This window comes from Westerdykella ornata (assembly GCF_010094085.1).
Source record: "Westerdykella ornata strain CBS 379.55 unplaced genomic scaffold EI97scaffold_1, whole genome shotgun sequence".
NCBI classification, from domain to species: domain Eukaryota; kingdom Fungi; phylum Ascomycota; class Dothideomycetes; order Pleosporales; family Sporormiaceae; genus Westerdykella; species Westerdykella ornata.
The window spans coordinates 342,490-465,751 of record NW_022986851.1 but is presented as its reverse complement, the minus strand read 5'-3'; the positions used below and the strand labels follow the sequence as shown (position 1 = coordinate 465,751).

Genomic DNA, 123,262 nt, shown 5'->3' with positions numbered 1-123,262 from the left:
CGGCTTCTGGGGCGACGAGAACAACAGGCGCATAATCATGCACTGGGTAGACCAGTTTATCTACCTGAGGAAATTTGAGAGCCTTTCCTTGCACCAGGTCATGCAGAAAATCCAGGTAGGTCGCTGTTCGTGACATCTGGTCACTATGTATCCATGCTCACTCCATCATCGCAGATAACGAGTTTAGCCTGGCTCCGGCCGCCTGGGCAGGACCCCACCACGAAGATGGCCAAGACCGATTCGGATAAACGTCTGGAGATCTTCCAAGAATTTGTATACTGGGTGTTTGACTCGTTTCTGGTTCCACTGATCCGATCCAACTTCCGTGTGACGGAGACGAACGTGCATCGGAACAGGCTCTTTTACTTCCGCCACGACGTATGGCGCATGCTAACCGAGCCCTGTCTTGCGAGCCTGAGGGTGAACATGTTTGAGGAGATGGCTGATGAGTCTGCCATAAGAGTATTATCTCACAGGCCCATTGGATATAGCAAGATCCGATTGTTGCCCAAACAAAGTGGGCTCAGGCTAATCATGAACCTCAAAAGGAGGCAGCAATTGAGGCGCAACGGCGTCACCATGCTTGGCCGAAGCATCAATTCCGTGATGACGCCCGTCTTCAACGCCATCACGTACGAGAAGGTAAGCCATGGTCTTTTCCAATGCTGTGCTCATCATCTAACGAGTGTCTAGTCGCTCCATCCAGACAAGTTTGGGTGCTCACTCTTCTCGGTTGGTGACATGTTCCCACGACTAACTTGCTTCAAACGTTCGCTGAGCGAACAAGGACTTGCGGACAGCCGGCTCTACTTTGCCAAAGTCGACGTGCAATCGTGCTTTGATACCATTCCTCAGCAAAGGCTACTCGCCATGGTGGAGAGTCTACTGACATTGGAAGCTTACCAGTCAGGAAAGCATGCAGAACTTAGGCCCCTGGAACGATTGCAGCGGCTCGACGGTGAGTATGTGGATCCGCTACCCATCAGACGCTACGTCGCCCACACTGGAGCTGTTGGGGAGTTCGCAGCGTTCGGGGATATCGTACGGGATCAAGTTGCCACAACCAAGGGCAACACCATATTCGTGGATACAGCCGCTCATCAAGTGGAGACCAAGCACGATCTCATGCGTCTGCTGCGAGAGCATGTGGAGCGGAACCTGGTGAAGATTGGAAAGCGATTCTACCGGCAGCGGACGGGCATTCCGCAAGGCTCCGTATTGTCGAGCATACTATGTAACTACTTCTATGCCGAGTTCGAGAGGGAGAAGCTCGGCTTCGCTCTGGGGGCCGAGTCTCTTCTGCTGCGGTTGCTCGACGACTTCTGCCTCATCACGACGAAGCGGGAGATCGCAGAGCGCTTTGTAGAGGTGATACATCGCACCCACGATGACTATGGCTTGTGTGTGAAGAGGGAGAAGTCATTGGTCAACTTTGACGCGGTCTGCGAGGACGGCTATAGTATTCCGAGGTGTGCCTCCGATGGCCGATTCCCCTATTGTGGCGTGCTGCTCGATACGAAAACGTTGGAAGTCAGCAAGAACAGTAGGCGTGTTGGTCAAGCGAGTAAGTGGGAGCAGGATGCCCTATTTCTGTCCGCGTCTGACGATAGCAGGTGTGGTGGATTCGCTGACGGTGGATATGGCGAAGGTGCCAGGTCAGACTTTCCATCGAAAAACGCTCAAGTGAGTATTTGTCGTCTTTACATCCGCAAAATCCGAAAACCTGCCTTTGTTGGGCAGAGAGAAAAAAGCAAGATGCGATCGATTGATCGATTGATGAGATTTTCCTTGTGCTAACCGTACCAAGTGGCTTCAAGATCCAGCTGCAAGCCATGTTGATTGACACATCACTCAACTCGGTCGAAACGGTGCTAGCGAACCTGCACCAGGGCTTGCACGAAGCGGCGGTGAGGTGTTTTGAGTATGTGCGCAGCCTGAGTAGAGCGAGGCCAACGCATTCTCGGCTGCTGATCAGTGAGTCGACACTTCTTCCAAGTTCCCATGGAAAGACTTGTCTACAACTACAAGGCAAGGAAGAATTGGAGGAACATGGCATGCGCTATCGAACCTGGCATGCACTGTCGATCACAGACAGGCACAACCGAGGGCCAATCAGGGAACAAAACCATGGAAAATGGCTGCTAACAATATTTCAACAACAGAGACAGTCGAAAGCCTCATGGCTCTCGCATATGTAATGCTGCAGCGGCGGACGCGAAGTCGGACAAGACAAAACGTGGAGAGAGTCCGGAGTGTCATCTCCCGGAAGCACATTCAGTGGTACGTGTGGCTTGATTGGAGGGTCTCACGTCCGAGAGAAGAAAAAGGGTCCAGACCAACCAGGCTGATGCGCGTGAATAGGTCGACATGTAAGGCCTTCGAGGCCGTGTTTCAGCGCAGACAGACACAACATCGGGCCTTTCTGGCGTGGATAGGGAACACAATGGCGACAGCCCGTCCTCGGTGTGGCGCTGAAAGGCGCATGTTGGAGAATGCGGCCGTGGCTTGGCGTGCAGGGCGCAGCGGAAGTGGTGGTGCAGGGCGTTGAGTCGTGATATCTGGATGTCCTTGGAGAAAACCGGATTGTGTGGTGGGAGTGGGGGGTGATGGTCCAGTCGGAATGAGTGAATGTTATCGACATGGAGAACGACCTTGGAAGCTGGCAGGCTCATCGACAGTGAATAATAAATGATTGGCCCCTTCCTGACCTTATCCATGGTGCAACGTCGTGATATTGACCTCATAGTCTGGCCTGCTTGTTACCAGCCCTCAAATAAGTACATAATGCACGGCGCAACGGCTGGTACCACGCTTCACCAGCCTCCAGGTTTCACATGGGCCACGCTCTCCAACGTCCAACGACCCTGACAACTCCTGCGCTTGATTCTCACATCAAGTTGTTGGGCCCCCGGTCCTGCGGCGGGGAGTGCCTGGGAATCTGCAAAACACTTTCGTCGCCCCCCTTTCCCTCACTCGTATTTACTTTTAGACGAACATCTTCAACTTGTACTCCCCCCCTTCTCCCGCTCAACCCTCATCGACGTCACCCTCAAGGACCGAATCCGCCGTTTAATAATAATAATTTAGTCGCCGTTGGCAGGGGCCAGCTCTTTTCCGCGGTGCCGGGTAGCCCTGCACAACTTGCCGCCAAACCATCAGATTGATCAGGGGCTAGCTTACTTTCCCGAAATTGCTCGGCCTCTCCTGCGCTCTTCTCGAGATGCCCACCACTCTCTTTGCCCGCCAGCAACAACACCAATACCTTCACCACCCTCCCTTCCCCTTCGTCCCCGACGCCGATAGCTGCAACAACGACCTGTACATCATTGCCGAGCATGAATACGTCCACTCTTTGAGCTTGCCCGTCTGCTGCGACGCTCGCGTCCCACCCCTCGCGCTCCGACCCCCTCCTCGCCGTTCTCAGAGACATTCTTCTTCGCAGTCCACGCGCCGCAACAAAACACCACTGGCAACCATGACCGCCCTCACATACTCGCACAACCCGGCAATGGCGGTCATGGGAGGCGCCCCTGGATCGCCGCCCGACCTGACCAACTCCAAGTCGTCCAAGTCGAGCTCCTTCCATTCCTCCTCCCTCTCGGACGTCATGGGCCCCCATGACCTCGCACACTTCGAGGAAATCAGCCTCGACGATGCTCAGGCTGCTTTAGGTCCCCCTTCCTTCCCACTGCCGCCTTCGCCCTCGAATCGCGTCCTCTTCGAAGCCACCAAGACTTCCACTTCGGTCGGTCGAAGCTTGTCCCATGCTCACTCGACCCACTCCTTTCGTGACCTCACAGGCAGTACAAAGCCTCGCTTTCCAACTCTGAAGGGTCAGGTCAACGCTGCGGTACATCAGCAAACGCAATTGAGTGCCCCGAACCGCTCCTCTCGACGAGGCTTCACATCGCCTTCCGCTCCCTCCCTTGCAAACATCACCAATCTCGCTGCGCCGGGCCGCCGTTCCCGATCTCCTTCCCCTTCTCAACCACAAACCTTTCCGCCTGGCCCCCGTTCTCTCTCTCGCCGCAGCTCTAGGAATAGTCTTGCCGTCTCAACATCGACGACCATGGAAGGAAGGAGGCAGTCGTGGCAGCACGCGCCCCGGAAAACCGCAAAGGAACGGGAAGCCGAGTGCGATGATGATGACGACGAAGTCCCCGAGGATCTGATGATGCCAAATGTCCCTATTTCCCCCAGACCTTTCTCCGAGCGAGGATCGCCTCCTTCCCTCCCCAACAGCTGGCCCGAAATCACGCCAAGTCCCGTAAGCCGTCCTGCTTCGCTGCGGAGCATGTCTCCTGGTGTCCCTCGACGCCACTCTTCTCAGCCGCCGTCCCCGAATCCAGCTACCCCTGGGCTCCGGGCGCAGTCGTTGACTGGCCAGCGGATCAATACTTGGGAGGATACTTACCAGGCTCTTGATGAGGACGCCAAGAAGGTCACCGAGGCACTAGAGGAGTATCAGTCTGAACTGGATCGAGAGCAGGAAATCAAGAGGCAACAGCCAGGCTTGTCCCGATCGTCTTCAGTCGAGGCCAAACCGAAGCCCGGGAAGCCGTCGCTTCCGCCGTTGCGGAAGAGCGACCCCTTGATCGACCCCTTCCAGCCCTCAGCTGAGAAAGAGAAACACCTGTCTCGAACTCGCCCTTCATGGCTCCCGCCCAAAGATCCATTGGAGGAGAAGAAGCACTTGAAGGAATACGCAAAGATCCAAGCGCGTGTCCAGGAAGCTTGTAAGATGATGTGCTTTCATCCCATATAGCTCCCTCAACTGACTTACCATAAATAGTGCGGGAACAGGCTCGGAAGGAGGAAGAGGAGAAGCTAGCGCGTGAGAAGGTCGGACGCAAAAAGGCAGATCTCTGGCAAAATGTCCTCCTACCAAAGTACGCGACCGAGGTTGCAACGCCAGCGGGCAAAGCAACGTACCGTCAGCTCTGGTGGAGCGGCATCCCACCTCAAGTCCGCGGTGCTGTCTGGAGGACGGCTATCGGCAACGAGCTGGAGATCTCCGAGACCACGTTCAAGGTGGCACTTGAAAAGGCGAGAACCGAAATCAGAGAGCTGGGCGACCGAGCGCTGGGCGGAAAGGTGCCCTTCATTGTGGAGAACACCCGGAGTGTCTTCCCCGAGCTGAAGATGTTTGCGCCCAAATCCGAGAGCGCGGAGGAGCAGCCGTTGCATAACGACCTGGTCAATATCTGTCTGGCGTACAATTCGTATCGACCAGACGTCGAGACATTGACCGGTATTCATGTATGCCTTTCATCCCATCTTCCGTCGGACTATACTGACATGCACCAGCACCTGGCAGGCCTTCTTCTCCTCAACATGAGCGTACCGGATACGTTCATTTGCCTAGGCAACCTCCTCAACCGCCACCTGCCGCTTTCCTTTCTCGTCCAGGACCACACGGCCATGATGGCCGCCTACGACATCACGCTCTCCACACTATCCATAAAAGCACCGACCCTGGCCAGGCGCTTGGAAGAACTGCGCGTCGAGCCCCGCGACTACCTCCTACCCATGTTCACCAGCCTCTTCTGCGACCGTCTACCCGTCGAGCATGCCGCTAGAGTCATCGATGTCTATGCTGTCGAGGGCGACAAGATTGCGCCGCGCGCCGCTGTGGCTCTGCTTGGCGTGAGAGAGAGCAAGCTCTATCAGGGAGAGGTGGAAGATATGCTGCGGAACTTGGCCGTGCAGGAGATGAAGATGCATCCGGACGATTTTATGGCGAGGGTGTATGAGGCTGGGAAGAGCCAGTGATAAATCGGCACATACATGTCGACCCGCACACCTCTCGAGGACGCCTCCCGGATTGCAACATTATTTTCGGATCGAGCAACAACGAACATTGTTGAAGCCAAGAGCTCAACCCTTTCATTTTCTTACACCACAGCGCATCACTTATAAAGCTCAACCATCGCGGGAGACGACGAGCTACGAGACAAAGACGACATGTTTTATTCTTTGATTCCCAACCTCGAACAGCCGAGCTACCATGCGGAGAATCCGCTGCTGCTACCACCAAGTTTCCTCTGTTACTGTCCGCCTATTCGATCGACTCTTGCATGCCTCGGCGTTGTACAACATTCTTACTTGCATTACCGGTCGTACCGGACTCGCCAGCGGCGATGTTTTTTCTCTTCTACATCTAGTCGTTTCACACGTGCTAGTGCAAGTGCGACTCTTTTTTTTCTCTTCTCCTTCTTCTCTGGCCTCACTGGTTCTCGACTGCGCGTGCCTGGCATGTTGAGCAAGCCGGCGAAATCAGCTTTGGTGTTTTGAGCTTTTACCGGATAAGTTTTATTCGAGTTTCTATTCGTGAATGTATAAATTAATAGGGTTCTTTTTGGGAGATTGTGTTTCTCGCTGGGATGGGGATAGATGGATGGGTTTTGGGTGGAGTATAGAGAGGGTTAGGTGTGCATTTTCTGGGATGAAGGGGTGTAGGAGAAGGGAGACGGAGAGGGGATGAATAAGGTGGTCATAGAGAGAATCAGCAGTGATATTGATACTGATACAATCCATGTGCTGTGCTCCCATAGCAGTGTTCGCACCCGTGCCGTGGTGTATTTCATTGTAAGCGTTTTATCCTTCCTGTGTTCTGAGACCAAGGCACTGCAAAGAGTCTGAATGGGAGAATAATTATAACTCTCCTTGGCATCTACGAAATGCGTTCTCGTAGCGACAGTTATGAGTTTGTCATATTTATATAAAAAAAATAGGGAGCAAGTCTGCGAGTAGGCGAGTCCCTGAAAGAGCTACAGGAACATTGCTGCGTTTAGCAATAATGCGTTATATGTTATCAACTTTGAGCCCTTACCTATCTTGCTAGCTAGGCACACGCAAATATCCTTTCTCATTCGTACTCGAGACTTAAGTTTTGCAACGGGACAGCCTCTAGGTCGATATCTAATACTCTACCCTCTCCAACTGCGTGAATCTAGGGAAGGACAAGATATGAAGCCTAATGAGGTAGTAGCAAGATGGCAAGGATTGTCGATACAAAGTTAGAACTATTATTTGATTGACATCATCTGCGCTAATATACACTTCACCCAAGGCGCAGACAGATACCATATGCTTCGCAGGCTTTTCAACGAGGACATTGTATCGACATCATTGTCTGCAGCCTGTGAAAACCAGAAACCAGGTGTGTTGCATGCCCAACCCATAGAATAATAACATCGCTGAAAACCAAAGTAGAGGAAGACAGGCCGGGGGGAAAATCCCCCGTATGAATGGGATAGATGGAGTCGGGATACCGCAGGGCAGGAAGGGAAGCCGCAGCTACAGTAGAATTTCCCGTGCCCATGCATCTGCATCCGTATACAGTACTATACAGTTTATGTCTACGCAGACATGTCTACGCAGACTATTGTCGTCGATGGAAACGGAGAATTTTGTGTTGTAACTTCGGGGAGGAAACACGGGGGTCCGGAACCGAACTTTGTGGAGGACGGGGAGTATGGCGAGAATATAGACCGGATGTCGCAAGGCTAAGTTGATACACAGTGCAGTAGATGCGGATGACTTCGCCGTCGATAGTTTAGGCACCGCCCAACTAAGAACCTCGAAGCTGATCGCCCATCAGCGCTTTTTGACAATCAAGAGGCGCGACGACTGCCCGAACCCATCAGGCTCATATGTCTGCACGATGGCTTCTTTTCTGACCTGCTGTTGCCCTCCGAGCAACACCCCCGCGAGCCTCTTGGCCTCGTTCATTGCTGACTCCGCAATGTGCTCTCTCCATTCGTTTTTTTTTTCTCAACAGACCATTCGGGATGACGGATGCGTCCGTTAAGAGCTTCGTTAACGACAAACTCCAATGAGATTCGAATTGCCCGGACGCTGGCCACCGCCGGAATTGCGAGGCCGGAGAAATCAAACGAGTAGGTGGCGTAGTCACCTGAAGGAAACGCCTTTATACGATGCGGAACTCAAGGATCCGGGTAGTGGCGACGCTGCCGGCATGCAGTGTAGGTAAATGTTCAGTTCCGCAAGGCGATGTGCCCTTGTGTCCTATACAGCACAACGAGGTGGAGGGGAAGGTGGAGAGGCAGCCGAAGGAGGGGAGCAGGAGGAGGAGGAAGAGGGTGGACAGGAGGGCGGGGAGGGAGGCGAGGGAGAAGGGGATAGGGCGGACATGTAGCACGGTTGGGATGGTGGTTTCCTTGGACGGTTTCATGCATTTACACTCCTTTCTATCAATCTACCTATCAATCTACTGTTTAGTCCTTACGATGAGGATACCAGTCGCCCCCTGTAACCAGATCATCAGCATTAGGTGGCCAGGGCAAACTTCCATTTAACGTCGCATCGATCCACTTATCACTCCTGCCCATGCACTCCAGCTGAGTCCAATCGTAGTTGGATGGAGGGCCCTGATAGTAGACCGTGTTCACGGAAGGCCAATTCTGCACCATGCGGAGCGCCATCTTGTTGCCCGTCACAAATAACACCCGCTTCCTGTCGTCGGTGGCGTATCGCGCAGGATCGTACCAGGGGTCATGGACCCAAACACATATGTCCAACCTGACCATAGCCACCGTGTGCCAGTTGTTGCCCGGAGTGCCCACGGGGTTCATGTTGGAGGTGACCAGACCAATCGTCCCGCTGAAATGCCAACCTTTGATTGCCAGACTGAGCGCTGACCCGGCATTGTACTCGTGCCACTCTGCCGAGCCCTTTGTAACGCCCTTGATGTAGCTGGTCTTGTTTTTCCCGTCTCGACATGTGGCTATACACGGGGCCACGCGGGGAATAACACCCTCGGTTTGGTTGCTGGCCAGCTCTTCCACCCAGGATGCCAGGCGGGCGAACCCTCCTTCAGCCGGGAATCGCAGATGGGCCGACAATGGTTGGGTGTATGCCGCGGCAAAAGGCTAGAGAGAGGGAGGCGGCAGAGGGAATACATATTTTACGCTTATATATTCGCGGAGAACAATTCCACAGAGTGGAGACTGTAATGGTACAAGGGGCGCCGTTAACAGGAAAAGATTGGGATAAGGTATATATGCTTTCGATTTGTTTGTAAGGTTGTTGTACTAGTATACTCCACTGTACAGATTACGTAGTCGCGGACTGTACAAAAAGCGGGGTTTGGGTCGGGTTGGGTTATTCGAGCGAGAATTCACCGTGGGGAATTATGTGCTTCGAAGATATGCAGAGCTCGGATTGTAAAGATGCGCGGGTTCTCTTCATTTACTGGAGTGGTAGTTTCGGTGGAACGTCTCTTGGATATGCCTTGCTCCTCTTCTACCTGAGTAAGAGGTGCGATAGAAGCTGTATCAGATACTGGTTGCTCCTCAGATGCGCCAGACCTATGGGTCATCGTCGTGGAATGATGTCATTATCATCCTCCATTCTGCGTCCTCCCAGCAGCGTCTCAAACAAATCATTTCCTCCTCTTAACAATCAACAGCCGTGACCACTGCCCAAACGCGTCTGGTCCATACGTATCCACAACCGTCTCTTCACGGATCTGGCCGCCGAGCAATGTCCTCGCCAATCTCTTCCCTTCGTTCATAGAAAGCAGTGCAATTCTTTCCTTCCATTCGTCCTCTTCCTCCTCCGACAATCCCAGATGGGAGCGTCCAGACGCATCGGAAGCTGCGCTGTTAACGAGTTCTAGCGAAAGGCGGACTTCTCGAAGACCGGGGACCACCAGTTCTTCAAGCGCAGAGAAATCAAATATATTCCACGAACTCGATCATCGGCCGTACTGATCGTTTTTGTATCCTTCGCAAAGTCCTGTTCCGTATTCGGTTCGCCCGTTTCGGACGGTTTCGCCGCTCTTGTGACGATAGTGCCTATCTCGCGGACTGAGCTAAAACTTCTCCACCATGTATTTAAAAGACCCCTGACCGAGTCCATCCGGCTCAATGATAATATCCCAGCTTTCACTGTTCCATTTGCCCCCAGCATGATGCGGAAAAACCTCTTGACCTCCGTCAGCGAGCGCGCCATGATTACCTCCTTCCAATGGCGCTTCTTGGCCGTGGACCACCCGGGGAATGAGCCGGGTCCTTGTTCTAGAATGCTGACAAAATCCGAAGACACCACGAGCTTTTTTAGACTGGGCACGGACAGTGTCTCCAGAGCTGCGAAGTCCACCGTGTAGTTGTTGAAGTCCTCCCCTGGAAGCAACTCGACAACAATTCGTAGTTCCACAGTCTGACACGGGGCGCTGTGTCGGCGGGTACGGGCGGAATGATTGCCAATTCATCAACGGAAGTTGGAGATAGGCGAAGGTGGCAGGCGGTGCCGACGAAGAACTTCTTTGTGTATATAAAATCATGGAGTTTAAGAGTTCGGGTTCGCCACGGGTATTGCATTCTGAGAGGTTCGGAAGTTGTTGGAGCGGCATTTGCTCTACGCGTTCGCGTCAATTCTTGGACATCACCGGGCCGGGGGGGCAGCCTTAGCCATAAACCATCTTGCGCGATCGTCGCTAAGTAGCTGCAGAAGGCCCGCCTTGGTCGACGACGGGGCGAAGCTGACTTTCCGCCTCTTACACTTGTTCTGAAGTTCCGCCTTCGAGAGCCCTTTCCATTCTTCCGGGATCTGAGTGACGGCCTTCGCGGGCAGAGCTTTTCTCGCAGATAACTCATTGCCAGTTGGTGATGCCTTTTTGCGAGCCTCCTCAATCGGTTGATATTGTTCTTGTTGATATACGAGGGCATAGATGAGGTTGCCAGATATCAATGGCGGCGTCTCCACGTTGAGGGACGGGGTAGCGCCGCCCCCCGTTTCTCTTTGCAGTTGAGCTTGTTGCAAGGGGTCAAAACGATACACGGGTGGAGCTTGTGGAAGAAATAGATCTTGATGGATAGTTTGTATATATAGATTATACTAGTGATTGAAGAGAGCTGGGCGTCTTCTTGATCTCGGAGTCATTCTTGTGGACATGGAGGCAGTCTTATTACATGCGCTTTAGAACGTCAATTGCACAAGGGAATGTCGTTGAAGGGGCGCCGTACCGCCATGTATGGTTCCAGCCATTACTTCTTCACACTGTATTTTTCGGCGTACTGGCCAAACGCATCCGGCTCGATAGTCGTTTCCCAACTCTCTTCACGCCATGTTCCCCCAAGCATTCTACGCCCGACCCTCTCGACCTCCTTCTTGGTCACTTTTACGATCTTCTCCTCCCATTCTTGTTTTTCTGCAGAGGTCCATTCAGCGACATGAGGCGAAGCGTCGATTTTGGAGACGGCCGTGAATTCCAGCGAGATGCTCATTGCTCTCAGACTCGGCACCCATAGGGTTTCGAGACGAGAAAAGTTCGCACGGTACGTCATGTAATCCGCTCCTGGAAGGAGTTCGATCTTCATCCGCAGCTCCATGTACTGGACCTTGGGGGTTACATTGTGAGGAACTGGCAGAACAATGCCGAGTTCGGCCATAGAAGCGTGAGAGATCTGGAGCGTACATTCAGAAGCTCTGGGAAATTCCTGTGTCTCGATGAAATGATGAACCCTTAGCGATCTCATAGCCCAGGGGTTAAAGGTAGGAGATAGGATACTCGATCATGAGATCTTGGACGCTCGTTGCGTTCTGATTCCCCCGACGACGCCGTGCCCATCCATTAACTGCCGAGCCTGGCTCAATACTTGCAATACCCGCCCGGTGGGCTTGTCCGACCGCTTCTTCTAGGAACTGGGAAGATGCCGCAAACCACAAAGGGTATTTTCCTGTGAATCGTGGCTCCAACTCCAGTACGCCGGGCTAGCGTCGCTTCGCGGGCTTTTCCTCAGTTGCAAAGATATAACGGAGTCCACCAAGATTGATAGCGGGTGATGAAAGCCATGCGTAAGCATAATCTCATCACGCACCTCACGTGGCAGCTTGGTGAAGAAAGCCGAAGGCTTTGACGCAGGTGTAAACGGCGCGGCCCTGGGGTTTAAATTGGAGACAGGCACGGTGGCGGTACTGAAGTGACGATAACTCTGGGAGTATGGGGAGATCGCAGAAGGTGTGAACGGCAGTGCGTCAGGATTGAGGGCGGAGGCAGGCAAGAGCGACATTTTGAAGATATTATAACAAGTTCGGTAGTGGTGCGAATGGAGAAGTAGAAGGTGTTGAGAATGTTCTCTATATATTCAAGTTGGAGTACAGAAATAAGTCTGGGGTGGCGGGGGACTGAATAGGTACACATGCCTCAGGCCAGGCTTGGCGAAGCAACCGCTTTCACTGACGCAGAGCGAGAAATTCGGAGCTTCCATGACGTTATTGCTCTCAAGGTCGAAACTTTGACTGAATTAAAATTGATATAGTATGATCGGGAGCAAGGCGGCTTTTATCATAAGAAAAGCGTAAGTTTGAGGAAGTGTATGATGTGGTCATGTGATGTTTGTTGTGAAGGTGGGATTGCTTCAGGCGCGTGTTGCGCACCCACCTGACGTCAGTAGAATTGCTGACAACACAGGTGACATTTTCGTAGTACGTAGTACGTGGTAACGGAGCGGAATAATCACGAGAGCTCGCTTTTGCGACAAGAGAGGTGTTGTTGCTAAGTCAATCAAAGCAGTCAAATTCTGAACATGTACAACTTTTAGTGACAAACTACAAGCCCCGCTACTTTTCCAACATCTATACCGAAACGCCATAAACCCAACGCAAGCGCTGATTCCCCAGCTCCATATCACTCGTCTCCACCCTGGCCCTTCGAATAATTCTGCGGCCAAAGGCCGACAGCTCTCCCCCAAACGCCGTCTCCATCCCAATCAAGGGGCAATAGTAGTCGTGACAATTGATCGGCGGACAGTGATGCCGAATCAACATGGTATAGGCATCAAGCCCACGCCCAGCAAGCAGATTCCCGAGGTAGTCCCAGTTGATGGCGGGAAAGGTATTCCAGAAAGTATGGAAAGACTTGCAGTCCGCAGCCTCAAAATTCAGTATCATGTGCACCGTGGCCATCTTCCAGGCCGGCGCAATACTCCTCGTCAACTGACGCAGCTTGAGCAGCATGCGCTTGTCGCAGTCCGCAATTATCCATGTTTCCCGGAAAGTCATGTCCCCGGCCATGTCATGAGTGAGGAAGGTATTCAGGCCCAAGTGCAGCTCTTTGCAGCGAAGCAGCATCCACTCTCCCGGGTGATTTGGCTCTTCGGAGACCTCCTCAACTGGTCCTGTGACGCCCTGCATGGCGCGAGATTTTCGATAATGCTGCTCCATTCCCTCGCTATACATCTGTTTGCACGAGCGGAGCCAACTCAAGTCTGGGTGCTCTGTATCGCTGGCTTCGGAGCCTTCGTATATAATGTCGCATTTGCCGAAATGCGGAGAGGAGAAGGTGATGAGAGGTGTCTGGAGCCAGATTTCGTGGTAAATCTGATCGCGGATTTCCCGCGGGAACTTGGTGAAGAACGGGGAGGTGGATTGAGAGGACATGGCGAGTTATAATGACTTGTAAAGGAGGATAGAGGGTCGAGTATGAGCTTGCTTCGTCTGTGAGAGAATCTGCGTACAGCCGGGAAGTTGCTAGTAAGAAACCTTTTCACAGATGGAGGAGGAGTGAATGAACCCTCAGATTTGGCTAGCCCATTTAGGAAGACGTGTCTGTCTCGCGGCATGCCTCTTTGCTGCGGTGCTTTCACTGACGGATATAAACATATTTTTGAGTGAACGCTTATACAGCTTTCACACGAGATGTGTGCGTGGCGGACCCCAACTTTGCTGTAGAGTGAATATTCCGCTCGATATTCCGTAACTGAAATAATATATACTGCTTGTTTGAGCCTCTACAATTCTGCTATCGGGGAGATTCTGGTTGATTATATATGACGCTAGGCTCACAAATCTCCTTACCTTATACATAATGGTTTGGAGATCAAGGGCACGCGTATGAAAACAAAGCCGGACGCGTCAGGGTTGCGTTCAATGATGCTCAGATCATGGTCATTAATGACTTCAACTTGAAGCCGGCATCCTCGAGTGTTCAAGAGCAAATGCCATGTGCGGGCGCCATGTGCTCGATTAATCTCAAGGTCGATAAAGTCATAAAAAGAGCCAGCGCAAAATTTAATTTTCCTACCTTATGTTTGGTGTTTCGCTTCTCCTCAACAATATACTTCTGAATGCAATGTTCTGGGTGTTCGACCTTCCAAACCACTCACCTAGCTCTGCCAATACCATTTGAGCGAGACCTTATAAACAGAACGGAAACAGTTACAGGCTTTTGAATGAAGAGACCAAATAGCAGCCACAGTAATAGGCACAGCGACCTCTCTATATTATTACTCATGCAACAGTCCCTCGCGGCACGGAGGTGAGAACCAGCTTCACAGTCACCGACAGCATTGTACGCGAACAACACGCCATCTCCGCGTTCATACAATTCACATTCACCACCATTTCTACCACCTACTTACTCTTCTCTACCTCTCCTTCTCAGCCCACCCGCCTTCCGCGCACACACTCTCGTCGAAATCACACACGCACATCCCACACCCAATGACTTCCCTCTCACGATCCAAGAGCCGCAAGCTCCGCGACCTGAAGCAGCGTCTCAAGCGCTTCATAGTGCGTCTCTTTCCTTCCCGCAGTGAGTACAATGGAGAAGTACGCTAGCGCACTCAAACTGATTCCGCAGTCCCAACCATATCCATCACTCCCGCAACGCCGGGTACCTCGCCCGCCCGCGAGCCCACGCGAACGGGTATACCTTGCCCTGAGGCTCCGACTCTCATATTTCCGAGCTACGCTTACCTGCTTGCAGAAAGCGGGCTCCAATACGTCAAGGTGGGGGACCACTACATGGTGGTGGACCCAATGAATTCGGGGCAGATGAGGAGGGCGAAGGCGGCCAAGGAGATGGCAGAGAGGAGTGGGGAGGCGGCCAAAGGGGCAGGACAGAGGGCAGAATCGGCGTCGGCAAGTGCGTTTCTGTCGCCGGATGGGGTGAAGGAGGGGGAGATGTCGAAGCTTGAGCTGGCGGATGGGGAGGACGCGAGGGCGCTGACGCGGTGAGGATTGAGGGCCTTGATGGTTTTCTGGTTGCAGCGTACAAGAATATGACTGTGTTATGATTGTATTATTATTGTTAGTACTACTTCTTGCTCCCGAGTGGTAGACTCTGTACAATCTGTTTGATGTGTGTGTCGTGAAGGGTGGTGTCGAATTCGTAGTTGACATTGTCGACTTACAACCATCTCTCTGCTCATGCACCGTTACGCACAACTCCGTCATCGATCACGAACTATGCATGCGCCAGAGAGGTACAAAATGCGGAACTTTTCCTCCCTTCTGCCACCAGATCAGTCGAGCAACACCTCGAGAGAACCACACACTGATAACCTTCCTACAGTCGATCATCGCTGCAAGGTTGAACTCCAGTATCAAGATGTCTTTCCGAGAGACGATGAAGACCCGCAAAGCCATGAATCAGCGCGTCAAACGCCTCCTCTCTCGTGGCCTCTCATCTGGAAACCGGCAGGTCGAGGACAACAAGCGGGGCATCCACCTCGGGCTGTCAGTTCCGAAAATCGTCATCACGCCTCCAACACGGCCGTCTACTCCTCTCGCACCTCCTTCCGACACTGAAGAGAGGCAGCAGGGAGCCGAAGCAGCCAGGCTGCTCCGAGCTATCAAGATCTCTGAGGCTGAGGATGCAGAGTTTCTATGGTTGGCGCTATCATGAGCTTGTGCCGGAGACTGTGCGTCCACGTCTCTTGTTCCGCAGATCGAATGCTTCCGTTCCTGGTGAGTTCTCTGTCTCCAATGAGGAGTGCCGTCTATCATTGCAGGACAGTTATGACGAGAGCACCGATGCCGACTAAGTGGAAGGCTAATTCGGCAGTGCCAGGGGGCAGGGCATGGGGCCATGTTATCGCCTATAGTAAGGTAAGTGGGAAGGTAAATGCTATGTTGCATTCTCATCTGTCCCTCTCGTTATGATATAATCAATTGACCGATTCTTTCCTCAAACTACAACTGGACCCTGATGTGATGTTCATAATGAATAATCAAGTGACCAGAAGAATAACAGATTTGACAGGTGCAGGAGCAAACATGAAATGGAGTATACCGATAGGCATCAGCATAGACGATCGGACCACGGTCCTCAGACTCGGCCATGTACTTACAGCGACCCCTCACTAGTAGTAGTGTATGCGTTAGATTCAAAAACGAGCAGCACGCATCGTACTTTCGTAAAGAGGGGCACCTCTCATCGTCGACTACTCCATTCAACCCTTTATCAGATGTAATAGATTGGCGTCTTTCACAGGATCTCGAAACCACAAAAAGAATAGGTCCAAGACTTTAGAAGGGTATGTGGCACATCACCTATAACCGTCCACCCCATGCAGCGATCGTGGATGGTCTCAAACGTGTGCGATTTCCGTCTGGCAAGGGCTGACAAGTGTTGCCAGAACATCCAGTAGCCCGACGGGTAATGAGGGCGCTGGGAGGACTAATTCCTTGCGTACAGGAAGAAAGGAAGAGAAGAGGTCGCAGAAGAATTTGAGGCATTGAGGTTCGGGTAGCGCCTTGGCGGATTACTCAGCCCTCCAGGGGTGGCTTGCACATCACATGACCTGTCTCCCCTGCATTGTGTCGGAGAAAACAGTCAAAGTAAAAAACCTTTCAGTATTTGGGGGCGTCAACAAATCGGCGGTCATCCTCACCGCCGCCAACACAGGACGAAGTAGATGCGCTGCTTCAGACGAAATGCAGCCGTTTGCCTCCAATCTAGGACGGCCCTGGGGCGGCCGCTCTCAGTTTGCCGCGGGAAGCTCTTCCCTGCGGTGAAGGGCAATCGCCAATTCCTGCACTACAGCTCCTCCAATCCCTCCCGATCCTCCTCCGCCGCATATTATTACCCCACCACGCGTCCCTTACCGCTCCAGCCCTCCTCCACCACCTCCCATGCCCCACGACGGACCTTTCCCTGGAAACCTACTGCCACTCTCGCACTCAATTCCGTCCGCTACTGTTCCCATCGCCGCAACATGTGTAGACACCAGCAGCTGTTCGGAGGTGACGACGTCGATGGCTCCGCAACCGACATCACACAGGGCCGCTTGATTCTCCCCGCCAACGTAAAGCCCGTACACTACGACTTGACCCTCGAGCCGGACTTCGAGAAGTTCACTTATGAAGGCAAGGTCGCCATTGAGTATGTTGCCATAGTTCGGTTGTGGTTCTTGTATCGCAATTGCTGACCCCGCCGTAGACTGGATGTGGTAGAAGACACTACCTCGATTTCGGTCAATGCCTTCGAGCTCGATATCCACAAGACCACCGTTTCTTCAGGCGACCGCGTCATTGCAGAGAACCCCACTGTCGATTACGATGAAGACACGCAGACGGCCAAGGTCAGCTTTGACCAAACCATCCCTGCCGGCAACAAAGCTACCCTCACAATGACCTTCACGGGCACGTTGAACGACCACATGGCCGGCTTCTACCGCTCTTCGTTCAAGGATGAGAACGGAAATACCACATGGATGGCCACGACGCAGATGGAGCCCACGGACGCGCGGCGAGCATTCCCCTGCTTCGACGAGCCTGCGTTGAAGGCCAAGTTCACCGTCACCCTCGTTGCCGACGAGAAGATGACCTGCTTGAGCAACATGGACGTAGCTTCGGAGAAGACAGTCGACTCGACAATAACAGGGGGAAAGAGGAAGGCAGTGACGTTCAACCCGACGCCGCTCATGTCTACCTACCTGCTGGCGTTCGTTGTCGGTGAGCTCAACTACATCGAGACAAACAACTTCCGCGTGCCCGTGCGTGTCTATGCGCCGAAAGACCGAGACATTGAGCATGGACGCTTCTCCCTCGAGCTGGCCGCCAAGACGCTCGACTTCTACGAGAAGACATTCGACAGTCCTTTCCCGCTTCCCAAGATGGACATGATTGCCATCCCCGACTTCAGCGCCGGCGCCATGGAGAATTGGGGTCTCATTACCTACCGGGTGGTTGATGTACTGATCGACGAGAAGGTCAGTGGTGCATCCGTCAAGCAGCGAGTAGCCGAGACTGTGCAACACGAGCTTGCACATCAGTGGTTCGGTAATCTGGTTACGATGGATTTCTGGGATGGGTTGTGGCTGAATGAGGGATTTGCGACATGGATGTCTTGGTATTCCTGCAATGTCTTCTATCCCGACTGGAAGGTCTGGGAGGGCTATGTTACGGATAACCTGGCCAGCGCGCTCTCGCTTGACTCTCTTCGAAGCAGCCATCCTATCGAAGTGCCTGTCAAGCGCGCAGACGAGATCAACCAAATTTTTGATGCCATCTCCTACTCCAAAGGCTCCTGCGTCCTCCGCATGATCTCCAAGCAGCTGGGTGAGGATGTCTTCATGGAGGGCGTGCGACGCTACCTCAAGAAGCACGCTTATGGCAACACGCAGACCAGCGATCTCTGGGCAGCATTGGGCGAAGCAAGCGGCAAGGACGTCGAGAAAGTCATGGACATCTGGACGAAGAAAGTCGGCTTCCCCGTGGTCACTGTTACGGAGAATCCCAGCCAAAGTTCCATCCGCGTCAAGCAGAACCGCTTCCTGCGTACCGCTGACGTGAAGCCAGAGGAAGATGAGACACTCTTCCCTGTCTATCTGGGTCTCCGCACGAAGGATGGCATCAACAAGGATTTGGCTCTGACTACTCGCGAAGCCGACTTCAAGCTCAGTGAGCAGGACTTTGGCTTCTTCAAGCTCAATGCCGACCATACCAACATCTACAGGACGTCCTATTCTCCTGAGCGGCTTTCGAAGTTGGGCAATGCGGCCAAGGAAGGCCTCTTGTCCGTTGAAGACCGTGCGGGTATGGTCTCTGATGCTGGTTCTCTGGCTGCAGCTGGCTATCAGAAGACCTCCGGCATCCTTGCCCTTCTGGACGGCATGAGGAGCGAGCCCAACTTTGTTGTCTGGCAAGAGATTATCGGCCGCATCAGCTCGCTCCGCAGCGCCTGGATGTTCGAGGATGAGGCTGTTCGCGACGCTCTCAAAAAGTTCCAGCTCAATCTCATCAAGGACAAGACGCATGAGTTGGGCTGGACCTTCACCGAGCAGGATGGCCACATCGAGCAGCAGTTCAAGGCGATGATGTTCGGCAGCGCCGGCGTCGCCAAGGACGAAACCGTCATCAAAGCCGCCTTTGACATGTTCAACAAGTTCAAAGCCGGCGACGCCTCGGCCATCCATCCCAACATCCGCGGCAACGTGTACGCTCTCGCCCTAGCCAACGGCGGCGAGGAAGAGGTACGTCAATGCCATCATCAAGCCTAACCTCAGCTTTGCTAACAAGCCTCCAGTACAACGTGGTCGTCAACGCCTACAAGAACGCCAAGACGAGCGACGAACGTAACTCTGCGCTTCGCTCGCTTGGCCATGCCAAATCCCCCGAACTGATCCAACGCACGCTCGCCTTCGCCTTCAGCCCCGACGTCAAAGGCCAAGACATCTACCTCCCCATCGCCGCGCTGCGCACGCACCCCGAAGGCGTCAAGGCCCAGTTTGAATGGATGAAGGAGAACTGGGAGGAGCTGCAGAAGAGACTGCCGCCGACTAGCAGTCTGCTGTCGTCTGTGGTTGCGATTTGCACGGGCAGCTTTACCAAGGAAGAGCAGGTGAGCATGGTGGAGGAGTTCTTTGCCGACAAGAGCACCAAGGGGTTCGATAAGGCGTTGGCGCAGAGTCTGGATGCGGTGAGGGCGAAGGCGAGGTGGGTTGAGCGGGACGGGGAGGATGTGGCGACGTGGTTGAGGCAGAATGGGTATCTGGGGGAGAAGGAGAAGCTGTGAGGAGGATGGGAGGAAGCGATTTTTCGTATCTATTGAAAATCCAGGACGATCGAGGGTAAAGGGTGAGGGATTATGAAAAAGGGTTACGGAACCTTTGTGCACTCCATAGCGGATCATAAAGGAAAGGACGCAACGCTTTCAAGAGTGGGCGGGTTTCTCCCTTCATGCAAAGGAATCTCCCGCATATCTAGTACAACTAGATGACTGTATCATAGAATCAACATATCAATAAATAAGACCACACGACTCCAACCAGATTCACTGGTGATAATAAAACAAATGGCTGGGATGTTACAAATCTCTTGATTAAGTATCTGTATAGTTTCCCCCTGCATCCCTCAGAGCCCAACGCCCCGAACGAGGATCCACAACAGAATAGGCACAATGACGTTGTCGTTGCCGCCCGTGAGCACGGCTTCGTTGAGGCTGGCGCCCAGAGCACAGAGGAGCGATTTCAGGAGAACGCCACTCCATTCCGATATTCCTCCTCCTCCTCCAAGGCCACCCTCGGCCACTGAGCCTGCACGATGGGTATCCTCCCACCCCCCAACCCTCAACCACACTTTCCCCACCACCAACCCCAACATGACCGCACCGGCAAACGCAGCACTGCCCTCAAGACTCTTGCCCCCTGCCCAGGGCCACTTTCGTCTCCCCCACCGCCGTCCGACAAGACTGGCCGCCGCGTCGCCCATGCCCACGCACACGACGCCGGCAACGAGGGAGACGTCCCTTCCACCACTCCCCTCCTTCACCCCAGTCTCGCCAGTCATGGAGACGAGATCCCACCCCCTCCAAGGTCCGGCACTAACGTCGCGCTCCACACCGGCCAACCCCAACCAAACGGGCACCGCACACCCCACCAAGAGGAAGAAATGGCTCACGACGACGGGACCCCTCAGGTCTCTGCCATCCACAAACGGCGTCAGGAACCGTGCAATCCTCTGTCCAATCCCGGCCACCATTGCGGCCCTGGCCAGATCCGCTAGGATGAAGAGCGCGAGGACGAGTGCAAGGGCGAGGTGGAGGAATAAAGGGTCGATGTAGAGTGTCGGGAGGAGGAGGGCGACCATGGTGAAGTGGAAGGTTTTGCGGCGCGTGTCTACGTCGGGCGTTGGGAAGAAGGGGATGGTGGCGGAGAGGAAGGGGAGGGAGAGGACGAGTGTGAGGCCTGCTATCAAGACGATCAGAAGGTAGAGAGTCAGGAGGAGGCGGGTGGACGCCGGGCCGGGGGAAAGGTGCAGCGATGAAGGGAGGAGGTAACGGTTAAGCCTTGTGAGGAGTGGGTTTGGAGGGACGGGGCCGTCGGGTAGAGGCGGGAGTGGGATCCAGGATTGGAGGTTGTGGTTGAAGACGAAGAATCGAAACGACGGCGTGTTGCCGAAGAGGTATCCGATTGCCCAGCCAAAAGGGTCCTGTCCGTCGAGGGCTTGATGAGCCATAAGATAGCGAATAGGCCCCAATGTCAGGAATATAACGACGGCGTAAAAGTATGCTGCGTATCCCCATTTCCGGAGCACGGCTTGGCGAGGCGTGAGTGCGAGGAACGACTGAGCGACCCATTTGCCTCGACGACGGCGATGTTGGAGACTTCGAGAGGGAGCGGTGACGTTGTCCTGGGATGGCAGAGTTGGCAGTGTATTTCTTCTTCTCGGGGGCGTGGTCCCTTCGACGTCATTGGCAGGTTCCGCAAAGGCAGGTCTCTTTGGCTCAATCGCAGATTTGATTTCCTTATCAACCAGGCCATTTCCCCCTCGTCCCCCAATCAACATATTCAGAGTCAAATCTTGCGTCTTCTTGAAAGAACTGTTGATCCCAACACCAGGGAACTCATCCTCATCATCATCAGCATCACTGTCTCGACTGGCGCTTCCCGCACTCCGAGACCGCCGCTTCAACCCCTTCGTCAACGCAGTTAGAAAGGACTGCCGATTCCTAATCATCTGGCCCGCGCGACGGAAACGCCATCGTGGTATCCGAGCAAGAGCCACATTCCAACTGAGGACTTTGCCGCAGAGGATGAAGAGGCCCAGACCGCCCACCCAGACTATCGTGCGCAGGATGATGGCTTGAGGGGATTCGGCGAAGAGGAGCAGATTGATGAGTCCGATGGAAAGAAGCTGCAGTTCGGCTGGCAGTAGACTGGTCGTTGTGAGATAATGGAGCGGAGGGAGGAGGGCGTGGTGCAGTGCGAAGAGGGTGGCCAAGACCTCGGGATGGAGCCCCTTTTCCGGGCCGGGTAGTTTGAGTTTGTATGGGGTTGTTGCGTGAACTTTTGAAACCAAGGCGGTGTTTTCGGAAACAAAGAGCGGGAGGATGGAAAGGAGCCAGTGGAGAGATGAGTAGGTGTAGTTATCGCCGGATCGCGCGAAGGGGATAAGTCGGGAGGGAAGCGCGGCGAGACCGAGGATGATGTTGGGGAGTAAGATCTTCTCCATTGAGGGGTACAGTGATATCGATATTAGTACTGGGATGATGGGCGGATATAGGATTGTCGCCGGATCGAAGGCGGAGGGGATTCGAATCCAAGGACGTTGCAGTAGCTGTGTGTTCGGACCTCTTCTTTTCGAGTATATGAGTAGTCTCAGGGGGTAGAGACCAAGTAGTCCCGCAATCACGCAAGCATATGTGAGAAGCTCTGCCATCAGTCAGCCTCTTGACCCAAGCCATACTCCTGGTCTGTCAAACCTCTATACCACCTCTCCCATAGCTGCCTCCAACAACCACAACCCCTCACCGTCAATACAGCAATGCACACCAACAACCCCGTCTCCGTCGTCCTCCTCAGCAACTCATTCCTCCTGCGTTTGATATACCTCTCTCTTGCTTTCCTCGCCTCCTCATCCAACGTCGCCGTTTCCTCTCCAACACTGCCCTTCCCCCTCCTCCTCCTAAAATACTCCACCCCATACTTCTTCCCTTCCTCATCCACCTGACTAGGCGTCAAAAGCGGACTCATAGACGGGCCCTCCACCCCAGCCCCCCTTACGTCTCTCAACCCCTTTCTTGGCCGCAGCGGAGGCGCAGGTAGGGCCTTGACGAAAGCGTAAGCCTCGTCGTCGGCCTCGGTGCCGCTCGCACTGGGCGATTGAGATATTCTCCTCCGCCTCCTTCTCCCATCTTCGTCGGAGATTGCGACGGGTGTTGTGCGGAGGGAGTTGTCGATTGAGGATTTGGACGAAGGGGGCCCACTGGGACTCGAGCGGTGTTGATGACGGTGGTACGGGTGCGGGGAGCGGCGGAAGAGCTCGAGGTGCTCTATTTCGGACGATGCGAGGGTGCTTGAAGGTCCTGTGTCGTCGGACATGTGCATTGTCGAGGTGGGTATGCGATTGTGGTCGAGGGAAGGCTGGACGGTCTTCGAGTCGGTTTCGCGTTCTTTGGTGCGAACGGCCAGATATCCGATATCTTGTAAATATGACGCCGCCCAATTGACTTCCTCGCTCTTGTGTACAATGCGAAAAGAATGGCTTGCAACTCGCAGCCGCAAATCACAGCATGTTTGGGCGTGATGTGGCGTGACGAAATGAGACAGCACCAGCAGTCTTGTTCTTCACATGCAAGGCGGAGACGCCGACGTCGAGCTGAGCTGGAGGTCGTCCGTCGGGGGTCCAAGGGGGGCGCTACTTCCGCATTCCAGCACCTGCCTAGGCTGTGCAGCAAGTGAAGTATCTTTTCATCTCCAGTGTTTTAGGCAATCCCATCCCTCGGCGCCATGGATGGATTATGAAAAGAGAACTCCTCGCAGACCCCCCAGAATCGGACAGCGAGAGCTCTGTTATCGATAACAAGCTCAGATGCTTTACCTCATGCGGTAAAATCCAGATCCACGGGAGTGAGCTTCCCCAAACCTGGAAGACATCAAGTTCGACCACCTCGCCCATTCTCCTATCCTCACGTTCTCCCTAATAGGAAACTCTCTTTCAGTTGTCTCGGGACCCAGGGATCCAAGCGATGTGGCGGAAACCGGGGCGTGATCCGGCAGCATCACGCACACCCCCAACATTGAACGAGCCTACAATTCACCAGCGCATTGGAGATAGTATATACCAATTATATTGATTCTGATTGATTCAAGTCTGTACGCCCGGAACCATTCACAGTATCCACCCAAGACCCCGAAAACGATCCCACCCAATCCCATCTTCGAAAGGTAGTACGCACCCGCACCAATCTATGACGGCCAAAAGTAGCCACCGAGCGATCCTTCCGACGACGCCGCCCGTGTTGCCAGATCCCAGCTGAGCCCAATTCCCACAATTGCGAACCATGATGCTCCCGTGACCCTGATGACAAGATGAATGACTATGATGAAAACAACGCCGTATATAAAAGCAGAAACGGGAGTAAATGAAGAAAGCGTGGCTCTCAAATCTGCTTCCCGACGTGCAAACGACAGCGGAAGACAACGCCGGCAAACTGCGTAAAGAGCGGCGGGACAATGCGAAACAAAACAAATAGAAACTTGTTCCATGCCGTGACTCCAGAAAATCAAACCCAAGCCCACAATCGCTGCCATATCCCATGACACCGGAACCCTGTGCGAGACCGCGAGACCTGGTATCATTGAACAGCGAAGCAGAGTAGTAGATTGAGAAGAGAGTAGAAAACCAGGCCTTCGACCCTTCGAAAGCCGCATCAACATGAACGCCGGAGGGATGCAATATGTCAGTGTCTCATAGACAGTAGCCGGAACCATTGTGCGCTCGATATAGGAAGGGCAAACACCATGAGAGTCTCGATCGCCGCCTTATCATATGCAACGCGAAACATGCGCGCCGACAGCTTGTGGCTGCTTCATCTAGCCTCTGGGGCTGCGACTCGGCGGATAGGATCCAGGTGCGCCCGTGATGGAATTCCGCTTCGTCGTTTTGGCCGCTTCCGCCGCCGCCTTGATCTTCCTCTCCAGTGCACGATGGCGGGATTTCATGCTATCCAGAACTGTCTCCGTGTCAGTGCAAGTATGATAGGCAAAAAGGAAGAGCCCTTACGATTGAGGATGGATTGTCGATCCTCGGACTCGAGCCCATTGATATCCTCATTCTCGTTCCTGTCAGCTGGACTCTCCTCCTCCTCCTCCAAGATAGCCTCCAGCATGCGGATCGCCGTGAAGTAGTTTCTCTCGGAGCCATCAAGATCCTTTCCCACGAGTTCATTGACCGCAGCTGACCTGCTCATCTCCAATGCCCTCTCGTACATGAGTTTCTCTGCGGTAACGCCAGTCGACAAGGGGATGTTATCCGCCGAGCCGATGGTGTTGGCTGACCCAGACTGCACGGAGAGATTGGAGGGATGAGCTGGATGGTCTGGAGACACCTGCTTCTGCGCTTGCTTGAGCTTGCGAGCCACAATTTCCGACTTTACACAGCATTCATTGAAACGATCTCGCACGAAAGAGACGATGTGGTTCAAGCGATCCGGGGGTGCCACGGTGCGGCTGCCGGCGGTTGGGGAGGAGCTTCTTCGATGACGACGGTTCCAATACGTCCCTGTTACGTGCATGGCCTTGTTGAGGAGACCCAGTGCCTTGCAATAGAGCACGAGTGCCTCCTCGCAAAGCTGGATAATGGCGTCAAGAGTGAGGTCTTCGTCGTCGTCGTCATCATCGTCAATGTTTCGCCTGGCACCATTGCCCGCTCCAGTCTCGCTCGGTGGGTTCGGCACGAGTTGCGTATACTTCACCTCGGCGAAGCCGTACACGATATGGCTGAGATGGGCCAATTCCTCCACTTTGTCAATCATGGCAGTATCCTCATCCTTGGCAACCGTCTTTCCGGGTTCCCCGACGACCACCAGACTGCTCTGGGCGGCGGGATAGGCTGGGAACGCTGCGTACCCCTGCGGTGGCGAAACACCCTTCAGCATTGGTGGTGAAAGCCCGAGGCCTCGGATAGTGACCATATTCATTGCTTTCGACAAGGCGGACGTTGCGCTTTCAAAGCTAGGCCGATACTGGCGTCCCGAACTGCCTCGCTGGTGGAAGGGCTTTTGCTGGATTTGGATGGCTTTGGACGGAACTGTAGCTCCCGTAGTAGAGGTAGGCGACCCCTGGGTGGTGGCGCGGCGTTTCATACCAGCGTCACGAAGTGAAATACGGTCACGTGCGGCGTGTGGGCTAGCCGCAATCTCGTCGGCGAGGGCATCAATCTCTACACGCCTCTTCTCCACAAACACAAAACCATCGTCAATGGCACTGTCTTGGCCGACTCTTTCCGCCCTCTCTCTCATTGCTCCCGTCTCGGATCGCTTGGGCACTCTGTCATTACCTGGCTCTGCTTTCGAGTCAGTCGCTGGGCCAGACGCCTCTCCCCGACTATACCGACGCCCAGAAGTTGCAAAAGTGAGAGCCCGCTCACGATCGCTCATCGTGGCTGGACGAACCGGAGCAGTCGTTGCGGTCGGAAGAGTAGGGCGTCGCTCGCGCTGCGGCGTAACCTGCTCAATCGTGGGCATCGGGGTGTTGCTCATTCGCCGTCCTGATGACGGACGCGGAGGAGTACTGCCGTATTGCTGTCCGCTCGTATTCCGAGAGGAAGTTGGCCTTGACGGAGGTGTGGCTCCAAATGAGGACTTCTCTCTTGGCGACTGTGAGTATGGACTCTCCTGCGCTCGCCGCTCCACACCCACAGGCAGCTTCTGACTCTGCCTAGGTTTGACAAGAGAATCCTCCACTTGATGCGGCAGGTCCTCGTCGACGAGCCCGGGAATCTCACCAACGACTACAGGGTCATTAAAAAACTTATCGAAACTCATCCGCTCCAGTGGCGTTCGCCTCAGCAGAGCACGAATCAAGTCTTTCATGGGCCTACTGATGACGTTTCCTTCGTTGAATCTGATACGGTCTCTCTGCTCTTCAATTTTCCGAAGCAGCTCAACGTGATTACTTGCTCTGAAGGGGGCTTTGCCGGTGACCATCTCATACATGACGGTTCCAACGGACCACAGATCGGCTTTGGCATCATATTTCTCATAACGCAGGATCTCTGGCGCCATGTACAGCGGGGAACCGCAAAGAGTTTCCGCCAGCGATGTCTGGGGCAACAGCCTGGCAAAGCCAAAATCGGCAATCTTAAGCATGGGAAGAGAAGCGATACCACTTGCGGGAATCAGAGAGCTTCCATCGGCAACCAAGGGCATGCGCTCGAGCGTGCCGCTCTGCGAGTAATACATGGAAGAAGGAGTCAGGAGCAGGTTCTGTGGCTTCAGGTCCCGGTGGATATAATCCTTGGAGCGCAAGAACTCGAGGGCACTTGCCATCTGCTTGGTGAAGTGGCGTACAACGACTTCGTTGAGGCCGCCAGCGGGCGGGTTTGGATATTTCTCCATCATGCGTTGAGTCGAGGGATGCTTTGCTAGCGAGTCACGCTTCTTGATGAAGGCGGACAAATCCCCAAGCTCACAGAACTCCATGACGATATGCATCCGGGCCGTGGGTGGAGAGTCATAGTAATTTATCAGGGACACAATGTGCGGATGATGCAGGCTGCGCAAGATGGATATCTCGACCATCAGGTTGTCTTTGAGCTTTTTGTTCAGCTTGCTCATGTTGACGGATTTGATGGCAACGGCCTGCCGCTTCTCCTGTGGCTCACAATCAGCATCAGTTTTGTGCGAAAGGCAGCCTCGCCCGGCACGAAGTGTAGCCAAGCACGTACAATATGGATGCCCCGATAGACCTCGGCGAAGCTCCCCTTCCCAATATGCTCCATACGCTGGAAATCGCCAATGCGGACGACAGCATCCGATGCTCTCGACGAGCCTGACTCGGCCCGCCGCGGCTTGTACGGCGGAGAGTCTCGAGTCGACATGGTGAGCAGGGCGGGCGGACCAGCCTGAAAGATGCGTGTTCCACCTCTCAGAGAACCGAGTGTTCAATTACCAACGGAGATGCGGATACAGCACCGAAGTAAGAACGTTGTGCATGAGACGTAACTGGGCGGAACGAGGGAGCGTCGGGGAAAGCTGGCGGTCGCGGTGGCACTCGCGAGCTCTGAGCAGCGAGCTAGGGAATGGTGAAGCGGTTGAGGAACAGGACACGGCCTGGGCTTTGTATATGCGCAGGTGGATGGCTTGGAAGAGGACAGACAAGGCGGATGGTGTCCGGGGAAGGCGGCCAAAGGGTCGGTGCCTATATAACAGGCAGGGGATTAAGGGCTATCGAGGCCTGGATGGGGGACGGGGTGGACGGGTGGACGGGTGAACGAATGATGGCGGCAAGCTACCCTTGGGCGGGACGCTGGCCTGGGCGGCGAAGGGTGCGAGAGAGTACGGAGGGGAGAAAGCAAACGAGGCAGGGTGAAGGGTGCAAAGAGAGGTGGCAGGAAGAGCGAAGAAGGGTGTAGGAAGGCGGGAGCACTTGAGAGAAGTTGTTGGAGAGAAGGGCGGCCGCTTGGAGGAGAGAAGGTAGGGGAGTGTAGGTAGGTAGGTAGGTAGAGGGTGGATGACTGGGGGATTCGAAACGGGCTTAGCGCCTGGACTTATCGGCAGGGCTTATCGTCAAGGTGATCCCATATGGTCGCGACGACGCGCCGGGGGAACAGCAGCGACAGTTTCTTATAACAATGGGGATGATGAGGACGAGTGCTCTCTTGTCTTTTGCATACCCTCCGCTCCGTCTTGTTCCCTGAGTATCTCTTTTCTCTGTACATGATCGAGATGCCTCAGTGGCTCAGTCGAAAGGAGGAGGACACCTGACGCGCCCGCTGCCACGGCCCCGTGCCACCCCTTCTCCCACCTGGGGGCATGTCTCCCATCCCAGAGTCCGCCAGACCTCACCATGACGGGACTTGGTGCAAAACAGCACGCCATTTGCCGTCACCGTCCGTCCCGCGCCTCAATCACGTAACCATAGTATGTATATCCTTAAGTGATGAACACCTTCAAAAGACCGTTTCCCCCCTGGACAGGCACCTGCACACGCCCAACATGGACGACGTCGTCGGTGCCTTGGCCGAGTAGTTCACCAGCAGTGCATCTTGAGGTATTCGAGACCAGAGCCTCCTGTTCACCAGGTCGTCGACTAGGTATGCCCTCCAATCACACTACAACAAGGCGCCGTGTATCATCCAGATTGGCTCCCACGCTCCAACCTCTCCTGCCCATCGCGGGGTACAATATATTCCGACCTCCAATCACAGCACCATGGCCGCTATAATCACCGCTCAGGACATATACAGCATACTTGTACTGCTCAGGCTGCTCTTTGGAGACTCCCGAATTCCTGCTCGATTGGGATCAAGGCACCCCCACGATGCAGCTGACTGCTCTGCCCGAGCCTCCTCCGCCAAGAATCGGGTGACTTGGCCATTTCCCATGCCATCTCAAACAGACCGCACCACGTACCCCCTTCTGGCCTTGAACCTGATCAAGACATTTCCCAAGAATGCTCAAGCATACGCCGGTTTGGAGCTATGATTGTGATCATTCTCTCATTGCACGTCTCTTGGGTATACGTCATCGCATGAGGCTCAAGCTGAGACTGTTACAGGACTACACAGTATACTGCCGACTCGCCTTTCAGTTCAATACTCTAGTCGATATCCACCGTTTTGGTGTCATGCTTGCATTTGACCAAACACATCATCAACGCCCATACTTCCACAACACCATGCAACAACTCTGTTCACCAGATTGCGTGGCCAGTGAAGACAACATCACGTGACGCTCGATCATGTCACATGATTGCTCCAGAGGAAACCCACCTGATGTCAATATCTTCTGAAAAGAGTCGGTATCCGTTTGTCGGACATTGTTGTACTGTGGTAGGTCCCATCCTCAAAACTCCGCAGCGGACTCAGGCGATCGTATCTGTCATTGCGTTACACTCATGATGATGTCACTGTTGGTTTACAAGGGCACTTAGGCATGTGGACGACAGTGCGCACAAAGCGTATTGCGGGTTGCTCGATGCTGGCTAGGCGGGGTCGCCCGAAAAGAGGGATATCAGGTAAGCTATCACTTGTAGAGAACCTTTGGAACCTCTTGAGCATTTAAGCATGTGATGAAAGCGTCCGTTCTAGAGCTACGGTGAACACTGCAACATGTGAGCTTCATCTTATCCAATCAAGGCAGGCTTAAGCGGTCTACAAAGGTAGTCTTAACTACGTCAATGTCACTCATCTACTACTTACTGTGTATTTGAAGCGGAAGTCAGCTACAGACATTATGTTGCTTATTCCAGCTTTTCTCCATATCTTTACAGTAGCCGGGCTGTTCGGCATTGATGTGCTAGCTCAGATGCTCGATAACCCAGATGGCCTTGTTAATCTGCGCAATCTCGCTCGAGAGGTTGAAAACATCCTACCCGAGAACAAGACGGTGCCAATCGTACTTGGTAGATGTTCCGAACAGCCCTAAACGCATCGATCTGTCTAATATAGCCCAGTGCCGGGATTCTCTGGCTGGGGCGCGCCTTTATTCGGCGCCCTCAATTACTTCGGCGGCGTGAGAGACATACCAAAAATCCTAGCAGACGCAGGATACACGGTTATCATCTCCCCGGTTGCACCGATATCTTCCAACTGGGAACGCGCTTGCGAGTTGTACCGGCAGCTTACGTTTGGAAAGTATGTGTCGATCCAACACATTTTCATCATTGTTGAGCTAACTGCTGCAAGATTCAGCACCGTCAATCCGACGACCGGCATGGTTGACGAAGTCCATGACGTAGACGTTGATTATGGTACGTACTTTGATGCAAATCCAGAAGCTGCGCCAGAACAAACCACTACCACGGGTCGGAGACGAGCGATTCTCGTTTCAAACTCACCAAGCTTTCAGAACTGGACGTGGAAGAGAAACCACAAAGTGCATTTTGTTTGCCACTCTCAAGGGGGAAACACAGTCCGCTACCTCATCAGCTTGATGGAGCGCGGCGCAGGAACGTTGCACCCCAGGTACTTCAGTGAGCCAGGAAGAGACGACTGGACCATTTCGGTCACGACCTTGGGAACCCCGCACAAGGGAACGACCATCATAAATGCATTCTACAATTTCCTCTCTGTAGGTATCTACATAACTACACTCGCCGTCTTCGCAAGGGAGCGTCATATTCTATCTATCGAAGCTAACCGAATCCGTAGCAATCAAAGGAGCAAGCTATTAAACTCTTTGCGAGACTCTTCGCGGCAGCATCCTTCTATCCCCCGGATAAAAGGGCTTACGACCTTCAGCTCGACCATTGGGGCATCCGAAAAAAGGCAGACGAAACGTTCGATGACATGCGCAAGCGTCTGGAATCGGACCCTGGCCCTGTATGGAAATGGCTGAACTCCAACAAAACCGCCCTCTACGATAACAGCATCGAAGGTGTCCACGACCTCGCTGTCAAAGCAGGCAACCCCTCAACACAGGTTTACTACTTCACCTTCTCCTTCCATGCAACGGTTCCCTTTCCCGAACGATGGCCTCAGTGGGGTAGGGATGCAATTGCATCCTTCCCTACTAAAATAGGCGACTTCTTCGGTGCCATACTTCCAAACTGGATGATACGCTGGGTCCCCAATGTTGGATGGATAGTCGTCACAAACATAACCCAGTTCCGCCGTTTTGTAACTTGGGTCACACAAGCGATCCTCACCAGACTCCTGCAAGAGCTTGATTACAACATCGAGCTCCCGCTGCCGGGGAAATACATACCCCGCAAGGACGTCATACCCATCTTCTTGCCAAGTGTATACGCAATGGGAGGACAGGACCTTACCCAGGACCAGATCAACCTGCTAGGACCAAATCTCGTAGGCGACTGGTACCAGAACGACGGCATCGTGAACACGGCGTCGATGCACGGTCCGGACGAGTCCGTGACTAAAAACATTAGCACCTTGCCCGATTTCGATTTCAGCAAGCCTGGGAAACGGGGGTGTTATTGGCATTTTGGCGTCAACGACCGGATGGATCATGCGGATGAGATTGGCGTTTTCATCGAGGAGAGCACGGTAGGTGGTGGTTTCTGAGCAGCTGCTGTTTTGTTGAGAGTTTTGGATGATGCTGATGCTTGGGATAGGCTGACCTTATGCAAGAGATGTATATCAATATCGCAAATCTTGTGTCGCGGCTGCCATATACGGTTAATCGGAATGTAGGCGGGGGATCGAGTGCAGAAAGACCTCCTCCGACTGGTCCAACGCCCGGGCACGATGAGCTCTGAGGGTTGTTCGGAGGACATTGTACAAAGACAGCAGCGGCGCGTGTTATATTCTTACTCTCACTGCGCACAACAGAAGTGTTAGCAGGCTGTAATAAGCTTTCGTTCCGAATGAACAACATTGAAGTCGAGGTTTGTGTAAGGAATTTAGATGGTTTGTAGAGGTACGTATTAAGAAGTGGCATCATTGTAGTAAAGTGGAGAAAATGTTGCGTGTGATGACAAAGTAGCTTGCTAATGTTCCATAACACATTTTATGCGCAGATGCTCGTTTCACGCTGTATTGTCAATCATCCACGGTGCCACTACATTATCCCCCTCTTCAATCTCTCTTCTTAACTCTAGCCTTGCCTCTGAAACATACCTAGGTCGGCTTGACTGCATTTAGCTCTGCGGCCATGGAAACGCAATAGAACCCTTACGACTAAACCTATGCCTTTCACTAACGGTCGTCTACCGACCTATCTGAAATCGTGATACGGCCCCAATGCTTCCCGAAGCAAACCCAGACCCAAACAGCCAAAGGCGAAGACAATCCGGGATTCCGGAACATACTCCCTCAGGGTCGCGGTTTTAAACCCACCAAGAGGCTGCAATGCAGTGTAGAGGGAATGAGTAGGGAAGGCGGAGAGCGATGGGTTTATATGATCGCATGTCTATGCTGGTGATGAAGCTCATCAACACAACATGTCCACTCAAATCCCGATTCTCCCGATTCTCCCGATTCCCATACATCCATCACATACCGAAAACCACACTCGGGACATCTCAGTCATCTTCACGTATTTCTATCTGTTTCCGCCGCTTTTCAGCAGCACATGCCCAAAAGTTGAATCGCTTGTGTGCACATCGGCTTGGTTATTGCCACTTTGGAAATTCTTTAAAAGTGGCAACGGTATTGTGATATGAAGACCTTGAGAGCAGGAGTGAACCTCTCTATATACGCAGCCCACCCTAGTGACTGCCAACAAGACACTTTCTTCAACTTCACCATCCTCATTATAGTCTCCTGAACATCATGTCTCGTAATGTCTCTTGCCGAACACCGGCACATAGGATTGCGCATGCTGCCTTTTTAGACACCCTTCAATCCGAATCCGCGTCAAGCTGGCGCTGATGGTGGAGAGAGAACAAGTGAGGAGAAGAAGAGGATCGCTTATATACGCACGCACGTCCTTCCGCTCTTCTTAAAATCTTCGTTGATCCCTCGATGCGGGCATGTGGAGGGTCCGAAGTTGGAAAACATACCAAGTCTCCCATGCAACCATCTACGTAATTCAGCACCTATGGAAACATCAGGGGAAGGAAGTGCTGATTTGAAGCACTCACCTCCGCTTCAGACCAAGGATATCATAATCACAAAACGCTCTCACACAACATACATATTACAGAACAAATCCATTGACAAAAGAAAGCCCAAACAGAGAGATATCTTCTGAAGTCTTGTTTCTTTTGAGCTGATAGGTAGTAGCTGGCACAATGTACAGAGTATAAGACACAAGGCCACATCCCTTCCTCTCGCTGTCTAATTCGATCGCTTCCCTCTCAAAGATGCTGACATCATCGTTCCTGGCGCTCCAACAGGACGATCATGACTGGTTAGGTCCCTTGGGTAGCCTGGGCGCTTCCTTGACGGTGTAGGGGGGGTTGTAGACGATCTTCCGGGTCTTGAGTCCGGCCCACTTGTACCTATCCAGCTGTTAGCCTCGTCGTTTACACAGAACGACTTTGGGTAATGTTCTCACCTCTTAACCCACACGCTGAGGGCAAGAAGCACGCTCGTCACCGCCAAAACCTTCCAGCCCATCTTCTTACGGTCATCCGCCTCGGGCTCGGCTGCCCAGTTGAGGAATTCAGTGACATCCTTTGCCATTTGCGACGTCGACGCCTTGGTGCCATCCTCGTACTCAACCAAATCATCATAAAGGACACGAGCCATTGCAATACCGGTACCGGGGAAGTAGGGATTGAAGTTGAGACCTTCCTGGACGACGGCACCCGCAGGAGGTTCCTCGGGATAACCAGTCAACAAGCTGAAGATGTAGTTGCAGCCGCCGTGGCGGGCCTTGACCATGAGGGATAGATCCGGGGGCAGAGCACCGTTATTGGCAGCGCGGGCGGCCTCGTCGTTCTTATAGGGAGCGGGCATGTAATCCGAGAGCTTTCCGGGCCGCTTCTCAATTTCGCCCTGGTCGTTCGGCTCGGTATCGTACTCGTTCTCCTCGGCGAGGGCCTTGGCTTCATCGACGGTCATGATCGTACCGACAAGGGCGCGGTACGGCACTCGGGACAGTGAGTGGCAGGATGCGCAGACTTCACGGTAGACCTGGAAGCCACGGCGGAGTCTGGGAGATTTGATATTAGCACGTGCGAGACCTGCAAAGTCTGGATGCCGACTCACGCCTGATGGTCAAATGTCTTGTACCATTTCGCATGTTCCCAGGGGTATTGAGTCGGGTGGAGACTGCGAGAACCACACGTTAGCTTCCATCGTTTCCAATTGCTCTGCGTCTCATATTCCCTCATTTCGTCCTTCTCTGGATTGAACTCACCCTTCCTCGGCGGGCGTCATGGCATCGACATTGCGTCCGTAGAGATGATAGTACCACGCAACCGATCCGATGGCAGCCATCGTGGCTCCGACCGGGAGAGCGTTCGTCTTCCAGGACGAGGCCGCTTCCTCGGCTGTGGAGCTGGAGGTGGAAGCGGAGCGCTGTTGGGCCAATTCGTCAGCACATATTTCAATTGAAGCAGCAAAGCTCATTGGCAGCAGCGCAATTCCCGAGATGGAAGCATTGAAGCTCGGAGGAGCTGCGTCGTGGGATGACCGGAGCGTACCGAGGGTGTTCTGCTGGCAGCATTCCGGGCTGCAGCGCCGACCGAGCGAGCCGAGCGCAACGCTGAGCGAGCCAACATGGTGATGCGAAGCTGGCCCCGAGCCGACGGCGGGAGGAGAGGGCGATGGGGGGGAACTGACGTGTGTGGTGTTGTTGCTGGAGGACCGGTTGTTGGACCTAACACTGGCAGGAATTGACTTTGCCAAGACGGCGCCTGAGTAATGGTAAGTCGGAGAACATGATTGGTGGGTGCACAGACAATGCACCACATACTTGTAGTACCTAGGTACACTTCCCTTGGAGCATTCTGGGTGGATAGGTGATAAAAAGACGTCACCTGTGAATGCGACATTTGCATATAGTGGGAATCCGCATTGAACACAAGCTCTACCATATCAACTGATGCGGAGGATCCTAACACACATGCTTTTCTTCATCTATGCATCCATCAATCAATTCCCATTACCATTACCATTACCATTAAAATATATATCCGTTAAATCATCGATGCCGACGCCGGGCTATCATACGCTCGAACGCACCATTTCCTCCCGGTATTAGCTCCGCGCTGCTCCTGCACCTTAGCTACACTGCCCCCTTATCGGCTTGTGTCACCAGAACGTCAAGCGATCTGCTATCCAGTCTGTCACTTTGAAGAAGACGTTGTGTCTCCAGAAGAAGCTCCGGTTCTTCTTCCCAAAGATATCTATGCTGCGTCAGCAAACGGCCCATAATCGCAAGGGTTGCTTCATCGAAAGCAAAGTAATACTCACACATGGGAATCGTCAGGGCGCATACGCCAACCTGTACGCTTGCCACGGCCATGAAAACCGGTTTGATCTGTCCTGCAACAATCCAATCGAAGCCTTTGAAGGTGAGCGCAAAGGAGAAGATGTTCTTGAACACAAGCAGGCAGGTAAACCCTTCAATGGACATATCACCTGGAGGAACCAATTTAGCCAGCCACACTTCCTAGAGATATGAAGACAGATCAGGCAGGGCAAATACTTACGGTGAGCATCAACAATGTACAACGCACTTGCAACAGCTCCGCACACCATTCCCATAACCTCCAAAGCGAAGAAAAAGTCTGGCCAGAACCATCCGTATCTTCCTGCGTCTGCCGCTGTGAACCCAAAACCGTACAACCCCGCACACCCCAGGATCAGCTGTGGGATGACCAGCACGAGACGGAACTCGGGTTCGTAAACACCGTGATTCAGACGTGTCAGCCATTTGGCTGATGAGTCAGCTATCAGGCCAGAAACAACAAAACCGAGAACAGCGCCGACGAAGGCCCCCGTGTACATGTAGCCGGTTTCAACTTCGCCGAACCAAAGAGGTGGTCCGAGCATGATGCCTGCTAGTACGACGCCGATCATGACGGTCCAGCCGATGAGGGTGCCTTGGATTAGGCAAGCCCAAAGGATACCTGGGTGGAAGAATAGTGAGAACGGTCGAAGGAGCAGGTGCAGATATCGCTCGTCGGTCTTACGTCCATTGAACGGCATGAGTGACTGCTTCCACGAAGCCTTGGGAGGCGGAGGATCATTTCCGGTGTCCGCAGCTGCAACTCCCTGGACAGTATTCTCTCCTTCAGGTTTTATGGTCTCAGTGCCGTTGCCGGCCTCGTCCCTGCCACGTGAAGTTTCTGTCGACGACGCATTACGGGCTTCGGGTCTCTTCGGGGACCCGGTGGTGATCAGATTCCCCATAGTGTCGATATCGAAGCGCTGCTCCCTCTTATACGCTGTCTCCGGAACGAAGAAGACGACAAATGGAAGCATGGCTCCAGCAAAGATCGCGACGAAGTAAAAGGTCTGGCTACCATTAGCATGCTCCCTTCCGTCGCGCGGGTGACTATCAAGAAGAGTCGCTGTTGCTCACCCATTCATAGCCCATTGAATCCGCGATCTTTCCAACTAGCACAGGGGTGAAGAAGGCCCCTCCGAAAACAGCAAAGTTGCTCAAAGCCATCCTCGTCCCTCTCTCATGGACAAAGTAGAGATCGCCCACGCTAGCGTTGACCAGAGCTTCAAATGGCGCAAGCCCGATTCCCTGGAATATCCTTGCCCAGAGCAGACTCTTGTAGTTCTTCCCATTCCCCCCACCCCACGCGCTGCTGAAGACCACTATAACGGTTCCGAGAAGATATAAATGTCGCTTCCCCCATATGCGTGCCGATGGGACAAAGAGAAACCCTGCGAATCCGACACCGAGGAGGTGATAACCCGTCAAGAGTGCCATATCTGTAAGGTTACGCCGGAAGTATATGGCCAGGGAGACGGTGTCCGCGGCGAGGAGAGGCGAGAGGGTTGCGGCGATGACGGAAACAAGGGAGAGGATGAAAAGGATAATATCGCGCTTCCAAAGCGGCCAGTTCTACGTGACAAACTCGAGTGAGCTAATTTTCTTCATGTTTCTGTTTCAGAAGGACATGGCACATACAAGAGGGTCGTTGGGATCGTCTGACGGCTGTGGGACCAGCAGTATCTTGCCTGTTTTATCATACTTGAGGTTTGCATCTCTTGCAATAGCTTGCTCTTCCTCTCTTCTGCGCTCGTCTTCGAGTACGAATGCCGTCCCCGGGACATGTTCCAGCTTGTGATCTTCGAGGATTCCGAGCCCCATTGTCGCAATTCGGCAGCAACTTCAGTGTGACATCAAGTTCGGAGCGAAGGAAGTGGACCTGGAACAGGCATAAATAAGGGATTCAAATCTGACAAAGTTCCCATAACCCAATGGACGTGTGGTTGGTGAACATCACCCGGAGGTTTGGGAGCTCGTGTCGTGATGTTGGAGATCTGGGGAGGGATTCGTGGATGGGGAGACGGCGCGAAATGACCCCAGCACCCCTGGCGTCCAATCATACGTCAGAACCCGGAACGTCACTCCATCACCTCCTCCACCACCCACAGCGGATAGACATGGCAGAAACATTCCCAGTGATAATACTGGAACTCCGTATGTCATGTGAATACTATGAAGTATCCAAACCAGCGCACGTAGTACGTACACTAGGTGAGCAGACGGAGTCAAGACGATGGAGAGCAATCCTGAATTGCTACCATTGCTGACAAAAGAACTTGTATTCTGGACGCGACAGGTGAAATGATTGCCGTTATTGCTTTATGTTTATATTGAGAACCAAAAATCCACGTACTTATACGTATATACGTTGGAGAGAGCAGAGAAGGGGTACAATGGCGAGAAGTACGATTATACCAAGCACATACATGCCGTAAAGCCTCAACGGTAACCATCACCGATTAAAGAACTAGTGTACAGATGCTTGAAACATATGTGTTATACCTCGCTTCCTACTCCATTGCCGTGTCTGCATCTTTCTTGCAATCGAATTGCAACGTCGCTCCGCAATCAAGGTATTCGAAGGGGTCATCCTCGGGGATGCGGCGGTATTGTGAAGCCGCCAGCTCCTCCTTCCGCTCCCTCATAACGTTCTCATACTCCCTTAGCAGACTACTCGCCACAATCTGCTGCATCTGGATGTTGTATTCCTCTTGGCTCGAAAAGTACTCGATGTCGTTTGGGTCGAACAATATTTCATTCTCCACGGCATCGTGGCCAAAGATATGCCGCACCACACCATTGATCTCCGCCCTGATTGCCATAGTAAAGCGACTGTTCCTGACGATATCGTATGTCGCGCGCCATGGATGGGCGTTTGAGCGGAATTCGATAATGAGACGCTCCAATGGAAGGGGAGCCAGTTTCCTCATTTGCACCAATGAGATGCCACACTTGAAGTTTTGGTCAAGAATCCAATTGTAGTCGAGAATTATATTGAAGCGGAGAAGCCTCACTTTAGTCCCCGCATCCAGTAGCGCATCAACGAAGTCAGCAAAATCGCCACCAGCACTTCGGTCCAGGCCCTTGACCCGCTGGAAGGTATCGTCTAGATATTCTTGAATGCTTATCTTTTTTGCGGCCCCGATAGTCAGCTCCAGCAGGCCAAAGCTTCGGCTCCAGAATCTCTTGATGGTAGGTGGCAGTTTTGCATCCCAGTACCCGGGGGTTTCGGCGCGGTTCCACGATATCTTCACTTCCTTGGCCGCAAAGTGCTTCAATCCCTCGTTTAGAAACTGTTTGCTCGTCAGGAGCCAGGTGGGAAGGCCATGGCCTATGAAAGCCTCTTTCTCACGGCGCGTCACAGGCATCCTTGTATCCCCCCTTCCCACATACATTGGATGTCCCCTGAAGAAGGATTCGATCACTGGCGTTTCACCCCAAAGCTCCTCGAAGATCATGGCCCGAATCTTTGGGTCGAGTCCAGGGAGAGTCAGATGGCCTGTCAGAGGAGAGTTAGCGTTGCTGAGAATGGATTCGTAGGCCTTTTGAGCCTATGATCAGTACTTACCATTGGGATGGGGATTGCCTTCTTCCTCCACCCCATGCGCGTCTGCCATCTCCACATCATCGATGTGCGCTTCCGCGAAGGACTGGGTCAACCCTGTTACCGGGTCGACCTCAGCCTTGCGGAAGGCACTCATCAGCGAGGTCATATCATCCATGGTGATGATACGGTGTGTGTTTGAAGATCCCTTTGAGAAGTGTGAGGTGTAGAACGAGGGTAACGAGAGTGTGACGAGCAGGAGATTTGAGCTTCAGAACAGTAACTAGTACTGGGCCAATGTATAGGACGGAGGCTGAAGAGTTATAGACGAGGAACTGGGCAGCAGATAGATGGAGTTCTTCTATACAGAGAGGCTGACGGTGGTGATGGAGCTGAGGAGGATAAGAGGGGAAAGATTTAACTGTTTGGTTCCCAAGGGTTGCTGGCGGTGAAGCCCACTCTACTTCTACCCCATTCTACGCTAGTCCGAAAACAGACACTCCCCACAACGCTGCACACGTTTGGGATGCTATTACAACACTATACCGTGTCCTATGCATACACAATGTCCTATTGTTTGTAACTTATTGTAAGTATCTGAGAAAACAATGCATATACATTCACAGTGCAACAGTGCGAGACCATTATTTATACAGAGGACTATCCCCAACACTACCACCCCCAAAGCACTATTTTCAGTTTCCTTCGTACATCTTCCCTCATAGTTCCACCAGCAATGTCTGCCCCAATGCAGGGCGGGTTCTCTGCAGACTCGTCAGTACCAAAACAACAAACAGACTCCCACTGCGCAGCTTCCATGCATACTCCACGATACCCGTCTCCAATCGGAGTCAGTGCAGACTCGTTCTGGGAATGTCAAGGATGTGGAGTCGCAAACGCGTTTGAGCAAACAAATCGAGTCCGGCCTCTCGGCCGCTGTAGGTGCAAAAGCTGCGGAGCAGTCATCACTTCGCTTTCACAGACTACCAACGTTGACGTCACGCCCATGGGAGGGATGATGTTCATGGTGTCTCTCCCGGCGGATCGCAGCGGTCCTCCTCAGTCTCTCTTCGGCTCCGTCTGCTGCAACTGTGGCCGCTCCCACCTCCGCGAGCGCATAGAATTGGCAGCACATTCGAAAGCATCGCAATCCCAAGGGGCTCCAAATAACTCGCTACGCAAAAAGATCTGGAAGGCTTACAGGAAGATCAAGGACGGCGAGACTGACGAGGCTTGGGCTAATGAAGCTGATGACTCGTTCCCAGAGCGCAAGGCCTTCACAGTCAAGTTCGACAAACCCTGTTGTTGCGGCCACATTCCTTGTATGCGATGCCCAAAGTTCAAGGTCGCTGCCGATGGCGAGTGGGTTACCCAGGTCCGCGAAGTCGAAACACCGAGTTCGGATCCAAACGACTTGTAGAGGGGAATGCTCCTCAAATGTAGGGACTTATTTCTGATAGGGTTCCCCAAGGCGCCCGCATGTAGTGGATGCCAGTCGGTACGTAAATTATAATATTCTTTGTCTCTGTTACATGCTTTGTCTTGATTGGAAAAGCTTCACGGACAACTTTTGAGTCCGAGAGAAATAATTGAGCAGCTTGTTACAACGCTTTGATACCCGCGTCTTACGAACAAACCGTATCTGTCATCGTAGGAGTAATCATATAAGATCAGGTAGACAGGTATTCCAAATCAGTTATATTCAACCCTCTGCGCCCCGTCAAACACATCCCAACGATCGCATAAACGCTGTCCGCTTTCCCGCGCTCCCCGGTTTCAACTGGACATACCCTTACCACACATTGTCCATCCACAACCCTGGGAATTCAGCTGCCAAACTCAATGTCCGCTTTCCCTGTGCAGACAGGGATCTTAAACAATGCAACGTCAGACCATCAACGACTTCCTTGCCACAGAGCCAAGACATATATACAAGATCTCCGGCCTTGAAGATTTCTTGTAGAAGCGACTATATCCACGTTGATTCTCGATATACATATATACACTCTTCCAGTATGCATCCACGTTTTCCAGGGCTCTAAGCTTCTGCTTTTTACCAATGGTGTTACTGGGTGGCCTTGGATGAGCTCTCCGTCGCCTCATACTCCGCAAAAGCCCCAGACCTTCTTCCACGAGACTCTCATCTCTACAACCTTCCTCGGATGACTACATCGCCGACGATATGTCAAAGCTTCTCCCCCTTCTGGATCGTGCCTTTAAGGCCCACAAGGACGAAGAATACAAGGCGAACAATGCTCGCTTCCAGTTAGGGATTGCACAACACACAGCTGTCAACGCACTGGTTGTCGCTCGGAAGCCTCTTCACGTGCCTGTTCGTAACCCTCCTCCCGTCCCTACTGCTAAGGACTCCCCAGTTCATAAACGTTCCCTACTCGTTCCCGCGTCCTTGAGCGCAACTAAATGGGTTTCTTTCCATTGGAACAGGAGGGATTGTCGCCCGAGTCCTGAGAAGTGTTACGCGGAGGCTCTGGACGAAGGTGCGGAGAAGTCCCTCAACGTTGTCAAGGAGCACCATGTGGAACCACACTGCTTTTATCTGGAGAGTGGGACACTCGTTGTTCGCAACTCCATGGAGGACGACATTGTTAAGCGCTATGTTGGCCGACCTGCACTGGAGACCGCGTTGACTGAGCCTATTGCCCGCGCCACGAAGGACTCTCAAATGACTTACGTTCGTCGGCCTGTACTGCGCACTGCCCAGACTGTGCCGTGTCTACCCACATGAACATCCCGACTGAAACGTAGCAATGCAATACGCTTACCCACACGTACGCCCACCGAGCCCCATCCGAGGGCGCCTGACACTGAGAGTCCAGCGCGCATTTCTTGGATGGCGTAAGGTTCGATCTCGTGAGAGCACTTGGTTAGTCTCTTCTTTCTTGTTTCTTTTGATTACATACGGTTCGCGGCGTACGGTTGATTCGACTGAACGGGACCAGATGCTTGGTTTCTTTTGCTTGGGTTTCTTTCTTTTATATCCCCTCTCGCATATAGATCTCAGGTCATATCATCAGATGTGATTAAAAAGATCCTGTCATTTTCAACAGTTTCACTTCTACTTCCCTATGTAAATGTGAGCTGAATACCAAGACGACTCTAAACCAGTTGCTCGAACTGAAGGCAAGGCTCAAGCTTTCCTACAGCTCAAAACAGTAGCAGAATCACCGGAAGAGGCGAAATATAACTTTTCATACAAGCGCAAATCTTGAGCCCTTGACCTTGCCCGCGACTTGCAAATGTGCTGCACACAATTATGAGGTAACTATAAGTTCAACGTAAGTTGCCCGTTCCTCGATCTCGAGACAAACAGTGCCTGGGTCTTCGCCATACCCTACTATCCTAAGTTGGCGTACTGACAGGATGGCATGTGCAGCCGTGTGAGTCAGGCATTCACACATGCAACAACCGCTCACAATGCAAAACTAACCCGTCATACACGCTTCAATGACAGGTACTCTCCCTTTAAATTGAGCTCCCAGGCTTTCAAGCACCTAAGGCGAGCAAAAGTCACTATGCCCCGAACCCCCATCAATACATTTCCCCACGCCACAATACTTGACGACCGGCGTGTTCGTGCAGCCAACACAGCGGAACACCGTGTACTTAAAATGGTTCGTATCGGTCGGCATGTTTGCGTTTTTGAGCGCGGTCTCAATCTCGCGGTAATAATCTCCTATGGTGTAGAGGGGGAAGTAGTTAGCACCATTCGCTCGACGTCATGAGATATTTGACATGCCCTTTCCGAGAAGATTATAGCCACAGTAATCGAGGCCCGTTTTGCAACAAGCGGCTGCAGCAAGTCCGCCGAATAAGGGGAGAGCAAGGGCGGGAATCACGGACATATGCATGGTGGTATTGTTTGGAGGCTGTTTGTCGAGTGGGGTTGAAATTGTCTGAGATAGCAAGACTGTTGCGATGGGCTGTGTTGGGAAAGAGACTCTCTTCTTGTGGAGGGGGCTGGACTTATATAGAATTCTTAGTAGCCGTGGTCCTCTAGCAGTCCTACAACCGAGGGGATATTACGGATATCGAACACATATTCTATTATAAATCGCTGAACCTTTCTTTGCACTCGTGACATTAGCTGCATGGTGACAACTCGTAACAGTGTAACACGTCAATCTAGGAGCCAATAACTGCAACATCGTAAGTGCGGCACTGTGTACCAATCTGCAAGTGAAGCGATGATATGGAACGTGAACTGACAATTTTGGTAACCTCTATTGAAATTTTTATATATTCTCACTCCACCTAGTTACACCTGACTCTCTTGCATACTGTTCCGCCGCACTACTTCGTGTCGGGAGTAACGCAAGTATATTAGCGCATGTGTCCACTTAACACCGAGGGAGGAGATACGTCGTGATCATACGATGGGGAAAGATGGAGGAGCGTCTCGCTTTGGTGCATTGCACAGCTTAGGATTTGAGTCGACATCACAGCTCTATAGCATCGTGGTAGGTCTTTCTGCCACTGAAGCAGAGGTCTCTATTCATTGCGATCGAACCTCGTCCAGCCGTCGTCCTACGGACCTCTTCGATTGCTGGATCTCTCTCTAGATTCCATTATTACACCGAGTAACTCCAGAAAAACGAACGGAACCTGTACCTGATACTCGACCAGGACCCTTGTAACACACATGACGCCTTAGGCATCGCTCTCTTGGACAGAAGATTTTAAAGCCGTCCACCACATACGCTTAAGTGAAACCCCTGATTTCCAGCACCTAATTTGCATTCCCATTACCACTTCCAGCAGCCTGGCCATTCCCACCACCACCAAGCAATCTCTCCAGTTCCCCCAAACCCACCCCTCTCTTCCTCTTTCCCACACCCCCTTCCTTCTCTGCGAATGCCACCCCCATGAGCGCCCTCTTCTCACCCTGCACGTCCAACACCCTCTCCTCCACACTCCCCTTAACGACCACCCTGAAAACCCTCGTCTCCCGTTTCTGACCCAATCTGTATACCCTGTCGACGGCCTGATCCTCGATCGCAGGTGCCCACCAGGAATCTGCGAGAATGACTTGATTCGCTGCTGTGAGATTGAGACCTACACTCGCCACAGCTAAGCTGGCGAGGAGAATGGTGCAGCTGGGATTGTTATCGAGTTGGGAGATGGCATTGTCGCGCTGGGTTGCAGACATGGAGCCGTCGATGCGGGTGAAGCTGTAGTTGTTCGCTTCCAAGTGAGGTTCTAGCAGCGAGAGGAACGACGTCCATTGTGAGAAGATGATAGTCTTAGCAGTGGGGTCCTGCTTCCGGCTTGCATCAAGGATTTGAAGCAGAGCGGTAACTTTGCTGCTACTTGATGTCTCCAGGGAGTGTTTGTCTAGGAGTTGTTCTTGGGTAGGTGGAGGTGGAGCAGCGGCTTCCTGGGCTGGTTTGACGGTGGTCGAGCCAAGCGATTCGAGCTCGGCGCGACACATGGGGCATTTGTGTTGGGTGTCGATGACGCGCTCTATGCATGCTGTGCAGAAGACATGCGCACAGCGAGTAATGACGGGTTCTCTCAGATTGTCCAAACACACGGGACAATCCTCCTGGCTCTCGATACTGAGTTGCAACATTTTCTGCAAGGCGGATTTGTTTTCCTCCGTAAGATCCAGAACGCCTTCTGCTTCGAGCTGCGCCATCACGCTCTCCAGTCTCTCCTCGCTGATGAGTTTCCAGTGATTGCACAGCTGGCGCATGCGTAGCAATACCTCGAGCAAATGACGATACGTGTCGTTCGGATTGTTGCGCGTGCGAAGGTTATGCTTGTAGATCTCCAACGTGCCCTTTGCTTGAGCCTCAAGCGCATCGTACTTCTCCCTCTCGTGTGGGAGAAGGTCAATCTTGTGCACGAACTCCGATAGTTCGGGAAGGCGGAGGTCGATAAAAGACATCTCCTTCTTGCGGCGCAAGCAGATGCCTTTCATGAGGAGCTGCAGAATCTGATTGCCCTGCGGGTCGCCCTGAGCCACCGGGCGAATGATTGCGCTATGGAAGACTTGCAGATCTTGGAGAACTCCGGTTGGGTTGAGGAAGCGCACGAGCGAGTAGAGGTCCTTGAGGTTGTTGATAATAGGCGTACCAGTAAGGGCCCATCGGGATTGCGCCATGAGATTCTGGATAGCGATGGTGCGTTTTGCTTTCGGGTTACGGATATTGTGGCCTTCGTCGAGTACCACGCGTCTCCATTTCACCGAGAAGACACCTGAGCGTCTAGGAAGCGTAGTACTCTTCTGCGAATGCCACTCCGAGGACACGCTGTCGTAGGTGCTGATGACCACATCGTAGTTTCCAATCTCTTTGGGCGTGATGGGCTGTTTCCTGGTACCATGATAGAACATGACACGTAGGGCATACTCCTGCTTGATGTGTCGCTCCATCTGCGTGCTCCAGTTGCTCATCACGGAGACAGGAGCGAGAATCAGCGTAGCAGTGCAAGCATCGCCTGCGCGGCGTCCAAGCGCCCTGTCTGCCATGATCAGGCTGATAACCTGAATCGTCTTGCCCAGGCCCATATCGTCTGCCAGAATACCTCCGCTCGCAAGTTGCGGATTATTCTGGGAGAAGTTGGTTGCCAAGTTGATGAACGCATTCGGCTTGGTAGGATCACGCTGCCAGAGCTGAACAATATCTGCCGATCCCGGTGCAGGTAGCTTGGGACTCTCCTGATTAAGCATCCATTGTAGACCCTGAAGTTGAAACGGACGCAGCTCAGTAGCCAGTGCATCTGGTTGTTGTGCCTTTGGCATCTTCTCCAGCTCCTCTTCTTTGATCCCAAATTGCTCCACAACCTGCTCCAGGCTCCTGGGATTGATCCGGTCGCTGTTCCCGATGATGTCCTCCAGACTCATAGGATTCAACCCCAACCCTTGCGACGACCCAGCGGCATACTCTCCTAGCGGAGTATTAAACTGCAATCCGTCCCCAGCCCACACCACCGCACCACCATTCTTCCTCGCCTCTCTTGCAGCCTTAGCAGCAAGCTTTTCCCTCTCCTTTGCTGCTTTCGCTTCCTTCCTCTTCCTGTCCATCGCATGTCCAACTGGCAGCTTATCCGCCCTCATCTGTGCAATTAGGTTTTCCCTCGCCACAGGCTCGTCCGTCCCATACACCTTAATCTCAATGGGACAGTCAAACTGGCCTTTCGTTCCGGTGATCGTGCCCTCGAGAAGCAGACTACGGTTATCCATGTACTTGGCCAATTTCGCTGCCATGTTCTTCGGGATATGACCGATCTGTTCGCGGTGGACATTGAGCACTTGAATAGCGTTGCTATCATATGGATTTTGTGGCTCGCGTCGTAAGATGACTAATTCCCCTACAGTAGCGTATCCACGGTAATATCGAACTCCCACGATTTTGATAGGCAGGATGCCATAGAGACCCCAGCGGGTTGCGGCTTCATTGTAGTCCTGCGTCGCGTCGGGGACTTCTTGGGAGCCATCGTCTTCCCCTTCATCCTCGTCGTCGTCTATGGTGTACGGATTGGCCTGGGACGATCCAGCGCATGAGTTTGATGCTGTCCGCGCTTGCTTTGGCTGACGTTCCTGGGTGGAGAACGGGGATAGATGATGGCCATTCCCGCCATATGCATATGCATTCGCGGTCGGATAACCGTTCTGGGAAGAACCGGGGTTGCTGAGCGCGTATGGCTGCGACGAATCCAACTCGAAGGAATCAGAAGGCCTCTTACGTGACATTCTGTCGTCGAAGTCTGAGATAGATTGGCTGTTGCAATTGCCCTGCAGGTCGTTGTAAATGTTCCAGCTGAAGACGCGAGACGCATTGAACATCAACAGGGGCAAAAACACGCTAAACACGGAGTCCCGTGATGTCACTGGCTTATGTAATATCCCTTGCGTACCGGAGACCAGGACGGATTGTCTGTTATAAAAGGGTACGCATACTTGGATGAAAAAGCCCCTAACTGAGGCCGCGGTAGACGTACTGTTCAAAATATGGGAACCAGTCAGGCTCCTACACTATCTTGAGAACCATTTCCAGGATATCGTGGCCAAAGGAACGGGCTCATAGAAACTTCCAAATAAGGGACGAAGAATGGCGATGCACATCTTATCATTAAGCCAAACAACAGCATCATCAGCGCAGGCTTGGACTATGCATTATTTGCCACGAGATCTTGACGGCCAAGTTCAATCTACCAAGAAAAGCCGAGTTTCCGAAACGCCAATGCTCCGACCATACTCTTAACCGTCTAATCCATCGTGACGGACCATACATCAGTCGTCGAGACGCCAAAACTCCCGCCAAAACTAGTCAGATATCCACCAGACGCGGCAGTTCCATAGAGATCTATGCCCTTGAATCACTGTACCCACCCCCCTAAAACTGCTCCCTCTCCCTACCCCTCCTCTCCTCATCAACCTGTTGCTTCGCCAAGTGAATCGCCCACTCCGTATTAAACTTGCCCTTCAGCTTATGCAAGTCTTCCACAATCTCCTGACAGCACCTCAACACGGCCTCCTTGGGTGTAATACTCCCATCCGTCTGGACCCTTAGCTCGAACGACGAGAACAGCGGATGCGGAACTTTGTATGCGGAGAAGAGGATGAAGGGGTATTTGTGGAGGCGCTGTGAGATTAGGTTGCCGAGGGTGTGGTCTTCTTTGTTGAAGGTGAAAAGGGACGTATTCGGGGTGCCTGGAACGGTGCGTTAGAGCGCCTGTTAGTTCGGTGGTGAGGGATACTCACGAGTCTCATCCTGCACTTCGACAATTTTCTCCCCGTAGTCGCGCAAAAAGCTCTCGTGCCTATGTGGAACGTCGTCAGTAAGGCGTGTCATGTCGAGAAAAGGCGAGCAGTCCTAGTAGCTGGATACCGTAGGAGGCATTCAACGGTCTCGAGCTCGTTCTTCCTTCCAGTGGACGTGGATCGCAAAGTGTACAACAGCAATCCCCTTCGCAGGCACCAGTAGCCTGATAGAGCTTCGCGTGTTCCGGAGGTGTCATGCCAGTCTACCTCACAATCGTCTCGATGTTGTAGAATCCTCTGGCGGGTCAAGTTCGCCGCTTCCACACCCGGCTACCAGGACTACCCCTCCGCTCCGTGAAGGTATGGTTCGGATCCACTTACCTGTCCGGTGCGTTCATGTTCCGTCACTGTTTCCTTCCCAACAATCTTCCGAGTGTAGGGTAATGAGAAAATCGCAGCGGGGTGTAGAAGCTTTACAGCGCGGTTCGCTATGTCCGGGAAATTCTGTACGGGGTGTGTATGCGAGGTCCGGTATAAGAGAGGTGCGAGCGGCCGTAGATAGACGGGTAGGAGGTATTTAGGTAGCGGTTGCGACTGCAGTGGGTTGGAGTTTCTTTGTAGCAGCTGGACTTCTGCTTGCCGTTCAAGGTCAATAGCCACAGCTCTTCGCCGATTGGTTAGCCAAGACTCACCAGCCACACTGCGATGCTTCAATATATATAAATTCAGGGTGCGGACAGTTTGATGGCAGAGTCTACGATTAAAATTGAATGTGCTTGATTGCTCGTATGCTTAATAGTCTTACTTGTCTTTGCAATTATAAGTGTTAAGGAGAGGCTCGAGTTCTGTAGTAGACAGGGATGGCTGTGCTTTTCCAAATCGTCTAGTATAAGATGGAATGAATGCTAAATCTCATCCTATTGGCCGGCTCTGCCTATTTTGCGTTCAACTTGATTTATCTTCCTGTACATGAAATCAGTCTGCTAAAAATAAAAAAGGAATACCGTATCCGATTATAGAGACTAGTGAAAGCTTAACAGCAGACTTACTTCTTGAAAATAGGAGGCGAATAATGACTGAGATACGCGTCACTCTACAGGTATCAGCCTTCACAGCGCCAAGACCGTAACCTCTGCATAGTCTTCTTGTTCCGGAATTATAACTACAACCGTAACCACCACCGTAACCACCACTGTCCTCTTCTTAGCCCGCCAACCTCCACTCGCAGCCCCCGAGGTCTATTCCTCGTGCCCTTAGTGTAATCTCCTATCGATTCCGCAAACCCAGCTGCATTTTCATCAACAACTTCCAAAGCCGCCGGGTCACCATCCGCCGGCAATTCGAGAGCTTGCTGGTTACTTAGTTACCTCCACTGGAGGCGGTCCATCCTCTCTGCCAAAAGAAGCTGAAGCTAGGCTGCATGTGATATTTTCTAAATGGTCCTGTGAAAACAAGAGTAATAAAATCTATTATATTTCTGAGGAAGAAACTGCTAATGTAATCACTAGCTATGTATCAACGCCGCCGCAATGCGCACTAAGGTGTGGGGGAGCATGGTCTTCGCCCACACATTTTCTGTCCTGTGTATGTATCAGGCATGAGAATCGTACAAGTTGTTTTTACATTACAGAGCTGCCGGCCAGACCGCCGTTTCATGCCAGCTGCGCTCTGGTATCACATTCCACCAATCATCATTCCCCCACATCCCAGTTAGTAGCCAGAACCGCCAGAGCCATCACAGATCCTTGAGGACTCCCGCTTACGTCGCGTTCCCCTTCCCTTTATCCTTGTTTGGCTCCCTCCTCCTCTCCCAGATCTGAACATAACTCTCCTTCGTGAACAGCGTCTCACCCCTCTCCTTCTCCACAAACAGGTCTTGAATTCCCCACCACTCATCCCTACTGCGATCCTTCAACTGCACACGCCACACCTTCCTATCCTGCTCGCCCTCCACGCTATCATCCTTCATCTTCACAGCTTCGTGCGTGATGTTGGCGACAAGATCGTACCAGATAGGTTCTCCCGGAGGATGCACGGCGGGGTTAGGCTCAACAAACGGGGACATATCGAGGGAACGGGTATCGAAAGTGACAATGGTGGGGTTGCGTTCCGAGACGAACCTGTTCTTGCTGAAGCGCTTGATGTGGAAGATGAGGGCTGGAGGGAGAGGGTGCATGAGTCGGTAGCGGACGCGGTTCTTCATGCGTTCCTGTGGACGCACGCCATCGTACTTCGTCAATATGGTCGTGAGGGGCACTTGCGGAATGATGTTTCGCTCCAGGGCGTCTTGGAAGAGAGGTGCCGGGGGTAGGTCTAGGGTCAGGATCATGAATTTGGAGACTTCGGTCTTGACCGCTGCGTCTTCGAAGCGCAGACGATCGCCTACATCAGCCCGAGCAGTGATCTCCTGGGACTCAATTTTGAGTGTGCCCTGGAAGACCTTCTGGATGATGCTGCTGCCTGGTTTGGTCCGGGAGCCGCCCACAGCAAGGTGGAGGTTGTTGAGGAACCAGGAGAGGAACTCAACAGGGTCTGATTGATCTGTAAGGGTGAAGCGTTTGGAGGAGCGTAGTGCTATTTCCTGAAGGAGTTCGTGTGGGGAGACGTGTGATTTGAACGCTCGAGGATTCCAGATTTTGCGGACGAGCGTGCTAAAGCGTTGCGCAAGCTGGGGCCGAGTGGAGAGGTCTTCAAGCATGAAGTAGTTGCGGAGGGGGACGACGTGGGACAAAGCCTGTATGACCACGTTGAAATAGTCGTTCGCTTTGATGTTGTTCATGCCAACGAAGCCGGGGATATATTCCTGGTTGAGAAGATCCCAGGACACCTTCGGATCCTTGTCCAGACGCGCAACTTCTGTTCGGCTGAGTCGGGGGTCCACGACGAACTTGATGTCGTCTAACGACTTGGACATGACCTCGTAGCCTTCTGGCAGCACATAGACCTTCTTCGTTTCCATGTTGATGTAGACGTGGTGACCTTCGTCCAGCGCATGGAAGTATGCCTGCGACTTCGGCCCTCTGCCCTGATAGTATTTTCCGCATACAAGGCATGCATACACATTGATATTGGACAGTGTGACGGAACATAGCTTCTCAAAGTCAAAGTCCAGCACCTTACGGTCGATGGTGTCAAGGTACAAGTCGGTGTATCCTGCCTCTGGCGCCTCCTGTCGCGTGTGAGCCGAATCTACAGGCTCGTCCTCGTCGTCGTCTCCCAGCGCCCCAGCCTCCTCCAGCTCTTCATGCTCCTCATCAGCTGCGCCTAGGATATCGATCTTGTCGCGATCCTCGGGGCGGGGGTGCATGAGATGTCCATTTGTAGCTGCGCCATTGGATGCGGCCGAACCAAGTAGCTCTTCGTTCTCCTCAGTGCGAGCACGTTTGGACGCCGGTGACGGTATGTCTACCGCTTCTTCGAGAGGTTCGAGAGCGAGTCGCTTCGACATTGTGACAAAGTTGCGCAGTTGCGCCTGGGGTGTGTTGAGGTAAAGTTAGCGGCGGCCGAGCGCTCGGAGGCTGATGACGAAGCTAGTGAATTAGCGCCAATGGGAGCTTGTCCAGGGACCCGGAGACAACCACCACAACTTCACCGCACAGACTCGGCCAACTCCATACACAGACAGTACTGCTACTACCCTCATCGCCTTCAGCCCTTCTACGCCAGGGTCTCACTCATACTCTCCTTATGCGCACCACCCAAGCCGCTTGATTGACCTGCAACGCGTGGACCATCATGTTCTCCGGGTCCAACTCCTACTTAGGGGGTGCGAACAGCGCCCGACCGGGACAGCCTCAGTACGGCCAGCAGCAGTCTTTCCAGCAACCCGGTGGTTTTCAGGGCGGACTTGGGCCCCAGCCCACAGGCTTCGGTGGAGGACAACAATTGCAGCCGCAATTCACTGGTTTCCCAGGACAGCCACAGGGCTTCGGGCAGCAACTCCAGCAACCCCAACAACTACAACCCCAATTTACGGGCTTTCCAGGTCAACAGCCTCCGTCCTTCCAGCAACAGGGTCCTCAACAACAGCCGTTTCAGATCGGAGCACCTCCTCCTGTTCAACCTCAACGACCACAGCCCACGGGAATGACCTCTTCCCAGATTGCTGATTCATTCCGCGTTGCCTCCCCGTCGTCCATTCCCCCTCCCCCTCCCGCAAAGTCGACCAAGATTCCGAACATCCGGCTATCATTTATAACGGCTCAGGACCAGGCCAAGTTTGAGCAGCTATTCAAGTCTGCCGTAGGCAGTGCTCAGGCCTTGTCGGGAGACCAGGCGCGGGACTTGCTTCTGCGATCCAAACTGCCCGGAGATGCCTTGTCGCATATCTGGTAAGGACCTTGCGAGACTATATATCGCCACCTCCGCTAATATTCGCAGGACGCTTTCCGATACCACCAAATCTGGCCAACTTTTGTTCCCCGAATTCGCACTGGCCATGTATCTGTGCAACCTCAAATTGACTGGCAAAGATCTTCCCAGCACTCTGCCCGAGAAAATCAGGAATGAAGTCTCGAGCATGGTTGACATTATATCATTTGGGGTTCCGGACGATCAGCCAAGTCGTCCTGCACCGGCGAGCAATGCGCCGAAATTCGACGAGCCGCTGAACAAGAGCTCTCAACAGATTCCCACAATCCAGCAGCCTCAGCCTCAACCATCCAACAGCCAGTTGCTCTCAACTTTAGTCTCCCAACCCACTGGATTTGGACAACCAACAGGCCTCCAATCCCAGCCAACTGGCCTTCAGCCTCAGGCTACAGGTTTTGGTATGTCCCCCGGTTACACTGGACCGCGACCGCCGATGCCACCTATGCCCACTGGGTTCGGTTCAAATCTAGCGCCAAATCCAACTGGCATGGCAGCACCGTTGAATGCTCAGCCTACAGGTATCCCAGGTCAATGGGGTCTCGTGAATACCCCTGCTACTGGTTTGCCCAATATCGAGGCCTTGGCCCAGCGTATGATGCCACAGACAGGACGTGACGTCCCACACACCACTGCCGGTCTCACTGGAAATGCAAAGATCCCTTGGGCTATCACTAAGGGTGAGAAGAAGCTCTATGACGACACCTTTAGAGCTTGGGATGGTCTCGGCAAAGGTTATATCAGTGGCGAGCAAGCACTTGAGATCTTTGGTCAGAGCGGGCTGCCAAAACAGGACTTGGAACGTATTTGGACGCTCGCTGATTCGGCTGACCGCGGTCGGCTCAACCTGGACGAGTTTGCTGTTGCCATGCATCTTATTTACAGGAAGCTGAACGGTTACCCTGTGCCCAACCGGCTCCCTCCCGAGTTGATTCCGCCATCGACGCGCAATATTAACGACTCCATTGGCACCATGAAATCGTTGCTTTCGCGAGATGCAGAAGAGCGTAAGAGCTCAGGAGCTTTTCTCCAGCCTCAGCGTACAGGAGTCAGCTACCTTAAGAATCACTCCTTTCGGTCAGGAAGCCCGGCTACTGGCGGGCGTAAAGATGCTACTGTGTTCCGCAATAACGATGAGATGGTTGGCGGATATCGCTCGAGCGCACGTCACCGCATTGGCGCAGGCGGTCGTTCTCCGTCACCCGCAACGTCTCCTTCACCGGCTTCTGAACGGTCTATTGACGACATGTCCATCGACCAACTCAGGAAGATGGTTAAGGAAAAGCAGATTCTGCTTGATGCTATCGATATTCGGGATGAGAATGCAGCCGACGAAGAAGACGCACTCGACCGCAGGGACCGACGAGAGGCCGAAGACCTGTATCGCCGCATTCGCAGGATACAGGAGGATATTGATGCGCATCCTCAAGCGTCCCTGAGATCCTCCGATTCAGACGCTGAACGACGTGCACTGAAGCGGCAGCTGCAAAAGCTCACTGATCGCCTCCCTGAGCTTGCCTCGAGCGTCCGTCGGACGGAGCGTGAAATTGCCGACGCTCAGCTTGAGCTCTTCAGACTCAAAGATGCCAAAGCCCATCCTGGAGCCGCTGCGTCCATCGTGGGTACAGGTCCTGGCGGGTCAATCACAGAAGCAGACCGTCTGAAGGCACGCGCGAGGGCTATGATGCAAGCTCGCTCCGCTGCTTTGACGGGAAAGCCGGTTCCAGTCAGTGATGATACTGGTGCGGCGGCGGAACGTTTGGAGAAGGAGAGCTCGCGCATCCGGTCCGAACGAGAGAACAATGAACGGATGATTCGTGATGTCGAAGACAGTGTTCGGGAGTACACCAAAGGCCTGGATGCAAGCCTCAAGGAAGGCGGCCATGACGCTGCCAGTGAGCATGAACGACGCAGGTGGGAAGATGGATTGGGAGTGGAAGACGAAGTTAAGGATTTCATCTTCGATCTCCAACGGAGCAGCCAAGCTGCCCGCGTACGCAAGGAGGATTCATCCCGCGACCGGAGCCTATCTGCACGACGCTCTAGCCCGGCTCGGAGCCCCGAGCCAGCCTCTCGTACCACTTCCACTTCCGCTGGCGGTTCGTACTCTTCTTACAAGACGCCTGAGGAGCGCGCTGCATTCATCAAACAGCAGGCGGAACAGCGGATGGCGGAACGCCTTGCGGCTCTAGGTCTGCGGCCTCCTGTCAAGGCTGGTGAGACCCCGCAACAGCGACAGGAACGCGAGAAGAGGGAGAGGGAGGAGAAACTTCGCCAGGCTGAAGAAGAGGACGCTCGGCGTGAAGAAGAGAGGCAGAGGCGTCTCAAGGACGAATCCATCGCTCCACCTTCTACCACGAAGCCAAGCGGGAAGAAGCCTCCACCACCACCGGTTTCGAGAAAGAGCAAGACAGAGGTTGCCCAGCACGACCAAAAGCAAGCTGAAGCAGAGATGAGGAGGGCTGACAAGGAGATCGCCGAGAAGGCCCTCAAGGAACAGCAAGAGGCCCAAGAAGCCGAACGAAAGCGGTTAGAGTAAGTAACCTTTGTCTTATACACGTCTGTTCGCTATCACTAACCTAACATAGGGATGAGGAACGGCAGCGAGAGGAGGAGCTAGCCAAGGAGCGCGAAGCTCAACAAGCGCGACTCCGCGCCTTGGAAGAACAAGTTCGACAAGGCAAGATTAAGAAAGAGGAAGAGAAACGTCGCAAGCAAGCCGAGAAACGTGAAGCAAAGGAAAGGGAAGCTCGTGAGGCTGCCCATCGTGCTGAGCTCGAAGCTGCTCGTGAACGCGAACGCCAGTTGCAACTACAACTCGAGAGCCTCAATGATGAGGATGACTCGTCGAGCGACGATGAGGGACCCCAGAATCTCACACCACAAGAGACCACGCCAACGACTAGCCAAGAGCTGCCTTCGGAGCCAGCACCACCTGCTGCACCTCCCATCCCGACTGCTCCTCCGCTACCTCTTCAGACAAGCACCCCTCCATCCTCCATGGCAAGCCCACCGACTTCTTCAGTAACGAGCCCTCACGTGGCACATGCAGATACAGAGACCAAGAACCCCTTCCTGAAGAAGATGGCTCTTTCAAGCCAAGAGAACAACGCTATTCCCACGCCTCCACCGCCTCCGCCCACCAACGAGGTCTCCTCCACGAATCCCTTCCACCGCAAGGTCGCCCTAGGCGAACCCGCACCCGCAGCCGCACCTCCAGCCCGCACACGCGCCCGCCCCGAAGAGGACGACTGGTCAGTTGTCGACTCGGACGACTCCTCATCCGACGACGACGACGCGCCTCAAGGTGGAGCCAAACACCTCGCCTCCATCCTCTTCGGCACCATGGCACCTCCTCGTCCACTGTCCTCCATGGATGACAAGAGCCCTCGCACTACTAGTCCGACTGTGGCGTCCCCTCCAGCTGGTATCCCACCGCCGCCTCCACCCATGCCGACGGGTTCTGCGCCTCCGCCCCCGCCCGGTCCACCGCCGCCACCGGGTGGTGTGCCGCCTCCGCCTCCTATGATGATGCAGAGGCCTGCTGGCGGGGCGCCGGATCGCGGGGCGTTACTTGGGGAGATTCAGAAAGGAAGGGGCCTGAGGAAGGTGCAGACGAAGGATCGGAGTGCCGCAGCTGTGGCGGGGAGGGTGTTGTAGATGGGTTAGGGGTCAATGAAGAGTAAGGTGTGAGTGTGTTCACGCTGGGAAAGTAGGAAAGAGGTGAGGTGAGGGGTTGGATGTGTATATAACAAAGCAGTGGCACAAGTGGTAGCACCAGCCCCTTTTCCATTCAGCACAGCACAGTTTCTAGCGGGTGGAATTCATAGAATGAGATCTCTGTTCCTGACTACCTCTACTCTCTTAGTGCTTTTGGCGAACGTTGAGGAGCTTTTGGGAAATGCTTGTTTTGAAACTTCATTCGGGGGGAATTGATTGCTATGTATATCTAACTCCCTAAACGCCTGTATGCTGAATGGAACTGTGTGGAAAGAGAAAAAGCCGCGTTAAAGGCGATTGAGGACTTCGAGTATCTGCCTGCCCATACGATGGTTGCACCGTTCCCCCTTGGAGAGTGTCGCTCGTCCGACGTTGTCGCAATTCAGAGCGAACTGTTGAGGCGGTATTGTTCAGAGCGCAGGTGTATTGCAACCATGCTGTCCGACTGTGCTTGTACAGTAGCGCCGGCCGTAGGGTCAATCAAGCGCATCGAGTCTCGACTCCACGGTATGCGATAGCCGACTTGGTCAAGGGGGACAAGAGGGAGCACGAAGTTTGACCTTGTCTGGGATACGGATATGGGTCGAAGACGAGCGCCTTAGAAAAATAGCCTGAGGACCTCGAAGATGACGCCGCCGCAGAGTACGAATGCCAGCAGCACTGCAATTCTCATTAGCACTCATCCTCTCTTCTACAATCATTGTCTCTTCATCGGTTCGCCAGCCCTGTCACCATCGCCGGCGCTCTCGACAACTCTTCCTAGATGATGGAAAGGAACGAGGGACATACCAATCCACCCTTTACTGATCGGGCTCTTGAGATTCTCCTTGCGCTTGAGGGCGGAGGCGGGCTTGCCCATCTTGGTCTGCGTTTCTTTGGCGAAGCGCGCGTTGGCGGCGCGTTGTTGTGGTGTTTGAGCCTAGGGGATTGTTAGTAGAGGATTTTGAGATATGGTGGTAAGAACAGAAAGGCTCAGGCGTACCATCTTTGGGGGGTTGTTGGTAGAGGGGGTAAGAGAGGTGGTTGGAAGGTAGGATAGAGAGATGGAGCTCGCGATTGCGGTTTGGGAACAGAGAGCTTCGGTGGTGGAGGAAACTAAAGCCAAAGTAGTGGGAGTTCGCCGCAGTCCTTTTCACTCTTCTATATGATGTGAAAGAGGGGCCAAAACGGTATCTTCGCTCTTCGAGTTTCTTTCAAATAATTGCGTGGTGAAGTTCACTTGGAGAACGAGATCCAAGAAACAGATCGAGGGTGATGCAAGGTGTTCCGATCCAGGGTCCCGACGCACAGACCAACTGGTTGCGGAGCTGGAGCGGAGGTGCCAGGGAGCTAAGCTTGTGATGTCGAATATCGATAAAGAGGGAAGAGTGAGACGGACTGGAAAAGTTTGAATTGTGCTCGTTATATATCTTCATTGAGATAAGAAAAAAAAAGGACACGTTGAAGAGAAGAATTGAAGAGTCATCGCCCACCAACGACAAGGCAAGAGGAGAAAAAGGAGCTTTCCAGACGTCTGAGAGGACGACCTGGGAGAGAGGGAAAGGACTGGTGCCTGGACGAGACAGAGGACAACGCATACACTCAACGCCACGGACGTACAGGATGACGCCGCGCTCTGCCATCTCGAGGATCCGCCTCCCGCTTTCCCCGCAACTCGCCGTTCCCAAGACCACCACTCCCATCCGCGCACTGAGAAGAAGAGGATACGCCAGTCAGTCGGAGGGTCAGGGGCAGGGGAAGTCTCTCGCGGTAGGTCATGCCCGATTTCCGTAATGATGGGACCCTGTATTGGTTAGGGGAATCGGCTCGAAAGAAAACCCGTTCTGACTGAGTGAATGGATAGGGCGCATACTACAAATCCTTCGGCCTCCCCATCGCGAAATGCTTCCTCGGCGCCCTCTTCACGTACCAGGTTACCTATTGGTTATGGATGAAGCTGGAATCGCTCGAGGAGCAGAAGGATAAGGAAGGTTGGAAGTCCTCTCGCTCCACCGGTTCCCATTTCTACCCTATATATTTCGTGTCTGAGCCGATTGCGTCCTTGCGATGGATGGATGGATGGATGGATGCTGACTATGATTGCGTAGAGGAGATACAACAGTTGAAAGACGAGTTGAAGGTCTTGTTGAAGAGGAAGGCCGAAGCGGAGAAGGCCCTGCTGGCGGAGCAAGGGACCAAGGCGGTGGAGGGAGAGAAGGCGAAGAAGAAGGGATGGTTCTGGTAGGGAAAGGGTATGGATAGGACTTCGGAAAGGGAGAATATCTGGAAGATGAGGAGAGAGAAGATCTATGTATATTACGTACGATACCCCAGGTGAGGATCATGAGGTCACGATTGGACAAAGTTTGTATGGGTTCGGGGTCACGCGAATGCCTAAGCGTCTAAGCAGGTCTGCTTTGGAACAGTTTGTTTGCCATTTGGTATCTCTTCCGTCTAGCTCCCTGCTAAATAGCAGACGAAATCACGCAGTCAGGACATGCCATTTGCTGTCTCAATCCTGCACACTACTTTCCACCCCACCCTCATCCAGCATGATCTCCCTCCTCTTCTTCCTCTTCCTCTTGACCGCACCCTCCTGACCTGGTACCTCCTCGCCCTCCTCCGGCTTCTTAACCTTCTTCTTCTTCTTCTTTACCACCTTCTCCCCCTCATCCTCTCGAATCTCACCAACCACTGCCTCAGCATTCTCGAGCTCCTCCCCGCCGATGTCCACCTTCCGAACCTTCTTCTTCTTCCTCTTAACCGCCACTTCCCCCTTACTCTCCACCTTCTCACTCATCCTCTGCAGCTCCAACCTCTTCCTCTCTACCTCCGCCAACGCCCTCCTCATCTCCGCCTCCTCCTGCTCCCTTCGCTCAATATCCAGCTTCGTCATACGTCGTCCACTGCCATCATCGTCTTCCAGGCTCAGTGCCCCCAATGACGAGCTATCCACTTCAAGCAGACCCCTCTTCACTTTGGATCCGCTATTCAGCCGCCGCGGCGAAGCAACAATATCCTCCCTACCGGACGAAGCCTCGCCTTCGGCAGGTCCCAGCGTCTCATCGCCCATGATCTCCACCCTCCGAGGTGCTTTCCGCGGGCTCCGGGTGCGCGGGACTTGCTGCTCGCTCGCGCGTCGACTATTCCCACCACCATTTCCGAGATCAAGGTCCATAATGGGAATGGCGTCAATGTCAACCTCTTCATTGCCTGCACGGACAATGCTAGCCAACGGCGTGACGGCACCAGAGCCTTGCTTTGCGTCAGGATCAATGTAGAACGGATCGTCTCTGTATCGTTCCCTGCGTTCTGCCTTCCTCCGCGCTATTATATCTGCATCAAGGTATTCCTCTTCTACGGCGTTTTGGTACGATGTAGTTTCTTTCTGCTGCTTAGCGTCCAGACGCTCAGCCGCGGAGATGGGTTGAGGAGCAGTTGCTCCAAGGTATGAAGTAGGTGGTTCAGAGTAAGCGGCGTATACATCGTCTTCTTCTGTCTCGAACGCTTCGAGTTCAGCTTGAGCAAGTAAGCTATGTAGGTTGGAGTTGATGGGCGTGTCGAGATCCAGCCCCTCTGGGAAGGGCACCTTGCGTTGCGCTCCACGTGCCACTGGGTTGAGCTCAGCCCCTGTGAACAATGCGGGAATCGCCTGTGTGAGTAACAAGGGCGGGTCTGTGAAGTCTCCATGTGGGTCCCCGGCTGCGGTACCGGACACAGCTTCTGCACCTAACCGCATGAGTTCCAGATACTCCACAGCTCGTTCCTGTACCTCCAGGCTTGGATGTGTGGACAATGGTTCCAAGAAGTGGATTATGCGTGCCATGAGCAGCGTCATCAAGGTCTTTCGCTCCGGTGTCCAGGATATCTGGTCGTTGCCTGATATGCTTGCGAAGATCTTGGGAATTGCTTGGAGGTATATAGCAAGTGTTCTGGAAGGAAGTTGAGCGGATGTAGGATGCAGCAGGGAGGTCATGACAGCATCGGGCTGTGTAAGGTAGCTGGCGTACTCTCCGACTATCCAGCCAGCATATTCCAGTACGCTGAGGCCGCCGTTGCCGGAGGATGGGAACATCTGGTCGCGACGGTCCACCATGACAAGCGACTGAGCTGCATCCACGGCTTCAGCTCGGACACTTTTCACCCTTACGGCAACGTTTTGAAGTTGACGCCCAATGCCGTGGCCGACATCGTCGGAATCTTCGATATCTTCCTCGTCCTCTATCTCTGTTTCGGCTTTCGTTGCAGGAGATACACGGACAAGCTGGACGAGGACATCAATGTACCAGTCAAAGTCGGTGATATTGGCATATGTATCCCGCGAACACATCTCCAATATCCTCCGTATGACAGTGACGCGGTACTCCTCTGGAAGCGGTGGAGGTTGGTTCGATCTTTGCTCGTGGCGGAGGCTCTCCTCTGCATCTGAATCGTCCGATTCGGCGTACGGTACGACTCCAGATGTCCTCCCGCGGTCGTTCATGTGGTCATCCGGCGCGGACGCAATCGGGGCGTTGCGAAGCTGCCGCATAAGACGGCCAACTGTGGCTGTGAGGTTGTCCGAATTGACCATGCCTACGACCAAATCGAGAGCGCGCATTCGTATTGAGATATCCGGGTCATCGATACAATCCAGGATAACATCTTGTTGCTGGGAAACAAGATGTGGGTGGGAACACACTATCTTCTCGAAAGCGAGAAGTGCAACATATTTCAAGTTCGCATCACCCTCCATAACCATCATACCTCTCAGCTTGCCGACACATAGCCGCGCAACCTCTTCACCTTCTGAAGTGCCTTCAACGGCTTCGAGGATGCCTCCTTGGATGATGCCATTGATGCACTCGTACAGCAAAGACATTGCGGAAGTCTCCTTCATGATCTTCGTTAGGGGCGGTAACAGTTTCTTGATGAGTCTCGGTTCCAGGGGTGTCAAGGTTGCGAACTGTGTCTATGTTAGCTCTGACCACAGCATCACAAGCGCCTTACATACAAGCTTGATCAGCTTTATCGCCATCCAGTTGTTCCCTCCTTCAACAAGAAGGTCAAATAACCTTGGCGCAAGCGGTAGGAAGTCCTGCGGTCGTCTCCAGCCCAACTCGCAGACCACATTCACAATGGCAGCCGTCACGCTCGGATCTTCCCTCTCATCCTGCAACCTCTCCTTGATCTTCGGCCACGCCGGCCTCAACGTCTCCGGATACACGAGCGCCAGCCTATACAAGGTAACCACCGTCTTCTTCCTGATCGCGGCATGGGAATGCGTCAACCTAGGCAGCAAGTCCGACAGCACCGAATTCGCCATACTCGGATTGATCACATGCGGGATGGCGCCCAAGGGCAAGCTTATCACCGTCGGCGTCGGACTACTAATATCCTTCTTGAGCTGATTTTCCGCCAGCATGAGCACCTCGGTATCCCTCCGGAAGCTCTGCACAGCAGCCAGGTAACCCGTGCGCTTGTGCCGGTACTTTGGACTCGACATGACCTCGAGGACGTTGAACGAGGCCCACGACATGTCGTAGCCGAACATCTCGAGGTAGGTGAGTTTCATGAGGGCGGTTGACTTGAGGTCCATGTCGTTGGAGCGGATTTCCTTGCGGCATTCTTTTATGGACTCGGCAATGTATTCCTTTTCGGAGCCCTTGTGGTTGCGGAGGCCGCGGATGAGGTCGTAGAGGGATTTTTCGAACCTGGAGATGTTAGTTGTTCCCTTCTAACTGCTGGATTTTTGGCAGGAGTATTCATTTACATGGTTGCTGTTCACTCAGGAGTGCCGCCTAGGGATATGGCAAGGGAAGAAGGGTACTGGAGGAGGGGTCGAGACGGAGTGTTTGGTAGAACCAGTAGGCATGATCGCCAGGCCGGTTGATAGAAGGAGGTATTAGAAAGAAGATTATCTATATCATAAAAGAGTCATTAAGGAAGCGCAGAGCGGTGAAAAGCCCTCTTGTTTCGATGCTCATGTGTCGCAATCCCGGGCAGTGACGAAGCAAGCAACCCAAGCTGCCCGCCGGCCTCCCAGTTTCGCCGAACATTCATTGGAAGCTCGGGCCACATCTCACAACCAAGTCCAGCTCCTCTGCCTACTACACAGTACATCAATTGGAGTGCTACTCTCATTCCCAATTCCGCAACGCTTTCTCCTCCTTTCTTCCTCTTCCTCCCATTCCTCCCACCTCAACCCACGATGCCCCCTCATCCGCCCAACCTCCTCACTCCTCCCCAAACCATCACCCCCCAAACCGCGCTCCTCCTCTCCCAAAAAGCCCCTCGCATCCTCTCCTCCCCACCCAGTGGCTCCTCCCTCCCCTGGCCCCTCTCCCTGCTCTTCTCTCCCGAGAACCCCTCCACCTGGACCATCCACGAGAACCTGCTCCTCTCCTCCCTCCGCACCGGCGACGACGCCTCGGCCCGCAAGGCCCTCGACCGCCTGACCACGCGCTTCGGCGCCGACAACGAGCGCATCGTCGCGCTGCGCGGCATCTACGAGGAGGCCCAGGCGAAGACGGACAAGGAGCTCGAGGCCCTGTTCCACAGGTACGAGAAATTGCTGCGGGACGACCCGACCAATTTCGCCGTCCGGAAGCGGCGTATTGCCGTGCTGAAGAGCCTGGGGAGGACGAGTGATGCCATCACCGCGTTGACGGTGCTGCTTGAGAATAGTCCTACGGATGTCGAGGCGTGGGCTGAGGCGAGTGAGTTGTATGCCTCGCAGGGGGCGTTGAGCCAGGCGATTTTCTGTATGGAGGAGGTGTTGGTCTTGGTGCCGAATGCGTGGAGTGTGCGTCTCATTCATTTCCGTCGTGTGCTATTTGAATCGATTATGCTGATTATACCTTTTAGGCGCATGCACAACTCGGCACCCTCCACTACCTCCAAGCAACTTCGTCTTCTCCTCCAAACATCTCCTCCCTGAGCACCTCCCTCCGATACTTCAGCCGCGCCCTCGAACTCAACGATTCCTACCTCCGAGGCTTCTACGGCCTCAAGCTCGTCTCCAAAAGCCTCATCCCTTTACTCTCCGATTCGCCTACCAATACTGCATCCTCCAGCAGCAAACGCAAAGATAACAAGGACAAGGACAGGGACGCAGCAGATGACGAAGATCTACCTCCCCCATCACTCGCAACCGTGAAAAAGCTCGAGGAACTCGCTACCAGCAGACTCGGCGAAATCATCCGAAACTACAGCTCCGGGAGGAAAGGGTGGACGGGATACGATGAAGCGGAGGTGATTGCAGCGCGGGAATTGTTAGATCGGGACGGCCAAGTGGAGAGGTGAGCGCGAGTGGCCTTTCATCGGTTGGAATTGCGCCTTGGAAGCTCCCGTTGGGGGATACGAAACCCCTGGTAATGGGGATAACCAGGGGAAAAGGGGAAATGCTTCAAAATTGCTGAGGCGGGACTTCAAGAGCGACGAAGCGGAATGGGCGTCTGGCGTTGGGCGTATGATACCCGTTTCGTAGGAAATGGGAGCTCGACTTTTTGGGCCTGGGGAAATAGTGTCCATAATACCATGTGGCGAAGGAAATACATCTTGAACTCTGCATATACTCACTCCTCTAATATCTTGCATGTGACTCAATATGCGATTATATTACAAGTATCTTGCCTCCCCTTCCATGCTCTTCCCCTTTCCCAGCTCTCCTCCACATTCATGCCACTAATGTATTACTCGTGTACCTCAACCGCTCGCTCTAATGCAAACCCTGCGTATACAGAGAACGAAGGAAAAGAGAAACGAAGAAGAATAAATCTGCTTTTACCACAACAAATACCGCTGGATGGAGAGAGAAAATGAAGGAGAGAAATGAGGAAAGGAAGAACGCCAGCAAATGCAAACTCCTCTCCAACAATAAAACACCAAATAAACCAACGGTCCATCAGCACTCCATCATCTGAGAACCGAAGAAAGACCTCGACCCGTCCAACAGGTATCCACCGCTAACAATAAACCCCATCAACCACCCTCGTCACCCTCACAACCCCTCAAGCCCCCTAACCAAGTCTCCCAAATCTCCCAGCCCACCATCGTCCTTCTTCTCCGTCACCTTCCCACCCAAAAACTTACTCTTCCTCGCCTGAGCAATCTTGCCCCAATCCTCTTCCTCATTATCATCCTCCTTCTGCCCCTGAGACTTATTCTTCAATATCCCCTTGACCTTCTTTTCCGCTGCCGCACCTCCGGACGCTTGCAACGTCATCGAGCTTCCCACCGTGGACTTCGAATCCGCACCCATCCCATTGCCCGTAACGACCGGTCTATAGCGCGCCGAGAGCCCGATATTCGAACGCTCGCTCGGTGCAATCGAGGGCGTGTAGCCATTTGGTAGCCCAGATGACTGCTGGAATCCAGGCATGGGAACACCGATGGTCGAGTACGGGCGATTCTGCATCGCCCCGTTCGGCTGTGGGCCAGCGACGGACATGATGGACATGGGACGTTGTTGAGCGTTGCCTACGCCTAGGAAGGCCGGGTTCTGAGGCAAGTTCTGCTGCTGCGGGTGCTGGAAGCCCCCGCCATTGGAAATCATTGACATGCGCGGATCTTGGGGCATCTGTTGCTGAGCGAACATTGCGTTCTGGGCCTGGAATGCGAGCATCTGCTGCTGTTGATACATTTGCTGCATCATGAGGTCATTTTGCGGGTACATGGGGTACCCCATCATGGGCATTTGCATTGAACCGCCGCCCATCATGTTCATGTTCATCGTCATGGGGTTCATTCCCGGCATTCCGTTCATCGGCATCGGGGACACAACGGACATGCGGGTCGAGCGGTTCGGGTTGCCCATTGCGTTCATTTGGCTGCTGAGGGCGCCGGTAAAGGGGCCTGCTGCGGGCATCTTGCTGGATGCGCCGCCCATATACTTCTGCTTCGCCAGATCTCTCATTTGTATTTGATCGATCAAAGATGTGTATTGCGGTTGGGCCTCGAGGGGTATTCCTCCCATAGGCTCATTATACACCGACATAGCACGATTATTGAAGCCCATTGACTCCCGTATCGATGGCCGGACTAGGCCGTTGCCCATGACAGGTGGAAATGGGTCATCGGGCAGATTCCGCGCAAAGGGCGGTCGGTACGTCGAAGCTCGATTGCCTAAAGCGCCTGTAGAGGACGGACGGTCCGGGAGAGATGGCGTAGAGGATCTGAAGTAGGACGGCATCGGGTTTGGGGGTTGACTCGGTGGCTTGTTACGACTAGGAAATCCGTGCTGTGCGAGAACGCCGAGAGGAATGTCCTCATCACTCCATTCGTCTGCTTGCAACGACACCTCCGAAGGGAAACCGGCTGACATGGACCCTTCGGGGGCTCTCGCCTCAGTGGGCGCTGTGGAGCGTCTCATATGTTCCCGCGCAATCCGCATCTGTTGCTGCTTTCTTATCAGACGCTGTTGCTCTTCCTGCTTCCGAATGGCATCCTCTTCATCGTCCTCATAATCATCCTCTGAGCTATCGTCGTTCGATTGCATGATCTGCGTCTTCTGGTGCAATTGGAACTCGGCTGCCGTCATCACTCTTCGCATTGGCCCGCGTTGAGACGGATTCGCAGATGTGGAAGCCGCATTTTCTCTCAATGGAGACAACGGCCTCCGGATGGTCGTCCGGTCGGTATTTGCTGAGCCGAACATTTCCCCCTGTTCCATTTCACGGCGAGGGGATGGTGTTGCGGGCGTACGTAAGGCGCCTGAACCCGCACCGCTGTTCGAAGGCGTTGATGCATAGGAGGCATCGTTCGACATGGCTGCAGACAACGACGTGCTAGACGGATTCGGTTCAGGAGCATTTAGTGATTTCCTCGACTCAATGGACTGCCGCACTAGCTTCGCGTCCTCGTCTTCGAACCCTTCGTCGTTGAGTTCCGGGCTGTGTGACGCCACGGGTGCGTACTCTGGGTACTTGTGGGGCGGTACGGGGGGTGGGGACCTGTCCTCAACCGGTGATGTTATGAGATTGTCTCCTGAACCACGACTGTCCCAAGACTTGGGCGGCGGTTCGATATCTAATTTCCGATCAATCCTGATAGGTTCAGACTGGAACGTACGCCTCCCTTGCAGTAACGATCGCCCCGGCTGCCCTAAAGACTCACTTGTGGGCGCCGGGGACTCTTTCCTGTCCAAACCACTAAACAAGTCATCGAACCCAGAGTCGCCAAAATCCAAGTCTGCCTCTAGTTTCGGCGCAACAGCTGTACTGGCGTAACTTGAGGTCGTCGTTGCTCGTGCGCGAGCGGCGCCGACCCCTGACGCAGACGAGTCATGCTCTCCGTACGGCCTTCCAGAGGTATCATTTGGCCTCGAGGCAGGCGGTGGTGGGAGCTGCTTTTTCACGTTGCCCATCGACAGTGCGCCCGGAGAGCTATTGTGCTGGGTGGTATGCGGGCGAGAGGGGAGCGCAAACATGTTATCACTGGGATCGGACTCTGCGGAAGACGGAAGCGTAGAACTGGAGCCGCCACCATGGTATGGTCGGGACGAAAACGATTGTGCGCCGCTGCTGGACTTGCTGTCGCTGATTATACTCAGTTGGGGCCGAATGGGGGCAGTAGCATCCTTCACTTATCACTTACCGATTCGAGGAAGAAGGAGAGTCCTCGTCGACGGAGCGTGTCCGCGCTTTGCCCGAGCTGCCAAAGGCGCTGAAGCGTCCAAACTTCGAAGTCTTCTCGTGCGCCTTCTTCAGCGCTTGCTCCTGCCTTTCCTGCTTTGCTTTCTCGATATCACTGCGGCTGAGCACGCGAAAGCTGCTCTGCTCCGTAGAGGCGGGGGCGGTGAGGTGGGTGGAGGGATCCGCGTCGTCGAGGACATTGCCGGAGGATCTCCTTCGCGGCTGAAGGAATCCTAAGCCAGGTTTGCCCATGTTGAACGATTGTGTGAAAAAGGGGCGAGGAAGGCCCTTCGTGGCGGCAGAGCCTAGGATGTTATCGAAGTATGCGGGGATGTTTTAAGCAGGCATGTGTATGCAGTAGAAACGATATCTCGGTCGGGGTATGGATCGAAGAGAAAATGGTAAAGCGATGAGGTTGCTCCGGCGAGGAAGGACAATGAGTGACTCTCACGGATGGTCCCACTGGATGGTTGTCATCAGCATTAGCTCGTTAAACACGGTGCGAATGGTTGAAAGAGCGAATAGCCATTCGGTGGCCTGAACGGCTTTTCTTAGAAGCAGCAGGTGCGGCTGGAGCAGACGTCGAGGTGGCTGGATACGGGATCTAAGCAAGTGGGTGTGTGTTGTGAGACGGATGGACTTCGGCGTTGCGGCGGAGCAAAGAGAACACAGCTAATGGGGGACTTAAACGTCGCCTAGATGCTCAAATGATGAATGCTCGGGTCCGCTCCGCTCGAGTCGATCGCGCTCTGCCAGCGTCGGGTGAAGGACAGCAGCCTCTTCGGGGGTCGCAGTCCCAGTTTTCTGCCACTGGCTCGGAGCTGCCCACGGATGGGACAGAGCGCAAAGGGGGGGCGGACGGCGACTTACCAGGGAAGTTATATGCAGGTAGGCGCGGCACGACTGTGTTCGAGCAGTTCGTCACAGGGTTGCACGAGAACGAGTGACTGGTGGGTGGGCCGACTGGTGTGGTGTGCAGTGGCAAGAGAAAGAAGGACGGCGGCCAACGGACTGCTGGTGGTGGGCACGGGCAAAAACGTTGGATCTGATGGAAGACTGCGGATGAGGGATAGGGAGTTTGTCGTCCGATTGATCGACGATGTACAAGACGCGTAACAGGATCTTTCCGATGCAATACAGTCGACCTGCGTACCGTTGTGTAAACAGGTTAGTGTTGCCAGGGGGCTTTTCGGGAGCAGACCGAGGATGGTGGACAAGACCGTGCTGCAGGTGTTGTCGTGGATTGGCGGCCGGGAATGGCTTTCCCTCCCAGACAATAGATCAATTCACTGCCCGACCGCTCACTCTGTCTTCACACAAAGAGCATGCAAAATGTGTTTCGTGCCGTCCTCGATCGGTATCTGTCCTGTGCCGGCAGCTCCGTAAACCAGGGCGGTAATATTGATGCGGCTTCTTTGGTCGCAGTTCGTTGCCTGGCCCTAGTAGAAGAATTCGGTATCGAACAATGAACATGTGTTTGATAATATCGTAAGCATCGCCTCGTCGCCCAGTCATGCCCAACCCCCTGCTCCGCCTTGTCTCGTTTGAGCGGTAACAGTCCCCCTAAAATAAGCATCCCGAGCTCCATCGCGGCATCGCCTGGGATGGCGTCCAAGAAACTTCCAGGCGCAAGACCTGCTCCCTGAACGCGCTCTGAGTACTCGCCATCATTCGCCAGCCGACTCTTTCTGCGGATGGGCCTCGCTTCCAAGGAAGCTGCATCGAATTTGCTGAAATTGCGGCAAATGCTGTACACAGTAAATGCTGCAATTTGTTGTTGTCAAGCTTGCTGCCACAGCTCCCAGGAACATCCACGTCCGCAAACTGGATTCATCAGCCTTCCAAGGCACGCCATTATTGATGGCCTCATCCTGTGTACTGTGTAGAATCCCTTCCTGCTCGTAGCGAACGCCAGAAGATCGATTGAGGCGGCTGGCTCGTACAAACTGATTCCGCGCGATCCCTCAGCCTCCTGTGTCAACCATCCCACTAAAGTTTTACTCAGTATCCGTACTCCGTAAAATACTCCACCTTATCTTACCCGCAGCAACAACAGCCTCAGCAAGACAGCTGTCCCTGGATTTGCTAATGCTGCATTATGCACTGTCTGACATGGCCCCTCCTACCCATCCGAGGCGGTCATTGCTACTTGTACTGTGTACAAGAGGGGATGACCGGGTTAGTGTTAGGGTGCACGTCTTCGTGACCGTGCTGCTAGTACAGGAAGTTTCGCCGAGCTTCTTGCGCAGAGCGATCGAAACTTTTAGAACTCTGTTCGTCGAGCCCTACCAGGACGTGCGTGAGCGGTTGACGTACCTACAATTCATCGAGCAATGTCACATTGAGCAATGGGCTCTCGACAGCCATCCTAGCAGAGTATGGATGTGTGGACACACCCTCTACACAGTAGACTAGGATGCTCGGGTACGTCGACGAGCATTCCATGGGCCTGGCCTAGTTGTGTGGTTTGTCGAGTTCCTTGTGTAGCATGATGGTCCCCACTTCACAGCCCCTCTTGCGTCTTGTTTTGTATGCTCGTTCTCTCTCTGCTACTGCCTTTCTTCATGTTCGTACGACATCTCATGGAGGCTGGAACGCCAGCAATTCTCTTTTCTTCTTCACCGTTTTGATCGTTTACCGTTGCCATGGGACACCATTCTTTCGAGGACATGCCGCCACGTAATCGTGCCTGCAGTGCAGCATTCGTACGTCCATAGTCTCCTCCCTCTTGTAATCCACTCTAAAACAGCGCCAATTGGGCTTCTTGATTCCATCTGAGCAGTGCCGGCGATTTTCTTCTTCGTTGAGGAAATGGCGCGACCAATCATCCTTGTGGAAAGACCCTAGCTCCGATTGGCATCTTGCAGGCTTTCTATTGCTTTACAAATGAAGCGTTTCAGAAAGAGACATATCGTGTTTTCCATCTTAGCTATGATTGGGACGCAGAGGATTGTGAGTGGGCTTTTGTCTGATGTATCCGGCATGGCCATCTGAAATACCACTTGTTCTTCTAGGACTTGATATGGTTCGTTCGACTCGATCTCCGGAATCTCGACGGGGTTCAAGACGTGTCTCAGGTCGTGCCGTATGGATTGAATGAGTTCTGTCCCAACCCATATTGACGTTCCGACAACCTTCCACTTGATAACTATATCCCCCGGGTCAGTTGTCCATCGAGCATTCGACTAGACGCTCCGTTCGAAGACCGTGATTGCGAGGTGCCTTGGGAGGCGCAGGCATGACTATCCATTATCTGAAGGCGTGTACTGAAGGAATCTCAACAACCACAGCTCCGAGGACGATGTTCGGTAGTGGGGACGGCGCGAGTCCCCAGTGTAGGAGACATTCGTCTTTGATTTCCCAAGGCCACAGGGAGGGCGATCCTACGTCTGTCCACGATGTCTTGGTCTGGAACGAATCAGCGATGTTCTTTTCATTCTTCCGATAAAGTATGAGCGGAAGATGGCGGAAGTTGTGGTGGCACTTACCGGCGTGAGGAACAATCCACAAGGGTGTCGGGCTTGAGGAGACACCTCTCTGTCTCGGGAACAGTGTCCACTGTCCAAAATGCGCCTTTTATGTTGGACCTCGCCGAGAACGAGTATCGCATCGCTGATGTAGCAACAAAAACATGGAAGCGTCAACGTTGTGCTCCGGCGCGATGAGGTTAAACCCGATAAATAAGGGCGTGTCAGGGTACATTGTACCACTACAGTGGGCTGGACCCAGAAGATTGCATGGATTTCATGTCCATGGGAGCCTTCGGTGTTGGTGTTCGAGTATCGGCTGACATTGCGTTGGGGCAGAGCTTGGGTGGTGACTTGAGCGTTCCTTCCCTAGTTCCTTCCCTATAGATCAGACAGCGACCTCCCCACCGCTATGTAATCGAACTGTATCCTTGAAAGCAAACCATGGCCGTAATTATTGTGAATGTAAGACCAATTCCCCGTCTTGTTTCGTGCGTTCGTTCCCTCCGGCAAGAGACTCATGCGTATGCTGCTTCTTCGTACCTTCTGGGTCGTCATTGCAGTATCAAACTGGCGGCACCAAATGAAAATTCTATCAAGAAAATCCGGCTCGGCTTCTGTTCCCAGGTTGTTTCTTTAACGGAGTAGGTCATAGCAAATAACACATATGCTAGTATAAGCAGTCGCATTGGTGCAGTTAGAGATAGCGTCCCTGTTTAAATGCCCGGTGATCAGTCCTGATATTGGCATCTCATATCCAAACTACGGACCTTCCACTCTGTTAGGGAGACTTGACCCTGACTTTCTAGAGATTGGCTATTTACAGGCATGTGGCAGAAACCTTCTGCTCAAGATACCTTCGTGAGTCATCTCACGGCTAGCATATAAGTCTGATATGGTCTGTCAAATACCTTCAAATCGACAGTCAACCCGTACTACCAATCCTTCGCGTGACTATGAAGAGCCAGATTTCTTGATATTACAGCTTAGCCTCTTGCGTGAGGGACAGGAGGCTTTTCGAGATGATTATCCCGTAGTTATTCCCTTTGGTCAGCTTCTACATAATTACGCATGCCTGTCAACTCCATTGGACTGCTGTATCCAAACTACGAATGCCTTAGCGTACGGCCTAGATGCCATGTATCCTCCGCCCCTGCTCACTATTCCTCACTTCGCGGCGGAATGCTTTGCCATATGAGCAGCTCCTGCGCCATCTCAAGGCATCATTACTCAATGCAGTCAGATGTAGGGAAGCAATACTCGGGAAAAGAAAGATACTTGTACAGACGGCAAGGTCGCAAGAACCTATACATGTCTTACCCCGACACGACCCCAGGGTATATAACTCCATGACAAAGGAAAAGAAGAATAAAGGAAAGTAAAGAAAGCAAAGCAATGAAAAGCCAAGTGACGAGATGGATAATCCGGAGCCCACCTCATCCTCCTTCTACCCCCCTCCCTCAGCGATCCCCTACTACTCCTCATCCTCTACATCCTCCCAATCTCCCTCCTGCTCCTCCCCTCCGTGCTCCTTCTCTTCTGCCTCTTTCTCTTCCCCCTCCTCCTTCCCTGCCTCCATCTCTTCCTTCTTCCCCTCCTCCTCAATCTCCTCCCCCGCCTCCTCCTTCCTCTTCCTCTCCAACAACTTCTCCCTCTCCAGCTGGCTCAGCAACCTCCCCTCATCATCCAGCCAGGAATTCTCCGCAAGCCAATCGTCAAACTCTGGGTCTTCGGGCCTCAGGCTGGAAGGCATCCCCGGAAAGAACAACGGGATGGGGTTCCTGAATGGCCCTACGGGACGCTTCTTCCAGGAAGGGGGCGAGCGGCGAGGAGGCAGCACGGGGGCTCTTGGTCGGCGGCGACCCTCACGCTGATGGGGCGCCGGGAGGCCCTGGACCGGGAATTGGCGGGAGGGGCCGTGGCCAGGGATCGGGGTGTTGACAGGGAGGGTTCTGCGGCCCACGGCAGCCTCCTGCTGCTGCTGGAAGAGCCCCTGGGGGACGGGAGGATAGGCTGATGGACTGCCTCCGAAGAGGTCCGCCATGGAGGCTAGGTATTCTTGTTAGGTGCACTTTAGCAAAAACGGAGTAGTGATACTTACGTACGAGGGCAGTCTGCTGCCCTTGGTTGGTCTCGGGAGCTCGAGGCTCCGGGGCTGGCTGCTCCATGGTGGGAGGCTTGGGCTTCTTCAGCTTCTTTCCGCCGAAGAGGGAGACCGTTAGGCCCTTCCAAAAGGGCTTTTTCTCAGTCATGGTGATGGGCAAGAGCGAGCAGAAGAACTGGATGTATTTATCAGAAAGAAAGTAATGAAGAGGTGGAAGTGACGCGTAAAGGTTGCTGTGTGAGAGGAACTTGGGGTTGTGGAGGTGGGAGGTTGAGGTTGGGTGAGGGAGAGAAATCGAAACAATGGGTGAAGCGAAGAAATAGTTAGAGGTTGGCTAGGAGGGCAAGAAGCAGCAGTATGCACGGACGGCAGAGGGGGCGCATGGAGCGCGGGCTTGAGTGGACTGGCTTTCACTGAGCGAAGAGTATTTTGGCAGTGAAAGTACATACATTGTATACGGAGCTCTTAAACGCTCAATTTCTTATCCGGACCCTCCATCAAAGGCCATCAGATACACGGAAAGCAGTCCGATTCAGGGTAGTGACATGTTTGAGTTCATACAGAATCATAATAAGGGTAATCTGGAGCATGAGCTAAATCCTCGCATGTTGATCTGTCATATCTATGTAACCCAGGCTCCATGACGCCTTGCTGTTTGCCACCACAAGTAAACACGAGCTCAGTTCTTCAGGTTAGGGCTTTTCCCAGCGGAGATGTAAGACACTGGAATATTTCGTTAGCCAAGTAATCAAGTCTAAGTGCCTTCAAATGCGTACCGTTATTGCCGCGAATGAACGAGTCACCATATTGGCGAACTGCATAGCCGTCGAGGTATTCCCTGGCACCTTCGAGAGCGATGTTCATATACCCGTCCACTGACTGAAGTGTTCCTATCCCTTGTGTTAGGCATATGCAGAAGGAACGAAATGACAACTCTCTCGAGCCTCGGGAACGAGTCTCGAGGCGCAAGCATCTGAAGATTGTGGCTCAAACATGCCCATCCAACGGATACACGCAACGGACTGAATGATAGGATTGGACTTGAATAGGCAGAAGTGTTCGGATCAAAAACAGTGAAAAGAAATACATAGTACGCACCCGTGAAGACTATCCCCGAGTTCAGCTTCACCGTGACATCTGAGCCGAGAATATCTGTCAGAAAGCCGCTTGGATCTCCTCCCTCGCCCTCGCCATTCTCAAGCGGCTTAGCTTCTTGCTCCGGGGTCGACATTGGGACTATGAAAACGGTCTGGCCAAAATTGAAACGGTGGAGACGGATGAGCTGACTGGGGTTGCCTTCAATTACAAGCGTATCGGTTTCAAATCCTGCGGAGTATCTCTGTATATGGAGATGTGGGGAAGACAATGTTCAGCATCAAATGCTCCCCATATGCATGTACAATGTGATACTTGGCGATCGTCGACGCACGGACCATCTGTGACGGAGCGTGACTACGCGATACCGCCCCACTGCGCGCATTCGACAACTTTATTGATGCACCACTTTTGACGCGCTCACCACACCCATGCGCCAACATGACAGAACCAGAGAACCCCGAACCTCCAAAGAGGAAGCGCTTCGCCTTCAAGAAGGCAGAATGGCAAGCGAAGAAAGAGGACGACGACCATCGCGACATGTTCAGCCATTCAAATGAATTCAGAGATATTATCGCCGAGGAAAATAGGAGGAAACAAGAAGCTAAGCGCAAGAAGGAGGAGGAGAAGAAGCGCAAGGAGGAAGAGAAGCGGGAGAAGAAGCGCGCGAAGTTGTCACTTGAACGTGAGGAGGGGCAAGGCCCGGGCAATGCTTCCCTCGAAGATCACAAAGAGCGGAGAACGTATGCGTGCTCTTCTCCCTGTATGCGCCTTCGAATTGCGGCTGATGTCACTCCAGGAAAAGTCGAACTCCTGTCTCCCCGTATCGCGCAAAGAACAACAGCTCCCTCAGCACGCAGTACGACGCTCTCACTGAGATCCGTAAACCCTCAGCCACAATCCCTTCGACCTCCGAGATCATAGATCTCGGTAGTCTTTCTAGTTCAGAAGACCTGGACAACAAAGACACCAAATCTACCATGACCCCGCCTTCGACTGCGCCCGTCAAAAATGAGGAGGACGATGTTGAGGAAGTAGTAGACGTCGAGCTGCAGAACATGATACGGCAACGGCAAGCGACGAGGCTGGATAGCATACCAAAGAGAGACCCGCTAGATGACAAGATTGTACAGCTTCTCATAACGTCAGAGATTCCAGGCTCAGCACCCCTCATAACCACGGTAAAGACAGGCCACCCAATAGGCAGGGCGCGGACCGCATGGTGCGTATATAACCGCTACTCCGACGAACAGACTCAAAACATATTCTTCACGTGGAAGCACAAGAAACTGGTGGATAGCACGACAATAAAGCGGTTAGGGATCAAGCTGGACCCCAGCGGTGCCATCACGGTAGATGGTACAGCCGAGATATACGACGATGAGAATCTGCCTAAGATACACGTTGAGGCGTGGACCGACGAGTTGTTTGCCCAATGGAAAGCCGGAGAAGAGCTGAAGAAGAGGAAACCTGAGACACAGCCGCCGATCGAAGAGCCAGAGCCCGTGCAGCCGGAACCAGCGAAGGCGAATATCAGGTTAAAGTTGAAATCGAAGGAATATCCGCTATTCAAGATTGCGGTTCGTCCTGTAAGTGTGTTTGTGCTCCAATCGAGCATGCAAAGCGACCGGAATTGTACTGACGATATTCAGGACACGACGATCGAGCATCTTGCTTCTGCATTCCGGGAATACAATAAGATTCCCAGCAGTCAACCGATTACGCTGATGTTCGACGGAGAACGACTGCGGCCCATGGATACCATAGAGAATACCGACGTCGAAGATATGGAATCCATTGAGGTTCACCTGAAATAGTCAATATCGGAACTTCATTATTGTCCATAGTCTCCGAACACTATATACGGCGTATTGGGTGGCAGGCTGAGGTTCACTTGGGAGTACTTCGGGGATTTTCAACCAGGATTTTGGGCGAATACTGGAGTCTAGGGAAGTTGGGTTGCTTCTGCTTTTGCTACGATACCCTTTTCATGTCACGAGAATGAATGCAGATTTGAACGGCCCGACGTAATATTGCAAATGGATGAAGCTATTTTGCGACAGATGAAGAACTCGCTAAATGTGGAAGCGAAAATACCCCTACTCCATGGCTCCACAAAGTGCTTCACCTTTACCTCGTAGATCGCCGCCGAATGCTCTCATGATATGTACTGTCAGTGGTTGAGATCGCCAAGGCACTAAAATAAGCTTAAACTTAAACTCTTTCACCCCGGTCTTCCGCACCCCGCCGTGAACGAAAATTCACCCACTCAAGAGCATCATTCCCTTCCTTCCTACTGGTACATAACCCAATCAACCCACGCTATCTCCACTCCTACTTGGACATCCTCGCCTCCTCCAACTTCCCAATTAAGTACCACAAACCTAGAAAAGACAGAAACAACAAATCCACCAAGATGAAGCTCCTAACCCTCAACTTCCTCACCTGCGCCATCAAAACCTGCAAATCGTCGCCCTCGTCCTTCCCCTTGCACCCGCGCGACGCAGAGCTCGAAATCGTCGAGGCCGACCTGAACCTCAAGTTCCTGGAGAATATCCTGCCGAGGCTGATGTGGGATGAGCTGAGAGTTGTGGTTGACGAGGTACACTTCATATCTATCTTTCGAAAATGATGAGTCCACGTCGCTAATATGAGGATGAATGAAATAGCTCGGTCTCCCAACCCTCCCGCCAACTATTCCCACGAGAGCAGACCTCGTCGCGCCCTCCTCCCCCACCTCCTCATCTTCTTCATCCGATCCGGCTCCCAGCCAAACCGCGCGCGATCTTCACCGCATACTTATCGAGACGTGTGTGAGGGAGGGGAAACTGGTGTGTGGGAACTGTGGACACGAGTATGCGGTTAAGGAGGGGGTTGCGAATTTCTTGCTGCCGGCGCATTTGGTTTAGGTGGTGACAGGGAAGAAAGGAGGGATGAGAGGACTGGGGAGTTGTCTGAGGATTGAAAGGAAGGACTGCGCGGATTGTTTACGTGGGCGGTGGAGGAGATCCACAAAAGATGAGATGGATCGGCTGGCTCTCCATCAGAGCGATTTTTGGCGCATTGTGGAAGAGGAGTGACAGTGACACAGACCACAAGATATGATACCCTTTTCCTTATCTAAAGTCAGAGAGTATGGGATATGGTGTCCTACTCTCATACATACAGGAGACACCACCCGATGCAAATCAAAAGCAAACTCCGGGACTTAATGACGGAGTCCATTCGAACGTAGTGCTCTCACAGCTGCAATACCAAATCACAGAACATGCAAAAGCCATAGGATGAAGTCGAGACGCTGTGTCCATTCCCTTTGGTATCTACGTCCACTCTCAAACGCCCGAGACGCCTCTCTCTCCCTTATTTGACACCCTTCTTTCCCCGTCCCCTTACTGCCGATTAACCTGCACCCTCTTATCCTCTCCCGCACTCACGATACCCACCTCCCTCTCCCACCGAACACCGAACACCTTCACCCTCTCCCCATGACTCCTCGCCTTCTCCACGCCCTGTCTCTCAATCACGTACACGCTCTCGCCCACCTGACCCTCGCCTACACTAACCGCCGGCCTCACGCTCCTAACATCCCATATCCTCGCTGTGCCGTCGTGTGAGCCCGAAACCAGGCCGTATTCGGAAGTGGGATTCGTGTCCAGGGATACAACGGCGTTGGTGTGCCCGCGCAGCGTCATGACGGCAATCTGCGTGGCAGATGCCCGCGGGTCAATCAGCGTGATGTGCCGCGCCGAGGTGCCCGTGGCTAAGAGATTGAGTTTTGGCAGTGCCGTGAGAGATAAAAGGGAATGCCCTGTCGTCCTTGTATCTACGCATTTTGACGTCGGCAGATCCCAGGTCCGAAGCGTGTGATCGTGTGAAGCGGAGTACGCGACAGTCGCATCGTCGGGTTTGAAAATGACGCTTGAGACCGGAGAGGAGTGGCCGCTAAGTGTGCTCAGGGCGCCGCGGGCGGGAACCGTTTTATCGGGTCTGGAGAGCCTTTGCCGCTTATTTGATGCGGTTGTGGAGGTTGGGAGGAGCTTTTCTGGAGCGGCGGGGCTGTCTTTTGAGGTACTGGAGAAAAGGGAGATGGTGGTGTCGGCGGAGGCGGAGAGGATGCGGTTGGAGGGGCCGTGGACGGCGATGTCTTCGACGCCCCAGTTGTGGTTGTAGAGTTCCAGGGAGGGTGTGATTGAGCGCGCATCGTCGTCGTATTTGTAGACTCGGACAACGTTGTCGAGGCCGGCTGCTGCGATCTTCTTGTCTGAGAGCCACTTTGCGGTCTTCAAGCTTGTTATCCTGCCGCCGTTGTTCGGGGCCGTGGATGTCGCTAAGACGTCTCCAGATAGATTCCACACTCTTAGTAGGCCGTCATAACTCGCGCTCAATATCCTTTCCTGTCCGCTTTGCACGCCATTCGACCATACTCCCGCCGGCGAACTCTCCGTCAACACGTCCACCGCAGAGACCCAGTCGTCGTGCTCAAAGCTCGAGACATGTAGTGGCGGTAGTAATGCGCGCGTGTACTCGACGTTCAACGTGGACTCGGCGCTGATTCCGTTCTGCGTGAGGAAATCGTCGATGGAAGTCCGGAGAAACTGGCCATTGACGAGGAACTCGAAGGGAATCGGCTTTTCGGTGTGGAGGAGATTATTCACTAGGCGTGAGAGGTCTACTCGTCTCAGGGCTAGAAGGATAGTCAGTATGATGTGTATATGCTTAGTTGCATGCCGCAAAGCGTCTGTCCAAGTGAAAGCTTACATGTTGGAGCAAAGAGCAGCCGCGAGTCCTCTGGTATTTCGATATCCCCATCTCTGGTGGTAAAACGTAGCTGCACCTTGGCAGACTCTTTTGCTGAGGAGTCCATTTCGAGGATACGTTGGGGTTGTGAATTGTCCTGTGTTCTCTGGGCTCCAAGAATCTGGAGATGGAAGGAAATTTTTGAATCGGGTTTAGCGCGGGACGAAGGTCGGCATTTTCTATCTCAAACTCCGACCTCGCCTGTGCTTCCACATGATCGGCATACTCTTCAGAATGTTATATATTTCTCTATGTTGAAGGATTGCAGGAGGAGTCCAAGGGATGCGGTACGGTCGCCTTGCTCTACCTGGTCATGCTCGTCCTGCGAATCTCCGAAATAGCCTTCCTGCGGTGCTCGCTCTCTGCGAACAGCGCCTTGATCAAGTCCACCACCTCCTCCGCATCCATCTCCAGCTTCAATTCGCCGTCCGTCCAGAAATACCTGATATCAGCAAGACTCGAGTCGAGAATCTCGCTGAGATACTGGAACTTGAACCAGTTGGGGGTATAAATACTCGTCATGTCCTTCAGCTCTCCAGCATCGTCAGTTGTCTGGAAAAGTGACGATAGCGAAGAGAGGGAGACACAGTATGATCGGAGTTTCTTCGATTCTTCCTCTGCAATGTCAGTCATCTCCTCTACGTCATCAATAAATTTCGTAAGCGCCGTAGCGACGATAGAGCCGAGTGATTGTAGAAGAGCTGAGTGTGAGAGTATGTCCTGCCAGTGCCTTTTGACTTCTTCGATACGATCTATCGTCATGGCGACCGCGTTGTCGCATTCGGCGTCAAACGGAGGCGTCGTGCAAGTCTTGAAACCTTGAGCACCGCTTAAGAGATCCTTGATGATCGTACGTTGTGATTCCATCTCCCGACCATATGCCCGCTTCCCGAAACGCTCAATTGCCCGAATGTCATCATCGAAGTTCAGTCGCGCGGATGAGCGAAGGTTGTATGGTAAAGGAGACGACTTGTCCCGTTCAGCTTGTTCTTTCACAAAGGTCCGCAGCCGATCGGAGAGTCGTGTGCAGTCATTGTAGATCAGCATGTTTCCCGCGATATCCTTGGAGTAGTACGAAGCCGCCGTAGCACGGTACATAGCTAGTACAAGTCCAGGAATCGCGTATAATCCCACGCTTGCGTGAGCGATGCCTGACTTTGCCAGGCCAGGATGGTTGAGTGTTGCAACATCTGCAACGACTTGCATTATGAGCTCGATGATAGCGTCAGGAATAGCGGTGACCGTATATGTTTCCCTCAATGTGACCTCCTTTTCTGCGCCTGAATGTTGCGGGGCAGTTGTTTTGCCTTTGCCAGTCCGCTGTTCTTCCGGCTTTCGCGTGCTTAAAGCAGGGGGCTCTGCCTGCTCCGTCTCTCCCTCGTCTCCCCAGTCCCAAGCTTCTGCGTCCTCTTCTTCTTGGCCGTTGTGCTCTTCCACCTTACTCTTTCCTTCCGTCCCAGGGTCGGTGCCATCTTCCACTCGAGTATCCTCTTCGTCGTCCCATGCGCTCATGTCCTCCTCTTCTACCTGCTGTGAGGGGGCTGGTGCGGCATCCTTTCCAGATGGCTCTTCCTCTTCTTGGACCTCTTCCTCTCCCCATTCTGCTCCCCATTCCTCCTCCTGATCTTCCTGATGGCCGAGCATGGCATCGCCTTTTGAGACCATCTGAGTCTCCACCCTCTCCACTGTTTTCTTTTCCCGGACAAGCTTAGGCGAAAATTGATGTACTCGCACAATTGCGGCCTCCTTCTGCCTCGCAAGCCATATCTGAGCTGATTGATCGACCCAGTGGCGAAGCCGTTCCTGACCAGACCACCCCAATTCATCGAGATACTCAGCCAGTCCTAGTACGTAAGATAGTAGCTCCTGGAAATCTTGGACGCCATCAGTGGACAACGGTACGGCAGGCAACAGCCAGTTCTTGATTAATCGATTTGAGATAACTGGAACAAGCTTTGCGGATAAGCTTGTTGCAACCGAACGGGGAAGGCGAGTGCTGAGGTATTCGGCTATAGAGTGGATATCCTCTAATGCAGCCTTTACGCCCGTATCCTTGATCTGCCCAGTGATTCGGATATCGGCACCCTCCACCGCGATAGAAGATAAAACTTGGTTCGAACCTGTAAGGCGCGGACAAATGATGACTTTGTCGAACTGGCGCGCAAATGAACTTATGAGGCCTTCCAACAGACCTAGTTTGGTGAGAGCTTCCACAACCGTATCGATTGTGACAGACTTATCCTCTGAATTCCCCATTAGCATATCTCTCTGCACTATACGTTGCCATAGCTCACTCTCCACGGTCTCCTTGCAGCTGATTCGTCCGGCAGACGAGTCAACCACGAGCAGCGCATTCCATAACTCGGTCATATTCCCCACAATGGATTCTCTCAACTCGGCGGCTCGGTTCTGCAGAACACCTACGACCCGGGCATTCGCCACGGAGAGATTCGGGGACGGTAATGCATCGCTAGTGGGTGTAGGTGCGGCGCTGAGCCGGGTAGTGATGACACCAACGACCTCGTCCAGCTTATTCAAGGCGCCCAAAACATCTCCATGCACAGCATTATCTTGTGCAGCATCTAGCAATGAAGTCAACTCCTTCAGGCGTGTAATGACCTGAACCAGATTGTCGTTGTATGCAATTTCCGAGTAGAGGAGGCTGAGCTTAGCATTTGCGTCTGCCAGGCGTGATGCGTGTTCCTCCCTAGCCTTGGCCTCTTGGACTATCTCTTGTGCCGTCTCCTGGGAGCGTTTGATGTCTGATTGGAGTTTGCGTGCTTGTTCAATCCACCCGTCTACGTCGGGAGCGGCGTCGCGGGACACTTTACGAATTTCGTCCTACCATATGCTTGTGAGTTTCAGATCTGCAGAACTCGGAGCCAACGTACCTTTGTTTTATCACGGGCCTTGCGGACGACTTCGAGGAGCTTGGGTAGAGCTGTTGGGGAAACAGGTGCGGAGGCCACCTGTTCCGACTGCGGAAAAGAGCCATACTGTACAGATTGGAGAAGGGCTTCTCCAAGCTCCTGATCTGGGACCGTAGGCGCCATGGGACTAGACGAAGAATGGCATTATCGATTCAAGCCGAGTTTGCGCAAACCTGACTGGTCTGCTGTGTTGTCATAGCAAATACAGTAGACGAGGTACTCATGGAAGGAGTGATAGATGGATAGATGGTCATAGCGTCAGCCCTACCAAAGCCACCCGCATATCCCCCTCCATCCCCCCACCCTTCAACACCACCCCAGAGTGGCCCTGTTCAGCAATATCACAGTACATCGAGAGCCTGAGACACGAAACTCCGCCTGGGAGCAACAGCAACCTACCTTTCTCTTATTGCTGTAAAGAGGAGTGGGCATTGGATAGCCTGGACTACGGCATTGCTTTCCGCCAACGACGAAACCGTCAAAGACCATTTCTGAGACAAGCTGCAGCGCGCTGCAAGGCTTGTGTTGTTCCTCTTCCTTCTCGCCATCGTTTCAGCTTATTTGTAAGTACATAAGATTGTAACAAGTGATATACGTTCATTTGTTTATTCCTCGTTTATTTCATTTGTGGAAATGCAGAACCAACATCCATTATCTTCCTTTATCATTTCTGCTTCACCCATGTTAATATCTTGGGTCAAGTATCCTTAGCTGCCAAGCTTCGACTTCGGTATACACATGAGCGTATCTATTAGTCCCCGTGCGAGCTTGGTCACGTTGTTCTGCATATTTTCTTTACGCAAGCACGGCCCCTAACGGAGAACAATGGTAGTGCGAATCCGTCCTCAAACAAAGCAACGTCCACACCTCTAGCCAATTCTTGTACACCAAAAGCAGATCGATATATTCTGGGAACACCTCAACTTCTGCCCTTCGAAGAGTCCCCCCTCAACGGTCCTCAGCTGCCTCTCCAGTGCGCCAACATGGGTTCCATGAAAGGGCGTAACCACTTTAAGAAGATCCAGAACTTCAAGCCAGACTACACCGACGCTGAGATCACTCAGTATGAGTCCCAACGAACTGGTATGCGCATCGTTGTAGTAGACCGCAAAGGCCCCAAGCTCTACGGATACTTTAGCGTCGCGACAGAGATCTTTGATGATTCAGGAGCCCCGCATACGCTCGAACATCTGGTTTTCATGGGGTCAAGGAGGTACCCTTTCAAAGGCGTATTGGATAAGATTGCAACTCGAGCCTATTCAGATACCAATGCCTGGACTGACACCCATGAGACCGTCTACTCTCTGACCACCGCGGGCTGGGAGGGCTTTGCGCAGTTACTACCCATCTACCTTGACCATGTCATCGTGCCCACGCTTACTGATGCTGCTTGTTACACTGAGGTGCACCATGTGGATGGCAAAGGCATTGATGCTGGGTATGTCGTCCCTTCGCCATGTTTATATATGTGCTAACATGCCCAGTGTGGTCTATTCGGAGATGCAGGGTCGCGAAAACCTCCAGGGCGATCTCATGGATCTCCAGATGCGTCGCCATCTCTATCGTGATGGGGACGGGTTCCGTTATGAGACGGGTGGACTGACCCAAAACCTGCGCGTCTTGACCGCTGATCGCATTCGTCAGTTCCATAAAGACATGTACCAGCCCAAGAACCTCCGCGTCGTCCTGATAGGAGAGGTGGACCACGGCAATCTGCTCGAAATCATGGATGAGTTTGAGAACCACATTGTCGATCATGTACCGTCGTATAATGCGCCCTTCAAGCGTCCCTGGGTTGACTCGAAGCGTACCCTTCCGCTCAAGGAGACGGTTATTGATACAGTGGAGTTCCCGGAAGAGGATGAATCGACCGGCGAGGTTCAAATTGCGTTTATCGGCCCGGAGGCTCGCGATGACTTGGCCGAGACGGCTTTGAATACCGCGCTGATGTATCTTGCCGGTTCCTCAGTTTCGGTGCTCGTCAACGCATTGGTGGAGAAGGAACATCTTGCCAGCATGGTCTACTTCTGGGTCAAGAATCACTACGATATGCTCATCTGGTTCACTCTGACAAGTGTAGCGACAGAGAAGCTCGCGGATGTAGAGAAGCGCTTCTTCGAAGTCCTCCGGGACCACATGTCCAAGCCGCTTGATATGGCGTACATGAAGGACTGCCTCCATCGTTTCAAGCGTCAGGTCAGATTTACGTCCGAGGTTTCCAACGATGAGTGGAAGGACCCTGTGCTCAAAGATCACCTGTTCGGGAACCGGGATGGCTCCGATCTACAGCATGCTTTGAGCTCCCTGAGCGATTTCGATATTTTGGAGCAGTGGACAGAGGACGATTGGAAGTCATTTATAAAGAGATGGATATCTGACGCCCATCACGTCTCCATTCTTGGGAAACCTTCCATCAAATTGGCCGAAAAGATCAAGGCCGATGAAGCCGCGCGTATCAAGGAGCAGCAGGAGAGGCTTGGCGAAGAGGGCTTGAAGCAACTTGCTGAGAAGCTCGAGCAGGCAAAGGCGGAGAACGACAAGCCGATTCCTGAGGAGATCCTGGCCAACCTGAAAGTCCCCGGGACAGAGTCGATCCATTTCTTCGACACTATCAGTGCTCGCTCTGGTCTTGCTCGGAAGCTTGGCGTTTCTGGCAACAGCATTCAGAAAGTCATTGATAGTGACGAGAACGGCCTCCCTCTCTTCATCCATTTCGAGCACATCCGCACATCCTTCGTCCACTTCGGTGTTGCCATGGGCACGGCAGGCATTCCCACGGAGCTGAAGCCGCTTCTCGGAGTCTACCTGACCAATTTCTTCGCCACGCCCATCATGAAAGACGGAAAGCGCGTCGAATTCGAACAAGTCATCACCAGCCTTGAACAGGACACCATCGAATACAGTATTGACCGGGGCACCGACATTGGCAATTCTGAGATGGTGTATGTCTACTTCGTGGCCGAAGCCGAGAAGTTCGAAACGGTAGTCAAGTGGCTCGCAACCTTGCTCACAGACTCTCTTTTCGACACCGAGCGCCTCATCGCCATTGTCAAGCGCATGGTCGCCGACGTGCCCGATGAGAAGCGTGACGGCAACAGCATGGCCTTCTCCATCGACCGCATGATCCACTACGCGCCCGCCTCTTCCGTCCGCGCCACAAACACGCTCGTCAAAGCCGTCTATCTAAAGAAGATCCTCAAACTCCTGAAGACAGATCCCGACCAGGTAATCCAGAAATTGGAATCATTGAGGAAACACCTCCTCAACTTCTCCAACATGCGGGTCCTTGCCATTGCCGACTTCACTACCTTGCCCAATCCCGTCTCTACCTTCAAGCACCTCACAGACGCAATCAAGCCCCCACAAGACCCCTCCGTCAACCCCATCGACTCCCGCAAAGCAGTGCTCTCGGACATTGGCCGCAACCCAGGAGGCGCGGCGTACATTGTCCCAATGCCGATCGACAGCTCCTTCGCCGTCTTCACCTCTAAGGGCCCGGACAGCTACACGTCCCCGCAACTCCCACCACTCATGGTCGCCCAAGCCTACCTCGACGCCGTCGAGGGACCCATGTGGCAGAACATCCGCGGCACGGGACTCGCATACGGGGCGAATTTCTTCCGCGACGTCGAAACGGGCCTCATCAAGTTCCGTATCTACAAGTCGGGCAACGCGTACAACGCGTACCGCAAGGCGAAAGACGTCATCGCGGGGTATGTGGACGGGACCACGCAGTTTGAGAAGCTGGCGCTCGAGGGCGCCATTTCGAGCATCGTGCGGGAGTTTTTGGATGAGAAGGCGACGATTGTGGAGGCGGCGAGGGGCGCGTTTACGGATACGGTGGTGAAAGGGGTCGGGAAGGGGTATAATGACTGGGTGCTTGCCGAGGTGAGGAAGGTGACCGCCGAGGATGTGAGGAATATCCTCAAGGAGGTGGTGGGGAACGTGTTTAAGCCCGAGACGGCTGACTTGGTGGTTACGTGCGGCGGGAATGCCGTGGAGGTAGGTCTTGTCTCTCTTGGTTGTATGGTGCACTGAATACTGGCTAACATCACCTGAACAGGGCATGAAAGAGTCATTTGAAAAGGACGGATTCAAGATCCAAGTTAAGCAGCTCGTCGATTTCCAAGATGGTTATGGGCTTGAAGGGGAGGAAGACTCGGCTGAAGATGAAGAAGATGATGATGAGGAGGGCGACGAGGAGGGCAGTGAAGACGAGAGCGGAAGCGATGGCGAGTAGAGGTTGCAATGGCCGCAGCGGAATGGAAGGAAAACAGGGTGGAGTATATATAGGTGAAGACGAATACTCAATGGCTCGAACCGGTTATAGATGTTCGAGGAGACTTCATACCAAGAGCGCAACTTTCCACATGATCCTGAACATTGGGACCCTCAGGTCCCGCTCTATTGCATGCATCTGGATCTCATGACGCCAGTTGTTAAATTCCCTAAATCTCGGCTAGCGCACCATTCATGGTAAACTCTACATGTCAGAGCAGGAATCTCTCATGTCTACACCTATATCACACAAAGTGACATCTCTCTTGCACTTGGCAGGTTGAAAGAGGTACATATAGTCAATTATCCAGAGCCGCCTATGATTTATACCCATCAACGAGCCGACGACAAAGCAACGGGGATATCTTCTAGCGCTCAAATGCTGGAACCACAATCACAAACCACAAACCATACCAACTGACAACCAATAGTAGAACACAAGGACCAAGGGAAGACGCAGCCTCAAACAGCCTCGCCATTCCTCCTCCTAGCCTCCAGCAGCGCCTCCTTCATCCTCCTCTCCCTCTCGCTCTCCCCCTCCGTCGGATTCCCAATCCCAACACCCCCCTTGCCACCCTCCTTGACCACACCCTCAACTTCCCCAACCAGCGCCAACCCCTCCCTCTCCCTTTCCCTGAGGACTTCCATCCTCTCCTCAAACTCCTCCTTCATCTTCTTTTCCAGTCCAGCCAACCGTTCCTCCATCTCTTTGATCTGGGCTCCAATGTCAGACGCCGAGGGAGCAGCGTCGACCTTTGCCGCTGCGATTTCCGCCTCCAGACACGCCTTTGCCGTCGCAATCTCCACGCCATTGAAAACCGTCATGAGTTGTTGGCTGGAAGCGCTCAAGGCGGAGAGACCGTCCCGCGCACGACCCAGGACTTGCGTCTTCCATTCCTGCGTTCGTTCTCCCTCTCCATTTGCCTCATCCTGCCCCTCCTCCTCCTCCTCAAGCACATCCCGCACGCAGCCCAACAATTCCTCCCCCAGCTCGCCCTCTCTCCCCACGACACCTCGAACAACCCTCTCCACTACGCCGAGAACTTCGCTCATCCCCCTGGCAATCTCCTCCTTGCCTCTCGCTATCGCCTTCCTCTCCGCAGCCTCGAAATGCTTCTCCATCGCTTTCATCTTGGGGATATCACCTTTGGCATACAGCGGCTGCAATTCTGTCTTCTTGTACCTGCGATCGCGGTCGAGCACAAGAGCATGGACTCGTTGATGGCGGAGCGAGATTGCTTCATGCAGCTGAACCAGGAGTTCGAGCGCAGCCTTGACATCGACCAGGGGCATCGCCTCCCCACCCTCTCCCTCGACGGTGGACTTACGCCCTCCCCTATCGAACGCAGCCTCCACACCCGAAACTCCGTCCCTGACTAACTCCTCAATCTCCCATCCCGCCTCCATCAAGCCCCCAATCTCTGCCTGCAATCCCTCATACCCCTTCTCGAAAACCTCTCTCACGTAACTAGCATACTCTTCCCTATCCTCCCTCGCCTTCCCCTCCCTCTCTTTTTCCTTGAATTCATCTTCCATAGCCCCAATCTCGGCGTAGGAGATCTCGTTGTCGTTGAAAAGTTGGTCAGTTCGGGCTTCTGACTCCTCCTGGCGGCGGAGACGGGCGTCATCGTTCTTCTTGCGGACGATGGCGGCTTCTTTCTCCCATTTGGAGCTCAATTCGGTGATGAAAGGGAAGGAGTTGTCCAGGGAGGATAAGTGGGCACGGATGGCGACGAGGCGGGGGTGCGGCGGTAAAGCGGATATTTGAGCTGGGATGAGGGAGTCGAGGGCTTGCCATGCGCTTTCCTTCTTCTTTTTAGTTTCAAGGGCCGCCGGCGCTGCGGGACTGCTATCCCTGCTGATGCGAGGTTTGACTGATAGAGGAGCAGGGACAGCGTCTTCGACAATGATGCCGTCGCCACTTGCTGGTATGCTAGCAATGCTTACAGGCCTGATGGGCGCTGTGGGAGGTTGCGGCTCGCCAAAGAAAATCTCGTCGTGTTGCTCTGGTTTCTTCATATGGAGAGGCACTGCCATGGATGCCGGGCTGACAAAACTCATCGACTGCCTGTGCGTCAAGGTCAAATCATGGGCGGGCGTCGAGGTTGCAGGCGGTACGTATGCTTTGTATTGCGGCTTTGGTTGCTCTTCTGGTGTCGACTGGATAAGAGGCGTCTTGCTCGCGTCGTCATCCACGGAACTCGCTGGCGTAAGAATAGCGGTCGACTGAGTCGAGGCCGGACGCGTCTGCTCAATTGCGGCAGATGCGTTGATACTCGGCCCTGTTCTTGGGAGAATAGGCCGTCCTCCAGGGCTATACTGCGCCAGATCCTGCTCCACGATTATCTGCTCTGGAACACTGATTTGTATATCCTGCCTTCTACTCGAGGCATTCGACGCCTTTCTCGATATCGGCGGCGATTCCTTCTTTACTCCTGCTGCGATGATATCTTGCTGTGCTGCCGGAGGCGCAGGAGGAGCAGAGTAATACTCCAATCCTCTAGCGGCAGACTCCGCTCTCAAGAAGCCAGTGAAGATCTTGATCTTCTCTTCCACCTGCGGCTCATACGCCTCCACTCTTAGCATATTGATAAATCTCTCCAAAGACCCAGCGTACCAAGGATCGAGATCGGGGATCAAGTCAGCTGGCGTAGGCTTAGGAAATTCCTTGGATCGCTCCTCTTCAAGTTGCCGCTTCAGGTCCGCAATGGTGGCATCTCGCTCCTTGATGCTATCGTCCTTGCCTTCTATGTCTTCCTTCAGCCTGTCGATGAGGTTCTGGTTCTCTTTGGCGAGGTCCGCTGCATTCGATTTCGCTTGATCGGAGGCTGTTCTCATGGAATGTATCTGCTCATTCAGCACAGCCATCTCGTTCGCAGAGTGCGTCTTGGAGACTTCGCTCTCAGCCTTCACCCGTTCAATCTCTGCTTTATCATTTGTTGATTGAGCCTTCAGAGCTTCGAGCTCAGTCTTGAGAGAATCAACTTCAACCTTCAATTTCCCCACCTCCAATTTCTCGTTCGCAGTCTGGCTCCTCGCCGTCTCAAGCTCTCCTTTCACCCTCTCAAGCTCCACCCGCAATTCCTCCTTTTCCCTCTCGGCATTGGTCCTATATGTTGCTAGATCCTGAACACTCGCCTTCAACTCCGCAGAGAGCCGATCGATCTCGTTCCGCTGATCCAACTGTGGCTGGGTATTTGTGCCTTGCGATTGAAGTGCAATCCCACCATCGTCCATGACGAAACTTTGTTGCCCAGAAGGCGGTTGCTGCAGTGTCGCGGTTTGACTCGACTTCTCTGGCTGCACCCACCCTCCATCATCCATCACAAAGCTCTGCTGTGTCGTTGGTGGTTGTGAAGTTTCACTTGGTTTCGGCGACTGCGACTGCGACACCACGACTGCATCCCCCATGACGAACTCCTGCTGTGGGGGTTGAGGAGACGATCCCTGTGCTGGCGACGCTGGCTTCGGCTGTGTCACACCATCCGTTGCAGAAGGTGGACTAGATGAAGGTGATTTTGTTCCCTCCTTCACCTCTCCGTCCCCCTTCGGACCGTTTTCTTTCTTTTTCCCAAATATCTCCTCATCATCGACCTCCTCCCCCGGTGCCATGAAATGCTCCCAATCCGACGGACCGCCAGCACCAAGAGCACTGAACGCCGACGCAGGACCCGGTTTTGAAACTGGCGGAGGAATCGCAACTTGCCGCTGTTGTTGCTGTTCTCGCAGCGACGGGACTGGAGAGCTCGGTTTAGCTGTAGCTTGAGCATGCTGGTTACGGAGGGCTTCGATGGCGATGGAGCTGACAGAGCCAGTGCGCGTGTTATGGCCCGAGGCAAAACTCACGCTTTGGCGGTTGAGGATGGGCGAGACGGGCTGGCTTTGGGGACTGGATTGATTGAGAAAGGAGGGGGGCGTGGTGGAGGAGTGGCCGAGGGGTTTAGGGGCTTGGATATCAGAGTAACTAGGTGTAGATTGATGTTGGCTTACGGCGGGAACCGGTGTTTGAGACCAGGCTTGTTGTTGTACACCGTGTATGGCAGGGAGGGACTGCTGCTGGCCGTATGTCTGATCGATGGGTTGAGTTTGTGGCCACTGCCCGGCTGGCTGCTGTATCTGCTGTACTGGTTGCTGTATAGGCTGTCCTTGCTGTACTGGTGGATACTGTGGCTGTGGCTGCTGTGGTTGCTGAACCTGCCCATGGCCGAGGCCATCATTCCCGAACTGCTGTTGCAACGGTTGTCCTGGTTGCACAAGCTGTCCTTGCTGCTGAAACTGATCATGAACAGGCTGCCCATAAGACTGTTGCTGCGGCACACTTTGACCCTGCCCAGCCTGCACCGCATAACCCCCCGGCGCCCCGAAACCCGTATATCTCCACTTCTTCTCCGTCCCCTGCAGCGGCGCATGCGTGGCATGCTGCCATGCCGGTAGATCCGGGGGCGGAGGAAGGTAGACTCCCGGCATGGGATTCGTGTTGGCGGGCATGTAGGAAGTGACACCTTGACCGCTGAGGGAGGGTGGGACGTATGCGGGATGTTGCTCATCAGGAGTGAGGACTGTGTTAGGTTGGGGTTGTTGGGATTGGGAGATGGCCGAAGAAGGAGTGGAGTATGTGTTGGTTTGGGGAAGCGACGTGGGCGGGAAGTAGGATGCTACGGGGGTCTGGGGAGGAGGTGCTGCCGGAGTGTTGTATGCTTGTTGCTGTGGAACTTGAGGTGGGTATCCTGGTGCCTGTTGCTGGGGCTGCTGCTGTTGATATCCTCCCTGTTGTTGCTGTTGAGGCTGCCCCTGAACCGAATGCACCGCCGCTGTGAAACCGGCCGGTTTCGGAGGCGGAACTGGAGGCTGTTCCTGCTGCTGCTGTACCTGTTGGCCATATCCAGGTGCAGTTCCATACGCCCCTGCGTGATAACCTCCTCCTGCTCCGACACCCTGCTGACCCTGCTGACCCCAAGTCCCCTGCTGGCCCGTTTGTGGTTGCACCCACTGTGGTTGTCCTGCTGGCGCTGGCGTAGGTACTGTATTCGTATATGCCGGTTGGACTGGCTGAACGGGTTGGACAGGTTGAGTGGGCTGGGGAGGATATGTTTGCTGTGCCGGTTGAGTGCCGTACACGCCCTGTTGTGCTTGAGGGGGTTGACTTCCATATGTATACTGCTGTGTTTGAGCTCCATGACTTCCATATTGATATTGCGTCCCCTGGGGCTGTCCCGGAGGTGCCCATTGTGAGTTGGTCGTCGGAGGCACGGTTTGGTAACCTATAAGGAATGTTATCAGCTTGCATGAGTCTTCGAGGTCAAGGTAGATGTCGTACCTGCGGCGCCGTAAGGTGGAGCATGGCCAGCTTGGTTGGAGAAATTTACGTTGCCCGGTCGTTCCATGATGCCTGCCAGTTGTGGATGTATGCGGATAGCCGTATGTCTCGGAGTTGGCCCGGTAGCCGTGCACGTCTAGATTGAACGACCTCCGCAGGACGATTAGATTCTACCCTCGAGCGACCTGTCGAAGTCGGTCGGAGCCGTACAGTCGGTCTTTTGTGTCCAGTGAGTCGTTCCAAGTGCGCGTCGCTTCCTTTCTACACAGCGTGTGATATTGTGTATACAATGTTGCTCATGAAGGTCGCCGTCTTGTGGCTAGTCATATGTCGCGTTCCCCGGAAACCCACTCCCACAAGAGAATCCCTTGGAAGCAAGAAGCAACAGAGAAGAAGGAGTGGAACGAAGACATGTCGTTGGCTCCAGCCTGGTGAGGCTGAGCTACCGCTCTCGTATCTGGGGAGCTCTCAAAGCTCAAAAGGGAAAGGAGGCGCGGGGATGACACGCGGCGGGGACGGTCCCGCTTGGGATCGCCCGATTAAGCAAGGGTTGGCCCCCTTGACGAGAATCCTGGAATTTGACGACATTCATCGCTTTTTGTCGATTGAGATATTTTAGAACGTCTTCGTTAGGCGTCGGAGTATTAATGGCTCGTGAGAGATATATGCCAGCAGGTCTGTTAGGTAATTATTCAGGAGTCGTCAAGTCAAGCTGCAAGACTTGTGTATAAGAATGGGGATGAATGAGGTTACTACAGCCTCTTTTCACATCCTACTTAACATCTAGGGTTGCAGCGGTATGGCTGACGTCGGGATGGACTCGACAGCGCCTCCGTCCAGTTAGGGGAAGCCTCGAAACGCAGTCCTCGAGACGGCGAATCGGATTGTCACCAATTCAATCGCTCAGATGAGTAGTCTAGCTCGAAGAAGTTCAGGTCTGATAGTCCCATATCAGTTCGCAGAAGCTACACCCAGGGTGAGAAAAGAAACATAATCCATTGCACGAAAAACCCTATAAGCCACAAGGAGACAACCGTTCCCTGAGGTCCACCAATGCAACTAGAGCCATCATCCACCGATTCCACAAATCTTCAAGGTTGGAAAGAGGTAGTACCCTACATACTCGAGCCACGCTCTAGTGTTCTCCACAGGTATACCACTTCACTCTCAAGTCATGCGAGATATCCTGCCGCTTCGGGCCGACCAACCAGAAAGCCAGACTATCAGTCTTGAGGCACCCCGGCACACTGCCAAAAAGTGATCAGAACGTTTCCAAGGGGAAAGAGAAAGGTTAATAGAAGGCATAATACTTACCCCTTGAAGAAGAGGCATGTGCAACCATGACGAATGACGACCGCCCCATCAATAACGCGAAGGTGCTCGCGGCAGGTGAAGTCGCCAACGAGAGGGAAGGCGTTGCCGTCGGATTGCTGGATGGTGCCGCAGCCGGGGGCCATGCCGTTGGAGGTGACAGTGGCAGCGTAGGTGGCCGCGACGATGGCCTCGATGTCGGTGACTTGAGGGTCGAGGGGAAAGGCGTCGTCTGCGGAGGTGGTGAGGTCCTTGCCTCCGAAGAATCCCTTGTACTCGGCGAGGAAGTTGGGAGGCAGCTCGAGGCCAGGCTGGGGGGCCTTGGGGTTGGAGAATGCCACGGCGGTCGCGGCGGTGACGAAGGCTAGGATGGTGTAGAAGTGCATGTTGAATCTCAGAAGATGTAGATGTGATGTGAGAGAAGAAAGTGTAAGATTGTAGAAGCGGGTTGTCAGAGGTTGAGATAAGGTTGAGTTGAGCTGTAGGTTAGAGAGCAGAAGTTGTGTGTTTATACATCCAGGGAGGCGAGACACAGGCCCTCGCCGGGACGGCCTCGTGCCTGATGAGAAGCGGTGACAGGCGCCGTAGTGGCGTAGGCGGTGTACCTACCAATCCTCAAAAGAGCGGGAAGTAGCGACTACGTCCAAAGTGAAACTGTGAAGGCGAAGAAGCGGTCGATGGAAGCGTAGTGGAAGACACTGACGGTCGACACCGTTGACTGATGAGAATGAAGACCAAGACCCAATGGTCTTCGAAATCACTCATGTAATCCAACGTTACCGGAAAGAGAGGTTGGCAGCCGAAATGTTCAGCCCGAACCAGTGCACGACGTCAGTGAGGCGATCCTCACTTCCTACTCCCAAGTGTTGATGATCATTGATGAATGTTGGATATTCCCCTCTGAATTGCCCTGAGTCTCCCCCTCATATCCAGGACCCGTTGAAAAGCCATATATATGCCCTAAAACCCATCACCGTCCTTGGCAAACAAGTGCAGCATTGCTCGAATCCGGTGCGGAAGGCAAGCATGTTGACAAACCTTGGTCCTGAAAACGACATGCACCTCCAGAAAAGCAGAGCGAAGGATAGAGAGCAATCCGCATGTATCGGCCGAGGAAACGCACTCAGATCCTCTGTCCAGTTTCACAAACCGTCAATACCTCACCTAGGATGGCCCCTTTCAGTACCATGGGTTGGTTTTAACATACTGCTAATCCGACACCGTTCCAGGAGAGAGACAAGTCAACGGCCTGCGGTTTCCGCCGAATGAACGGATGGAAATGAATTGTAAGCTGTTGCAGCGGGGAGTTTGACAAGACTCCGCTCCGCTGCCATGGCATGGCATGGGTTGGCCCCGTGACGGCGGGTCGATCTGGGCCTAACCCAATCCATATTTTTGGAAGATTCTCCGCTCCCGAGGTCCCCAAGGACCCTGCACAGTAGTGAGGCGCATGCAGGCATGCAGGGCAGCCACAGGTGAATTCAGCGGGACATCCGTGCCACCCATGTCGTCCTCGAAACCCTGTTCACCTGGGCATATTCAGTCTTCTGACTTCGCTCGCTGTGCAAGTGACACCGCAGCCAAACGACGAGCATCCATCACACCCGAAACCGCCCATCCTCATCGCAAGAAGTGGCAAATAACTCGTGCCGTGGTGGCCCGGATTCCTTCGTCTTTAACCATGACCTCGATGATGGGCCGCTCCGCGGAGCAGGTTTGCACGTGGTCCGGGGTCCATGAATAATAAATCAGCCCATTTGCCATGCGAAATTCCCACAATTGCATATCTCTTCCCTCATCGAGAATTGAAATGGTCTGATTTTTAGTGTGTTTAGGGTCAACGGCCCCTGATTTGCTCTGCCGTAGTACAGATCATCTTCCGGGTTTGGTGGCCCGTGACTTGAAGTCGCCACATCAGATGATGCCTTTCTTACCGCACGTACGACACAGTAACCCGACACTGCTTTTGCATTTTCATTTCGCCATTTTTTCTCGTTGTAAGCTCTCAGTGCCAGAATACCCGGTTCCACCCATAGCAATTACCCTAGGGTATTGTACTCCGCACTTAGCTCTGATCCGTACGGGTAACCAAGTTCGTGACAGCCAATGCGGCACGAACGGAGAAGCAGGAGATGTGATGCCAGTGCCTCCGCGGACCTCATACTTGTACTTGTACCTAGGTATATGGCGGCAGCCTGCCCGTCCCTGCCGAAACGAGTAACCGCCAGCCTATCGCCAGCTTCCTTCATGCTTCTAGCCTCCGCGGACGGTCGGATCCATGCAGCCAGTCTCTGCACCGTGATACTTCCGCACCGGTATAGAGATGCCCCCGGTCGAAAAAAAAGTGCGGTTATCTAATCACACGCCCTGTTTCTCAAACCTTTGTATACTGTACTGTATCTCTGCTATGTGAGGTCTCTATGCTCGTTGCCACCAGTTCCCGTGACGCGTCCACCTCGTCCCGTACTGCGCCACATTCGCATACTCCAGGTACCAAGGTAGACACCTGCATACTCTTGGATCACGACCTACAGCGTCTCCACCACGTCCCTCCGTAGGATAGACAGCAGCTTCAGAGTCCAATAAAATATATATTTGTATTCAGATCCGATCTTTATAGCCAAACCAAAATGACGACCTGGGGGTATCATCCACTGTACTGTACCGTATGCATCTAGCATAATCTGCGTTTTTCGACACCATCACCCGGAACTGTTGGATAGGGTGAGATCTGGTTGTAAGGCATTCTTGGACGCCCAACAGAGAAAAGTTCCGCCTCCTTGTTTGTATGCACAAAATCCTTCAAGCGAATGCGAACGGTAATTTTGAACCTATGGGCACGCTGAGTGATTTTCATGCTCTCAGAAAGTATGAGGCAAGCCGATGTTTGGATATGCCGTGGTAGGGACGAAGCAGAAACGGAAAGCTTATGTGCGTAGGTAGGTTGTCCAGATTTCCGGCAACACGCAGACATTTTTGCCTTGTCAGTTTGGCGGGGGGTTGCGCTCTTCCGGTTGTTCCCCATCCGCCGCTCTGGCCAGTTCACCCGCTCTGACCAGAGCGGCCAGAGAGGATGTATTTCGATAGTCGGGAAGATGAGAGGAGGTCGGCAGAAAGGACGGGGTGGGGGTAGGGGCCGTCACGTTGAGCGGGTGGGGCAGCATACGCATGGCTTTTCGGGAATCGGCGGGAGGCACGGAAAGCAATGCCGGGTATGAGGCACTGCCGGGGGTACTCTGCGCCCCTTCGGACGACATGGTCGTCTCGTCGTGGGTCAACGATGGTGGTCCTGCTGATTCTCTATAGAACCGCCTCGTGGGGAGCTCGATGGGTGCCATCTGGTAGGACGATGGAGTAGAATGCGTGACTGGAGGGGATGCCGCAGAATAGGGATGGTATGCGGCATAGGCAGGTGGGAACATTGGGTTGTTGTCAGGTTGGGCTCTGGGTTCGCGGCCCACGGCACTGGTCGAGAAGTCATGAGAGGTTTCCCGTGGCGGTATCGCAGACCGTGGCGACATAGCTGTGGGAGAATACAAGTCTCCCGTCCGTGGGGAGGTGTATGCGGACGCAGAATGCATGGCAGGTGAGTCGGACTGGGAAGGGTAGAGCGGGGCTGATGGGAGACGAACAGGAGGTATGTGAGGACTCGCCTTGGGGCGAAACGGACTCATGCCAATGGCGTCAGACTGTACAGCGCTGATTCTCCGAGTCGAGGGCCGGCTTATTTGCTCTGCACTGCTTGGTGTGCTTGCTTCAGTCTCTAATTTTGGACGTTTGGTTTCTATGCCCGAGTCAGCAAGTGCCTGTAGGGTCATGATTGGAAAGAACGCAGACGACTCACCTTTCTGGCTGGAAGGTCCATGCTTTGCTTTGAACTCTTCCAAATACTTCTGATATGCTTCGTACTCGGGCGTTTTCTTGTACTCGTTAAGCTCGGCGTAGTACTTCTCCTTGGCCAGAGTAGCCTGTCGTTCGCATGCTTCTCGAGCCTCAGGATCCAGGACCTGCCACCGTTCGCCAACCACCTTTGCGATCTCAGTGAAGGAGAGATCCTGACCTTTCAGCGTCTCCCTAACTTCTAGCATTCTTCTTAGCGACGCAACAACGCAAGGGAGGGGGGACAAACGGTTGGAGAAGATTACGTATGCTGACGGAGGGCGATCCGGGGCATTCTCGTCGGGCTATGGCCATGTTAATGCGAACAAAGGGTTTTAGCTTAAGAAGACATGCACCAACCTTTGGATGACGCCTGTACCTTCTCTTCGCGTTTGGAGCTACCGAGGCGGCATTTGACGATTCGGGTTGCTGCCGAGCTCCGGGCTCGGGGGCAGAGTCATCGCTTCTGTAGGCACTCTCGATGGCAACGGTTTGGTTGAGAGCGAGAGGAAGGGGGCGATCGGGCGACTGGCCTCGATAGTCGGCGATGGCTCTTTGTAGTTTCTGTGTCACCGACGTCAGCAACTGGAAAGGTTAGAGGCTCGGGAAGGAGAAGAAGCTGGAGGAATCATACCCTTCGGTGGCCAAGCTTGACGTTGAGGGCATTTCTGGAGAGAGAGAGAGAGTCAATCTTGGCATGTTTGTGGGGGAAGGAGCGATGCACGGGGGCGCACGTACAAGTCGGATTCGGTGATGTCTAGGACCGTGTCCCACGTGTCGAAGCCCTCGGAAACGAAGGCATCCAGATATTGGGCCAAACCCAATCGCTCTAGCCGTTCTCCCAGGTCGCTCATATAGGCAGAGGTCCCAGGTAATCACAGCTACGATGCAAGTGAGTGAGAGGGCGCTCACGGCCTTGGTTCCCGACGATTTGGCCCGGCTCAGCCTCGAGATGCGATGGCAGCGGATGCGTACTACGGTAGCAGAAGGGGAGCGGTGGTTGTCCAGTTGTATGTATCCAGACAGGTTAGATGGGTGAACTTGGGCAAAGCGGGTAGGGACTGGCGAGGGAGTATGGGGGTTTTGATGCAAAATTACGGGAAACAAATACGAAACGGGAAAGGACCGAGGTGTAATTTTTACAGTGGTAGCTGGGTCGGAAAAAGCGAGGAGCAGTGGGTAATGGGTCCAGCAATCGGGGGAAAACAAGCGTGTGGTAATTGTTGCAGGGCGCAGATGGTGCGCAAGAAGGGTAGTCAGGATTGCGACTAGGCCTCGTCCATAAATGAACCGGCGTCGTCGCGTGGATGTAGCGTGACCGGGTGGATCTTGACCTCGAGACCGAGAAGTCGGCGAAGAGGCGCAGCTATGGCGGAGAAAAGGCTATTGGGCTGGTCCTAGCACGGAGTAGGGGATTCCTAGTAGGCCGTCGATGTGTCCACATAGGATGAAGGGGACCATTTGAGTGTGTCGCGTTTTGCGGTGCGCGCGCGGGAGCGGGAGCCAACAGGCGAAGACGGGCACTCTCACGGTGGACTGGTACGGTGTAACAGTAGGCCGGGAACATCGGGGTGGCGAAGACTCTTGGAATTCCTGGACTTGGGCCGCGGACCTACTGGTAGCTGTGAGAGAGAAGTCCAGGGCGGCGGTGGACGATCATGTTGGGGAAAGGAGAGTCTGAGGGAGAGGAGGAAAGCCAGGGCAGTAGCGTAGAAAGCCGAAAAGAAACACAGTCGTGGCGCGACGAAGCTTGTGCGTTCTGGGAATATAGTATTTCCAAGGTCGGCCACGAGGCAAGGGCAATTGCCAGTCCGTGTCAACGTGTTGTGTGAGGGCCAGCCCTGCAGCGGGATGGTGGGGGCAGGGTGGGGATGGCAAACCAAAAATGGAGGGGGAGAGGGAGAGGGGCGAGATTGAGTGAGGGCGAGAGTGAGGGTGAGGGAATGGGTGCGGGTTGTGTGCATGGCAATGGCATTTTTTGGCGATCGAGCACAAGGCTTGAGATCGAAGAAATCATGTCGCGACGTCGAACTGCCAAGCGGCACCTAACTCGGAGCGGAATTCCCCAAATGCACCGTCACCGCTACCTAGGTACAATGGTAAACCTCCCCTCCCCTCCCTCCCCAGACATAACCGGAGCGCTCCCCGCCAATGATTGGACGGACCCTCACTCTCCTCCCTAACCCCGTTCCTACCACAGAGTAAAATCATGGGCGGTGGGAAAGTCATCACGTGCACTCACTCAACTCACGCCCGCCTGCACCTTTCCTCGTAATCGTGTTGAACCGATGGATGGTATTTCAGATTGCGATCTTCCCGGTCTATCTTCCAGCTAGCAACCAACCACATGGCTGAATGGAGGGCACAAATCAACTCATTTGATGTCTCCAAAGCTTGCTCCGCACCATTGAGCGTCGCCGTCAAGGGAGTTAGGTACATAGGTACTGTGCCATCTTTGTATGCACTCTACTGCCATTTCGGTGGCTTCTCGAGACTGTCTTGCGAGGGCGACAGTGGTAGCCATGGCTGCACCGTGTTGACACCCCCGACGAGGAATGCGCTGGCGACATGACAAGCTGCACTCGTCTTCATTGCTCCTCCCCTCATTCTTCCCACACTTCCTCCCCGTCTCCTCCAGGTATCATCTAGCTTGAAGTGAGCCAGATGATTCATGAACCCACCCTGAACCCAACACTCACCATGCAGATGTTGTTCCCATTGAGCAGGATCTTGACAAGCTGCGTCTTGCCCTCAATCGGGTCGCTATACCACTGTTAGTCGAACTCGGCTTCAAAGACGACGGACACCAGCCTTACATTTCAGTCACGTCGGTGAGGACCATGTCTTGGGTCTCGTAAGTGGCTTTTCATCCTAGCCAACTGCCACGTACTTACTCACGTAGTCGTCAAAACCAAGAAGTTTTCCGACAAACTCTGAGCATGAAAATCAGGAAGGGAAATCAAAACTATGTGCATTGAGCATATACCTTTCCCGCCATTCATCAGCACCCATATCTTCGAACCGACACACTTGTCAATGAGCTCTACGCGCCCGGTCAGCCAATTCAGGTAACGATCGCTATCACGCCACTAACCAAGAGGAAGGAGAGGTTCGCTGGGCATTGTGGTAACGACTAGTGGTGCCTGCTGATGAGCCGTCGTCACTTTGAGAGAGGTTCAAGGTTGGTGTTCAAGATATCTTGGCATTCCCGCCCTCTTGCAGCGGGTACGCTAGACCAAGAAAAGCTAGGTTCCCTTTGTGCCTTGTCCAGGGTCGCCAACAAGACACCTCCCCCTGCTCTTCCTCGGCCTTTGTCATGGGTTTCAACAACAGGCAGACCTACAGTACCATCCATCGTCTTGTCAAGACTGGTGCCTAGCTGGAGCACGACAATGGAGCCCAATAATGCTCCGCAGACGACGCGTTCTTCTTCTTGTCAGAGCGCCCAATGCTCTCCTCCGCACATGCCCGAGTCAACAGAGAATGACAGCACCCACCACCTTATCCGCTGCAAAGGCATCGCATCCAACGAGCGGCCGCGGTGAAAAGAGGTAAGCTTTGAATTCGACTTGCCTCGCTGGGCCAAACTAACTTGGCAAAGAGGTTCCCCAACAGAATACGTTCCGTCGAGATGTTATCAACCTGCTCCTGGCAACCAGTCATACAATACAACGTCACGTCCGTCCGCCCCCATTGCCCGTCCCATATCTTCAAAGTTCGAACGCGTGCCACAGACAGCACCTCGATTATGTTCCACTCCAAGGCAAACAACAAGGGGCAATTCTGGGCCTTCCGACCGTCTATGCAAGGGATTGGAGTTCTCCAGAACAGTTTTGAATGGAAAAATTAGAGAGGAACTGCTCGGGAGTACTGTTCTGGAAGACCAGTCGGCAATCCATGTCAAGCGAGCGAGCCGGGAACGTCCGGGACAGCGTGACGCTGAGTACAATGGACAGTGGCCCCATACGGACGGAAGCACGTCTCCTGCAGGGACTGAACAGGAGACCGAAGGGAATGATCTGAATCGTATAATCCATGAGGAAGGCATAGTTCAAGGTGGCTCATCGAATGTCGTTCCCGTTGGCATAGACAGTTGCCTCCCAAGCGAAGTCCATCCAACGCCTACGGATCAGGAAGCCGTCACTAATGGGCCACCAGACACGGGCTTGGCTATAACATTCTCCGCACGCACTACAAGAGATTTAGAAAGCGATGCACTGGATGGACGCATGAGTCCCGTCTCCAGTACAGTGCCAGCTATCGACGGTATTGAGGAGGGCCTTGCCAGGGTGGGAGTCAATGGAGCGACCTCACTTCCGATACCGGTCCCCCTTGGGAGTTCAGCTTGCATACGATTCACGCAGTCCACTCGAATGAGCGCACCTCACGTTACCCCAGCGTATTTGGATTCAAGGCTACCTCAAGGCGGCCTCTCGCTTGAGAAGGAAGCATCGCCTGGCGCCAATCGCTCTGTTGACACAATCACTCCTTCACGGCGCGCCGACCGTGTAGACACTGTGATAGATCCTTCCAGAGGCATTTCAAGATTGCAACGCGACCTGGAAGACATGGAAAACCAGCAGGGTGTTCAGAAGGTCAATAACAATCCAGGATTGTCAGTCGAACAGCAACCCCCCGCGCCGGTTACCACAGTGGACAATAAGACGCCCGAGGATCTACACCTCGTCACAATCGATATCCCAAGCACGATTGATACCGAACGATCCTGCGAGGAAGGGCTAGAAAGCCCATCTGACGAGGACGTCGTGGAGGACACCTCTGAGAACGATGCTGAATCACACACACCTATGTCATTTCAGATACCTCCTGCGGCATTGCGTGCCGCGATGACCGCGTCACCCAATACCCCTGGTAGCTATTACAACCAGACCCTCTACCGTGGTCCCAATGATCAGTTTCTGACAGTCCATTACTGTGACAACATGGCCACAGCAGAGAGGGTCGCACCATATTTTCTGCAGGAGAAGGTCATAGGTTTCGATATCGAGTGGAGACCCTGGGCAGCCATCAAATCCATCAAGGACAATGCATCTTTGATCCAACTTGCTTCTGAGGATCGGATCGCTCTCTTCCATATCGCCTTGTTTTCAGGAACAACAGCCGAGGAGTTGATTCCTCCTACTTTGCGCGCCATCATTGAATCCCCTGATATTCTCAAAGTTGGTGTCGCTATCAAAGGAGACTTCTCACGCCTTGAGAAGTACCTGGGCATCAAAGCTCGAGGAGTCTTCGAGTTGAGCCGTTTGCATAATCTTGTGGAATATAGCGACTCTGATCCGAGAAAGGCTGGGAGCAAGAAACTTTCCTCCCTTGCCAAACAAGTCCACCAACATCTCCAGCTTCCCTTGTACAAAGGGGAGGTACGGGAGAGCGACTGGAGCAAGCGTTTGGATCGCGACCAGATAGCGTACGCTGCGACAGATGCATATGCCAGCCTACGCATTTTCGATGCTCTCGAAGCGAAACGAAAGAGGCTGAGGCCTGTCCCTCCCCGTCCTGAGGTGTGTGATTATGACGAGGTCACCAAACCGAGGACCGCTCCATGTGCCAAATCCGGTCCCAAAGCTGTAGAGGAGCCAGTGCAAGAAGAGGAGCCCCAGGCGGCAGTCGAGGATGCCGAAGAGTCCGAAGCAGCGTATGAGACTGCGGCCGAGGATCTTGTTGACAGTCAACAGCTTGAAGAGCAGGATTCAGAGTCTGCATCTTCCGCTGAAAGCGCAGATTTGGATGAAGAACCCGATTCGGATTATGTTCCAAGCGCGCGCCTCAAGGTAACCGGAGAGGCCGCATCTGCGCCTCGACGGACACGACGCATCGGCCGTATCAATATCGGATCCCTCCTTAGCTCCGACGTCAAATATCCTACACTGCCGGACATATCATCTTCGGATGAAGCCGATAGTGGGTGGGAAGCGGAGAGTGGCCACCGGAGCATGGACAAGCAGCGTGCTGGCGGTATGGGTCACAAGGTCGATATTCAGGGCGGCATTGACAAGGACGATATGCCAGTAAAGAACGATGCTGCTAAGCTCCACGATCTCGAGGACCACCAGACCAACTTATCAGCCCCTGAGATCATCCAACAGGGTCAGCTGAGCATCAAACCTCTGACGCTGGAGACTACTATTACCGATATCTCCGACGATTCCCCGTCTACCTCAGGCTCACCCGAAGTCATCAAGGAGAGAGCGAAACTAACAACTCCTTCCCAGCCACCCACCACCAGTACCACGACACTTAACCTCCCATCTCTGGCCACGGACGTCACCTCCAAGTCCTCCGCCTACCTCGCTGCCGACTCCTGGGCCCGCACCTACCTCCACACCACCATCCCCTCTCCCTCGTCCCCTTCTTCCAGTGCCACCTCCCGCATCCGCGCCACTGTCACCGTCCTCCGCGCTTACCACCTCTGGCACCACCAAGACTTATCACCAGCAGAAATAGCAAGACACTTGCGCGATCCGCCACTCGCGGAGAGCACGGTTTGCGGGTATATATTGCAGGCCGTTGCGGCGGAGAGGTTGGCGTATAGTAGGAGGGAGATGAGGGAGGTGTTGAGTAAGGTGCCGCTGAATGTGAGGATGACGAGGTGGAGGTGGTTGGTTGAGAGACTGGGAGGTCTGGACAAGTGATTTGAAAGAAAATTTTGCTGAATTGTACTGCAGATACCCCTTTCCGATGCTAGCTAGGCTGTGTATGTGCAAGTATACCCATAGATATATAGATATCAATTGACACTCTGCTCATAAAACTTCTGCTATAACTGTGTAACCATGGTAGGATATACGGGGTATACCATTTGACCATCTGCTCCCCCGGATGCCCGTCATCTTGGCTCATGTATAATGTGCGATCTCAGTGGAAGTCGTTTTGATTGTGACGGTTTTCGAACAGTACTATGGGACATCTTCGTGCGGTGAGAGGAAGACCGGGCTGTTCGTCTTGTACTGATCATCGGAAGCACACTGAACTGCAGGGCATGAGACCTTCAGAATGTCATAGCATGTCTTGCTCTTTCATAGAGTGTCATCTAGGGTCATAATACACTCCCTTCGCTCTCCCGCTTCCCACGCATCCAACATCCGCTTCCCTCCCTCCACCTCCCTTGCAACCCCCATCTAATCCTGCTTCAACGGCATATATCTCTCCTCGATCCCCTCCCTGGTAATGATCATCATCTGCAACCCGTCTCCCACCTCAATATGCCTCTCCACCGCGCTCGTAAACGCATCCCTGACCAACTGCTCCACGGTGGTCCTCGGTAACGGTACCGCCTCCCTTGCCTGCAACTCGTGCCCGACGCCACTGCCCGGCACATACTGATTCTTGTAATTGACCTGGTTGTCCAGGAACGGCATGATGAGCGAAGCGGCAGCGCCCGCGGCCCGGCATTGTTCGCGCTCGTAGCTCCCGACGGGGTCGTACGAGTACAACGCACCCTTCCCTTCCTCGTCCAATCCGCCGAGGATGGCGTGGACGTAGTACGGGAAGAACCGCTTCCCATACAGGATATGGCTGAGGCGCTGCGCGCACGCCGCAACGCTCATGTTCTTGCCGTGCTGGTACTTGTACATCTTGACAATGGTGTCGAGCCGCTCCTTCAGCGCATCGCCGTCGGCCGCGAACCCGACCACCGAGAGGACTATCCGCGCGCCCTTGTTGTCCGGGCCCTCGCCGCCAATCTTGAACAGCTTCGGCGCATAGCGTGTGTTGATGTTGTAGCCGGATGTGGAGCGAGTGTCGCCGGCGAGGATGGTGAAGTCGGCGCCGGAGATGCCCAGCGTGGAGCCGCCGTTGTCGGTGTATCTGGAGCTTTGGTTAGGGATGGGGTCGGGAGATAAGGAGAGAGGATCAAAAATACGGGTAGAAGCTGTGCTGCCGTTCGCCTGATGCGGATGCTGCTGTGGGGGTTTGCTTGAATGAGTAGCCTGGACCGCCTTGCGGAGGCGCACCGGAGAAGACTGCGGCCATTGTGGATGCTTTGGGCGGATAGAAATGTGGATAAGGGACCGCGGAGGGTGGTTATCTGAAGGAGAAGCAACTCTGAATGTGTTCTGGGGTGCAAATTGTAGATTCGATGTAGCTATGGGTTACGCGTTGAGCTTGACGCCTATGCCAAGATGAAACCGGTCCAAGCTTCATTATCACGTGACTACCACCATCACTGTATTGATCAATGTGATTATCGCCATGACAACGGATTCCAATGGGTTTACGTCAGTGTATTCGTATCTATCGTTTCTGGAGTATCCCTCCAAAGACCATACCAGCCGCTTGAATCCATAAAAAATCCGTCTTTCCATGCAGAGGAACCCTTGAATCCATCCGAGTGCCATCTCAATCCACCTCAATTCACTTGCGTGCCATAACCCCTGATCTGCTCAGCAAATGCCCAACTCTGGTTCTCCAGCTTCTCGTCTTCCTTCAGGTCAACCCCTTCACTCTTGATCACCGCAATGGAATACCTATCCATACTCCTGGCATCCCTGTAGAAGAGCACCTTCATGCACTCCTTAACCAACTTGACAGCCTCCTCTTCGCTCACATTCGCCACAGATGCCTCATCGGGGATCGTCTTCCTCAATATAGGTTGTGCAAGATGCGCTCCAAACCCTGTCGCAAGAGTTGGCGATGAGAACGTTGTTCCCAGAAGATCTGCGCTCGCCAGGAAAGGCTTCGACTCGCCATCCAATCCCGCGATTAGGAGGTGATTCCACAGGGGATCGAAGTCGGACCGGCGCTTGTACATGACTTTGGAGAGATAGGTGTGGAGATTCTTTGCGTTGAGGGGGTTCTCGGGGTTAGAGTAGTTCTCGCGGATGTCAAGAGAGTTGAGGATGCGGTTGAGGTATTGCATGTCGGAGACGTCGCCGCCGAAACCTACGACGACCTGGTCGTTGAACTTCCGGAGACGCTTGACATCAGTGAAGCGGGCCAGAGAGCCATATGACGCTGGGAGCCTTTAGTGAGTTTGCCAGGGGTCCATCGTTGTCCAACAGAGCCTACCCAAATTGTCGGCTGCGATGACCACGCCATCCTTGAACTTCGCGGCAACTACCGACGTCCCTGTAACGATAGGCCTCTGAGTGTGCTGGTTAGGTCCACCGGGACCATGAGTCTGAAAGTGCGAATGGTCGTATGCGCCGTAGATATCGTCTCTTGGCTACAATGCGGTCAGTTCATTGCCATGAAGTGGTGAATCGGTGGGCTTACACGGCCCCAAGCTTGCGGGAAGTGATTCATGGCGCTTATGTAGGAAGTTTGCAGAGGAAATGAGAACGAATGGGGTGTGGAATTGGTGAGGTCAGTGCAGATGGTATAAGTATATGTATGTTGGATGGGGGTGGGTCAGGCAGCGGGAACGCGTTGGAAGCTGCGGACAAGCCGCTCATGCCAAGAGATTTGTTGGCCCAAGCTCCAGCCTGTCGACGAAGCGCAAGCACGGATCAGACTGGGGAGAGAGAGAGATAGAATTCTGAAATAGTGAATTGGTTTCAAACTTGGGAATATCCGATCCTCATCATAGCACACGGCCAGATTTTTGCTGTTACGCAACATGAATCTCGGAATTGGCTACGAAAGCAGCGATGAAGAGGAACAAATATCAGCCGGACCTCTTGATGTAAGACGTCCTTGAGGAAAAGGTTGGGATGTGATAGCTACTAATGGCAAAGCGTCCTAGAAAGCTCCACATCCTGCTCCGGCAACAGCAACTACGAAAACTATTGCGACTGCGAGCGGATCGAAATCGCCAGTACCATCCTCAGTCGTAGAAGCACCAGAGCCACAAGCAGAGTCCGAAAAGCTGCCAGGAACACCTTCCACGCCAGTAGTCGGAACAGAAGGGTTTTCGAAAATCCCCATCAGCGGTCCAGAGTTGGAACCAACCGCATCCCGTCCTCTCACTACGTCAAACTCCCCTCTTGACGATCCCCAGGCCTCGCCGTGTACCGCAACTCGCACGATAATACATAATCTCACGCTTCCGACCATTCCAAACTTCAACATTCCGGACTCTCCTCCCGGATCGCCCCCTCAACAATCAACGAACAAGTTCGCTCAGTTCCTGGACCTGAAGAAGAAGGGACAACACTTCAACCGGAGATTGGAAAGCTCAAGCGTGCTCCGAGATCCCGGGCATCTACCTCGTCTGATGGATTTTGCTGGTATTAGCGAAGAGGAGCAGTACCTGTCGACGCTCCCAGCCGACACGGCGGTGCCTGCCACATTCCCCAGTTGGGCGTATGCGGAAGAACTGCGAGAATCGCAGAAAAAGATTTTGAAAGCGAGGGAGGAGGCAAATGCTAGGAATCCGCGGGACTCTATAACTTTTGTGCCTGCTGCGAAGTCGGGCTCTGCTGCTTCTAGCAAGTCCGCGACCCCGTCGGGCAAAGAGGTGGGTAGGGAGAGTGGTGCGGAAAGAATCATGGCCGGACTGACGGCCCAAGGGCAGAAGCGGAAAGAGTTGGAAAGGCGAGGAGGGCGAGAAGAGAGTTTGTCTAGTCAACGCAATCGGTCGAGGTCACCGAAACGCAGACGTGAGGGGTATAGAAGGTAATCGGAAGCTCTCCGGTTGCATTTAGTTATACTTATATCCGTGAGAACTCCGGGGGCCGTCGCCACCTCACGCTTTAGAGAACGTGGAGCCAGAAATCTCGGATAGTGCCATTTTGAGCGGTGCTTGGGCGGTTTGCTCCTGGTTACATGAGGCCACATCAGTCAGAAGGCTCGGCTATGTGGTTAACCGCCTTCTGGTTATAATCTAAAGCCACGCCCGGAGTGCGAGCATGTCGAGGTGCATGTCATGCGGTGAAGAATGGGGCAGCGCATGCGGAGGATACGGTTTGTATACCCCTTAATATCTCAGATATATCTAAAAGATCGCCGTTGACGCCTCTCAATCGTACTGACAGACCTTCATTCGGTCTTTACTGCTTTTGCCGTTCTAGTGATTTCGCACAACCCTCCCAATTGTTCGTCGGCTATTTTAAATCAGGGAAGACTACAGGGAGCCAAATCCAGGGGCGTAACAAAGATGGATCTAGTACAAAAAGCTTGAAAGATAGCGACTTATGTCAGAATACCATGATTATTCGGGCAGGGTCGGTGGGAATCCATTCAGCTAAGGAGTACCCTTCAGATACTTCACTGTATGCTGTGCTACTACGATGCTCAACAGCTCATATGTGGCGCCCGTCCTGGTTGCTCCCACTACGAAAGCGGAGGCTTCGATATTGATATTGATTGTTCGCGGATGATCCGACTGCTTCCCACGGCTGTGTCTACATGTTACCTTCTGTGCATGTACAACTTTGAGCGTTGGCGATGTTGTCACCAAACCGCCGTCAGTATCTTGGACATCTAGTGTTCGATTGCCTCTATACATACCTGGTCTCCTAATTCTTGCCCTCAACCAGTGTTGACTGACAGTCCAGTCTATACCTGAGGTCATCAGAGACACATAAAACAATGATAAATTCGATTGGTGTCTAAGCGGATGTCATGGTCTGGCTAAAAAGAAGTCGCAAGCCCTTGGAAGTTGAGTCGACTGAATCGGCAGAGCCTGCACACAGTGCATCATTCAACCAAACTTGGCAAGAGTTCATGAAGACAAGCACCATCTGTGCCATACTGATGGAGGGCTTGGAGACGGGAATATTCAGAACCTTCGAGATCCTCTTTTCTTCGTTGCAAGTTCTGCTCGAACATGAGTTTCTGGAGTCTTAGTCATGGCCGGACGGTATGAAGCCAACAGTGAGACCGAAGTCTACGGGTACGTTGTATAGGTGAGTCAAGTGGGTGGGATAGTGTGATCTTCCAGCTTAGAGACGGGTCTAGAGGTGATGGTGAGGTAAAGCGGCTGTCGAGGTTGTGTGTAGATAACCTCTTTCTAGTGCGGTAAGTGTATATATGTTTTTGCATTGTGCATATATATTTTTAGTATGTAGCTGATAAACTTTAGGTATATACACATTGGCGGAAAAATAAAACTTCGGAATCGAAACCGTGACGTTCGGAGACTAGTCCGAAGAAACCCATACGTAACGGTAGTTTCATCAAGTACTAGGTCTCATCCCATTATCTAGTGTGTTAACAGCTCATTTAAGCTATGTAATTTAGATAGTAGGTTAGCAATGTACCACTGACTTAGTATTCCGATGTGCTATCATATACCAGAAATATCTACCCGAGATGACCATCCTCGTCTCTACCTCAGAGCAAACGTGAGCCTTGAACCCAGGAGAGCCACATGATGTAATACGCCATGCATTTTGTGGTATATGGATGTATTTTATATGTACTTCCTTCACATACGACCATAGAACACGGAAAATTGGGCCTCTCGTCCGATCGACCATACACAAGCCGTGTAGCGCCCGTTGAGTAGTAGCGTGGGTGACCAGCTGCGAATAGCGTGGTGTTGTATGTTTTTTGGTAGATTTTTGCATTTTCTCGTTGTGGGGAAAGATGGATAAAGGCGTGGGTCTGGGGTTGCGAGAAAGGGAGACGATGGCCTATTCCTATACGAAGGTGTATATTTGGTCATCCCTGGCGTAGAATTCATCACAGTTATTTTTACAACACCAAGCCAATAGAGTAACACTGTATGCTGAGTGTCGAGGCTGATGAATCGTGCGCTTCACAATCAACCTCCAAATGTCCTTGTATGTGATGCAATACCGAAAATGGATGTATGGAACCCTTCGAGCGAACGTTTTGCGTTTAGCCGCCACGTAACGCGCACCTGGCGCCAGCTCTACCACGTCCATCACCTACAGTGGTACCGATGGGTATTGCGAGGCGCTGCAGGCCTCCACCTCACACCGAACTTTGGCAAACTCTATTGGCACTACAGCACTCATCATTCTCCGTCGGTTTTTCCCGACTTTTTGGCCTTCAGTCTCTCGGTTGCGGCAAGGGTCGTCTGGCATTTCCTGTTCAGAGACCCCGGGGGATTCCTGGGGTTCAAGCGGCCTGGAAGAGGGTATCGATGGGTTGTTGCGGGTATCCTTGGGCTGACGACGTTGCCAAATGGAGTGGTGCATGTGTGGGCGCTGAAGATGGCCCTCAGAAAGGATATGGTTCTGCTTTCGGGAGTTGTGACGGCTGTATTGGCAATCGTCTTTTTCGTTCCGCTCGCTGGACTGGCGTGGTGGATGGCTTGGAAGTACTTGCTGGCTGCGGATGAGAGTAATGAGGAGTTTGAGCCGGTAGTGAAGTGGAGCGTTATAGTTTCCGCTGGAGGGCAAGTGCAGGATTGGGAGCCTCCCGCTGTCGAACCCTATAGAGACGAGCCAGCAGACGGCACGGAGGTGAATGGCTATCTTGCCGAAGCGTACGGAAAACAGACACTGGCAGCAGAAGAGTTGCTCTTGGATGTGGACTCCGCTGGAGTTGCCGGACCTGTCGAGGTACAATCCTTGGGATTGGACGCAGTTCACGATGAAGAAGCTGAAGATCAGGGGCGGGAGCTGGACGATGCGCCGAATGCGACTTCAGCTACGGACGCTACACTTCCTTCCCGTTGTCCAACCCTAGCTCGTTTTGAGTATATGCCGCAACGGTACTCTGGCCCGCATTCCTGGTTTTCATACCCCATAATTCCGGTGGTGCTCTCTACCTACGGCACCATTCTTCTCATTGTGCTTCCCATCTTCATCCACGAAGACCGGGCATACGACCTCAGAGCTCCCTCTCCGTAAGTTACAAGACACCGCAGATACCATGAAAACTATCCAAACTGACAATTTCTGCCAAGTACGCTGAAAAGGAGTCTCGACATGCCACTCGGACTGTATCTCCTCTCCTTCTACGCCGCAAAGCACTGCATTCGCGCATCCCTCTTCGAAAGATTCAGCATCGCGCCTCCCGAGCCTTGGAAGCAAATGATCTCGATCTTACCCTCCTGGTTTGGCACAGGAGGCACCTTTAAGAATCAGGACACGGGGGAAATCACCGTCTACGATCCTCGACGTCGTGCTTTCCCATGGCAGGCATACCGCAATCCGGCCCTCATCCGCACCCGTGCGTATATCAAGAAATATAATGACTGTGCGGATGCTGCATGTACGTCGTACTGGGGCCACTCGGGCCGTCCGACAAAGTCCGACTTCCGGTTCCGTCCGACCATTTACCGGGTTGGATTCCTTCTTCTCGCGGGCTACTTCGCACTCAAGGGATTTTGGAACACGGTGTTCTACGACGTGCCCAACGAATTCGAGGAGAGGCTGAGGCATTGGAAGAGCATCACGCCGGCAGACATTGCGCGGATACGGAGGATTCTCGCGCTTTGGCAAGGTCTAGTATATACGGGTCTCTATTTCACCGTCATGGCTCTGTCCTACGCGGCGGCCTCGACGGGAAGCATGGTGACGCTTTTCTTCATGGCCGTGTGGAAGCATGTGCCAGAGGAGGCGAAGGAGGAAACGTATCGAGCGGCACGGGAGGCCCAAGAGCGGGAAATTGAAAGGAGGAGCAGGCAGGAGTGATTGTCGCAACTATGGCGTCGGCCGCTTGCTCTTGCTTGATTTCACCGGACCACCACCGAACGTGGGTAAATAGGATGCGTAGGAAGGGATGCATCATATGAGCTGGATATCACGCTCCCCGGCCTCCTCAAACTCAGCAATCAGTCCCTCGTCCGCAATCCTACCAATCCCAAGCCGTCGGAATCGATTCGAGACCCTCCTTTCCGCAGTCTGCTCAGGAGTGCCCAGTGGAGACACTACCTCCTCCAAGAATAAAACATCCAACACGGGCAACTGTCTCTTGACCCAAACTCCATGGCGCAAGTAGCGCGTCGAGACATGCAACGCATACACCGCGATGCCGAAATCATCGCACGCCGACGGATATCGTGGCTGAAGTCGCTCTAGCGATCCCCAACCCGCGATGATGTCTGGTTGGAAGGCAGAGCATATGGCACGCCAATTGCACGCTTCTGGGATGGGAGAGTAGCCGGTTGAGAGGGCGGCTTTCTTTAGATTCTCCTCAGTCTCGAGATATCCGCGGATGTGGACCGTGTGCAGCTTGCCGCGGATATGTAGGCATGAAAACATGTTGGCCGGGTCGAATGTGGGTCGCTCCGTCATTGCGTTGAATGGCCGAAGTTTGCAGCCGTCGAAGACGACATGGTCGGGAATTTCGTGCGCTTCTCGTTCGGTGAAGCATAGTCCCGTAACTGTGAACGCGCTCTTCGTGCCCTTGCTTCTTTCGGGCCAGCGAACCAGTGTTAGAAGAGAAGCCCAAGACCAGGATGGGGTTTTGTCTACTGTCTTTGTATCTTGCTCAGAGGCATGATGTTCTTTTTCCCAAAGCAACCCATGATAAATATCCCGAAGCCACAATCCAGCGACGTAAACCTCGTTCTGAGCCTCATTCTCCCGGCTGGCGAGACGCTCCGGATCCGCGAGAATCTGCGCAACCTCCTTTGCCAGACCGCCGACCGCCAGAATGCGGTCCAGCTCCGGTTTCGTGAGGTGTTGACCGGAATACACTTCCAAAGCGTGATACCAGAAGCTCAGGATATCGCTGTTGGAGAAGTGAAATGAGGCTTTCAGCTGCAAATGTGCCTGCAATTCCGCCCCGGCTCGACCGAACGCGATCTGCGCCTGATCATATGATCGGGGCAGCTCTTGCTGGCACTCGAAGAACAGCCCGTTGGGCGTGTACCAGAGTAGTCGTTTACTCAACAGCCATTCCTGCAGGATCCAACCCCGACGGAACAGGATGCTTGACCGTACTTGATCCATGTATTCGCCCACCAGGGGGACGCGCCGTATGTATGCGTAGAAGTCCCCCGCGACGGCGCCGGCCTTGTCTCGGTAAGGCAGGCGTACGAGCTTCGAGGCCCATGGCACGGAATCTCGCGGGTAGGGCTGGAGAAGTCCTCCGGTCATATCTTCGGCCGTTCCCGCCAGGGTGAAGACGGAGAATTGATAGTATTGGGCCATCTTGGGTGCTTCGCGTCGCCAGTCCGCGAGGTTGTCGCCTTGCTGGATGATGCAGATGGAGTCGATCCAGATGAATTTGATATTGAGTTTCTCCGCAATGGTCAGGGCGTCACGGAATAGCTGTGGCAGCTCTCCGAAGTCTCCACCGAGTAAGCGTTCTTCGTAATTTGATGTCGTCGTGATGCATTTGCCGGTAAACTCATTCCAGCGGTGGGTCAGCGTGATGTATGCGCCATTGAGCCCCTCCGTCTGGCGGAGATACAGTCGTTGTTGATTGTTTTCTCGTGTGATCTCAACCACCCGAGTAGGAAGTGGAGAGTGATAGGGATCAATCTGAACGGATCCGGATACTCTTTGATTGCATTTTGAGTGGGAAGAACATGCTTGAAGCCAATTTCGTGCCGTCTCATAATGTGAGGCTGAGGATGGATCGTTGCCTATATAACGACCCACGATATCGCCGTTCAACACTGCCGGACTTCCTTGAAACGAATCAATATCATTTTTCATATCCCGTAGGATTTCATTACTCTAGCAGAAGGCGAGGTACTTACCAGGATCTGCTGCAATACAAACCTCATGCTTTGACTGATTTCGCACACCGCTGAACCGATCTCCGAGCTCAACCAAGATGCGATTAACCGATAACCCCATCGACAAAGAGGTGCATAATTCTCTATCATCGTAATAACTCTCAGAAACAGTCATATGCACATAGAGATCCGGGTTCAACGTTGTCCTTCCGACGAAGAGGTTGTTGTAGAAGTACTCTGGCTTCTCAACCCCTTCCAACGCCTCTAGCAACAGCGCGCAAAACGAACAGCCTTGATTCGCAGCGGCTTGGACGTCTCTTAGCAGGTAGCCTTTCCGTCTATTGGCGCTGCGTGCAAAAGACTGTACATCAAAGTTCTGGCATCGAGTGCACAACGAGGAGGAGTCAGCCGGAGCCGGAGCCGCTGTCGCGTCGTGGCCGCGCGCCTGGATGGCGTCGCCTGCAAGTGGTTGCGTGTCATGCTCCCAGTCGTCTCGGAACGGCTCGATCTCTTCTGGATCGATGGTGGCTAGTGAAATCTGACTTGTTCTGCGTGCAACCTGTTGGATGTGCATGGCTTCGGGTGAGTGATTGACGTCGGGATCTGATCAGATCGAGACCTGGGAAGTTGCATCAGATCCATCTCCTATGCGAAATACGAGGTCTTCACGCTGGTTACCCCACCAAGTTCAGGCCATCTGACGCTCTAATAATGAATTGAAGGTAAGGGTTTGACAGAATACTCGAGGGGATTTAAAATGGGAAATTCCCGGCGCACATGATATAGTAAGAAGTATAGCTAATTATGCAAGGTGGCGAGGGCTATCCAGGACTGCGAAACGAGACCATCTCAATAAATCTTAAATGAAATAGCTTTACGTATACCATTATCATCTAGCCCTAGCCCCATCCCTTTCCAACATCCCTCAGCAGAAATATAAGATATGTACCAACCCCTTCATCTCAATAAATCTCTTTGGAAATAACTCCAGCTCAAAACTTCCGATACGTTCCCGATAAAGGCCTCTAATCCTGTCCTTTCCGCAAGCTCTCTTCATACTCCCTAGCATCCTGAAACAGATCAATAATGCAACTCGCACTCCAGGCCTGGGTGGGACACGAGTCCGCACAAAATGCCCCGTCCTTCTGCGTCAGCTCCGTCAGGCCCGCCCAAGGACTCTCCTTGATCGCCTTCATGCACCCGGCCAACCTCCTTGTAACATGCTGATAGCTTTCGACTCTTTCTTCAGCCGACTTCCTGCGCTTGAGGTCGAATTTCAACAAGGCGCGGAGGAAGAAACCCGTTGGCCAGAGCCACTCGGGTCCTTGATGGTAATTTCTGCCCTTGGCTGTATGGAAGTCATCCGAGTCTTCGCTGTTGATGTAATAAGGGCGGTAATTAAGGTCTGAAGGATCCAAGGTCTTCATGCCCTGCGGGCCGAGGAGAACGCGGTCTGCTATTTGGAGAGCCCCGAGGGCATGATCGACATCGAAGAGGTCTGGAGCGACGGTCATGGCGACGGGGAAGTTCGGGCGGAGTTGGTAGTCTTCATATTCTTTGCCGGAGCGGTAGACGTCTTTGTAGATGCCGCGACGGTGGATGACGGCGGTGTTCACGTCGTACTTGCTGTCTTCTGATGGTTGTGAGGGTACGTAGTAGACGCGTTCGAAGTTGGCTTTGATCTTGGACGCCCAGTCTGCGAATGTGATCTTTTTGCCGCCGTCAAGGGTGACACCATCGTATTTGTACGCTCCTTCGCTGTGCAGTTGGGCTACCCACTTCAAGGTGCTGTAGAGCATTCCAGTGATCTCAACCGGTGCACCATCCCTAGGCGTTCCAGGAACCCCTTTGTTACCCGCCTTCTCGCTTTCACCCATCTTGTCCATCCAGGTACCGCAGTTCCATTGGTTGCCTCCGAAAATGATGCCAGTATCCCAGTCAGTCCAGATCTTGATGTCAAAGCCCTCCGATTTCATCTGACTATCAAGACTGGGACCGGCATTATGCTCACGGAATTCAAGCCCCGAGGCATGCCGCTGGAGGGCTTCCTGAATGACGTCTTCGATGGTGGAGTATGTTGAGTAGGCACGCTCGTCGTCGTGGGGAAACCAAGTGTCGTCGTATGGCAGGAAACGGCGAGCAGTCTTCTCCTGTAGAAGTTGTAAGCCATCCGGCACTATCCTCGTGTAGTCTTGGATGTTTTGTAGGAACCACCAGATAGAGTCTCTTGAGTTGTAGCGGGGAAGCTTTCCGCTGCTCAAAAGATTGGGTATCATGCCATGTTTGAGGACACTGCCGAAGGCCAGTATATGCTCCTTGGCATCAGCATACCGTCCAGTGCCCATGTACAGACCCCTAGCGGAGATACAAATGTCGCGGCCCCAACATCGTGCCCAATCAGAGGCAAAGTGGGGAAGACCAGCAGCCATACTCGGAACGCTCTTGTTTGCCCAGAGGGAAGCATTGTTCATATAACCTGTGACCTGAGTGCTGACAAGAGCCAGGCTACGAAGGAATGCCTGACCGTTGCGCACATTGTCGGCAAGCAGGTCCATATTACGGTCCACGGCCGCATTGTACGCCGTTTGAATGACCATGGCAAAGTACCGTGGCAAGAGAAAGCTGGGCACTTTGCGAATGACGTCGAATCGCTGCTTCAGCCAAGCCGCAACACCCTTGATACCGGCATGGCGTTCCTTCACCGACGCTCTTTGTAAACGACCCACACAGTAATCAAGCGCCCACTGTCCTTTTCTGAGATGGTCACACAGTGGATGTCCAAGGTTGTTCTCGTTCACTATGTCGCGCAGCACGCTCCACCAGCCCTGAAGTCCCGCATATACGAGGGGCCCATGTCCAGGAATGTCGTATACGCCGTCCTTATGGTCGAAGAAGTCCCGCTCCTCCGCTTCGCATCTGTATAGAATGATATTAAGATCAGCCAAAGTGGTTTCTTTGAATGCAGCTCGAGCATCAGAAGTAGCAAACTTGTCCAGGCCCTCCCCATGCTCAGCACTTGGTACCGAGGTTTCAAACAGCGCGATGCTTCCAGGCGGGAAGTGGTCAGGAATATTGATCGTAGTGCAATCCTCTGATATGTCTATAGTTATACCTTGCAATCCCCTAGTAGAAGCAGGTAAACCACGAAGCAATTCATTGTCGCCGATGATGGCAGCCCGTGTCTCAGGGCTGTCGTCGACCTCTAAACTCCAGCTGCCAATGGGCTTAACTTGCGTTCCTGGAATGCGAGGCGATGAGAAAACTCCCTTCCCATTGCTGTATCCTGGAAAGGCCGTATGTGCGATCAAATAATAACCTTTCCTGGTGCGGGGATTGACTCGATGTACCGTGATGTACTCATTCTCGTGGTGAATATATGTCTCGGTATACTCTTGCTTGCCCATCTCGACGTGGATCCGATTCAGGACCTTCTTGATCCCTCCAATGCCACCTTCGCCAGCTCCGGGCTTTATGGCACTGCCAGTGGAGTTGATGGAAGAGTACAACCGCTTCTCATGGACGAGCTCAATAAGTTCAGGGTAGACCTCGTCGTAGCCCATGACACTGCCGGTCGCGCAGGCACACATGGCCACCAAAGCAGCCGTCGGTAAAGTGTCCCGCGCGTCACGCTTCTGCGCCGGCGTCTCGTTGTCATGTGTGCAATCCATGAAGAGGGCATGGACAGGACTTCGCTTGATTTTGCGAATAACTTCACGCCTCGCCGTGTTTTCGCCATCGGTTAAGTCTGCGTTCAGCACCTCGTCTGTATCGAAACTCCCAATTGGCACGCCACCGTGACGGTGTACCAGCCTGCTTAGTTCCTGCGTGTTCCAAGCCTGCATTGCCTCCCTGATGAGTGCGCTGATACCCAACCTCTCGACAAACTTGAAGTCCATCTCTTCGGAGCCAGTAAACAGTTCGGCGACCACAAAGATGTTCGGATTGACCGTTCTAGCCTGATCAAGCATGTACTCGGCAAGGTGTATCGGCGTCGAGTGACAATTGTCTATTCGGAAGCCGTGGAAGTATTTGGCCATCAACCGCGTGTACTTGGCCATGTGATCCCACAAGAAAGGGTTATCCTGAGGCCCATCCCCATAGCGGAGCTTTACGCAGTCACCCCAGACAATGACCTCTCTTCTAAGATAGGCGCGGGAACTCGACCCGGCGTTATCTCGCATGGCGTCTGCCGCCCATACCCATCCATTGTTGACAAGCGCAAGGGCGTCTCGGTTATGCATTTTGGTTGTTTCGTTGAGGGGGAGGCGTGTGAAGTACGTCTCGATTAGGGGGCTGGCGTCGGTGATCTCCCCTAGCTTAGGGCCATGGGCATCCAAACGAACGTACTTGATGCGGTTGAAAAGCTGCTCCAATATCTCCTGCGCATCGTCATCGTACTCGCCATAGTATACCAAATTGACCTCTTCAAGTATGCGAAGGATTGCGCCATATGCTGCACCCTCATCAGGAGTACTATTCGTGCTATTGTCGTATCGTCCAAAAAGAGCACACAGAAGACCAGCTCCAACAGCAGGATCCATGTGTCGACGGAATCGTTCGCCCATCCGGTCACCGCCCCGAAGGGCGTGATCCACCAACCAGTCCGCCTTCTGTTTCAGGGACCAATCTTTGACGGCCCCGATAGCCCCTGGGCCCGTCTCGCTGAAGCCGCCTTCCGGAAAGGTGGCCAGACCTTCTGTCCACGCTTTCACAATGGCCTTCGAGTCTCTTTCTACATCGAGCACATAGTACTCCCACAGTTTTGTGCCTGAAAGCACGCGTGATTTGACACCTTCCATGACCTTGAGTAGATCCTCCAGGGTATTGAGCTTCGTGGGCAGACCAAGTGCTTTCAGGTCTTTGCTATATTGGAGAAGCGCCGTGTCCAACTCGAGAGCAGGTCTCAGCCATGGGGCAGTAACCACATTGTATCCTGCCTCTGGGTGCTCTTCGAGCCACTTGCTGTTGTTTGCTGTATGGTTCCATACAACGTCCGTCATAGAAAGCAGGCTGAATTCGTGTTCCATTCTCTTTACCATTGACGCAACATCTTCCTCCCCATTAGGAAATGCACCTTGATCGAAATGGTGTTGATCGTATATGCTGTAGGGAGAGTTGGATTCGCCGCGTACCATGAGTGGTGTGAAATGGACCATGTTGTAGCCCCTCTCGCTGATACCACGTAGATGGTTGTCCCAGTCGGTTGGAAACTTCCCCATGAACTTGGAGAGGATTGACAAGAGTGCTATCGAGGACACAGGTATCTGCTCCCCTTGCAGAGTAAGTCTTGGACACACGTCGATGTAGTACGTTGGGGTGCGTGTGGGCGAGGGAGGGGACACATTTGTGCAGGACCATTGAGGGAGCGGGGAATATGTCGTGTAGAAGGAGTAGGCGTTGGCTTCATGTATGGCAATGTCTATCTGAATGTGCCCATTGAAGTCAGGTTTCAGTCTGGGGTGCTGTCAGTACCCCCGAGGGCAAGAATACGGATGGTACTGACTTGAACTCTCTGTAGTGGTCCCGCTGAAACCTGTCGCCCTTGGCGGGAATATTCACCCAAAGGCTGCCGTAACGACATATTGAACTGGTGCCCTCGATCTGGAAGCGGACAACATAGGCCGGATCCGATGGAGGAGGTAGGTAGATGTATGTTCCTGGAACATCTGGCGCACCGGCGTCCGTCAGGGGCAGCAGGTAGACGGCCTGTGAAGAGGAGCTAGACGACGAAGGCATGGTGCCGTGAGTCTATGTGCAAGTGAGGACTCAATCGAGCTCAATCGAGGCAAATAGTGTGAAGTGGTGACAATTGAAGCAGACCAGCGAAAGGGGGAGAGAGGAACGGCGCCGCGAGAAGAAAATTGGCCGAGGGGCCCAAACGACTGCACACAGGACGTCAACAGCGAGCAGGAGACAAGATGGGCCGCTGCAATGGCCTTTCTCAGGGGAAGAAAGGGTGGGGTAGGGAGGGAGAGGGAGGGAGAGAGGGAAGAGGCCAGCAGTTGGGCGAGAAAATGAGGGATGAGAGACGAGCAGGGCTTGCTCGCGATGGATCTGATAGATCTAACAATACGTCATGGTGCCTTGCGAGGGGCCGGGCGGCGGGCGGGCTGGGCACTTGGGCACTGGCGGCAACCCCTGTCAATCACTGCTTAACCCCGAGGGGTCTAGCGTAGCATCGCATTGTGTAGTTCACTTCACCGCCGAGTGCACAGCTTGAGTCTACAAAGTACGTCTACAGCACAGTCGGTGCCCATCTCCTGCAACATCACCGGCAACTTCATCGTCACACATGAGCCATACATTTATTCACCAAAGTCCTTTCGGGTTCTATGCATGCCACAGCGCACAATGTCCTCTGCCTCAATGGAAAAAAGACTATCTGTGCTTGCTATCGTACAAAAACCGATACCCGCATTGCTCCAGCTATGGCTGACAAGTGTAAGCAGAAACTCTACCGCTGGATCAACCTTCCTTGACACAACCCCTCAAGCAAGAGAACCGCCACCAGAAACGTAGCAGACGAACGGACGGGTATCGCGACTCCCTGAACAGAAAAGTGAACCAAGCATGCAAATCAGAAAATGAAAATCCAAAGGTTCAACGTTTATCGCCCTCTCTGCATTTGCTGAACCACTGCAAAGCAGGTGGTAGTGCAAACGACGAGGGTCAATCAAAACTTCAAAGAGAATGGAGAGGTGGGCGGGTTGCTCAAGTCCAGGCGAAATTGTGTCTCGGATGGCCCTCGAGCATGCTGAGCCTGCGTCGGTGTTGCGCCGCTGTCGTCCTCCTCTGCCAACGACTCTGTGTGCACCGATGCGGGTCCACGATGCGGTGTCGCCTGGACATGGAATGGCTCGCGGCCGTCCGCCGAAGAAAGCGCCCGATCGGCAGATCTATCTGGCTCCGTTGCAGCTCCGCTTCGAGACATGGCTGACATGTCCGACGCATACATGGATGCGTTTGTGGCCGCGGCGCGACCAGACGAGGCAGCGGCTGCATCAGCCGACGTGCCTCGCCTTGAGTGTTTGATGCGATCTGCCGAGTCGCTTCGCCATGAGGTAGCCTTTGATCCCTCACCGACATGCCCTGCCGACGCTTGCGAGCCTTTGGGCTTTCCAGGGGCTTGTGGAGCCTGGCCGTTGGCGATCGCGGCTTGGGCTTCCTGAGCTTCCAAATACTTCAACTCCTCGGCCAAATACTCCTTTTCCGTCCAGCAACCCTGCCAGCAGTTTCTCCAGTCCAAGATCAGAAACTGGAAGCAGAAGGCGTCAATCTTGATGGCGGGCTGGAAGCATATGCACAGATTGTTATAGTTCATCTTGTTGAGCTCTGAGCACGAGTGAAGAAGACTGATATGGCACGTGATGGCAAAGAGGAGGTAATAGTTGAAAGGCGGTAGCTTCGAGAGCTCGTCCTTCAGCATCTGGGGGGCACTCTTGGCCCCCTGGCACTCCTGCTGGATCTTTGCTTGGATGGCTTTCGGGAATATCTCGTCCGGAAGCTGGCGCAGCCAATTCTTGAACAGCGAGCCGATGACGTTGGGATCATTAAGATTCTCATCTGCAATCAGGTCGACATCGCGGTCTATGCCCAAATTAGCGGCATGATAAAAAGAGATCTGAGTACGAACAGACATACCTTGGTCGAACTTCTGCTCGTAATACTTGATGGTATGGGCGGCTCCCGGAACGCGATAGAGACCCTCCTCCTCGGTCCCCTTCATGTTCAAGTAGCTGCACACGGCTTCGTCAGTATACGCCCCTCGAGCCACGTAGTCGATACATACTCAATACATCGCCATGGAAGCGCGGGCATCCAGAATTCAGTCTTGTCCTTGGAATTCTCCAGTCGACTTGATATCCTGGTCAGGCGGGTTTGTTCAACCAAGCCGAGATGAATGATCTTAAACTGGTACGGCTCTTTCGGGATTTGAAGGTCTCTGTCATGGGTACTGGAGCTGCGACCCAACTTTCCAAACATGCCTTTACGCGCCGAGTCCATCTTTTCTCCCATTTTGCGGGCGCCGGACCCAAGACTAGACATGAGCGTAGCCCCTCTGCTCTCGTTATAAGACCCAGAGGCAAGCGAGCTCTGCTCTGCTTTCTCTTTCCGCGAAGATGCATCGTCGTCACGATGCGTGTGATGAGAGCCGTCGTGTCGATCAGCAGAGTGGGTCCGTAACTTCCCAAAGGATATGTTCTGCCGCCATGACTGTCCCTTCTCCAAGGGCGCAGTTCTTAAAGGTGCTCCCTCGCCGTATCCGGACCATGTAGCTGACGGGTCAGGGGAGATCTTGGGAGGATTCGCTTTGAGCTTTGCCTTGCTCTTGGAATCATCTTCTATTTTGATGGAGTTCGATCTCGGAAGTCCGCCCTGTTTCTTGAGCTTTTGACCACGTTTGGAGCCAGACTCCACGCTGCTGAAATCTCTCGTCTCGGTGGACTTTCCGGAGCCGCTATTGGTCGGTCGATCAACCTCCGCGATTTCGGATCGATTGTCTGCCCTAGTCAGTGCGATACCCCAAGCCAAGCCACGTGTCTCGGTACCTTCAGAATTGGGCGTCTGGACAGGCCGGCCCAGGTCCGGTGTGGAACCACTACGACTCCCATTCGTATACGGTGTATGTGCCTTCTCTTGGTCGCGAACCGGTCTTATGGAATTCTCAGGAGAGGCTATCCGTGTCGACGATTTTGTTGCACCAAAGTTACCGAATATGCCTTTGGATTCCTTGCGTACTCTGGGGGATGCTGGTGACTGCGGCACGTTGTTGTTGTACGGTGACATGGGCGACCCTATTTCCGCATCACGATAATCCAACCGGGGAGAACCGGGGCTTCGAGGACTTATAGGAGCTGCGTCGGTTTCTTTCCCTCCTTTCGGCCGCATGGCCAAGGACAGAGATGAAGATTTGGGCATCCTTCTCAGAGGCTTAAGGGGCGTATGCCACAACTATGACGATTCAGTACCCGCTGCACCATGAAGCACGTTGCTTCCTTTCACGCCTGCTCCTGCGGCCTTGACGATGGGCTAAATACCTCTGCTGATGTATGGAGAAGAAGCGCTTCGATGCGGGGGTGAGTGAACGTGTGCGTCGGACGCGACCCGGTTTTGAGTCGTTGATGGGAGGCTCGAGTCAGATGGGCGTTTAGCGGTCGGCGAACATGCGTCTCAGGAACTTCTGCAAGGCTAGAAGGCGTGCCTCTTCGAGAGGGTCGACTGGGACTGTCCATGATGGTCAGCAAGCCAGAGCTAAACACACAGCAGGCTGCCGAAATGCGGGCTTTAAGAACAGGGATTGGTAGTACGAACCGTGAGAGCCCCTGCCCGACGAATGTCCCTTGCCAGGTACCTCTGCAGTATCGCCAAATGTAGTGGCGAGGAGCCTCAGCAGTTCACAGTGCGGGCAAAGAAGCCAGGCGAGCCCAGAGATGCACCGCGGATATGACCAGGAAATAGTGCGATCTTCCTTCAACTCGAGATATCTGCTGGCGCCTCTTCGAGAGGAGGTTACTCTTGTGTGGACGGCGTAGTTGTGGGTGTACTCCGTAGGCTGGGGTGGGAGGCACCTCCGATGTCTGCGTCGAGTCCTTGTTAGCCTCAGCGCGGACCGGAGGAAATAAGACAGCCGATAATGTTGTACGACATTGGTGGATGTGCCACGACTGCAGGGCAAAGAGGCGACCATACGTACCAGCTGTACCTGAATCACGAAGCGCAAACCAGACGTGCGAGGAACGAAACAAAGAGCGGTCGGCGGTTCAAGTGAGAATAGCGAAACGAGCGGGGTGCTCAGCAATCCGACAAGCCTCTTCCTGAGCCAAAACGAATAGGGCGTCCTTCCAAGACGGTTAGCTATGGCGGCGGTTGACCGAGTTGGGTTTGGAAGCGGAGGGGAGAGTACGGTGGGAGGAAGGGTGTAGGTTGTGGGCTTGTGGGAGAAGCTGGCGACGGATCAAGGAGCAGGGAAAAGCAGGCGAGAACGAATTGCGGCCTGCTAGCAAGGACGCGGACCAGGCAAGGAAAAGACAACGAGACAGCGTACCGTGCGGCGAGCGCGGTGCGCAGCGTCTGCAAAGCAGAGGGGAAAGAGTCTCAGAGCGGCGCCAAAGAGTGGTCAGGGTGCGGTGCAGGGCGAGGACGGGTGGACATCTGGACGGTGAGCGCACGGGCCTGCGGAAAGCCGCGCAACACTGAATCCAGGGACCACCAGCGCCAGGCGTGCGACATCAATTGATACCTCAAGCTAGGTCAACTGGTACCAAGCACTTGAGGCCAACTGTAGGTGCTGGGTAGGCGTCCCCGTGACATGGAAGATATTGCCGCAAACAATCTGCTTCGTCACAATATTTTGCTCCTAACAGTATTTTGAGAAGCTGGGCATAATCCTCACTTGACCTATTATTGAACGTGCTGCTGCGCCCAGGGGCAACGGTGACTCGTGAGCACGCCGCCAAGACCATAGCCAGGTGGTTTCATCCCCCGGTCTGCCGCGACAATGCACCTCACTCATCTCTCAAACACATCTGATTGCCATCTCGCCATCTTCGCGCTCCCCCAGATTCCGGACTCCAGACTCCAGGCTCCAGACGCCTACGGCACACCCAAGACGAGGCTGCTTTCTCGCTCGCTACCATGTCACTCGTCTCTGGGCCCGGCCGCGGCGGCGGCGTGGCTGATCTCCCTGCCGAAATGCGCCTCTACGTCGACAAGCACGTCACCTACATCCAGAGCCTTGACACCGTGCGTCCGCCCGTAACCAGCTACACATCTGCCTTCCTTGTCCTTCTCCGAGGACCCTCGCTGATGCCGGTCGCAGCGCAAAGATGAATTGGAATACTGGCTCACCGAGCACTTGCGCCTGAACGGACTGTACTGGGGTCTGACAGCCCTGCATCTGCTAGGTCGCCTGGATGCCCTGCCACGGCACGAGGTTCTGGAATATGTATTCTCGTGCCTGCATGAAAGTGGCGGCTTCGGCGCGGCTCCTGGTCATGATGCCCATATGTTGTACACGGTCAGCGGCGTGCAAATCCTCGCGACCCTGGATGCCTTCGACGAGCTCGAA

General features: G+C 53.5%; 41 protein-coding genes across 41 annotated transcripts in view, besides 1 other annotated feature; 16 read left to right on the top strand and 25 right to left on the bottom strand.

The window, feature by feature from the left end:
• Positions 1 to 3,044: 3,044 nt before the first annotated feature.
• Positions 3,045 to 5,868, top strand: EI97DRAFT_7129 (uncharacterized protein). Its single transcript, XM_033803022.1, has 3 exons — positions 3,045 to 4,736; positions 4,793 to 5,259; positions 5,308 to 5,868. The coding sequence occupies exons 1-3, from the start codon at positions 3,221 to 3,223 to the stop codon at positions 5,770 to 5,772; spliced, it is 2,448 nt and encodes an 815-aa protein (XP_033658278.1). The 5' UTR covers positions 3,045 to 3,220; the 3' UTR covers positions 5,773 to 5,868.
• A 5,144-nt stretch (positions 5,869 to 11,012) lies between these two features.
• On the bottom strand, positions 11,013 to 12,105 carry EI97DRAFT_497508 (uncharacterized protein; the record flags this gene model as incomplete). Its single annotated transcript, XM_033802514.1, has 2 exons — positions 11,847 to 12,105; positions 11,013 to 11,432 (listed from the first exon to the last, which is right to left on the bottom strand). Exons 1-2 carry the CDS (start codon positions 12,036 to 12,038, stop codon positions 11,013 to 11,015), a joined length of 612 nt encoding a protein of 203 aa, XP_033658277.1. The 5' UTR covers positions 12,039 to 12,105.
• Positions 12,106 to 12,603: 498 nt separating this feature from the next.
• On the bottom strand, positions 12,604 to 13,407 carry EI97DRAFT_453990 (uncharacterized protein; the record flags this gene model as incomplete). The annotated part of the gene is made up of 1 exon (XM_033800495.1): positions 12,604 to 13,407. The coding sequence occupies one exon, from the start codon at positions 13,405 to 13,407 to the stop codon at positions 12,604 to 12,606; it is 804 nt and encodes a 267-aa protein (XP_033658276.1).
• A 1,062-nt stretch (positions 13,408 to 14,469) lies between these two features.
• On the top strand, positions 14,470 to 16,065 carry EI97DRAFT_471745 (uncharacterized protein; the record flags this gene model as incomplete). The annotated part of the gene is made up of 4 exons (XM_033801837.1): positions 14,470 to 14,560; positions 14,609 to 14,674; positions 14,735 to 14,916; positions 15,089 to 16,065. 4 exons carry the CDS (start codon positions 14,470 to 14,472, stop codon positions 15,653 to 15,655), a joined length of 906 nt encoding a protein of 301 aa, XP_033658275.1. The 3' UTR covers positions 15,656 to 16,065.
• A 902-nt stretch (positions 16,066 to 16,967) lies between these two features.
• Positions 16,968 to 19,768, top strand: EI97DRAFT_367805 (uncharacterized protein; the record flags this gene model as incomplete). Its single annotated transcript, XM_033795108.1, has 3 exons — positions 16,968 to 17,134; positions 17,192 to 19,226; positions 19,280 to 19,768. 3 exons carry the CDS (start codon positions 16,968 to 16,970, stop codon positions 19,766 to 19,768), a joined length of 2,691 nt encoding a protein of 896 aa, XP_033658274.1.
• Positions 19,769 to 20,106: 338 nt separating this feature from the next.
• EI97DRAFT_471743 (uncharacterized protein) lies at positions 20,107 to 23,348 on the bottom strand (the record flags this gene model as incomplete). Its single annotated transcript, XM_033801836.1, has 3 exons — positions 22,457 to 23,348; positions 20,295 to 22,406; positions 20,107 to 20,255 (listed from the first exon to the last, which is right to left on the bottom strand). The coding sequence occupies exons 1-3, from the start codon at positions 23,079 to 23,081 to the stop codon at positions 20,107 to 20,109; spliced, it is 2,886 nt and encodes a 961-aa protein (XP_033658273.1). The 5' UTR covers positions 23,082 to 23,348.
• A 1,221-nt stretch (positions 23,349 to 24,569) lies between these two features.
• On the bottom strand, positions 24,570 to 27,477 carry EI97DRAFT_368184 (kinase-like protein; the record flags this gene model as incomplete). Its single annotated transcript, XM_033795121.1, has 3 exons — positions 24,570 to 24,709; positions 24,760 to 27,349; positions 27,424 to 27,477. 3 exons carry the CDS (start codon positions 27,475 to 27,477, stop codon positions 24,570 to 24,572), a joined length of 2,784 nt encoding a protein of 927 aa, XP_033658272.1.
• Positions 27,478 to 30,004: 2,527 nt separating this feature from the next.
• On the top strand, positions 30,005 to 31,722 carry EI97DRAFT_446938 (lipase; the record flags this gene model as incomplete). Its single annotated transcript, XM_033800064.1, has 4 exons — positions 30,005 to 30,101; positions 30,153 to 30,333; positions 30,385 to 30,769; positions 30,850 to 31,722. 4 exons carry the CDS (start codon positions 30,005 to 30,007, stop codon positions 31,720 to 31,722), a joined length of 1,536 nt encoding a protein of 511 aa, XP_033658271.1.
• A 1,780-nt stretch (positions 31,723 to 33,502) lies between these two features.
• On the bottom strand, positions 33,503 to 34,829 carry EI97DRAFT_367365 (cytochrome c1, mitochondrial precursor; the record flags this gene model as incomplete). The annotated part of the gene is made up of 5 exons (XM_033795085.1): positions 33,503 to 33,602; positions 33,659 to 34,258; positions 34,315 to 34,377; positions 34,466 to 34,626; positions 34,752 to 34,829. 5 exons carry the CDS (start codon positions 34,827 to 34,829, stop codon positions 33,503 to 33,505), a joined length of 1,002 nt encoding a protein of 333 aa, XP_033658270.1.
• Positions 34,830 to 35,119: 290 nt separating this feature from the next.
• On the bottom strand, positions 35,120 to 37,543 carry EI97DRAFT_428836 (MFS transporter-like protein). The gene is made up of 5 exons (XM_033797303.1): positions 37,199 to 37,543; positions 36,638 to 37,132; positions 35,763 to 36,570; positions 35,524 to 35,691; positions 35,120 to 35,456 (listed from the first exon to the last, which is right to left on the bottom strand). The coding sequence occupies exons 1-5, from the start codon at positions 37,379 to 37,381 to the stop codon at positions 35,362 to 35,364; spliced, it is 1,749 nt and encodes a 582-aa protein (XP_033658269.1). The 5' UTR covers positions 37,382 to 37,543; the 3' UTR covers positions 35,120 to 35,361.
• A 519-nt stretch (positions 37,544 to 38,062) lies between these two features.
• On the bottom strand, positions 38,063 to 39,282 carry EI97DRAFT_471705 (uncharacterized protein; the record flags this gene model as incomplete). Its single annotated transcript, XM_033801835.1, has 2 exons — positions 38,063 to 39,059; positions 39,129 to 39,282. The coding sequence occupies 2 exons, from the start codon at positions 39,280 to 39,282 to the stop codon at positions 38,071 to 38,073; spliced, it is 1,143 nt and encodes a 380-aa protein (XP_033658268.1). The 3' UTR covers positions 38,063 to 38,070.
• A 558-nt stretch (positions 39,283 to 39,840) lies between these two features.
• On the top strand, positions 39,841 to 40,524 carry EI97DRAFT_438180 (uncharacterized protein; the record flags this gene model as incomplete). Its single annotated transcript, XM_033799476.1, has 1 exon — positions 39,841 to 40,524. The coding sequence occupies one exon, from the start codon at positions 39,841 to 39,843 to the stop codon at positions 40,522 to 40,524; it is 684 nt and encodes a 227-aa protein (XP_033658267.1).
• Positions 40,525 to 41,286: 762 nt separating this feature from the next.
• Positions 41,287 to 41,850, top strand: EI97DRAFT_438179 (uncharacterized protein; the record flags this gene model as incomplete). Its single annotated transcript, XM_033799475.1, has 1 exon — positions 41,287 to 41,850. The coding sequence occupies one exon, from the start codon at positions 41,287 to 41,289 to the stop codon at positions 41,848 to 41,850; it is 564 nt and encodes a 187-aa protein (XP_033658266.1).
• Positions 41,851 to 43,589: 1,739 nt separating this feature from the next.
• EI97DRAFT_428835 (uncharacterized protein) lies at positions 43,590 to 46,873 on the bottom strand. Its single transcript, XM_033797302.1, has one exon. It carries the CDS (start codon positions 46,816 to 46,818, stop codon positions 43,852 to 43,854), a length of 2,967 nt encoding a protein of 988 aa, XP_033658265.1. The 5' UTR covers positions 46,819 to 46,873; the 3' UTR covers positions 43,590 to 43,851.
• Positions 46,874 to 47,168: 295 nt separating this feature from the next.
• Positions 47,169 to 48,349, bottom strand: EI97DRAFT_388777 (RBP11-like subunits of RNA polymerase). The gene is made up of 2 exons (XM_033796192.1): positions 47,830 to 48,349; positions 47,169 to 47,778 (listed from the first exon to the last, which is right to left on the bottom strand). The coding sequence occupies exons 1-2, from the start codon at positions 47,918 to 47,920 to the stop codon at positions 47,462 to 47,464; spliced, it is 408 nt and encodes a 135-aa protein (XP_033658264.1). The 5' UTR covers positions 47,921 to 48,349; the 3' UTR covers positions 47,169 to 47,461.
• An 835-nt stretch (positions 48,350 to 49,184) lies between these two features.
• EI97DRAFT_497500 (U4/U6.U5 tri-snRNP-associated protein 2) lies at positions 49,185 to 51,322 on the bottom strand (the record flags this gene model as incomplete). Its single annotated transcript, XM_033802513.1, has 3 exons — positions 49,593 to 51,322; positions 49,367 to 49,409; positions 49,185 to 49,271 (listed from the first exon to the last, which is right to left on the bottom strand). The coding sequence occupies exons 1-3, from the start codon at positions 51,275 to 51,277 to the stop codon at positions 49,185 to 49,187; spliced, it is 1,815 nt and encodes a 604-aa protein (XP_033658263.1). The 5' UTR covers positions 51,278 to 51,322.
• Positions 51,323 to 51,423: 101 nt separating this feature from the next.
• EI97DRAFT_463186 (uncharacterized protein) lies at positions 51,424 to 56,144 on the top strand. Its single transcript, XM_033801337.1, has 3 exons — positions 51,424 to 52,160; positions 52,210 to 54,732; positions 54,786 to 56,144. The coding sequence occupies exons 1-3, from the start codon at positions 51,565 to 51,567 to the stop codon at positions 55,855 to 55,857; spliced, it is 4,191 nt and encodes a 1,396-aa protein (XP_033658262.1). The 5' UTR covers positions 51,424 to 51,564; the 3' UTR covers positions 55,858 to 56,144.
• Positions 56,145 to 56,475: 331 nt separating this feature from the next.
• Positions 56,476 to 57,006, bottom strand: EI97DRAFT_6705 (uncharacterized protein). Its single transcript, XM_033802999.1, has 3 exons — positions 56,900 to 57,006; positions 56,707 to 56,836; positions 56,476 to 56,577 (listed from the first exon to the last, which is right to left on the bottom strand). The coding sequence occupies exons 1-3, from the start codon at positions 56,900 to 56,902 to the stop codon at positions 56,516 to 56,518; spliced, it is 195 nt and encodes a 64-aa protein (XP_033658261.1). The 5' UTR covers positions 56,903 to 57,006; the 3' UTR covers positions 56,476 to 56,515.
• Positions 57,007 to 57,257: 251 nt separating this feature from the next.
• On the top strand, positions 57,258 to 58,359 carry EI97DRAFT_428831 (uncharacterized protein). The gene is made up of 3 exons (XM_033797301.1): positions 57,258 to 57,666; positions 57,761 to 57,887; positions 58,005 to 58,359. The coding sequence occupies exons 1-3, from the start codon at positions 57,520 to 57,522 to the stop codon at positions 58,139 to 58,141; spliced, it is 411 nt and encodes a 136-aa protein (XP_033658260.1). The 5' UTR covers positions 57,258 to 57,519; the 3' UTR covers positions 58,142 to 58,359.
• On the bottom strand, positions 58,153 to 61,881 carry EI97DRAFT_497498 (AP-3 complex subunit delta). The gene is made up of 3 exons (XM_033802512.1): positions 61,649 to 61,881; positions 60,890 to 61,589; positions 58,153 to 60,841 (listed from the first exon to the last, which is right to left on the bottom strand). Coding segments are annotated over exons 1-3 (3,135 nt in total). The 5' UTR covers positions 61,651 to 61,881; the 3' UTR covers positions 58,153 to 58,408.
• Positions 61,882 to 62,069: 188 nt separating this feature from the next.
• On the top strand, positions 62,070 to 63,446 carry EI97DRAFT_463182 (TPR-like protein). Its single transcript, XM_033801336.1, has 2 exons — positions 62,070 to 62,680; positions 62,743 to 63,446. The coding sequence occupies exons 1-2, from the start codon at positions 62,087 to 62,089 to the stop codon at positions 63,178 to 63,180; spliced, it is 1,032 nt and encodes a 343-aa protein (XP_033658258.1). The 5' UTR covers positions 62,070 to 62,086; the 3' UTR covers positions 63,181 to 63,446.
• Positions 63,447 to 63,451: 5 nt separating this feature from the next.
• Positions 63,452 to 66,972, bottom strand: EI97DRAFT_428828 (uncharacterized protein). Its single transcript, XM_033797300.1, has 2 exons — positions 66,472 to 66,972; positions 63,452 to 66,413 (listed from the first exon to the last, which is right to left on the bottom strand). Exons 1-2 carry the CDS (start codon positions 66,759 to 66,761, stop codon positions 63,878 to 63,880), a joined length of 2,826 nt encoding a protein of 941 aa, XP_033658257.1. The 5' UTR covers positions 66,762 to 66,972; the 3' UTR covers positions 63,452 to 63,877.
• A 4,100-nt stretch (positions 66,973 to 71,072) lies between these two features.
• EI97DRAFT_471682 (uncharacterized protein) lies at positions 71,073 to 72,351 on the bottom strand (the record flags this gene model as incomplete). The annotated part of the gene is made up of 2 exons (XM_033801834.1): positions 71,073 to 72,025; positions 72,078 to 72,351. Coding segments are annotated over 2 exons (849 nt in total), but the record flags the coding sequence as incomplete, so codon positions are not given.
• A 163-nt stretch (positions 72,352 to 72,514) lies between these two features.
• EI97DRAFT_428825 (U6 snRNA-associated Sm-like protein LSm6) lies at positions 72,515 to 73,452 on the bottom strand. Its single transcript, XM_033797299.1, has 3 exons — positions 73,179 to 73,452; positions 72,857 to 72,970; positions 72,515 to 72,803 (listed from the first exon to the last, which is right to left on the bottom strand). Exons 1-3 carry the CDS (start codon positions 73,309 to 73,311, stop codon positions 72,760 to 72,762), a joined length of 291 nt encoding a protein of 96 aa, XP_033658255.1. The 5' UTR covers positions 73,312 to 73,452; the 3' UTR covers positions 72,515 to 72,759.
• A 114-nt stretch (positions 73,453 to 73,566) lies between these two features.
• On the top strand, positions 73,567 to 75,221 carry EI97DRAFT_490886 (uncharacterized protein). The gene is made up of 3 exons (XM_033802245.1): positions 73,567 to 73,918; positions 73,975 to 74,764; positions 74,828 to 75,221. Exons 1-3 carry the CDS (start codon positions 73,617 to 73,619, stop codon positions 74,990 to 74,992), a joined length of 1,257 nt encoding a protein of 418 aa, XP_033658254.1. The 5' UTR covers positions 73,567 to 73,616; the 3' UTR covers positions 74,993 to 75,221.
• Positions 75,222 to 75,440: 219 nt separating this feature from the next.
• Positions 75,441 to 76,438, top strand: EI97DRAFT_388757 (Trm112p-domain-containing protein). The gene is made up of 2 exons (XM_033796191.1): positions 75,441 to 75,777; positions 75,845 to 76,438. The coding sequence occupies exons 1-2, from the start codon at positions 75,592 to 75,594 to the stop codon at positions 76,082 to 76,084; spliced, it is 426 nt and encodes a 141-aa protein (XP_033658253.1). The 5' UTR covers positions 75,441 to 75,591; the 3' UTR covers positions 76,085 to 76,438.
• Positions 76,439 to 76,564: 126 nt separating this feature from the next.
• On the bottom strand, positions 76,565 to 81,025 carry EI97DRAFT_367809 (uncharacterized protein; the record flags this gene model as incomplete). The annotated part of the gene is made up of 4 exons (XM_033795109.1): positions 76,565 to 77,852; positions 78,280 to 80,215; positions 80,267 to 80,813; positions 80,864 to 81,025. 4 exons carry the CDS (start codon positions 81,023 to 81,025, stop codon positions 76,565 to 76,567), a joined length of 3,933 nt encoding a protein of 1,310 aa, XP_033658252.1.
• An 860-nt stretch (positions 81,026 to 81,885) lies between these two features.
• EI97DRAFT_367241 (zinc metalloprotease-like protein) lies at positions 81,886 to 85,142 on the top strand (the record flags this gene model as incomplete). The annotated part of the gene is made up of 3 exons (XM_033795078.1): positions 81,886 to 82,340; positions 82,387 to 84,904; positions 84,966 to 85,142. The coding sequence occupies 3 exons, from the start codon at positions 81,886 to 81,888 to the stop codon at positions 85,140 to 85,142; spliced, it is 3,150 nt and encodes a 1,049-aa protein (XP_033658251.1).
• Positions 85,143 to 85,466: 324 nt separating this feature from the next.
• EI97DRAFT_497490 (uncharacterized protein) lies at positions 85,467 to 90,951 on the bottom strand. The gene is made up of 2 exons (XM_033802511.1): positions 90,498 to 90,951; positions 85,467 to 90,441 (listed from the first exon to the last, which is right to left on the bottom strand). Exons 1-2 carry the CDS (start codon positions 90,562 to 90,564, stop codon positions 85,643 to 85,645), a joined length of 4,866 nt encoding a protein of 1,621 aa, XP_033658250.1. The 5' UTR covers positions 90,565 to 90,951; the 3' UTR covers positions 85,467 to 85,642.
• An 818-nt stretch (positions 90,952 to 91,769) lies between these two features.
• On the bottom strand, positions 91,770 to 92,441 carry EI97DRAFT_6512 (uncharacterized protein). The gene has a single exon (XM_033802988.1). The coding sequence runs from the start codon at positions 92,192 to 92,194 to the stop codon at positions 91,808 to 91,810; it is 387 nt and encodes a 128-aa protein (XP_033658249.1). The 5' UTR covers positions 92,195 to 92,441; the 3' UTR covers positions 91,770 to 91,807.
• Positions 92,442 to 94,792: 2,351 nt separating this feature from the next.
• On the bottom strand, positions 94,793 to 96,541 carry EI97DRAFT_453962 (uncharacterized protein; the record flags this gene model as incomplete). The annotated part of the gene is made up of 6 exons (XM_033800494.1): positions 94,793 to 95,592; positions 95,653 to 95,889; positions 95,938 to 95,992; positions 96,048 to 96,272; positions 96,322 to 96,355; positions 96,426 to 96,541. 6 exons carry the CDS (start codon positions 96,539 to 96,541, stop codon positions 94,793 to 94,795), a joined length of 1,467 nt encoding a protein of 488 aa, XP_033658248.1.
• A 1,413-nt stretch (positions 96,542 to 97,954) lies between these two features.
• Positions 97,955 to 98,824, bottom strand: EI97DRAFT_463171 (LSM-domain-containing protein). The gene is made up of 6 exons (XM_033801335.1): positions 98,782 to 98,824; positions 98,674 to 98,730; positions 98,582 to 98,620; positions 98,504 to 98,531; positions 98,387 to 98,450; positions 97,955 to 98,332 (listed from the first exon to the last, which is right to left on the bottom strand). The coding sequence occupies exons 1-6, from the start codon at positions 98,807 to 98,809 to the stop codon at positions 98,291 to 98,293; spliced, it is 258 nt and encodes an 85-aa protein (XP_033658247.1). The 5' UTR covers positions 98,810 to 98,824; the 3' UTR covers positions 97,955 to 98,290.
• Positions 98,825 to 100,495: 1,671 nt separating this feature from the next.
• Positions 100,496 to 102,340, top strand: EI97DRAFT_366856 (ribonuclease H-like protein; the record flags this gene model as incomplete). Its single annotated transcript, XM_033795052.1, has 2 exons — positions 100,496 to 101,479; positions 101,984 to 102,340. The coding sequence occupies 2 exons, from the start codon at positions 100,496 to 100,498 to the stop codon at positions 102,338 to 102,340; spliced, it is 1,341 nt and encodes a 446-aa protein (XP_033658246.1).
• Positions 102,341 to 102,416: 76 nt separating this feature from the next.
• EI97DRAFT_388746 (N-terminal nucleophile aminohydrolase) lies at positions 102,417 to 103,760 on the bottom strand. The gene is made up of 2 exons (XM_033796190.1): positions 103,570 to 103,760; positions 102,417 to 103,514 (listed from the first exon to the last, which is right to left on the bottom strand). Exons 1-2 carry the CDS (start codon positions 103,677 to 103,679, stop codon positions 102,827 to 102,829), a joined length of 798 nt encoding a protein of 265 aa, XP_033658245.1. The 5' UTR covers positions 103,680 to 103,760; the 3' UTR covers positions 102,417 to 102,826.
• A 287-nt stretch (positions 103,761 to 104,047) lies between these two features.
• EI97DRAFT_428813 (proteasome component Pre4) lies at positions 104,048 to 105,052 on the bottom strand. Its single transcript, XM_033797298.1, has 3 exons — positions 104,922 to 105,052; positions 104,715 to 104,871; positions 104,048 to 104,660 (listed from the first exon to the last, which is right to left on the bottom strand). The coding sequence occupies exons 1-3, from the start codon at positions 104,949 to 104,951 to the stop codon at positions 104,056 to 104,058; spliced, it is 792 nt and encodes a 263-aa protein (XP_033658244.1). The 5' UTR covers positions 104,952 to 105,052; the 3' UTR covers positions 104,048 to 104,055.
• Positions 105,053 to 105,382: 330 nt separating this feature from the next.
• Positions 105,383 to 106,609, top strand: EI97DRAFT_428812 (uncharacterized protein). The gene has a single exon (XM_033797297.1). The coding sequence runs from the start codon at positions 105,862 to 105,864 to the stop codon at positions 106,264 to 106,266; it is 405 nt and encodes a 134-aa protein (XP_033658243.1). The 5' UTR covers positions 105,383 to 105,861; the 3' UTR covers positions 106,267 to 106,609.
• A 1,227-nt stretch (positions 106,610 to 107,836) lies between these two features.
• Positions 107,837 to 108,157: a sequence feature (Protein overlapping with rRNA (EI97DRAFT_6195, KAF2280705.1) was converted to a misc_feature.).
• A 237-nt stretch (positions 108,158 to 108,394) lies between these two features.
• EI97DRAFT_453956 (uncharacterized protein) lies at positions 108,395 to 110,197 on the top strand (the record flags this gene model as incomplete). The annotated part of the gene is made up of 2 exons (XM_033800493.1): positions 108,395 to 109,407; positions 109,468 to 110,197. 2 exons carry the CDS (start codon positions 108,395 to 108,397, stop codon positions 110,195 to 110,197), a joined length of 1,743 nt encoding a protein of 580 aa, XP_033658242.1.
• Positions 110,198 to 110,290: 93 nt separating this feature from the next.
• On the bottom strand, positions 110,291 to 112,768 carry EI97DRAFT_453955 (HET-domain-containing protein; the record flags this gene model as incomplete). Its single annotated transcript, XM_033800492.1, has 2 exons — positions 110,291 to 112,143; positions 112,216 to 112,768. 2 exons carry the CDS (start codon positions 112,766 to 112,768, stop codon positions 110,291 to 110,293), a joined length of 2,406 nt encoding a protein of 801 aa, XP_033658241.1.
• Positions 112,769 to 112,936: 168 nt separating this feature from the next.
• On the bottom strand, positions 112,937 to 118,268 carry EI97DRAFT_428809 (glycogen debranching enzyme). Its single transcript, XM_033797296.1, has 2 exons — positions 117,698 to 118,268; positions 112,937 to 117,648 (listed from the first exon to the last, which is right to left on the bottom strand). The coding sequence occupies exons 1-2, from the start codon at positions 117,928 to 117,930 to the stop codon at positions 113,220 to 113,222; spliced, it is 4,662 nt and encodes a 1,553-aa protein (XP_033658240.1). The 5' UTR covers positions 117,931 to 118,268; the 3' UTR covers positions 112,937 to 113,219.
• A 222-nt stretch (positions 118,269 to 118,490) lies between these two features.
• EI97DRAFT_388732 (uncharacterized protein) lies at positions 118,491 to 121,143 on the bottom strand. Its single transcript, XM_033796189.1, has 3 exons — positions 119,984 to 121,143; positions 119,836 to 119,930; positions 118,491 to 119,781 (listed from the first exon to the last, which is right to left on the bottom strand). Exons 1-3 carry the CDS (start codon positions 121,111 to 121,113, stop codon positions 118,868 to 118,870), a joined length of 2,139 nt encoding a protein of 712 aa, XP_033658239.1. The 5' UTR covers positions 121,114 to 121,143; the 3' UTR covers positions 118,491 to 118,867.
• A 1,654-nt stretch (positions 121,144 to 122,797) lies between these two features.
• The window catches only part of EI97DRAFT_428806 (geranylgeranyl transferas-like protein type II beta subunit), a 1,369-nt gene continuing 904 nt past the window's right edge, over positions 122,798 to 123,262 (top strand). The window contains exons 1-2 of the mRNA XM_033797295.1: positions 122,798 to 122,937; positions 123,014 to 123,262. The exon at positions 123,014 to 123,262 is cut by the window's right edge and continues 37 nt beyond it. Coding sequence (XP_033658238.1) covers positions 122,830 to 122,937; positions 123,014 to 123,262 — 357 coding nt within the window. The 5' untranslated portion in view covers positions 122,798 to 122,829. The remainder of the gene's footprint in view (positions 122,938 to 123,013) is intronic.

Coding starts and splice junctions, on each gene's coding strand:
- EI97DRAFT_490886 (XM_033802245.1), top strand. CDS start 73,617: ATGACAGAACCAGAGAACCCCGAACCTCCAAAGAGGAAGCGCTTCGCC. Junction 73,919..73,974: donor GATCACAAAGAGCGGAGAAC/GTATGCGTGCTC, acceptor ATGTCACTCCAG/GAAAAGTCGAACTCCTGTCT. Junction 74,765..74,827: donor TCAAGATTGCGGTTCGTCCT/GTAAGTGTGTTT, acceptor GACGATATTCAG/GACACGACGATCGAGCATCT.
- EI97DRAFT_428836 (XM_033797303.1), bottom strand. CDS start 37,381: ATGGGGCTCGGAATCCTCGAAGATCACAAGCTGGAACATGTCCCGGGG. Junction 37,133..37,198: donor ACGATCCCAACGACCCTCTT/GTATGTGCCATG, acceptor TTTGTCACGTAG/AACTGGCCGCTTTGGAAGCG. Junction 36,571..36,637: donor ATTCAATGGGCTATGAATGG/GTGAGCAACAGC, acceptor AATGGTAGCCAG/ACCTTTTACTTCGTCGCGAT.
- EI97DRAFT_497498 (XM_033802512.1), bottom strand. Junction 60,842..60,889: donor CGATAAAGCTGATCAAGCTT/GTATGTAAGGCG, acceptor ACATAGACACAG/TTCGCAACCTTGACACCCCT.
- EI97DRAFT_428828 (XM_033797300.1), bottom strand. CDS start 66,761: ATGGGCAAACCTGGCTTAGGATTCCTTCAGCCGCGAAGGAGATCCTCC. Junction 66,414..66,471: donor TCTCCTTCTTCCTCGAATCG/GTAAGTGATAAG, acceptor GAGTATAATCAG/CGACAGCAAGTCCAGCAGCG.
- EI97DRAFT_428813 (XM_033797298.1), bottom strand. CDS start 104,951: ATGAATCACTTCCCGCAAGCTTGGGGCCGT. Junction 104,872..104,921: donor TCCCGCAAGCTTGGGGCCGT/GTAAGCCCACCG, acceptor ACCGCATTGTAG/CCAAGAGACGATATCTACGG. Junction 104,661..104,714: donor CATCGCAGCCGACAATTTGG/GTAGGCTCTGTT, acceptor AAAGGCTCCCAG/CGTCATATGGCTCTCTGGCC.
- EI97DRAFT_428825 (XM_033797299.1), bottom strand. CDS start 73,311: ATGTCGACCCCGGAGCAAGAAGCTAAGCCGCTTGAGAATGGCGAGGGC. Junction 72,971..73,178: donor CTCGGGGATAGTCTTCACGG/GTGCGTACTATG, acceptor CACAAGGGATAG/GAACACTTCAGTCAGTGGAC. Junction 72,804..72,856: donor GTTCATTCGCGGCAATAACG/GTACGCATTTGA, acceptor GAAATATTCCAG/TGTCTTACATCTCCGCTGGG.
- EI97DRAFT_388777 (XM_033796192.1), bottom strand. CDS start 47,920: ATGACACGCCTTACTGACGACGTTCCACATAGGCACGAGAGCTTTTTG. Junction 47,779..47,829: donor CGAAGTGCAGGATGAGACTC/GTGAGTATCCCT, acceptor GCACCGTTCCAG/GCACCCCGAATACGTCCCTT.
- EI97DRAFT_463186 (XM_033801337.1), top strand. CDS start 51,565: ATGTTCTCCGGGTCCAACTCCTACTTAGGGGGTGCGAACAGCGCCCGA. Junction 52,161..52,209: donor GATGCCTTGTCGCATATCTG/GTAAGGACCTTG, acceptor TAATATTCGCAG/GACGCTTTCCGATACCACCA. Junction 54,733..54,785: donor GCCGAACGAAAGCGGTTAGA/GTAAGTAACCTT, acceptor AACCTAACATAG/GGATGAGGAACGGCAGCGAG.
- EI97DRAFT_497490 (XM_033802511.1), bottom strand. CDS start 90,564: ATGGAACGACCGGGCAACGTAAATTTCTCCAACCAAGCTGGCCATGCT. Junction 90,442..90,497: donor TCCACCTTACGGCGCCGCAG/GTACGACATCTA, acceptor CATTCCTTATAG/GTTACCAAACCGTGCCTCCG.
- EI97DRAFT_428812 (XM_033797297.1), top strand. CDS start 105,862: ATGGATTTTGCTGGTATTAGCGAAGAGGAGCAGTACCTGTCGACGCTC.
- EI97DRAFT_388732 (XM_033796189.1), bottom strand. CDS start 121,113: ATGCCCAAATCTTCATCTCTGTCCTTGGCCATGCGGCCGAAAGGAGGG. Junction 119,931..119,983: donor CTTCCATGGCGATGTATTGA/GTATGTATCGAC, acceptor AGCCGTGTGCAG/CTACTTGAACATGAAGGGGA. Junction 119,782..119,835: donor CGAGCAGAAGTTCGACCAAG/GTATGTCTGTTC, acceptor ATTTGGGCATAG/ACCGCGATGTCGACCTGATT.
- EI97DRAFT_6512 (XM_033802988.1), bottom strand. CDS start 92,194: ATGCACTTCTACACCATCCTAGCCTTCGTCACCGCCGCGACCGCCGTG.
- EI97DRAFT_6705 (XM_033802999.1), bottom strand. Junction 56,578..56,706: donor GATCAGTAAAGGGTGGATTG/GTATGTCCCTCG, acceptor TGAGAATTGCAG/TGCTGCTGGCATTCGTACTC.
- EI97DRAFT_463171 (XM_033801335.1), bottom strand. CDS start 98,809: ATGCCCAGCGAACCTCTCCTTCCTCTTG. Junction 98,451..98,503: donor CTCACCGACGTGACTGAAAT/GTAAGGCTGGTG, acceptor ACAGTGGTATAG/CGACCCGATTGAGGGCAAGA. Junction 98,333..98,386: donor ATGGGAACAACATCTGCATG/GTGAGTGTTGGG, acceptor ACTTCAAGCTAG/ATGATACCTGGAGGAGACGG.
- EI97DRAFT_428809 (XM_033797296.1), bottom strand. CDS start 117,930: ATGCCTTCGTCGTCTAGCTCCTCTTCACAGGCCGTCTACCTGCTGCCC. Junction 117,649..117,697: donor GACCACTACAGAGAGTTCAA/GTCAGTACCATC, acceptor ACAGCACCCCAG/ACTGAAACCTGACTTCAATG.
- EI97DRAFT_428835 (XM_033797302.1), bottom strand. CDS start 46,818: ATGTCACGTAAGAGGCCTTCTGATTCCTTCGAGTTGGATTCGTCGCAG.
- EI97DRAFT_388757 (XM_033796191.1), top strand. CDS start 75,592: ATGAAGCTCCTAACCCTCAACTTCCTCACCTGCGCCATCAAAACCTGC. Junction 75,778..75,844: donor TGAGAGTTGTGGTTGACGAG/GTACACTTCATA, acceptor TGAATGAAATAG/CTCGGTCTCCCAACCCTCCC.
- EI97DRAFT_7129 (XM_033803022.1), top strand. CDS start 3,221: ATGCCCACCACTCTCTTTGCCCGCCAGCAACAACACCAATACCTTCAC. Junction 4,737..4,792: donor AGCGCGTGTCCAGGAAGCTT/GTAAGATGATGT, acceptor TACCATAAATAG/TGCGGGAACAGGCTCGGAAG. Junction 5,260..5,307: donor AGACATTGACCGGTATTCAT/GTATGCCTTTCA, acceptor GACATGCACCAG/CACCTGGCAGGCCTTCTTCT.
- EI97DRAFT_428831 (XM_033797301.1), top strand. CDS start 57,520: ATGACGCCGCGCTCTGCCATCTCGAGGATCCGCCTCCCGCTTTCCCCG. Junction 57,667..57,760: donor GGCAGGGGAAGTCTCTCGCG/GTAGGTCATGCC, acceptor GTGAATGGATAG/GGCGCATACTACAAATCCTT. Junction 57,888..58,004: donor GGAGCAGAAGGATAAGGAAG/GTTGGAAGTCCT, acceptor ATGATTGCGTAG/AGGAGATACAACAGTTGAAA.
- EI97DRAFT_463182 (XM_033801336.1), top strand. CDS start 62,087: ATGCCCCCTCATCCGCCCAACCTCCTCACTCCTCCCCAAACCATCACC. Junction 62,681..62,742: donor TGGTGCCGAATGCGTGGAGT/GTGCGTCTCATT, acceptor TATACCTTTTAG/GCGCATGCACAACTCGGCAC.
- EI97DRAFT_388746 (XM_033796190.1), bottom strand. CDS start 103,679: ATGGCCGCAGTCTTCTCCGGTGCGCCTCCGCAAGGCGGTCCAGGCTAC. Junction 103,515..103,569: donor CGGCAGCACAGCTTCTACCC/GTATTTTTGATC, acceptor CCAAAGCTCCAG/ATACACCGACAACGGCGGCT.